Below are 142,801 nucleotides of genomic sequence, written 5' to 3'. Positions count from 1 at the left end.
CCAACACAGGGCCTGGCAGAGAGTAGACAGCAGGGAAGTTATGCTGATTTAATAAAGGAGTCAAAGACTCTTGGCCTTCTGGAGCCCACTGAGAAGGTCAGGGCGAGTTCCCCCACAGGGAGGAGCATGTTGCATCTCTGTGGATCGCATAGCACACTAAACCTGCTGAACGCTCAGCCTAGGTGAGCCTTCTCTGTCCTGGCCTGCTTCCAGATCAGTCACATTACTTCCTGGGAATGAGCTTTTCTCTGGCTTCAGCTTGGTCCTGCCTGGAATGTCCCAGGGATCACAGCCCAAGCCCAAAGCCAAGCCTTGATTTGGGGTTCTTATTTCACTGGTATTTACCCCGTCCCTGATTGGATTTTCTGTAACTGCCACTCCTCCAAGACTCAAAGGGAGATGCCGGGGCTTAGTGAGTTCTGAGCGTGTCTTGGCCATCTGATAGCAGGTGCCAGAAATACTCTCTGTACGATAAAAACTGTCATGACTCTTTGGAACAAGAAAGATGAATAAACAGCTTAATAGTGCTGACTGCTGTTTTTTTGTTATTGTAAGGAAATCGGAGATGATTATCATCCTCATATCTAGTTTGTACCTGTTTTCTTTCAAAAAATGGATTTGAGGTACTTTCTTGCTTTTCATAAGAACTTTTACTTCCAGAAAGTTTAATAATAACCCTTTGTGCTTTTACAGATTGTCACGTGAGCCTAGTTGCCTATTGAGGGAAGCAGGGCAGAGATGACCATGACTGGTTTGTTTGCATATTACACACTAGCTTTTAAGCAGAGGAACCAGGACACACAGAATCACCCCTGTCTGACCCGGCCCCAGTGTTTGTCACTGCACATCTTACTTTCTTTTTTCAAAGCACCTTGAGGTGATTCTCAAATTGTAGCTGGAGAGGCCACAAATATTTACCTCAATGAAGTGAGGTGATAGCTTTAATTTATGATTTTTTACTTGACTTTCTGTTTGTGCCATTGGGATGCTTAAGGCACTAGTTAATTTCACCAAATGTGTCAGCATAACTCCGCAAGTTCTGTCAGTATGTCATTCTGCTTTCTTAAAACAAATTGACTATTGAAAAAGTTTCAAATGGGCATATCTTTCATCATAACACTTGAGAGTCATATAATGATGAAAGTAAATGAAGTTCAGAGAACTGCTAATTTACCTCTTAAAATAAGATAATTATATAATCATTTAAAAATCCAGTGATCTCTTTTATTTTTGTGTGTTTTTCTAGATTGCTTAATGTCTGAGGGATCTTTGGACTTGAGAGGAATATGCTCTACTACATAAACTTTAGTACTCCATTTATTAAACTCACATTCAATAAAACATCGAAAGCCTCTTAAATATTTAAACAGTAAGAAATTTGGTTCATTAAACTACCTTAAACATAAATACCAGTTACAAATTTAGTATAGCTGATCCTTTACCATTTCAAACACCATAAATAATAGATAAAACTTAAGTAAATCCAATGATTATAAAACATATCCTTATACAAAAACGGAGTACAAAAGAGCTGATGCCATGGATTCAACTTTTTTACTTATTACACCTTTAAGACTTCTGACTTTTAAACTTCTCTAGAGTCTCAGTAACTTTATCAGATTGTTTTCCCATCTCCCTAGGGATTTAGTAGTAGCAGATCCAAAGGAAATGAAGAGTGCCATTTCAGACAAGCTCTCTTTCCACTAGGAGCATTAAACTGGGAGGTTGGAGGCCTGGAACCGTAGGATAGCCATCTTATCCTCTGTGGCCGGTGGAGAATGCCCAAACGCAGTAGAAGCCTGAAAGAATGGAGCCAGGCAGACAGTCCTGATGAGATCCACTGGGGTCCTCCCTGTTATGGGAACCTATACCCCCCAACCTTTATTTGATTTTCATTTTATTTATTTATTAAGCTAGTTTGAGTTGAATGTATGTAGCTTGCAATCAAAAGACTGTAAACACCCATCCTCACAGAAAATTTGATTAATTGGTACCACAACCTATTAGTCGCTACTGGAGCAGAACTACAAGCCATGAGAATTAACTTTGAATACAGTCTACTAAAGTTTGATTAACAGTATTACCTAAAGAGTGCATTACCAGGAAAGACATTGGGATAGAATGGAGAAGGGATTGACCTAGGAGGAGTCAGGAATCCAGGGTCCTTGTCCTAGGGCTTGCCACTGACCTGATGGACAACTCTGTGCCAGCCACCGGCCCTCTCTGGGAACCGATTTATTCAGCTATAGCAGGGGCATGATCCTTGCCCTACCACTCACCAGGGAGTTGTATGGATCTGAAGAGATAGTGAATCCTTAGAAGCATTTAGCAAACAGTGCAGTGTTGTGTAAATAGTGGATAAATTACCTTTCACCTATTCATTATCCATGAGCATCGGCAACATTTGATAGTTGAAGGCTGAAAATGAGGGTGATAGATGGAGGGGAGAGGAGGAAGGCAGGACCCACTGAGGAGGGCACTGCAAGGCTGGACAGCCGTTTTGTCTCACCTCTGTCATGTCCTTAGCAAACTGCAGGCCTCAGGATTTTGCCCAACCATCTGACTTTGCCCCAGACCTTTTGCTCCCTTAGTTTGAAGAATGACCCAGCCTGGGTATAAAAGGGGAAAACCTCAGCCCCAAGTAGGAAGGGACTTCGTCTGAGTCATCTCTGTTCTCTGTGCCCACCATAGATAGCTCCAGGCGTAGCACAGTATAGGAAAGAAGGATGCAAGGAGGATAACATTTTTGAAGTGCCTACTGTGTGCTTTGAGTTATACATACATTCTCTCATTTAATTCAAAAACCCATTTAGAGACAGGAAAGTTGAGACTCAACAAGATTAATGATATGTTCCAATGTCACACATCTGTAAGTGATGAAGTCAGATCTGATTCCAAACCTGTATTTTTGTTGTGTGGTAAATAAGAGGCAGAACTGTGGGTGATGCTTACCTTGCAGGTTGACACAAGGCAGAGATAGTCCTTGGAACATGATCGGCATGCAGCAGCTGGTAAGAGGCTGGTGGTGATGATGCCTGTTGTAATAACCTGTCTCATAGTTGCACTAGAGTGGCCTCAAACCAAAGGTTTTCTGCTTCTATTTCACCAAGAGAAATGCGTTAGTTTCTCTATTTGCAAGTCCAGATCTAGCTGGAGATTATTTTCCAGTACCCCCAACCATCAGAGCAGCTGCCTCCCAAGACCCAGAGTCATCCTAAATATAGATTTTGTTGTCATAAACTAGGAATAGAATCAGAAATGAGAGCATGGATTCTCTTGAGGGGTAAACATAGAACTTGGTAGCAAGTGAAGCTGACTTAGTGCCAAGTGAAAAGGTCACTGGATGAGAGTCTGATTGAGCCACAAGTTGGAGATGAGAACTCTGCCTCTGCCTTTCCCCGGTGTGGGCCAGTCTCTGGAGCTGCACCCAGTGGCCAGGTCTGAGCCCGTTGCGCAATGTGGATGGTCCTCCATACATTGTCTCTGATCCTCAAAACAACCAGGGAAGCAAGACCTGATTATCTCCAACCTACAGACAAGGAAACTGAACCTTGGAAAGTTGAAATGATTGGGCAAGCATCTTAACTACAATTTCTTCATTTGTAAAAGCTAGGATAATAAAAGTATCTCATAGGCTTGTTGTGAGGGTTGAGTGAGAAAATGTACTCAAACTTAGATAAAAGTTAAATGGCACAAAGTAGATATTCAAAAAATAGGAGCTGCCATGATTATGATGATTTTTCCCTGTAGTAATCATATTAGCCCATCCTGTGTGCACAGTGTGTTAGCATACTTTTCAAACTTACATGTACATGTGAATCACCTGGGGAGATTTAAGAAAAAAAGTTTCCCCCTACCAAGATTCTAACTCAGTAGGTCTGGGGTGGGGCCTGAGAATTTGCATTTCTAACAAACTCCCAATTAATGCTGATGCTGCAGGTCCATGAATACTCTTCAAGTAGCACCATGTTACAGTACTTACCTCGCCTACCTCCTACTCACGCTCTTGCCTGCCCCGTGAGGTAGGAGGAATATGGACTGCTACTGTGAATGTCCACGTGGAACCAAGTTTCATTTCCGCCAGTGAGCTGTATCCTTCCTGGGTCAAAAATTCAGATTTCCTGTGGCATGATAATTGCCTGGGATTCCTATTGATATTGTTGCCCAATCTCATGGAAATTAAAAGTGACATCAGGGGCCGACCCCGTGGCCGAGTGGTTAAGTTCACACGCTCTGCTTCGGGAGCCCAGGGTTTCACCAGTTCGAATCCTGGGGGCAGACACAGGACCGCTCATCAAGCCATGCTGAGGCAGCATCCCACATGTCACAACTAGAAGGAGCCACAACTAAAAAAAATACACTACTATGTACTGGGGGGCTTTGGGGAGAAAAAAAAAAGGAAGAAAAAAAATAAAAGTGACATCACAGCTTGGGCACAGACCTAGGCCTGTGGGTACAGGGTGCTTTTTCATCTGTAGACCAGGTTTGCAGGACTCCTGGGTCAGCCAAGGACTGGGTAGGCAGTGGACAAAGAGGCCTTGGCTTAGTTGGGCTGCCGAGGACTCAGGTCTGTGAAGAGGGGCTTTTTGTGCCTGCAAAGGGGAGAGTGACAGTCAGCACAGAACATGAGCTAAGCCTGGACAGTTGCCAAGCTAGAGATTGCTGAACTCTATCAGTATGAGGGTCCAATGTCAATTTCAGGGTGTGAAGGGAATGGGGCTACATGGTACTCATCAGTCAGACAGTAATCTGACCCTATGTCTGGTCTGGACTGTCATTTTCTGCCCTTGGTGACCACACTGTATGTGGCCATAAGGCAAGGTCCTCTTTACTATCTCCTGATACCCTTCTCTTGAGCTCCTTCCCTTCAAGGGCCCAGTCCCAAATTTCTTTGGAGTCAAGATATTGGAAAACGGTTAGGAAGCTGCAGTGCCCTTCCTGCTACTCTACGTGCCTCGTTTAAAGCTCAGGTTTCTCTATAGAAATTGAATGATGATTATAGGGCCATGGAGATTGGGTTAAGGCCACGTCCTATGGGCATCTATGAGCTTTGAGGGGAGAGTGCCATGCCCATTTGTTCACCATATTATTCCAACCCCAGCATAGTAGGTACTCAATAAATATTTGTTGAATCAATGAGTTAATGGCCATTCCAGTTTCAATCACTTGGAGAAGTAGAGATCCTCCAAAATTGGGAACTCAAAGGTGGGTCTTAGGAAGAATAGGACACTCCTGCCTTTCCTGACCTCACTCTTTTGAGGTTTGAGACTTCATGGCATCTAAATGACCCAGAGAATGATCCCTGGTAGCCTCAAGTGAACCCTGGATTCAGGGATGAGTTAAGAGACTCCCAGGCTGGAGCTGAGGAAAGTTTCTTTGCCCTTCCAGTAATCTAGGTTCATGCCACGGTCTGTGTTGTTACTGGAAAACCCTTCTGAAAGCCTCCTCTGAACACTGCAGCCTGGCATCTGCTGTGTGGTCAGCACTGAGGGGTGGTTGGGTGAACACACTTGGCCTGGAGCCTCGAAAGTAGAGAGCGAGGCTCCCAAAATCCAGCCTGGTGGTGGCAGCAGGAAATCAGTGAGAGATCTGAAGGGGTAGCCGAATCTTGAGGCCAGAGTTCGGTGTGTCAACTGCCTTCCGATCCTCATGTGAAGATTGCCACTTGCCAGAAAGTAGCAGTTTCCTCACAACTCTCAGGAGGGCCGGGGTGGGGCCTGGCAGTAGGTTCCATGTTTGCTTCCCAGGCTGGCGAGTATCCCAGTGCTTCAGGAGTTGCAAATGGGAGGGCACAGGCCTCGGACTAAGCCCAGAGTCAGGTCGTGGGGCAGATTCTCCCTCATCGGACTTCCCTCGGCCCAGTGGGGCCTGACAAGGACCCACAGCTACAGACACACTTATACTTGCTGGGGAGCTGAGGCCCCACCAGCTAGGAACAGATGGGTTCCAGATTCAGGAGCTCAGGTAGGTGACACATTTGGGCAGGGTGTATCATACAAAAGCGCCTGGCTGAGGGGCAGGTTAGACCTGAAATCCAGCCAGCGTGGAGCTCCCCAAGTCATGAACCTGTAAGGCTGCAACTGCCCAGTGGGTCTCCTGGGGCTGACCATTGCTCAGAGTCCTGCCAGAACAAGATCCAGACAGATCAAACCTTTACTGAGGGCCTGCCCAAGACAGATATAAGAGTGCGGTTGTTTAGTTTAATGCTCGCTATGGCCCCGCGAGGCTGGCATTATTATCCCACATTTTAGGTGAGGAAAGTGAGGCGCAGAGGTGGCAGCAACTTGCTCAAGGTCATACAGTTAAAGTCAGGCCGGCTCCGGGCTCCCAAACCCAAGGCTTCGCCCGTAGCCCGGCGGCACTGCCAACATTGACCACCAGGTGGCAGTCTCTCCCAACTTGCTGCCGGCTACAGGCAACCTGGACTCTCAACCGGCAGTGCCTGCAGTTGGCGACAGAGCCGCGCTCTCTGCCTGGGCTTGCGAAGCTGTCCTGAGGCATCCCTTGTTAACTCTGCTGTCCTCAAGGCTCTGAGAGGGGTGGTGACTTTCCAGAGAGGGAAGGTCTGTGTGTGTGCATGAGCACAGGATCTGCTTCAGTCCAGTTCCATTGGAGACAGCTGGACCTGCTGACCTGCCGCTAGCTGACAGATGGTGGGCATGATTTTCCTGGCTCCCCTCTGCCCCCGCTGTTGCCAAGGGCCTCCTCAGAGATGGCAGCTGAGTTTTCCTTTGACCCTGTCAGAGGTCCAAGGCCCAGCCCCTTCTGTAGGTGGAGCCACTTGTACCTGGTCTGAGGCCATTCTGAAACCCACGGATCCCTCCCCTGTTCTAACCTGTGCACTCTGTGTGTGGAGCATGAGAATTTCTGTGATCTTCTTCCATGCCTGCCTAAAGCCAGGAAGGACTGGGAGGGAGTCCTCTGAATCCTTCCTGGAATACCTCACACGTTCCTTTCATCGCTGCTGACCGCAGCAATCCCCCTCAGTGAGGTTCCCACCCCAGGATAGCTCTACCAGCACAGGCCCTGTGCCGCTCGGTGGCAGCCCTAGGGTGGGCCTGTGGGTTCCTGGCTCAGCAACCTTTCTGCCTGAGTAAGGGGGCGAGGTTCCCCTTCTGGCAGGCATGCCCAGTTTCTCTGAGAGCTCTGGAATACTCTCCACTCTCCATCATGGCAGTGACTTTGCACACAAACAGAACACTCCTCACAAGGCTACTGCTCATGTCTCCCCTTTTCCCTCCTAAGTCCTATGTGTGTGTGTTTGTGTGTGTGTGTTCCTTTGTGTTTCTCTCTACAAAGTGTGGTCTTAGAGCCTCTTGTCCTCAGCTGGGAGCCTTAACTGCAACCCACAATTGGGGAACTTCAGGGAAAGTCCTGCCCTACGTCCTCTCAAGTAAAGGTGGTAACAGCTACCTTGGTGGACACTGAAAGGGCTTAGTTCAGAAGGGAGGGAGACTTGGGGTTCTGTGAAGGCAGGGACCTGCCATTTGAGCTGTGTCCCCAGCAGCCATCACAGGACCTGCATGGAGCAGGCCTGGGGAAGTTTTCTCGTCTGCATGAAGGGCCCTGAGGTGACTCTCCCCACCCCGGATGAGATGAGTTGACTCTCAGAGCAGGACGAGTCCCCTCTCTCGCAGCCCCGCACCTTCCCCTCTATAGGAAGGGGGGACGGAGAACAGAATAAATATCTATGAAGGCAAGCATTTTACAGTCATTATTTCAGGATTTCCAAGCTTCTCTCATTTTCATGCCTCCTCCATGATTTTTACTAAATCCGTGTGTTATTCTTAATATTTTCCTTTGGCATATTTTATGTATATACCTAATTTCACTGTCTCCCAAGTAATAATAGTCATGAAATCTTAGGTTTAATATATTAGTTATGTTTTTTCCTAATATACATTAAAATAAATATGTAGCTATTTAAAAAATTAGCAGAGACCACTGACAAACATCCTGTGTACCACCAATGAGGTGTATACCACACTTGGGCTATTTAATTTTCACAAAAGCTTATGAGATCAATAATGTTATTTCTGCTTTACAGGTGAAGAAATAGAAGCTCAGAGAGGTGAATTGACTTGGCCAAGGTCACACAGAGTCTTCTGATCTTGGCCCCCTGCCTACAGATAGGAGAAGGGAAGAGAGGAGCGTGTGCTTATGGGGATGATGGAGTGGAAGGGGGCGGGGCAGGGGGGTAGCTACCAATGAGAAATGAAGGAAGGCAAGATGATAGGGGGTGGGGGCAGGACTCCACGTCAGAAAGGCAAATGACCTGAGTTTCAATGTCCTATGCACAGTAACGGCCATGAAAATAGCTGCAGATTTGCCTGCATTTGTGTGACGAAGATTTATTGTGCCAGGAACTCCAGTAATTGGATGATGAAAGCACTGCAGCTGGGACTGTTGGCTGGAGATTAATTATTAGGGAGGAGGGGGGAGTGGCCAGCATGACGTCCAGTGGTGGAGACTGCAACCCACTGGAGGAGCCGGCAGGCAGACCTTAGAAATCCAGGGGACCCCTCCTCACTCAGCTGAGAACCAGAGAGAGAGGCAGCTGGCCCAGAGCCACAGCCATTCCACAGCAGAGTGGGGTGAGACCTCATCTCTGAGTGAAGCTGATCCCTGGGAAAAATGGGCCACTATGCAGCCTCAGCGGGTCCTGGGCTTGGAGTCAGGAGGCCAGAGGGGAAATCCCAGCTTTGTCCCTTACTGGCTATGTAGCCTTGAAAAGGTGACAATATCTTTGAGCCTCAGTTTCTCCAGCTGTAAAATGGGGATGATGGTACTGACTTTACCAGGAAGTTGTGATCCATTGGGTCCCGTGTACAACTGGGACCCACCCTGGGGAAACTTATTCTCACTCCTACTGCTTAGGTCTGGCCCTTGTCCCCCCTACCTGGGTCCTGCATGCCCCTTCACAGCCTTCCTACAGCCCTAAACTTGATGCCCAGTCACTGTGGCACTTTCTGCATGAATGTCAAGGGTCTCCAGTGGGATGCGGAAACCCAAAAGGGACCACTGGTTGAGGGGTCCCAAGAAGAGGCCCTGAGGGGAAGGCAGGTTTGAGAAGGAATCGGTTCTGAGTCCAGCTACCCCTCCCAGCTGGGAGAACCTCTTGCTGGCATCTGATTCTGATCCCACTTGGCAGGACTCTGGCTGGGTTTCAGGGGTTTTCATTCCCCTCTCTCAGGGACAGCAGGGTCTGAGGGTAAGAGCTGGGGGTGAAGAGAAGCAACCCTGGCTTACTTGGGGCTAAGGAAGGAGGAGGAGCAGGTTCTGGAGAAAAAAGTTTCCTGCCCTGCACTTAGCCAGCTAGCTGTGTGACTTCACAAGTCATTTCCCACCTCAGCCTTAGTTTTCTCATCTGCAAAATGGGGATATGCTTTATTTGGATTTCTTTAGTTGCAAAGAACAGAGAATCACTTGGGCCCATTTAGACAAAGGGGAATTAGGGAAGGAGCCATCTCTGGGGACTGGAACTGGAACCTAAACGTTGGGAGGAAGAGGCCACTTGGGGGCTGGCACCTGTCTCCACCTCTTGTCAGTGGGTAGTCTGCTCACCTCCCACTGCTCAGAGGCTGATTCCTTCCTTCTCCTCTCTGCCTCCCAGCTTCTCCTTCCTCAGACTCCCTGCTCTCCCACCACTTTTGCCTACATATGACTTCTCGTGGCTACAACTCAACTCCATGATTCCTCCCTCTGGGATATCTTGTAGTTTTCACTCTGATGCTCCCTACCTTTCCCAATTCATATGTATGACAGAGGGAAGCTGATTGGCCCTGATCAGGGGGTCACAAGGCCCTCATAGATCTGCAGAGAGATGGCCCCTGGACTGACTGACATGCCTCGTAGTGGATGAGGGTTTGGGTTTGGATGAGCCCATGTATGTAAAGTGCTATGCATAGCACCTGGCATACTGTGAGTGCTTAGAAAAGTTTGACTGAATGAAACTCAGAAATGCTCCTCCCACACCAGGGACCTTCCTCTGGCCCCTTCCTCTTGCCCTCACCTTTGTGGCGGCCTCCAGCCTTGGATCCCCTCCCCGCCTGCAGCTTTTCTTGGCCTCTCCTCTTCTCTTAGCCAGCCTGGGCGTGGGGTGGGGCGATAGTCCCATCCAGACCCTCTGCAGCTCCCGGCACGCCCCACCCTGCACCCCAGCAAACCTTCTCGCACTTAAAGCTCCAAACCCCAGCTCTGCTCTCCCTCTCAGAGACCTCCCTGCCAAGGTCTCTGTCACTGGGAAGGGAACTGGTGATCATTGTATGTATTCACTTAGCACCTCTAGGTGCCTGGCCCTGTGCTCAGTGCTTTACCCATTTGTGTTATGAATGCTTCACAATCGCCCTTGAGAGGGAGCTTGTCCGGATGAAAAAATTGAGGAGTACCATGGTGAAATGAGGTGAACTCAACTCTAACTCCAAATGCTCAGCTCGAGAGCAAAGCGCTGGTGTAAACTCTATCATCATTCCTCCCTTCCAAGTGGAGTTTCCACAGGCCACACAGTATTTCCTCTCTTCTCTCTAGCTTTACAAGGTGAGTTAGCGAACAGCTTAACTTATCAAGCACTTAGTATGTTCCAGGCACTGTTCTAAGCACCTTACATGGATCAACTCTTCATAATTATTTGCTCTTCGTAATAACTCTAGGGGATAGGCACTGTCATTTGGAAATGAGGAACGAACACCTCTGCCTTAGATTAAGTGACTTGAGCAAAATCATGGCATCCTGATGGAGCCAGGCTTCAAAGCCAGGCCATCTTGCTGTAGACCCCGAGCTTTTAACCACTATGCCATAGTGTAGTGGCCATGAAGCTGCCTCCACCCCAGTTCAAGGCCCTGGAGCCCATTCTCTGCCCACGTCCTCCAGAAACTGGTTCCACTCATCACCCCCTCCCCTCTTTAAGTTCTCTATCTCCAATGACTCCTTAGCACTCAACATGTTTATGACTTTCCAGTCTCAAAAATGTCGTCCATCCCATGTTACTCTATAGCTACTCCTCTTTCTTTCCTCACTATCACAGCAGAGCCCATTTTCTAGAAAGACTTCCTCCACTTGCTATCTACACTTCCTCACCCCTCTTCAAACTGGTTTCCACTCCTCCCACTCTGCCCTATCCATAAGGAGATTGTACCCCAACCTTTCCAGAGGAAAAAAATTTATGCCCATCAACAGCCAAAAAAAACCTGTCAATCAAACATGAAATCAGCCATGTAAATTGTAAAACATGTTACAACTCAAGTAGTTCTGCAGCAAATTTTTCATCAAGATTAAAAAGAGAAGCAAAGACAAACACTGAGTACTTTGGTATAACCCAATTGCTGAAGACCCTGGAGTCTTCTCTATCCAGCCAGAGTTTTGCTTTCCTGCTCACATGCACTCATATTATACCCAGCCAACATATCATTCAAGTGTAAAGGCAACAGCCCAAGTGTCTTCAAAGGCAACAGACTGATATTTGTACTAGTCTGTCTCACTGGGTAGACACAGTTCTTACCCTTCTTCATTCACTTCACACTTCAGCCATTGTGGGTTGTGGCTTCTTTCTTGGTAACTACAATTATTGGAAAACAGCATCAAAATAAATCTCCCTTTCTTCTTGGTGGTTTCTTGGTTATCATACCTGCCTAACGATCATTTCTCAGCCTTTTTCTCTTCCTCCTACAATCTTCTTTTTTCTTTCCTTCACATCTCTCCTCCATCTCCCTTCCTAACGCTGGTACTTTCCTCACCTGGCTCAGGATTTCTGGGAGAGATTGGATGGGAGTCACTAGTGTGCCAGGGTCAAAAGACCACCCCACAGGCCTACTGCAGAGAGGTAATTCAGGGCCATGGACAGGGTGTGTATAGGCCCCTTCAACCATTTGGAAACACCATACCCATGAAGACTACTTTGCCAAGTTCCTGCTGACTACTGCATGGAGCACCTCTGCTGCATTGCTACCTGCTGGTCCTTAAACCCAGTTTCTAGTTTTCGCCTCACTAACCACTTCGCAGCATCAAGGACCACATACTCCTTGACTTTCCTGAAGCAATTCCATTCCTCCTTGGCTGCCTTCATATTGCACCACTCTGATTCCCTATTTAACCTCCTGCTGCTCATCTTCTAAGGGCTGAAATTCTCCAAAGGTCCAGCCTTTATTCCACTCACTATACACACTCCTTCTAATGACCTAATCTACTCACATAACTCTGACTACCCATTGTCAAGGATTCTCAAATCTCTGTCTCCAGGCTAGGTCTTGGCTCCACGCCCAGATATTCACCTGTCCTTTAATTCAACTGGCCAAGACCAAATGCATCCACTGCTCCCAAACCTGCTCCTCTCCCTATGCCGCCTTTCTCCTCCCAACCTCCCTGCCAGAAGCCCACACAGCTTACTTGAACCCTCTTTGTCTTTGCTTTTTACATCCAAATAATCACAGAAATCAGACGGACTCCATGCACCCTTAGACTCTCTGGAAACTGTGCCCCCCTTTCCAGGGAGAAGAACATAGTAGAAAGAATATGGGCTTTAGGGTTAGACAGACCTGGGTTGAAATCCTGCCTCTGTCGCTTATTGGCTATTTGACTTTGGGCAACTCTCTTAATTCACTCAAGACTTAATTTCCTTATCTACAAAACGGGGATAATAACCTACTTTGAAGAGTTGTTGTGAGGATTAGAAACAATGATGTAAATACCTAGCACTTTGCCCATCCCAGAGTAACACTTAATGATAGTATTCATCATAATGATGATAATGATGATGATTATTATTTCTGGATTCACTGTTATTGTTCTAATCTGGGACATCATCTTCTCTCTCTTGGACCATTGCATCAGCCTCCTCACTAAACTCCCTGCCTTCATTTCCTGTCATCACCTCCCAACTCTGCTTTGCAGATAGTAGTTGGAGAGATTTTTCTAAAATGCAAATCTGATCATGACGCTTAGCTGCTTAGAACTCTTCTCTCCCCCTTTCCATCTACCCCACATGCCAGCCATACTCACAGGTCTTCAAGCACACATTGGTCACTCACTGCCTTCTGCCATGTTTTATTCAAGCAGTTCCCTCTGCCTCTGCCTCAATGTCTTCTTTCCCTCCCTTCCCTCATTCCCTACCTGGCAAATCCTCACCCTTAATGCCCAGTGCCAACGTCTGCCACCCCTCCATGGGTAGTCTTTTTATTTGGAGTTGACTGCCAGCTCCTTGAGGGCAGGGAACAAATCTGATGATTCTTTGTGGCCCCTGCTGCTTGCACAGGGCTTGGCATAGAGAAGGGCCTCACAGAATGTCTTCAGACACTTGCCCAAGGTTGCACATCCGGTCAGCAGCAGGGTGAAGGCTTGAACCCAGGTCCCACGTCTTCCTGCCTAGGACTCTTTCCTCTGCACATGTCCTTTTGCCCCAGCAGAGAGCAGGATCCCAGTGCTAATGGCTTGAGGTGGGGGACTTCACCACATGAGGGCAGTAGGTGACCTGAGGACATCACACACCCCATCTCAGTGCTGCGCCCGATAAGTGGAGGAAGCATAAAATTATCCACTGCCCACGTCCTGTATCTCCCCATCTGACATAGACTGGAGATAAAAAATGAACGACACAAAATCCAATCTTCCTTGGTGCAGAGGCTGGCAGGGGCGCAGTGGGGGAGGGGCTGGCGGTCCAAGCAGCAGCTCGTTGCGCAGCGCATCTCATATTTATTGGCTCATAATTGAAGGCAGCCTGGAGATGTCCCAGCACCGGGCCCTGGCAAGACAGATGGGGGCACAATGACTGCTGAGGGAGGGAGTCAGAACACAGACTTCCTCACAGGAATGCAGCCATGGAGGGGAGGCCAGAGAAGGGGAGGAACCTAGCCAGCTGCTGCACTTGCCCTAAGGGGTCTGACTCAGGCTCAAGGTCCTGCTTCTGCCACCCACTTGTGATGACCTTGGGTCAGACCCTTCCTTCTCAGGCCCATAATTTCAGGTTTCTGGGTTTTATTACCAAGGTATGGGAGAGCTGTACTTGGATTTGGGAAAATCTGTTCTACTAATTTGCTGCATGGCTTTAGGTGAACCTCTTTACCTCTCTTGGCCTTGTGCTTTCTCCTTTCAAAGAAGAGAAGACGCTTCTGTTTTCTATACAAAGACTGAGGGGATGGGGTTGGCCTATAAGCATCCAGGTTGTGCATTTAGCAATAGCACTGGAAGATTCCCCTTTAGGGGAAGGCAAAGAAACAAGAAATGCTGCCAAATATTAAGAACCTGCCATGGCTCCCAGTTCCTCATGGGAATGGTCCAAATTTCCATGCTTGGCATTTAAGTCTCCATGAAACCTGCATAGTCCTACTGCTATTATTTGTGCCTTTGTGGGGAAAGGGTCTGGGGCTGGGGTCCAGGATGCCTGGGTTCTGGACCAGTCTCACCACTATCTTGCTGTGTGACTTTGGGCAAGGTGTTGACCGTTTTCAGGTCTCAGTCTCCCCCTCTGTAAGATTTCTGTATGTGATCTATGATGCAATTGGGATCCCTAAGCCCAGAGCCAGTTGGTGACTAAGTTCTGTCGTCTCTCCCTCTAAGTGTCCGCCAAATCCATCCCTCCCTGCGTCCAATTATGGCCAGTGCCTCACCTCAGTACTCATCTTTTTCTCCTGGACCAATGCAGTAGCCTCTTCACTGGTCCATCCTCTCATCAACCTATCCACCCATGCATCAATCCATCCATCCATCCATCCATCTATCCATCCAACACTCACTGAATGTCACTGTGAGTGACATTGACACTCTTTTGTCAAGCCTCCACATGCTGGACACTCAGAAAAGGACCAGTGATGATCCCTACCCCTGTGGAACCAGAGAGAGAGACCTGTTCTCCCTCACTCCCCCACGCCAATGGCACCTCTTGTTGCTGGTCTCTGCCCAGGGAGAAGGTAATGAATGTGACTGCCTGGCATTTCTTCTCAGAAAGTTATTTGTCGCATAGACTTGGGGCTGGGGATAGAGTCTCCACCAGAGATCAGTCTTAAAGTTACAAGTCTTAGCCATTGACAGCTTTGTGATACTGTTGAGAACCTGGGCACTGGAAGCGGTTCAGTTTCCTTCTTCAGGTGTCCCAGCCTGATTTCTACCTCTGGTTAGGACTAGTCCCTGCCAGGCACAGCCACCCATTCAGAAATATGAGTTCCTCTGCTGGGTGTCAGGGACACTTGCTCCTTGACCTTACAGCTCACAGACCTGGAGATGGGAGACAGGGACCTTTGAAGGGAGAGAAGATGAGGCCAAATCATGGCAGTGGTGGTGGACGGAGAGAGAGGGAAGGATGCCAGAGAGGTAGACTTGGCGAGAGGATATGTGGTGTGCAGGTCCTGCGTGCACAGGGGTGAGGGTGGCCAGGTGGGAACTTAGGATGCGCCAGCTCTACTGAGTTGTTTCTGGGGTCCGGGCCCACTGGGATTTTCAAGAGAATGAGTCCTGATCAGAAAGACTGGCCCCTCCCAGGGGAAGGGCTGGGAGATTCTCTCTAAGTCCCTCTTCACCTTCCAGGGAACTATCAGCTCAGGGCTGAAGTCACTGCTTTGGACAAAAGGCTATTTTCTGTAGGCCCAATATGATGGTCACATTGAGTGGCACCATTAGGGAGCTTTTCCAAGTGCAAGGTTATTCATTTCCTGGATGTAATTTCACAGAAGGAATATGGCCAAAATGGAACCTCATTAGTCTAACAACTGAAGCAGCCTATTCAGGATGCAAAATCGAATGTTACCTACGTAGCGTGTCTGTCAGTGACATCATAACCCCACCTTCATTCTGCAAATAATCACAGAGCACTGTGGGCTGGGCTCAGGGCCAGGCTCTGGGAATCCACAGTCTGTGCCTACATTTGCTTTAGTTTTTATAGTTTTATTTTTACATTTCATCCTTTAACTCATACAGGGGTTATTTTGGCATATGGTATAAGGCGAAGCTCTAAAATGATTTTTCCCCAATTGGGCTGGGTACACGTGATTTACAGTCTAGGTCAGAATTTCCCAGAGTGATTCTGCAGAACACTAGTCCCATAACATGATCAGGAGTCAAAAAGATTCTGTAGTCAAAAAGTTTAAGGACTGTCACATCCCCATAACCTTCTTAGAGATTCACACCGGTTGTGAACACAGTAAAGACTCCAAGGAGGCCTGCAGTAAGGAAATTTTATGTCTTGTTTCCTAAGTTTATTTGACTACAGAACCCAATTTTAAATAACAGTCGTGAACACAATGCAGAACATCCACTTTGGAGTAAAGATGATCCTAGGGCAAAACCAAGACTGAGGCCTCCTCTGCCTTAGATCCAGCTCCTACTGGCTTGTGGATCTGGAGTCTGGCCAAGAAGAGTGATACGACATGACCGGTTCTGCTCCAGGGCCCACAGTGCTAAGAGCTCTGCCAGGAGCCATAAACCATGGTGCCCCAGGGAGGCCGAGGTGGCCTGTCTGGCACTCAGCTAAGACTTCACGGAGGAGTGTTTACTCTGGGCCTTGAAGGATGAGCAGAAGTGTGTGAGGTGGCTCTTGTGAAGGCAGGACCTACGGTGGTGACACCCTGCCAGAGCAATGACACAAACCATGCCTTCAGAACCATGGGATGGCAAGAGCTGTATGAACAGAGATGCCCAAATGAGATGCCCCCGGGGATGACAGGTGAGAACACAAATGCCTATAACGTGGGACAAAGGTAGGTGTGGGCACACAGCCGGAACAGCTGCTGGGAGGGGGACTTAGCATTCACTTTCCAAGTTATGGATCTGCCTTGATGAGGCAGGGTCACCCGGGGCCTCATTACCACAGTCAGCACAGACCACACATGTGACCCCCTCCCAAGGCCTCTCTTTCCTCAGGGAGTCTGCAACGTTCCTGTCTTGTCTGGAACAAGTAACTGGGGAGTTGGAGTGGAGTGAGGAGAAGGTGGGGACCTGGATTCCTAGGGATTAATTAGGGCCCTTCAGTAAGATCCGTTTCCCCTCTGGAGGCCAATTAGGGCATCTGGAAGCTTGGGAGATGGGGAGAAGGGAGGTAGGTATGTGTGAATGTGCTTAAGGCAGGCCCAGCCATCCTCCACTGGGCTAGGTCCCTCTGGGGGGACAGTAGATCTCAGGGGCACCCTGTCCACTTACAGGAAAAGTACAAGCGCAAAGATAATCACAGGACTGCTTTCATCATCTAAGAACAGGACATTAGTGTTGCATTGTATGAAGTGCATGACCATGACCACAGAAATCGCCCTCTCCTCTGAAGTACTGTCCTGTACTGAGCACCCACTAGGGGCCAGGCCTAAGTGCGGCCTTAAGTTTCGTGATCTGCCAGCAGTGCCCAAGGTTCCAATGCATCCACATCCACATCAGCACTTGTTGTTTTCTCCTTTTTTGATAGTAGCCGTCCTAATGGGTGTGGAGTGGTATCTCATTGTGGTTTTGAATTGCATTTCCCTAATAATTAGTGATATTGAGCCTCACGTCATATGCTTATTGGCTATTTGGATATCTCATTTGGAGAAATGTCTATTCAAGTCTTTTGCCCATTTTTAAATTGGGTTGTTTTTTTTTCCTTGTTGTTGTTGAGTTGTAGGAGTTCTTTATATATTCTGGATTAATCCCTAATCAGTTATATGCTTTGCAAATATTTTCTCCCATTCTGTGGGGTGCCTCTTACTCCCTTGATAGTGACCTTTGATGAAGAAAAGACTTTCATTACAATGACGCCCAGTACATCTATTTTTTCTTTTGTTGTCATATCTAAAAAATCATTTTCAAATCCAGTGTCTTGAAGCTTTTCCTCTGTGTTTTGTTCTAAGAGTTTTGTACTTTTAGCTCTTATGTGTAGGTCTTTGGGATAGGTAGTTTTTATCTTAGTTCATCTAATAAACATTTATCGAACGTCTACTAAATGATGGATCCTGGACCAGATGCTTGAGAATACAATGATGAACACAATTATTTAAGTCAAGCATGTAATAGATTAGGTATTTGAGGTTCAGAGAAATGAAGCAAACTGTCTAAGGTCACCCAGCTGGTAAGTGCGAGAATCATGACTCCATGTGAGGTCTTTTGACTGCAGGTCTACTCTCCTGTGCTATGTCCCTTCCCTGTTTGCACACCACCTACAGCTCCTGAATGCCCAGGAACAAAGACCGTACTCCTCAATAAGGCACTCTGGGCTCTTTATTGGGTCCACATTTCCATCCTCTTCTTTCCTGAACCACTCCTTATATAGCCCTCACTCGAGCCAGTGGGCAGGTCTTAGTCCAATGCCCCAGGTCTCTGCTTCTCTCTTCTTTGTTTCAAACCCACCTACACTCAAAGACCCAGCTGACAACCATCTGCTCCAGAAAGACTGTCCTAACCTCTCAGCCCTCACACATCTCTTCCCTTTTCTTCCCACAGAATTCAAAGTCTCAGTGTTATACTTATTTGCATCTCATTAAAATCTTTCTAATATCTGAATAAGCAACAGATTTCAAGTCAGAGAAACCTGATCTTGAATCCTCTTTCTGCCACTTTGTAAAGTCACATTATCTCTCAGAACCTGTCCCCTCCTCTGTAAAGTGGGGACAGCAATGCCTACATGGCTGGTTTATTGAGAGATTTAGAAACCATGACCTAAATCCCTGACACAGTACACAGCCCAGAGCAAGCGCTTAGCGATATTGGTTATTGGTTCTCTCTCTCCCACCCCCTACTTCCCCTCTTCAGTCCCCTCTTCCCTGTGTCCTGAGTGTGAGTCTGCTCTTCTCAACTGATCATCAGTGTGTCCCCCCAACAACTCTGCGTCCCTCACTATCATGGCAGTGTAGGAGGAAAGTCACCCTGTGCTCATCCCCTCCCCGCCCCCGGGATTATTATCCTCCTTCCAGAGAAAGAAATGAGGCCCATAATGGAAAAGTGACTTCCCTGAAGTCACTGTTGGCCGGGTCTGCCACTCATGTATCCAATGGTTTATTTCATTAATTGTACCACATAAACTTAGCTTGTGTATTTATTTGCTTGCTGTCTGTTCTCTCATTTGAATGTGTACTCCATGAGGACAGGAATTTTGTCTCACTCATCTCTCTATTCCCTATGCCTACCTTATAGATTTTTCTTCATAGCAGGTTATTGAATGTTATCAATTTGATTCAAAGGAAAAGGCAGTGGGGAATAATTAATCCAGAATGTCCACTGAAAGCAGCCCTTTTTAAGAACACTGAGCTCCCTGAATCTACATGCAACTTTTAGCATCCTAGATCCCAATTCAGAAGGGCCCTTAAAGACGTCTTGGCCCAAGCCCCTCATCTTACAGAGAGCTGAGGCTTAGAGATGGGTAAGGACTTGGTGAGTGACATATAGCAAGGTTGCCATAAAGCTAAATTGGAACCCTGGTCCCCTGCTGCCCAATCTAGGCTCATTTCCCTCTCCCAGGGGGCATGTTGTTTACCTCAGGAATGTGAGAAGAAAAGCCTAGGCGAGGGCTTTGCATTTGCAGTGCCTTCCCGTCATACATCAGTGGCTGCCTCCTGTGCTTTCTGTGTTCTGAGCTCCCTCCCTCTGAGGGGCCCTCTCCATTGCCTCAAATGCAGGGCAGAGCTCTGTGCCACCCTTTCAGTATGGAGAAGGGATGGACAGAGGACGAGGTTCTAGGGTCACAGACCCATACAGCCCGATCCTTCATCTGTACAGATAGAAATACTAAGGCCTAGAGGTGGCCAGGGACTTGTTCAAGATCATACAAGCCCTTATCATCCACACCCCCAACCCCGGGTTCACTTATACAATGGGGACAATAATCTCTCCCACACAAACATGTTGTGAAAAATCACATGAAGCAACACGTCCAACGAATCCTTCAGAAAACTCCGTAATGTTAGAGACTTGAGTCCCCTTAACCCCAAGCCCTCACCCATCTTAACTGAGTCTTCAGCATCACCCAGAAATCTCATTGTCAGCTCACTCTCTCATTCTCTATTGCACTATTTGCTACTTCAAATCTTCACTCTCCTCAAATCTCTCGCACCCTTCACCCCTACTTCTTCTACTCCTCCTTCTTGTTTCTCCCCCTTGCTCACCCCGGTCCTCTTTCTTCTAATTCTTCTTCTTCTCTCTATTTCTCCTCCTTCTGCTCAAGATTCTTTTCTATTCTTGGCTCTCTGCATTTCCATTTAAATTTTAAATCACTTTGTTAATCTCCATACATACATGCACAAAACTCTGCTTGGATTTTGATTGAAATTTCCTTGTACCTATCCTTCAATTTGGGAAAAATTGACATTTTCACATGAGTCTTCCAATATATTAGCATGGTATAGCCCTCTGTTTATTTAGGTCTTTTTAATTTTTCTCGATAATATATTGTAGTTTCCTGTGTGGAGGCCTTACACCTGTAGTGAATTGGGATGGGATCCTGAATTAGCACTGTCTTGTTTAATATCTCTAGCATTTGAGAAAGATAGGGTAAATGGTAATTATAAGGACCATGGAGTTAGTCAGTTGTTTCCATGTAAGATTGTGTGTGTGTGTGTTTGTGTGTGTGTGTGTGTAATTTCACTCCTCCTGTTTCTGTCATTCTGTCTATCATAAGGATTTAATTTTCTTTTGCCTTAAATACCCTTTGGTGTGGGTTTTACGATGATGAGTTCTTTTAGCTTTTGTTTGTCAGAAAATGACTTTATTTCTCTTTCTTTTGTAAAGGATACTTTCACTGGGTATCGAAATTTTGGTTGACAATTGTTTTCTATCACCACTTGGAAAATATCATTACATTGTCTTCTATTTCCATTGCTTCTGTTGAAAAATCTGCTGTCAGTATACAAAGGTTGTTTCTTGAAGGGAATTTGGTTTTTTCCTCTGGCTGTTTTAAGAATTCTTATTCATCTTTAGTTTTTAACAACTTTACTATGATATGCTTGTTTATCTGATTAGGGTTTGTAGGATTAATTGAGTATATGGATTGATGTCTTTAGTCAGTTTTGAAAAATCCTTAATCAATAGCTCTTCAAATATTACTTCTTCTCCATATTTTCTCTCCATTGTCTCTGGGGCTCCATGTTGAACCTTCTTTCTTCGCTCCATAAATCTCTTGTACTCTCTCCTACATTTGTCATACTTTTGTTGCCTTGTGCCTAATACTGGAAATTTTATTCTGACGCATATTCCAGTTCACTTATTTTTTTTTCTTTAGCTATCTATTAAAATTGTCCATTGAATTTTAATTTCAATTATTAGATTTTTCAATTTTAGAACTACTATTTGGTTCTTCATTGTAGTTTCCTTCTCTCTGTTGAAATTCTCCATTTCTCTAAGTGGGTTTTAGAAAAATATTTAATATTGAATATTTCCTTTTCTTTGTTTTTTCCTTCTTAGTTCTGGGCACTTTTTTCAATGTAATCTTCCAACTTCCTAATTTGTTTCTCAGCTATATCTATTCTGTTAATTTTTTAGATTGTATTCTTTATTTCAACTATTATATTTTTCAACTTTAATATTTTTCCATGGATCTTTTCTGTTTCCTTGCTTGTGTCACATATTGCTAATGTCTTATGGCATCATTATAAATATATTTTATAAGTTAACTTTAATTCTTAGTCTCGCTTCTTTAATATTTCTTTTATTGTTGAAATCTGTAACCCACTATATTGTTTTTCCTTAAAAATAGTTGTGCTTCTCAAATGTCTTGTTACTTTAGCCTGCTAATTGATTTTTTTCCTAGTTTAGCAGTGTCAGGCAATGCACATGAGGGAAGGTCAGACCCAAACTGTGTCAGTTCCAATTAGCTCAGGATGTGGAGAGTAGATGAACCCCAGCTGCAGAAAACCACAATCCATCCCTCCCTTGCTGACCGCACAGTCCTTAGGAGGTCAAGTCAGCTCCCTGGTCCCACAGGCAGAAGCAGCTTTAGGATGGGACTGTCATTACCCAGTTCTAGTAATTTGGAGGGGAGCAGTGTACAGGCAAACGCCTGAAGCCAGTTATCCACATGTCTGTTTCTCATTTCCTCAGAAGTGCTTCTGTGCTACCCTGGTTTTGCTGAGGTCGCTTGGAATAGAGTTCCAAGTTGCTGCTGGTGCAGGAGGCAGGCACATATTTAGGGAGAGAAGTCAAAGCAAAACTCCACTAGTTCCTTTTTGTTTTCTCCTCCTACAACACTTCAGGGCCGCCTCCTGCCCAAACCCAATACTACTACCCTCCAATAGACCACTTCTAAATGGACCACTGTCACACCAGGGATGTCTTACAGTTTTCTGAGCATCCCGGTGTTTTCCCTTTGTGGCTCCTTGAGATCGAGGTTGTGGGAGGAAGCCGGCAGTTTTGGTAGTTCAATGACTGGGTCAGAACTTCTTTATTTATCTTCAAAATGAAGTTTCTCTTATTTTTATTATGGCTTGTGCAATAATAAGCCCAGTAAATAATAATATAATAACAATAAAAAGTAAATCCAACTGAAAATATTTTATTTTACTTAAATTTAATAGAAGAAAAAGAAACTGAAGAAATCAATGAACTTCAGATAAATGTATATTCAACTCAAGAGATATTAACTCCTAGAAGAAGCAGAGTGATTCAGAAATAAAAAGGTTATGAAAAAATTAAGAGATTGGAGTCCTTTTTAAATTTCTCATTTCTGTTTTAGAAGATATTAACTTTGTACACTTGTTCTCACCTCCTTTTGATCCTCAAAAATGTTAGTAATTAATTTTACTTTGTTAACGTTTACAACATTAATTTCAAGTCTATGGTTATAATCCCCAGAGTTATTTGGTCTTAACTCTATGTTTAAATGGATTATTTAGTACTCATGATCATCCTTTCATCACTTCTCTATTCGATTTCTTTATTTTGATTCATCTCTTGGCTGTCTGGATTTCTTTTTTTTAAGGATTGGCACCTTTTGGTTACAAGTGACAGAAGCCCAGTTCAAACTAGCTGTACCTGTTAGTCTGCTTGCAAAGAGAAATCAACTCTGGCTGGCTTAATGAGCAAAGAATTTTACTAAAGGATATTAGCCAGCTCTCTATCAGGCCAGAGAATTTAGGTCACGTGCATGGGCTCTACTTGCAAAGGAAGCTGGAAAGCAAGTGAAGGCTTCTTTAGTGGGAGAAGGTAGGAAGCTCCTCAGACATAGGAAGCTTCTGGGAAGCCAAGAGAATAACAAATGTCCAACACACCAGCTTGAGTAAAATAGAATCTATCTGTTCACTTAACTGGGAAGTCCAAGGGGATAGTTTGGCTTCTGAGATGGCTGCTCCAGGAATTCAGGTGACAATTTTGTTCTCCTTGCTCCAACTGTCAAAAATATTTTTCCCATGTTGGTTTCATTCTTAGACAGGTTCTTTCCAGAGTCACATTATAACTTTCCTTGGTACTTTTGCTTTTTGGGTCCCTTCCTTCATACAAAAATATTAAAAATTATATTTTACAATTGCACTGGTATATAGGTGAATATAATCCAGGCTGGATTGTATTCCTTTTCTTCTTATTTTAAAAGAAATTAAAACATTTTCTTGGGCTCCTAAAAGTATGATAGGCCTTCGGCACTGTGCCTACCGTGCCTGTGAATAAGCCAGCCCTGACTCTTTCCATGTCGTGGGAAAGTTGGCCAGGAGCAAATCTTGACGCACAGTTTTTGTATTGTCCTTACAGCTCACAATCCCAGGTCATGAGACTGCACGATGCTCTTTCTTCCGTTGTATATATCATGGCTTGAAAAGTCCCTCTGCTCATTGTGGAAGGATAGCTCTGTTCAGGGTTTGGGAATTTTCTAGCCAGACTGGGTCACGTGCCCACCCTTGAGGTGGGGAAGGTGGTGCTGTGTGGTTGACAATCCCACTGGAATCACGTGTAGTGGGGAGTTGTAGTTCCTAAAAAGAAGAGGTTCTGGGCACACAAAAGTAGTAGATGTCCACTCCAGCATCAAGGCGGTGATATTGAAGGCTGAGAAGAGGTTCACTGTCGTGGAAGATCTGGCCTCACCAGGAAATGACTGAGCAAGTTGGCAGCTATGTTGTTCATTTAGGTTTGCCCCTGAGCACCATCTTGGAAGGTGCCACACACTTACTGGCAGGTGGGCTGGAAGGTTCATTTATTTGTTCAGGTGCAACCAGTAATTAGGTATAAAGTCATAGAAGTAAAAATCCTAGATTTCTAGACTCTTTGACTTAAAATTTTAAGAATTTGGAGCCATTGAAGCTTAGATTCTGAAGATCTTAGCATTTTAAACTCTAAGATTCTAAAATCTTGAAAATCATGAAATTTTATATTTTTACTGCTTTTTCCTTGGAATCTTTGCTTCTAAGTTTTAAATTTTTACATTCTTAAACCATAAACCCTGAATTTGAGAACTTTAGAATCTTATACCCTAAGAATGGTTTAAGATAATAGGATATTAGAATATTTGAATATATCTTAGAATCTTGACTTTGGAATCGTGAGATTTCAGAATCAGAGAAGCTTGGGCTCAGACCACTGATCTCTTGACCTTAGGACTTCTGAGCTGTCAGGGACCTAAAGTCAGAAAAGAACCTTATTTGGTCTCTTGGGCCTTTTCAAGGAGGCACTGGAGTAGGCGATGAATTTAGAGTCCCAGGAAATAGTGAAATAGTTTCTTTTCTGGGTATCCCATCCTGAACGTGACATGCTCCTTGCCTGGTGGTCTCACGCTCTCCCCAAGAGCCTGGATCTTGTATCTGCAACACCCTGAGCCCATGCCACCCCATCTTCTTGGGGCCAGGGTGCCCATGTGCTCCCTAATGACTACTCACATAAATGGGATCCAATAACTGGGCAGATGAGCCAGTAGGAGAGGGCAACAGGCCCCCTTCCCCGTCCTTTTCCCAAGCATCCTCTGAGCCTGCTGGAGGCAACGAAGCCTTCTCTGAATATTGGCCCACTGGCAACTGGAATGGAGGAGATTCCAGCCCTGGAGGACGCCTCCAGTAAGATACAGAAGTACCAATGAAATCCCACCAGGCTCTTGCAACATACCATAAGCTCACTTGTTGTCTAGGGCCAGATATTTGGTATTATCCTAATACTTCCATTATATTATTCATATGTCAGATCACCACCTCTTAATGCTTAGCATTAATCAAGCTGTTCAGGGATAGGAATATCCTCTGAAACTAGGGATTGTCCAAGACAATCTACTGAGAATAAAACGTAACACAAAACAGTATTAGTCCTTAACTTTCTGGTGGTCATTATTTTGTTTTAAGCAGATGAATGCATAATTATATCCATGCATTTATATATAATACATGTATGTTTATTTATATTCTATGTATAAGATGGATTTGAGATAGCTTTGGAAACTGAAGACAATGTGAAATAGGACAAAACATAAAAAATAATCTAGGGGGTGGGATAAGAGCAAGAGATATTTTCAGGACCTTGAATAAAACAGGTATAAAAGATGAGAAAGAGGCTCTGAATTCCTGTCAGCTAAGGTGAAAAAGAATATGGCTGGGAATAAAGGATTTCATTACCTGGTAAAAGAAAGAAAAATAGTTTTCTTTTGATAACATTTTTTTTTCCCTACTGGATTTAAAGAGAAAGTTGTAGGACGGTGCTGAGTAATACAATGGGCATTGTATTCAACTCATTGGTTCTGCACGATAAGATTAAAACCTAATGCTTTCATTTGAAATACGGTGTTGGAGGAGAGCTCTATGAATACCCTGGACTGCCAGAAAGAGGAACAAGTGGGTCCTAGAGCAAATTACACCTGAGCTAACACTTGAGGCAAAAATGATAAAACTGAGGCCATCTGACTTTGAGCACATCATGAGAAGGCAAGATCCTTTGGAAAAGACAATAATTCTGGGAAAATTAGAAGGTAGGAGGAGCAGAGGAACACCAAATATGAGATGAGTTGATTCCATAAAGGCAGCCACAGGCAAGAGTCTACAGCAGCTCAGTAGGGCGGTGGATGACAGGACATTGTGGACATCACGCATTCATAGGGTCGCCAGGAGGCAGAGCTGACTTGATAGCTCATAATGACAATGCTTACTGAGTGCTTACTATGTGCCTACTTGTGTTAGAAATGCAAGTTCTTGGGCCCCTTAAGAGACCAACTGAATAAAACAATCTGAGCATAGGGCCCAGCAAGCTGTGTTTTAACAAGCCCTCGGTGTGATTTCACGGCACGCTGAAGTTCAAGAACCACTTGTGAAGAGCTTTGGCAAACAAGGGGAGGGGCAGCTTGGGATTCTGTGTCACCAGGCATCACTCTCCAGGTCCTTGACCCTCTTGAGGAAGATTGACCTGTGACTCTGCTTTTACTCATTGAGTAAGTTTCCCTCGGCGTAAGGAGGACAGGTAATTAATGGGCTGAGACAGCTTAATGGAAATGAAATGGATCTCAGCCAGGAGACCTGGGCTGTGGCTCCAGTCTTTAATTTAGTCTGAGTCTTTGGGGAATACATCCTTTCTCTCTCTGGGCATGAGTAAATCCATCTATACAAGAGGGATCTGATGAGAGGATTAAGAGAGTGGGAGGGAACTAATGCTGAATGACACCACGTACCAACGCTGAAATATTTAAATTCACTACTCTGTGCCAGGCCCTATGAGAGGTGAGGGGCATACAGAGGTGAAAAAGGCAGACCCAGTGCCTATCCTCACATGGCTGATGTCTAATAATACATGCAAGTAATTACAAGGTAATTATAATTCAGTGTGATAAGGGCTGTGATTGGGAACCTCTATACTGGCTAGAAATTGGTGTTCTTTTTCTAGTATAACAACTAGAAAAAAACTTAAAATGCTTTTTACAATAGTAACAGATATGGTGAAGTTTATACTATCAAAAATGACTACCACATTTGTTGAAAAAATTAAAAATTTGAATGAAAGACATAAAAGAAGATTTGAATACATGGGGAGCAAATAAGTGGAAAATAAGTGAGAAGGGTAGCATAATGCAATCTCAAAAAATTTATTGCTAGATTTTTGAGGGAGCTTACAAACATATTCCAAAATTTAAATGGAAAGGTAAAGACAAACAAACAAGTAAGTCAACTGCGAAAAATATGAACGGCGAGACAGGGCTGCCTGAATAAGATAGGTAAAAAGACATACTGCACAGCTATAATAATAAAATATGATGGGACTGGCACAGCAATAGGCAAATAGATAATAGAACACAATAGATAATTCAGAAGTAGACAAGGTATATGGAAATTTGAAATCAATAAAAATGGCACTATAAAACAATGAGGAAGGAAAGATATTTTTTAGGTAGATTTGAGAAAAATGGCTTCCAATATGAAGAAAAATAAAACAGAATCCCTACCTTACATGTTAGAGAGGACCTCCCCATGGATTTGAGATTTAAATGTGAAAGATAAAACTAGGAGTATCTGGTGAAATAGTGGAAAGGAGAGGCTGAGAATCCACATACCAGATGGTGGACAGTGTGATGGATTTGAGTCTGTCAAAATTAAGAATTTCTGCTCAGTGAAGGAAAGATCACAAATTTGAAAACATATTTGTAATATTTCAAGTTGCCAAGGGACAAACATATAGAAGTCCTAAAAGCAATAAAATAATACAAGAAATTCAAAGAAAATGGGCAAAGATTCTCAATAAGCAATTCACATAAGGGGAAATGCTAGGTGCTAACAAGTATGTACAGAGATGATTCATTAGTAATCAGAGAGACGCAGATGAAACAGAATGAGGTGCCACTTTAACCTGAGAAAGATGGCAAAAAATTAGAAAGCTGGATCATACCAAATGTTGCTGAGGGAGTGGGGAGAGGGAAACTATATAGTCCATTCCTGCTGGGAGTGTAAACGGTGCAACCATTCTAGGAAACAATATCAGAGTACAGTCAATTCTTATTATTTGTGCTAGTTATGGTCTGTAAAGTCACTGTGAACACTGAATTAGCGAATGCTGACTCATGCTCCTAGGGGAGATAAGGGTTAGGTTCCTTCGAGCCTCTGTTCACAACATTTGTCAACTGATCAAAACAAAATCTTGTTTTACATGTTTCTGTTTAAAGATATCTTATTTAATATATATTGTTGATTCGTTAACATTGAACTCATGGACAACAACACTATAACTCAGGAATGAAGCTTATCTAACACATGTATTTTCTCCATAAGGCACATCACGGACTTTTTCGTGCTTTGGAGCCCTAGACAGCACTTCAGTGCTTTAGGTGGGTGCTATTTTAAACAGCAATATTACCAAAAAAGCATAAAAATGGGAAAAACATGACACTAAATAGACTGTGGAAAGGAACTTGTTTACAGTATGAACTGAAAAAAGAAGGTAGAGTGTCACCTTGTTAGACCTCAACTTGGAGCATGTGCGTGGGTGACTCAGATATTTAGCTGCTCTGGGCATGGCTGTGAGTGATCCTCATAGTACCCTGAGTATTGGTTTTGGGGTTAGCGAGTCAGAGAATTTGCAAATGCAGAATCTGCAAATAATGAAGAGGAACTATGTTTAGCTAAACTTTATGCATATCCTATGACTAATCCATTTGACTTGTTGTTACATATTCCAGGGAAGATCCTCCGTGGGTCCCTAAAAGGACACACACAATGACATTCACAAGACGTTGTGCTAGCAAAGAGTTGGAGGCAATTTAGGTGTCCTCTACTAGGAAAGGAGAAAAGTGAAATGCGAAGAAATCATACTATAGATTATGCGTCAGTTGGGACCAATGAAACCAGACGTATAAATAGCAATATAGATCGAAAAAATAGAATTGAGTGAAAAATGTAAGAAATAGACTGCAACATGTAACACAATTCTTTTTATGTAAATTGAAAGTATAAGCACATGCACAAAACAACAGTACACCTTTTACAAAGATATGCTTATCTTTAGGGGCATACATCCAACACATCAGAGTGGATGCTTAAGTGGGAAAGGGGAACGAGATGGGAATTGAAGGATTAGATGTAAAGGGGAAGATAAATAAAACAAGCAAGGAGCTTGCACAGACATGGGTATAATGTGCTCGGAGCCTTCTTCTCCTGAGATCCAAAAATAAAAAGTAAAGAAGCGCCATGATGGGGGAATTATAAAGTGCTAAGAGGGCACATACAAAAGGCATCTGCCTCGCATTCCAAGGTGAGGTGCCAGGGCAGGCTCCCTCGAGAAAGTGATGTTTCAGGAGAAGCCTGAGGAAGATTTTAGCTGAAGTAGACAGGGAGGAAGACGGCTTCAGGAAGTGAGAAGAGTGAGTTACCGGCGAAAAGGAGAACTGAAAGAAGTTCGGAATTGCCGTAAGAGGCAATGGTGAGGAGTGAAGACAGAGAGATCATTTACGGCTGGATCAGAGAGAGCCTTGAGGTTATGTTGCGGGTGGTAAGGTGACCAGATGTGTACGTCAGAAAGCCCATTCTGGCCACTTGTGGAATGCAGGGTGGGCTAACAGGCAGTGGGCACACAGGCAGCGGGCAGGAGAGACTGTTGTGCTCGTTCAGGAGAGGGAAGGTGGTAACGCCCGCCCCAGGCTCGATGAAGTGGGGATGGTGAGGGGCGATGCAGTCCAGAGATATCTGAGAGGTGAAATTACCTGGTCTCACTCAACTCTTCACAAGACCACCTGACACAGATAAGGGAACGACTCCCCTAAGTGTACCAGGCTTCAAAGGCCTGCTCTCCCATCCCTCTTTTCAAGGCAAACTGCTCCACTAATTCTCGAATGTCCATATTAAACCATAGGATTGCACTCCATACATCTCCCTCTGGCCATAGCTTATTGCTCCATAGCTGAGCATCTGACCGAAGGGCAGCAAGCCCCCAGGCTACTCAGTGACCTATGATCTATGGCCTGGTTTGAAACTATTTTTAGAAATATTTTTTTTATTCTGGTAAAGTATGTATAATATAAAATTCACCATTTTAGCCATTTTGAGTATTTAATACAGTGTCATTAAGTATATTCACAATGTTGTGCAACCATCACCACTGTCCATTTCCAGAACTTTTTCATCATCCCAAACAGCAGCTCTCTATGCATAAAACAATGTCTCTTTCCCCCTCCCCGCCAGTCCTGGTAACCATTGTTTTACTCTCTGTCTCCATAATTTAAATATTCCAGGTACCTCATATAAGTGGAATCACATAATAATTGTCCTTTTGTGACTGGCTTATTTCACTTAGCATAATGTCTTCAAGGTTCATCTATGTTGTAGCATGTACCAGAATTTCTTTCCTTTTTAAGGCTGAATCATATTCCGTTGTATGTATACACCACATTTTGTTTATCCATTCATCTGTCGATGGACATTTGTGTTGTTTCTACCTTGTGGCTATTGTGAATAATGCTACTATGAATATAAGTGTGAAATGTCTCTTAGGACCTTGCTTTCAATTCTTTTAGGTATATACCTAGAAATGGAATTAATGGATCATTTGGTATTCCACGTTAATTTTTCAAGAAACCACTGTATTGTTTTCCACAGTGGTATCACCATTTTTTTTTACAAGGCTTTCAATTTCTCCACATCCTCACCAATGCTTGTTATTTCCATTTTTTGATAATAGCCATTCTAATGGGTGTCAAATGGTATCTCATTGTGGTTTTGAGTTGTATTTCTCTGATGTTAGTGATGTTGAGCATCTTTTCATGTGCTTATTTTCCATTTGTATATCTTCTTTGGAGAAATGTCTATTCAATTCCACTGCCCGTTTTTTAATTAGGTTGGTTTTTTTTCTGTTGTTGAATTGTAGGAGTTCTTTATATATTCTGGATGTTAATCCCTTATCAGATACATGCTTTGCAAATATTTTCTCCCATTCTGTGGTTTGTCTTTTCACTCTCTTGCTAGTGTTCTTTGAGGCACAAAAGTTGAAACTATGTTTTTAAGTTGGGAAATACAGAGAGACCGTGTTAATTAACAGGTGAGGCTACAGGTGAAAAATATTATTATTATTATTATTGTCGTTGTTATTATTATTTCAGGTCTACTCACGAAAAATGTTTAGGAGGAGCCACAGGAAATAATGAGTTGGGGTGGAACTAGCCTAGAATTCCATGTCACTACAATCCACTTTCCATGTGATTAATTCATTGATCCGTCTGGAAGGGGAGCTGAAGATGAAACAATGTCGTGAGGCTCATCGAGGAACACAGGAAACCAAAGCCCTGAACTGAAACTGAAATTGGTACCAGAAGAGAAGTTGCACAAACCAGAACTTCAGTTGTAATGTGGGGATACTTTTGGAGTTGTTTATTGGGTGGTAGTGGAGTAGAGAGCAAAAAAATATTTATCTCCACGTCCTCAGGTTAAATTCTAATAGCTCTTGGAACTCAGAGGGAAAGCGACTTAACAAGCTGTCTCCTCTAGACCTTGAGGATTGTGGTCCCACTGAGGTCTAGATGTCAACTTCAAGGATTGAGGAAAAGCCGCACTGCAGATTGAATAAAATGCAGATAGAGGAACATGAGTCCCCGTTCCAGTCGCCCAGCATCAGTATACAAGGAAATCTGGAGCCTTTTTGTCATTCTGATTCTGGAAGCCTTTTCTGACTCCACCAGGATCTCCTGGACTGCTGAAAGCTGAGTCCAGGAACAAATCACATCCGTTGTTGAATTGCATCATCAATGCAACGGGAAAATGGTTAAAGTCAATACCTTGATTGGCAAAAACTTGGACCCTAGATATTGGGAATATCTGTGATGAGCCAAGAGATGAGGATATCTATCACCTGGGTTCCCCTCAGACACTTTTCACTCTGTGTTCTATATGTCCCTGACTGGACAAACCTGACAGGTATTCAAGAGGAAATTTGGCATAGGGGAAGGAAATAAGGAGCCTGGGCTGGCCGCTGAGGCCAGAAAGAGGAGTTCCCTACACTGTATTTTGAGAAAAAGTGGGGATCCTGGACACAGCATCTTACCAATAAGGGAAAACTTCTCTACTTAGCTACCCATTGTCATGAATGGGAACACTATGGTGTAGCTGAGAATGAAAAGAACTGTAATGCTTTGGTGCCCACATGGGTTTGATAAGGGACACCCCTTGCCTAAGCATAGGCTAGAGGAAGGGCATGCTCTACACTTATGATGCCATGAGGGTCAATTTCCTGTGTGACCAGATGTTGAAATATTGGTAGTGGCAGTGAATTTGGTAGTGATTTCAGACTTTTTCCTTGAAGGGGATTTCTAAGCTGCTCTTCCAGCAAAATGGGCGAGGCTGATTCATATCTATGTGTCAGCATTCTCGGGGACATTTAGAGATGTTGAAAGAAGAAATACAAGGAAAAAGACTGAATTTCTTGCTACTCAAATACTTGGAGTTTCTAAGAATCAAAATTGTTCGAGTTAATGGAAATATGACCACAACTGCATTCACAGTCTTGTGAAATTTGGGATTCACAGCTTAAAAGTGAATAGAAAACTACTATCTATTTTGTCAATGAGTTATGGAAAGAAAATCATGATTTTATTACAATGGAGGAATACCTCGGACTGTATTTGAGAATTATTCTTCTAACTATCCGGCTGCCTGAATTATCCACTTTTCTCTCTTTTGTTGTTGGTGTTTGTTAATAGATCATTCCACCTATGAATCAGGCTTTCCCAGAATTCTTTGGGTACCGGGGACATGCTATTTTGGCGATGGCTACTTTGACATCCTTGTTCCTCAGAGTGTAGATGAGAGGGTTGAGGACAGGTGTGAGAATAGCATACACCACATTGCCCATGATATGGAAGTCGAGGGGCAGGTCAGCTCTATAGGCCACATAGGCTATGGCAATGGATGAGTAGTAGGTGCCAACCACCAGGAGGTGGGAGCTGCAGGTGGAGAAGGCTTTTGAGCGTCCTTCTCGGGAGCTGATGCGAAGCACCGAGGCCAGGATGTGGGCATAGGAGAGAAGCACCAGGAGAAGGGGCAGGAAGGACACCACCATGGCGATGCAGAATCCCATGAAGGTCTGGGGCGTGGTGTCAGAGCAGGAGGCCTGGACCACAGCTAAGTGGTCACAGAAGCAGTGGTAGACCTGGGCCACAGGACTAAAAGCCATGTGGGAGGTCTGCACCACTGCCGGGATGGGCAGGAGGAGGGCAGTGAGCCAGGCACCGGCTGCCAGGGCAGCGTTGGTCTGTGGGGCCATGAGGACAGGGTAGTGCAGTGGGCGGCAGATAGCTACATAGCAGTCATAGGCCATGACCACCAGGATGAAGGCTTCAGAGCAGGAGAAGCTGTGGAAGAGGTACATCTGCAGGAAGCAGGCAGGGAAGCTGAGGAGGCGGTCCCCAAGCAAGTGTAGGGACAGCATCTTGGGGACAGTGGTTGTGGTGAAAATGATGTCCAAGGCAGAGAGGTTGATCAGGAAGAAGTACATGGGCTTGTGGAGGCTGGGCTCTGCCACCACAGCCATGAGGATCAAGGCATTCCCTACCAGGATGAGCAGGTAAAGGAGGAGAAAGACAAAGAAGATAGGGAGGAAGAGGGATTTTGGTAGGGAGGGGATGCCCATAAGGTAGAAGATGGTGGAGGAGTCCTCTGATCCATTACAGGCTATAGTCTCCATGGTGGGTTAAGCTGGATGCCCAGGAAGTGAGTAGTAGAAATCTCTGGGAACCAGGCACATCTGGAAACCAGGACAATCAGTGTTTCTGGAATCAGAATCACATAACGATCACTGTATAATTAATGAAACCACATTTATTTATGACCAACTCTAGAAGACAGACGATGGGCTTTGTCTTCATCCTATCCCAGAATTTCCTCTTTCCTTTTAAAATTAAGTATGGAAAAAGTACCTACAATATACAAAACCATGTGTTATATGCTGGGTGTGTAGAAGGCAAGGTGAACAAGACAGAGAAGCTCTCCAACCTCACGGAGCTGAAATTCTAGTGGTAGAGAAAGACATTAGCAATGAATCACGTAATTATTTAATTGCAATTGTGTTAAGTGTTACTGAAGAACTTCTGTTGGTCATCATTTCCAGGTCCCCCATGGTCCTTTGGGGATACCATATCTCTGAAACCAGGCCCCCAAGCTTCTTTCTCTTTTGGCATTTGCTTTAAGTTTTTAAGATTGACATCTTTGTCACCACGTTGCTACGGATGGCTGATTTCTCTAAGGTTTACAGCAACATGCCGTCTTCCCACCATAATTGCCAACCAGCGAATGGCTCATTTCTCTCTTGTTTGCTTGATGCAGTGGTTCTGCCTGTCCCCATCTGATCTGAGTACTCTGCATCTTGTCTCCAGATGTGGGGCTCTTTGTCATGTTACAGTGAAGGGAGTAACACTGAAAATGCTCTTGGTGGGAAGAGTCATTCCTGATTGGAGTCTGAACTGATAATGAATTCTCCCACAATTGGCAGCAATAGAGAATCCAAGACAGTATCTGTGTTATTGCCTTGAACTTGCCTCCCTACTGGCTGCTGCAGCTCAGCAGGTGCTCCTATGTAACCACTGCATGGCCCCTACCCAGCAGGCCTCCCTAGTCCCTGTTCAGAAGCGACCTGGGGAGGCCTGGGAGGCATTGCTGATGGACGGGAACTGGAGATCTGCTTGCAATAGCTGCTGAAAGGCAAAAAAACTCCCATAGGAACCAGAGCGAGTGCTTTCAACCCACAGACTGGGGATGTTTGAGCTGAGGGGAGTACAGATTCTCCTCCACTTTGGGCTTGTCCCTTGGACTAAGTGACTCCAGGCAAGTCTATGTTGATATTGGTATCAATATTGGCCTCGTTGATCCTGATGATTCCATGAGCAGTGTCCCTGTGATTTTCCTAGAATTACCTCTAATTTCTCTCCCTCCTCAAAACACCTTACGTGCATAAAACGACCAATGTGAAAACTGGAAAAAAACCTTTTTTTATTTTCAAGTCCAACCAGTTTCCCCGCTGAAGGCCAGAGAGACTGGGCGCAGAAAGGGCAGGCACTCTCCAGGTGCCACAGGTGCCTGGCTGCAGAGCCACCACTAGAAGCCAGGTCTTTAATTCCCAGATGGGACTCTTTCTTTTATGCCGTATTTCCTGGAGAATCCAGAAGTTCAAGTTTCAAATATTAGAGCAAATGTTTTCTATTTCTCTTTCTGTTTTTTCATTGATAACATCAGGTGAATCTATATTTCAGATTTTGATCTGAGTCTCCATATGGCAGGTACCAAATCAAGAACTGGCACCCAGCATTGCAAACCCTCCTTTGAATAATGTTCCAGAAGTCAGACCCCAGGACCTAGCAAGAGAGTGAACCCCCTTTGTCCCAAATTGAGAAGGTTATCCATTAGTTAATGGAACCCCATCCTGATAAATTTGGTCACGTTTTTTTTCTCACACCCAAAGACTGTGACGCAAACTACACTACCCTGGACCCTTCTGCCCCCAGAGAGGCGGTCAAGGCTGACGGTCGTGGGTGAGGTGGAGTAGGGGAGTTTGAGGGGCAGAGACGCAGAAGACCAAAGCAAGAGGGGCCCTAAGAGGCCGAAAGTCCAGGTGCCCCTCCTCCCTGCTCTATCCCAACTCTCTGCAGATGGAGGTAGGGACGCTGAGAGCTCCGTGAGAGGTGGCACATGGCTTTTCACTGCCGGGAGCTGCTGGACTATCCCACACACACACCAGGCGCGTGCTGGGTCACCAGCAAAGCAGAGGCACCACGAATACTTCCTGAAAGAATTCAACCTTTGCTATTTCAAAGCACCATTCAACTAGCCCCTCAAAGGAAATGTCCAAATGTGGCTGGACTTTCTCACAGTTATTTTACAGGTTAGCGTTCTGGTTTTACTTTGAGTTACACCCTACATGTGAGGGATGCAGCCGTGTGCTTAGGGCCTAAAGGGTGCTGTTTCCCAGGGCAAGGAACTTGCCCCAGTGGATTCTCCCTGTCGGGATTGTCTACAAGCAGTTACAGTGCTGGTGGGGGACACAGAAAGACAGAACAACCAATCACCCGGATGTCCAACCTGATGCTGCACTTTATGTCTGTCATCTCCTCGCACCATCCAACCTGGCCAGGAGAGCATATGCCCCCTCCACAGGTGAGAATCTGAGCGTCAGTTGACGGCTACGGCTGGTGAGGTGGTTTTGGAGTTGGCCTGCTGTAAAGGACTGAGCCCACCTGGGAACCAAGAGTCCTGGCTCCTGGACCAGATCTGCCACTCGCTTGCTGTGACTTTGGGCCCTGAGCCTTGGTTTCTCACCTGGGCAGTGAGGGGATTGGAGGAAGAGATCACTGAGGGGTTTCCAAGCCAATGAGCCCTTTTTTGAGGGCCCCCTCTGTGTTTGGCAGAGCAGTGTCACAGGGTCCATGCCCAAAGGGAGAGGGCGCGGGCTCTCCCACCTGGTGACACCTGCTGCCAGCCGGGTTCCTCACCTTCATTATGTCATGTGGACTTTACCGGTTAAGTGTGTGGACTTGTGCATCAGAAAAGACTGGATTCCAGTCCCACCCCTGCCCCCAGCTGTGTCACCTTGGGCCTTTTCCCTTTATCTGTGACCTCCTGGGGCTGAGTCCTCACAGAGAGAATGCTTAGATGATACTTACACAAGAGCCTGGAACACGTAAGAGCTCAAAGTGTGCAAGTGTTTCCAATGGTTGCTGCTGTCATCAGTCTTGTTTTCCTGTGGGGTGGCCTTGGCCAAGATCATCTGAATCTTACCTGTGAGTACACCCCTTGTCCAGACCTGCCAGGATATGTGGTCCAAAGTCCCACAGCCTATCTGTGCACAGCCAACCTGGATCCTGGGCTCCTGCCTCTTGTGCACACCCCATCAATCGTCCTGCTCTTTGGCTCAGGTTTATAGGCCCAGGCCTCCCTGCCCCTGTCTCCCCACTCCGGCTCTCTCACCCTATCTCTGGGCACTCCATCTGTAGCCCCATTCACCTGTTAAGGCTGGTCCATACTGGTACCTCCTCTGGTGTCTCCATGTGAGGCCTTGTTGGAAACTGAGCCAAGGCCCATTTAACCCTCTGGCCCCTCCTTTCAGGAAGGCATCCTGGGCTGCTTTCATTTAAGATGGTGCTCCCATGGGGCATCGCACCACCATCCCTCAGGAATCAACTCCCTGGCACCTCCTAGAGCATATATGCTGGGGGACAGGGTTAGGATTTGTCCCTAGGCTTTGCTGATAATGGGAAGGGCATCATTAACAGCCCTCAAGGGCTCAGCACTTTACGTCAATGGTGTTGCCTTCTTTCTCATTATGAGTCTGACTAGTATCCATGGGACAGATCATCTTGTCTACCTGATTTTGCCTACTCTTGATGAGTTTGGAGAGCTCTTTCTCCCATGGATACCTTTTGTAAGTATTCAGATGGGATACAAATATCATCACAGTTTGTGCCTGTTCTGAGAGGTCTATCTCCTAACTCTTCTCCAGAACTCCTCTTCACCAATCCTCTTATCTTTTCTTTCCAAGTTCCTTCAGATCCCAGCAAAACCATTAGCTGTTGCTCATAAACTTGTTTAGATCCATACTTCTTTCCATTTCCTCCTCCAAGTGAGATGAGCCTACCAAGTGAAAAACCAGACACACGACCAAAGGTTCTGCCCACTGACAAGATCAACTTTCTTGTTGATCCTTCAGGGCCCTTCTGAATGGGGCTGTAATGCAGCAGAAGTCCACTTTTGGGTGGTCCCAGCACATTTTGAAGAACTATTTGTAAGTTAGGCTGAAACTTTTTTCTTCTTGAGGGAGTTGATTATAGAGAATTTCCCATGAGGCCATAAGTTAGAGTTGATGGAAAGGTATCAATGTAGCAAGACTGTACATCATGGGAGTCTGAGCCATCTGCTCAGGCAACTTACTTGTGCCTCCAGGATCTGCTTGAGTTGATGTAACATTTATTATTTTCACTATAATGGGATGTTTCTGTACATATCCAATTTTATATTTTGTTTGTTCAAGTTAATACCTAATTCATAAGGGACAGCTTAGGACTTATAGTCATTTAGTGTTCCCTGATCAGGCATTCAGCTGCACCAGGGCCAGGAGCTATTTCTTAAATGGAGAATAGTTATCTACAGAAAAAATCATGGGTCCACTCTAAAATCCTAGAGACTGCACTGTGATTCTCCTATCAATAGAGTGTATTACCTCAAAAATTCAAAGAGGTCTTTTAAGTTTTGGCTATGACTGGGTACCTTATCTGAGACTAAGCTTCTTGCCCAAAACAGCTGTAAAACTGGACAAAAGATGTAAAACAATCACATAAGGCTTCAGAAAGCACCCAATGGCAGGCCTTGAAAATCCCGGGGCAGAGGGTACCGCAGAGAAGGAACATCAAATTCTCCTCAAGTCATTGGCCACCTCCTAAGGTGTGCAGGCACAGGGAGAGACTTGGAGAACACGGAAAAATACAGCAGCTGGGAAGCTACAGAGCTGCGGAAAGATTCTAGCAGCCCCATGATGTTGGAGAGTCAAGAGGTTGGAACTCAAGCCCTGTCCAAGCGGATGGGCCGTGGTAAGCAGTCCAGGATTACAGTTGAGACCATGGAAACGCCAGGCTTTTTTTTTTAGAATCAAGGGCTCAAGCCTAAATATAAGAGCCAAATTGAAATAGATAAGGTGTAACCTAGCCTACAAGCAAGCCACAAGGGGGATCCATTGGTGCTCTGTTTGCCAGAAGAATACAACCCTTTTTGGAGGAAGATAAATCATTCAGAGCTTTTAAAACTTTTCGTCTTCAATGCCCAGTACCCAATCAAAAAGTATCAGGCAAGGTTAAAAAAAAAAAAAAAAAAAAGACCAAATGAGGAGAAATATAGAGCATAAATAGAGACAAAGATGATTCAGATATAGTTACCAACCAAAGACCTTAAATTAACTATGATTAATATATTCCTCCTCAAATAAAGGGAAAGGTAGACAAAATATAAGAAATGAAGAATTTAAAGAGAGAATTGTAATCTATTAAAAAAAAGAATTGGTGAACATTCCAGAACTGAAAAATACAGTATGTGAACTTAAGAACTTTTTGCATGGGTATAAATAGGAAGGGATGAGCGAACTGGAAGACAGATTAATAGAAAATATCCAAAGTGAATTACAGAAAGAAAAAATAATTTAAAAGAATGCAAAACACTGCGGGACTTGGCCGAAGGTCTAACATGCACGCAATTCAAGTCCCAGAAGAAGAAAGAGAGAATGAGACAGAAACCATTTGTACAGAGACAATGCCTGAGAAATTTCCAAACCTGGTGACAAAAATCAACCCACAGATTTAAGAAGCTCGGCAAATCCCAAACGAAACAAAAAACACAAAGGAACCGCACTGCATCACAGTCAGACTGCTGAGAGTTAAAGTGAAAAACTGAAATGTAGCCAGAGAAAGTAAGACACTTCTCTTTCAATGCAGCAACGATGGGCGTGATAGCTGTCTTTTCCATAGAAACTGTGGAAGCCCACAGATTACAGGATGACATTTCTACAGTGCTAAAAGTAAAAACCTCCTAGCCTAGAATTCTATGCTCACTGAAAAATCCTGTGAAAATAAGATTTATAATCAAGTCCCTCAGCAAAGTATAAGATAGAAAAGAACACCCTCAGCCTGAGAAAGGGCATCTATGAAAAATCCACAGCTAACATCCTATTTAATGGTGTAAGACTGAATGCCTTTTACTCTAAGATCAGGAACTAGACAGCATATCTTCTCTCATCTCTTTTATTCACCATTGTGTTGGAGGTCCTAGCCAGTGCAAAAAAGACAACAAAAGAAATAAAAGGCATATATATTAGAAAAGAATAAAAGTCATTCTTCATAAATGATATGATCCTATACATTAAAAATCCTAAGGAATCTAAAATAGCTACTAGAATTAAGAAGTACGTTTAGCGAGATAACAGTATACAAAACCAGTATACAAAATATCTATTTTATTTCTATATACAAACAATAAACAATTGGAAATTAAAGTAAAATATACCATTTATGATGGCATCAAAAATCACAAAATACTTGGGTATAAATTTAACAAATTATACACAAGACCTGTACTCAAAACTATAAAACAGCTGAGAAAAATTAAAGAAGAACTAAATAAATGGAGAGATAAATCATGATTATGGATTGGAAGATCCAACATTGTGGAGATATTAAATATGCCCAAATTATTCTATAGCATCAATGGAATCTCCATTAAATACAAGCAGGTATTTTTGTAGAAATTGAGAAGTTAATTCTAAATTTACATGGAAACGCAAAGGACCTGGAAGAGCCAAAACAATTTTGAAAAAAAAAGAAGAAATTGGGAGGACATACGCTATGTGATTTTCAAGATATCCATATGGGAAAAAGTGACACTTGATCCTTACCTCACAACATGTACAAAAATGAGTTCAAAATGGATCATAAGCCTAAATGTCAAAAACTAAAACTATAAAACTTTTAGAAGAAAACACGGGAGAAAAATCTTCGAAGCTTTGGGGTAGGCAAAGATTTCTTAAACAGCATCCCAAAAGTATGAAACATAAGAGAAAAACTGATAAATTAGACTTTATCAAAATTTAAAACTTCTGGTCTTCAAATGACATCATTAAGAAAGCTAAAAGTGAGGGCCGGCCCTGGGGCCAGGTGGTCAAATTCGTGTGCTGCACTTCCACAGCCCAGGGTTTTGCCGGTTCAGATCCTGGGCGCGGACATGGCACCACTCATCAAGCCATGCTGAGGTGGCGTCCCACATGCCACAACTAGAAAGACCCACAACTACGATATACAACTATGTACTGGGGGCTTTGGGGAGAAGAAGAAAGAAAAAAATAAAAAGATTGGTGACAGATGTTAGCTCAGGTGCCAATCTTTAATAAAAAAAAAAAAAAGGGAAAACTAAAAGGGAAGCCAAAAACTGGGAGAAAATATATGACAAAAAACTTGCATTCAAAATATATAAAGAACTCCAATAACTCGTTAATAAAAAAAGTAAACAACCCATTTTTTAATGGTCAATAAATATGAATAGACACTATAAAAATCAAATATTAATGGTCAATGGACACATGAAAAGAATGCCCAACATCATTAATCATCCCATGGAAGTGCAAAAGAAACCAAAATGAGCTATCACTATATGCTCATTAGGATGTCTAGAATTACAAAGACTGATAGGGACCAGCCCGTGGCCGAGTGGTTAAGTTCATGTGCTCTGCCTCAGAGGCCTGGGCTATCCCTGGTTTGGATCCTGGGTGCAGATGTGGCACTGCTCATCAAGCCATGCTGAGGTGGCATCCCACATAGCACAACAAGAAGAACCCACAGCTGAAAATACACAAGTATGTACCTGGGGGCTTTGGGGAGAAAAAGGAAAAATAAAATCTTTTAAAAAATTAAAAAGACTGATAATATAAAGTGATGATGAAGATATGGAGCAACTGGAACGATAGCTAATACGTTGTTTGTGGGAATATAAGACTTTGCAAAGCAGTTGCAGAGTTACTTTTTTAAATTAAACTTACCGTATGACCCCACAATTTCACTCTTAGGTATTTCCCAAGAGAAATGAAAGCATATCTCTATACATATGTATAAAATTGTTCTTGGAAAGTTTACTTATAATAGCCAAAAACTGGAACAACCCAAATGCCCATCAACCAGTGAATGAATACGTATATCCATACAATGAAATCATTCCATAATAAAAAGAACTATTGATACATGCAACGACATGGATGAATTTTAAAAACATGCTGAGCAGAATCCAGCACAAAAGAGTACATACTGTGTGATTCCATTTATGTGAAACTCTAAAAAAGACAAATCTAATCTATAATTAGACATATAATAGAGACAGAAATTAGATCAAGGATTGCCTGGAGCCAGAGTTGGGAAGAGAGACTGACTGGAAATGGGCACAAGTGCACTTTTGGGTTGAGGGAGATAGTCTATTTCTTGATTATGGTGCTGATTCCATGGGTGTATGAATTTGTTGGAACTCATCAAATTTTATACCTAAAATAAGTGCATTTTATTATTTGAATATTGTACCTCAGTAAAGTTGATTTAAAAAAACTGCATCTAGGGGGGAAAAAGAGGTAAAATAAAGAAGCTAGAGGTGTTTTCAGTCTGAGCTATTGAGCGGCTACGGATGGAGTCAATGAGATCCAGGGATGGAATGCCAAAGTATGTGGCGACGAGATAACCTGTTTGGCTATTGTCTGTAGTCTTTGAATTTATATTCCTACCAAGCAAAAGCAAAGCTTTGATGAACCTGGTAGCTGTTGCCTAGAATAATTTCAAGGGAATAAAGAATATCCTCATAAAGGTGAGAGTTGATTATTTCTTTCAGATATGATTGAAAAGCTCCATACCAGCTTGGCCAACTGGAAGTAAACAAGAAACTATAGACCTGTCATGGGATGCTCTAACAGGGAGCACGGATGCCCAGTTCAGAACATGTTCACAAGCATTGTCAAATTGCAGCCTGAGTTCATTTCCCAAATGCAGCATGTTTTGTGGTCAGTGTTAATTTCCTAATAAGCAACCTGACAGTTGGAACGTGGATTTCCAAGAAGAGTTAAAGGAGTTGAGAACACTTGACACTTTAGCCTGTCTGAAACATATTCTACTCTGCTCTCCCAACTCACTCACCAGATAGATGTGTAATTTTTCTCCTTAGGAGGCCATTTCAGGAGCTATGGTTGTGATGCAAAGGTGAGAAGGTGCTGATGTACAAGGGAATTTAAGAGAAGAATGGTGCCTATTGCCCCATCCCAACAGTTTATTTTTCATCGGAGTCTGCGACATTGGCCGTTAAGGAAATGACAGTGGCTATCCAATTGCTCCAGCATCATTTGTTAAAAAAGACTTTCCTTCCTCAATGAATATTCTTGGTACCTTTGCTGAACGGTTTTGACCATGTGGGTCAATTTCTAAACTTCTTCTGTTCCATTGATCTATATGTCTGTTCTTATGACAATACTGTACTGTCTCGATTAATGTACAATCAAAACTTTATAGTAAGTTTTAAAATTAAGTAGTACAAGTTTTCTTTAATTCTTTTTAGCATGTTTTGTAGTTTTAGCATAAAGATCTTGCACATATTTTGTTAAATTTATCCCTAAGTATTTCCTATTATAAGTGATATGTTTAAATTTTGATTTCCGATTGTTGTGTGAAAAGCCTTCAGTTAACATAATCCTTAATGATGAGAGACTGAATACTTTTAGGATCAGGAAGAATGAAAGGACATGTGCTTTCACTCCTTCTACAACACTGTACTGAAAATTTTAGCCAGTGCAATAAAGAAAAAACAAACAAACAAACAAACAAACAAAACTAAGGGCATACAGTTTGGAAAGGAAGAAGTAAAATAATGAAGTAAAAAAAGAGTATTCTTCAGCAGTAGGAAGGAACAAACTATGCACATATGCAATAAATGAATGTCAAAAATATTAAGGTGAATGACAGAAGCCAGATATGTTCCATTTATATGGTATTCTAGAAAAGGTAGAATTAATCTATAGTGCCCAAAACCAGATCAGTATTCGTCTAGGGACAGGGGTGTGGAGGATTGCCTGGGAAGGGATGCAATGGAAACTTTTGGGGTTGATAGAATATTCTGGATCTTGATAGGGGTCGTGGTTGCACAGTTGTATGCATTTGTCAAGATTCTTTGAACCACACACTTCAAACAAATACATTTTGCCTTGTATATAAATGATACCTCGATAAAGTTGATAACGAACAAGTTACCAGTTTATGTTTGAATTTACCTGGCAGTTTTACAACTGGCTTGTTGTGATAATGAAGAAATGAAGAGTGTTGCAAGTGGAATAAATTAAGGTAAAGTTAAAGTCATTTTTTCCTATTTTTAATGGGTTCAAACGATAACTGTCTGTCTAAAGCACACCAGCAGCGACGTGCTGTGTACTCCTAAAACGTCACAGTAGAGGACACGACAGCAGCACAAAGGACAAGGAAGGGAGACACTGTTGCGAAGTCCTCAGACTACACATAAAGGTAGACTCAAGTTAATTAAAAATGTGCTTTGTAAACCCTATGGCAACCACTAAAAAGTAGGAGATAAGGTGGAATCACAAAACCCCAAAATGCTTGATTAACAGAACAGAAGGTAGAAAAGGAGGAAAAAAGAAACAGGAACAGATGGAACATAAGGAAGCAGCTGGCAAGATGGGAAACTTTAATGTAACCGTATCAATAATCACATTAAATGTGAACGGTCTGAACACACCAGTTAGAAGACAGAGAGTGTTAGATTGGATTAAAAAGCAAGACCTAACTGTACGCTGTAGAAGAAATCCTCTAAATTTAGAGACATAGATAGTTTAAAAGTAAAGGATGGAGAAATATGTACCCTGCAAGCACTAACCCAAAGAAAGCTGAAATAGTTATATTAATATCAGAACAAAGGAAATTATCAGGGATAAGGAGGAGCCTGAGATAATCATAACAAGAAGACGTAACAACAGAGCTTCAAAGTACATGAGACAAAAACCAATGAAACAGAGAGAGAAATGGACAAAACCACAATTACAGTTGGAGACTTCAATATCCCCCTCTCAGTAATTGATAGAACAAGTAGACTGATAATCAATTAAGATATAGAAAGCCTAAACAGCCCCATCAGACAACTAGATCTAACTGACATTGATAGAATGCTCCACACAACAACAGCAGAATACACCTTCAAGTGCACGTGGAACATTCACCAAGATAGACCACATTCTGAACCACTAAGTAAACCTCAAAATTTTTAAAAGAATAGAAATTACACAAAGCATATTCTCAGACCATAACAGAATTAAACTAGAAAACAGTAACAGAAAGATGTTGGGAAAATCCTCCAAATATTTTGAAATTACATAAAACACTCTAAGTAACCCATGCGTCAATTAGGAAGTCTCAAGGGAAATTAAAAATACATTTTGAATGGAATGCAAATGAAAGTACAACGTATCAAAATTTGTAGGAAATTGCTAAAGCAGTAGCTAGACGGAAATCTATAGAGTTAGATACATTGGAAAAGAAGAAAAACCTTACCAACGATTTAAACTTTCACATTAAGAAACTAGAAAAAAAAATCAAATTAAACCCAAAGCATGTAAAAGGAAGAAAATTGTAAATATTAGAGCAGGAATCAATACAATTGAAAATAGAAAATCAGCTGAGAAGAATCATTGAAACTAAATGCTGATTCTTCGAAAAATCAATAAAATTGGTAAACCTGTAGCCAGATTGACCAAGAAAAAAATGGAAGACACAAATTACCAATATCAGGAACGAAAGAGGGGACAGACATTAAAGGGCTAATAAGGGAATCCTACAAACAACTCCATGCCCATATTCTGTAATTTGGATGAAGCGGACAAATTTCTAGACAGGCTAAACTACCAAAACTCATTCAAAAATAAATAGATTTTAAAAATCCTGTATTTATTAAAGAAATTAACTGTAGTTAAAAAGTTCCCTAAAAGAAAATTCCAGGCACTGGTGGTTTCACAGGAAAATTCTACCAAATATTTAAGGAAGAAATAATACTAATTCTACATAGTGTTTGCCAGGCTATCGAAGAGGAGAGAAAACTTCCCAACTCATTTTATAAGACCAGCCAGCATTAAACTAATTCCAAACCAGACAAAGAAATTACAAGAAAACTACAGACCAATATCCTTCATGAATATTGATGCAGAAATCCTAAGCAAAATAGTCACATATCAAATTCAGCAATATTTAAAGAGGATAATACATCACAACCAAGTGGAGTTCATCCCAGGAATACAAAATTTGTTCAACGTTCAAAAGTCAATCAATTAAAAGCCCACCATATTAACAAACTAACCAAAAAATATACTTAAATATAAACCTAACAAAACACGTGCAAGATCTTTAGGCTAAAAGGAACAAAACACTGATGAATTAAATAAAAGAAATTCTAATTAAATGGAGAGTGTACCATGTTGATGGATTGGAAGACTCATTATTGTTAAAATGTCAATTGTCCCAAATTTGATATGTAGATCAACACAATCCCAATCAAATCCCAGCAAGTTGATTCCAAAATTTATATCAAAAGGCAAAAGAACTAAAATAATTCTAAAGAGGAATAACGAAGTTGGAAGAGTCACACGGCTCAACTTCAACACTATAGCGTTATAGTGATGAAGACTGTGCTATTGATGAAAAGATAGACTCATATATCTATGGAACAGAACAGAGAGCCCAGAAATACACACAAATATAGTCAACTGATATTTGACAAAAGGGAAAGGGCAATTTAACAGATAAAGAATAGGCTTTATAACAAATGGTGCTGAAACAACTGGATGTGCATATGTAAAAAAATGAATCTCAACCTAAACCTCACACCTTATCCAAAAATTAACTCAGAGCTGCTCATAGACTGAAGTGGAAAGTATAAAATTATAAAACTTCCAGAAACTTCTTGTTTTACACAGGGCAAAATCTACATGATGTTTGGCCACGAGTCTTTAGATGCAATACGAAACAGGATAATCCATAAAAGAAAGATTGATAAGCTGGACTCTATCAAAATTAAAAACTTTTGCTCTGCCAGAGACACTATTAAGAGAAGCAAAGACCAGCGACTGACTGGGAGAAATCAGTTGCATATCTCATGTCTGATAAAGCATTTGTACCTAGAACATATAAAGAATTCTTAAAATTCAACAGTAGGAAAACAATCCGATTAAAAATGGGCCAAAGATCTGAACAGATCTCACCAAAGAAGATATACAGATGGAAAATGAGCACCTGAAAGATGCTCAACATCCTTAATCATAGGGAAATGTAATTAAATTAAATTACAACTGCAATGAGATACCACTAGCTACCTATTAGAATGGCTAAAATTAAAAAACAACAACAAACTAGACAATACTAATTGCTGGCAAGGATGCAGAACAACACAGATTCCCGTTCATTGCTGGTGGGAAGGGAAAATGGCACAGCCACTTTGTTAAACAGTTTACCAATTTCTTACTAAGCTAAACACACACTAACAATACACTCAGCAAAACCAGTACTAGGTTCATAAGTTATATTGATATCATTCATCCACTGATACGGTGTGACCTTCTTGCCACATTACCTCAATGAAACCAAAATTCATAACCTCAGTCCCTTCATGATAAAATGTCAGACATTCCAAATTGAGGAATATTCTAAAAAATATCTATTGCTCTTTTTAAAACTTGATAAACTTAAATTTTTAGGGCAGTTTTAAGTTCACAGCAAAACTGAGTGGGAGTTTCCATATATTCCCTGTCCCCACACACATCCAACTTCCCCCACTATCGACATCCTGCACCACAGTGGTACATTTGTTACAATCAATGAACCTGCACGACACATCATTACCACTCAAAGTCTATATCTTACATTAAGGTTCACTCTTGGTGTTGTACATTCTGTGCGTTTAGACAAGTGGGTAATGACACATATCCACTATTAGAGTATCATACAGAGTAGTTTCACTGCCCTCAAAATCCTCTGTGTTCTGCCTATTCATGTCTCTCTCCCATGCCCTAATCTGGGGCAACCACTGATCTTTTTACCATCTCCATACTTTTGCCTTTTCCAGAATGTCCTATCATTGGAATCCTACTAAAGTGTCAAGGTCATGAAAGACACGGAAAGACCAAGAGACTGTCAGTCAGCTAAGGAGGCATGTTAATTAAACATAATGTGGTGTCCTGGATTGGCTCCTAGAATAAAAAAGGACATTAACAGAAAAACTGGAAAAATCTGAATGAAGTATGAAGTTTAGTTGATAGTATGTACGAATGTTAATTTCTTAGTTTTGATAAATGTACCGTGGTTATGTAAGATGTTAACATTAGAGGAAGCTGGGTGAAGGGTAAACGGAAATTCTCTGTGCTATCTTTGCAACTCTGTAAAAACAGTATTTCAAAATAAATGATAGAAATATGTAGTTTAAATCTAATCTATTTTAAGGAAGTAAAACTATAATATGTGATATATTTTTTAAAAGCCTTCTCAATGAGGCTTAAGATGTTGTTATGATTTTTCCTGTTCTTATGCTCTATCCCTCTCAGGACGGATAGTCAAAGCGCTGGTTTTGAAGTCACTTGTCAGTTTCTGCATAGTCATGCCATTATTTTGATAGACAGCCAGGGTCAGGTGTTTCTGTTTATTTTAAATATAGAAGAAGTTTTTTGCTTTTTCATTTCTTTTAATTATGTAAAAACTGTACATACGTCTAAAGTCAGACTCTACATTGACGTTCGTCTTGCTTCCATTCCTGACCCCTCCTTCTCCGTATAGGTAACCATCTTTATTAGTTTAGGGATTTAATCCTTCTAGTTTTTTCTGAAATTTTAAGAGAATTATCTCCTTTCTTACCAAAACACTGTTCTGCAGCTTGGTTTTCTCGGTGACCAGCATATCCTAGAGACGACACCACAGCAGGATGCAGAGGGCTCCATCATTTCTTCTCTATAGCTGCACTGCATGTTTTTATAGTTTGTTCAACCAGTCCCCTACTGATGAGTGAGGAGCCTAATGAATCACTGCCCGTGTATCTTTGGGATAGAGTCCTAAAAACGAGATTGCTGCGTCAAAGGCTTTGTAAATGCATATGTGCTTCTGGTGGGTATTACAACAGGGCTGTACCAACTACATCCTCACAAGTACGTTATGAGAGTTCCGTTTTTCCACATGCAGGTTGTTAAAATATTGGGGTTTTGCTAATTTGATTAGGAGAAAATTGGCATTTCAGTATAGTTTTAAATTTTATTCTTTTTATACAGTAGATTGAATACCTTTCCATTGTTTAAAGACCATTTCATCTTTTGGTAATCTGTCTCTTCATGTATTTTGCCCATTTTTATATTGGAATGTTAGATTTTTTCCTTCTAAATTTTTAGAAATTCTTTATTTATATATTTTGGACATTTACCCTTTCCCTGTGATATGTCTTTTCTTTGTTTTTTTGACTTTTTTATAAAGGTTTTTTGCCATGCACATTTTTTTTATTTTAGAAAGCGGTGAAATTCTTATATAACTTAAGTAGTAAATTTGGATTACTAAGTAGTGGCATTCTTATAAAACTTAAGATTTCCTATAAAGATTAACATTATTTCATTGCCCGAGGGGAAAAGGCCTGGACCAAAGTATGAGAAACACTGTTGGAGCTGTCTGCTCAACTGAATTCTTTTAATTTTCTATACTCATTAATTTATTCATTCAACAATATTTCTTGAGTTCCTAATCTGTGCTGGGAGTCCTGAGAGCAGAATTAGCTGCACCTAAAGTCAAGGCCTCCTGTCTCAGACTGGGTCTTGAGACATGTGATTTTGGCAATGGCTGCCTTGACATCCTTGTTTCTCAGCGTGTAGATGAGAGGGTTGAGGATTGGTGTGAGAATAGCATATGCTACATTGCCCATGATGTGGAAGTCGAGGGGCAGGTCAGCTCTATAGGCCATGTAGGCTATGGCAATGGATGAGTAGTAGGTGCCAACCACCAGGAGGTGGGAGCTGCAGGTGGAGAAGGCTTTTGAGCGTCCTTCTCGGGAGCTGATGTGAAGCACTGAGGCCAGGATGTGGGCATAGGAGAGAAGCACCAGGAGAAGGGGCAGGAAGGACACCACCATGGCGATGCAGAAGCCCATGAGGGTCTGGGGGGTAGTGTCAGAGCAAGAGGCCTGAACTAGAGCCAGATGATCACAGAAGCAATGCTGGATGTAAGCAATGCTGTCATACACCATCTGAGAGGTCTTCACTACAGCTGGGATGGGCAGGAGGAGGGCAGTGAGCCAGGCACTGGCTGCCAGGGCAGCGTTAGTCTGTGGGGTCATGTGTACAGGGTAGTGCAGTGGGCGGCAGATAGCCACGTAGCGGTCATAGGCCATGACCACCAGGATGAAGGCTTCAGAGCATGTAAAGCTTTGGAAGAGGTACATCTGCAATAAGCAGGCAGGGAAGCTAAGGAAGTGGTCTCCAAGAAGGAATAGGGACAACATCTTGGGGACAGTGGTTGTGGTGAAGAGGATGTCCAGAGCAGAGAGGTTGATTAGAAAGAAGTACATGGGCCTGTGGAGGCTGGGCTCTACCACCACAGCCATCAGGATCAGGGTGTTACCCATAAGGATGAGAAGATAGAAGAGGAGGAAAATAAAAAACATAGGGAGGAAGAGGGACTTTGGCAGAGAGGGAATGCCCACCAGGTAGATGATTGGTGAGCCATCCACTGATCCATTACAAGTCATGGCCTCCATAGTGAGACAGAGCTGGATTTCTGGCAGATGGGAAGCTGGAACATCTGGACACTGTTAACATCTGGAATCCATTGAAGCAAAATATTCTGGAGTGAGAATTCTATAACGTTTACTCTATGGTTAATATAAGCACAATTACTCGCAACCGACTCTAGACAACTAATGGTGGGCTGTGGTATTGACTTCTCCCATGTGAACTCAAAATTTCTACCTTTCTTCTTTTGTGAAATATAATAACTAATTAACTAATAACCTACCAAGTGGAAGCCCCAGACAAGAGGGTACTATGGTAATCTGGAACCTTAGGAGTCTGGGGAGCCGTTGTTGCTAGAGAGGAACACAGTCTTCCTGCGGCAAGTGCCAAAGGCAAAAGGTTGTTCTCCCCTTGTCAAGGAAGGGGACATGTGAGCTTCTGTCCACCCACAGGACTGGAGGTCTTCAACTGGGGGACAATAATGACTCCTCTACTATGTCGCGGGTGTCCCTCCGAATGAACAATCCAGGAGTGAGTCCACGGTCATGCTTATATCACTGCCTCCTCAAGCCTGATGATTCTAAGATTACTCCCTCTCTAATTTTTCCAGAACTGTCCTGTTTCTCTTGCTTCTAATAAAACATCTCTCATGCCGTTGAATCATAAAGATGCCAACCCTGGAGACATCCAGCCAGCTTTTTCCTCTCTAGACAAAAAGGGCAAGGGCTTACCCAAGATCCCAAGGCACGTCAGCCACAGAGCTGGAACAGGGACCCAGGCCTCTGACTCCCAGACCAGGGCTCTTTCTCCATATCACGCTTCCTGGAGAATCTGGAAGCTTAAGTTTTCATGTGGGGAGAAATTGGAGGCAAAGCTTTTCTCTTTCCTTCTCCATTTCTAAGCAGATATTGTCAGCAACAACTATAAATTGCAGTTTGTTCTTTAGTCTCTTAAGTGTGGTGGGTGGCCTGGGTCCCCGTTAGGGAGTGAAGGCTGGTAAAATGTCTTTCTAAAAGACACCTGGAACAGACCCCTCCATTGTGAATGCTCCCTTGAAAGAAAAAAAAAGTGTTCCAGAGCTTAGTCCTACCCGAGTAGGAAAGCAAACAGCTGTACCTCAACGTGAAAGAGTTAATTAACCCTCAGCCAACCAGACCCAACCTGCCTAAGCCAGCCGCCAGGTTTCCCAAACCCAAATGGAGGCAAACTACATTTTCCTGCATGTTGTTACAGCTCAAAGAAGTCAATTTTGGATTGAATGTCACCAAGTTAAGCTGAATTGGGGTTTGAGGGGCAGAAATTCAGATCCATGGAGTCTGGTTGTACCCCTCCTCCTGCCTCCTCTCCTCCACTTCTATTAAACAACAGGGAAGACAGATGCTGAGTCTGACGTCCAGAAATAGTGTCTTCCCAAGGTCAACCAACAAGCTTATAGCAGAGTTGGGTCCTGGACCCGGTGTTCTGGCTCCTACCCAGTGTTCGTAAGGATGTTACATGAGAGAAGATGGTTCCTTAGCCTGTCTTCAAAGCCCATCTTCTTGCAGCTTTATTTCTCTTTACTGTAGGAAATGGCATCTCCTTGCTCCTGCCCGCTCTTCTGTCAAACTCAGCTCAAACTTTCCCTCCTCTTAGAGGCTGTCACTTGTCTTGGCTGGTGCAGGGGCCTCTTTTCTGGGCTCTCACTTTGTCCTGTGCTTTCCTTTGTCATCACCATGATCACACTGGGTTGTCCCTGTCTATCTGTGTGTCCATGGCTCCGCCAGACCAGGGGAACATGCAGGGCTGCAAAGGGGCCTCATTGTTTCTGTTTAATAATGCCCTGCCACTCTCCACGCCAGGAGGAGACAGGAGCCAGAATGCAGCTCTCTCGACTGGCCTCATTTTGCTGCAAACCTGGGGCCACAGGACACACCAACCAGTTGAGGTTTGTTTACTCACCTCAAAAGCTCTGAAGCACGTCGCTTTCCTAAACTTCCATGTGGCAGTGGGCCTGTGCTGTGGACAAATAAAGCACATGCTTAGGGCACCAGCTAGATAAGAGTGCCAAAAAATATTTTTGAAAGAATTTAGTGTTTGATTTTTTTTAAGGCTTTATTTTCTTATTTAATTTTCTTTTTTGAGAAAGATTAGCACTGAGCTAACACCTTCCACCAATCCTCCCCTTTTTGCCAAGAAAGACTCGCCCTGAGCTAACATCCGTGCCCTTCTTCCTCTACTTTATATGTGGGATGCCTGCCACAGCATGGCTTGCCAAGCGGTGCCATATCCACACCCGGGATCTGAACCGGCGAACCCCGGGCCATCAAAGCGGAACGTGTACACTTAACCGCTATGCCACCGGGCTGGCCCAGTATTTGATACTTTTAAAAAGCATTGGTGTAGCGTCTCAGTAAAAATCAAAAACTTTAGGACTTCCTTACATTTATCTTGTGGTTTAGATTAAATGACTTTCTTTCGAATGCCTATTACAGGGGTGTTTTCAGTGCTTCAGGACTCTGAAGTTACCGTTAGGGAACGGTTCCTTGGTCAGGATTGTCTACCAGCTGGTTACCGTGCTGGTGGAGGACAGAGAAGGACAGAAAAACAATCACCCAAATGTCCGAGCTGACCCCGCACTTCATGTACATCACCTCCTCCCGTCTCACCCAACCGTGCCACAGGCAGGTGGCACATTCTCTTCCACTAATGAGAAGCCGAGGGCTGGAGAAGGCAGGCCCTTGTCCGCGGCTGGTGGGAGTGAGAGCAGAGGTTGTTCTGGAGCCTGCCTGCTGCAAAGGACTGAGCCCCGCCTGGCAACAAAGAGTCCTGGCTCCTGGACCAGCTCTGCCACTCATTTGCTGTGTGATTTTGGGCCCCTGATCCTCAGTTTCCCCATCTGTAAAGTGGGGGCTTTGAAAGGGACGATCTCCTCCAGCTCAAAACACATTTTTGAGTGTCCCCTCTGTGTTTGGCCCAGTGAGGGGTCGTAGTGGATGCTTCAGGGCCCAAGCCTGTAAGTAGGGAGAGTGCGGGCTCTCCCATTTATAAAGCCCCTATTCCGTGCTTGATTCCTTACAGTCGTTGTGTCATTACACTTCACAACAACTCCCAAACCCATGCCACTCTCTCATGATATTTCCACTACCCTGTGTTTTTCCCGTAGAAAAGGAGCAGAATATGTGTAAATTATAGAATCCGGGTTCATTAACTTGGGTTAGAAAGACCTGGGTTTCCATTCTGACTCCACCACCCTCCACTTTCCCTCTCTGAACTACAATTCCCTCATCTGTGACTCATAGTGTTGACAGACACCTCATTAAATACTCCCATTTCTTTCACTGTCATCGGCTTTGCCTCTTTATGAGAAATTCTCTTAGAAGATCCTCAGCCTCTTGCTTGTGACCACACATCCCTGCTCGTCCTGCCAGTGTATCTGACCCAGAGTCACCCAGACCACCTGTGCACACTGGGACCCTGATGTTCACACATCAGGTGTGTGCTACTGGGCTTCTCACCACGGTTCTCCATACCCCCGGCCAACTTGAGCTTATCTGCCCACCCCAGCCTTTGCCTGCTTCTGGGCACTCACTGCACGCCCAGCCCCGCTCACCTGCCACACCCTATTCACCTTGGTGTCTTCTGTGGAGTCCCCACACTCGGCCTTGGGGGGAAAGAATTAGGTAGGGGCTGAGCCACAGCCCATTAAACCCTGGAGCCAGGGCCTGCTGGGGCCCTTTCTCTCAAGTTGGCTCCCCTAGGGGACCCCACACTTGCCAGCTGGGAACAACTTCCTAGGGCGAGGTGGGGACTTGGCCCTGGGCTTTGCTGGTAATGAAAACAACACCATTAACAACCCTCGTGGGTCCCAGAACTTTATCACCTATGGAGTAGATTGATTCCTGTTTTTCTATCTGGGCTCACAATAGCCAGGGAAGATAGGCAAAGTCATGATCGTTCCTACTACTCGACACTTGATGAAACCAAGATCTAGAGAAATGAAGTGACTCGCCCAAGGTCACATGAGTGACTGGTGGCAGAGCTGGGATTTGAACCCAAGGTTCCAATTCCAGTTCAGCAGGACATTGTCTAATGGCTGAGACATGAGTTCTTTCCACTATGTCACCTTGGACAATCCCTTAACTTCACTGAGACTTCCTTCCTTTCCTTATCTGTAAAAAGGGTGTAACGGTCTGGCCTGGTGGTGTGCGGGTTAAGTGCGCGCGTTCAGCTTCTCTGCTGTCCGGGGTTTGCTGGTTCGGATCCCGGGTGCGGACATGGCACCACTTGGCAAGCCATGCCGTGGTAGGCATCCCACATATAAAGTAGAGGAAGATGGGCATGGATGTTAGCTCAGGGCCAGTCTTCCTCAGCAAAAAGAGGAGGATTGGTGGCAGATGTTAGCTCAGGGCTAATCTTCCTCAAAAAAAAAAGGGTGTAACAACACTGCCGATCTCAGGGACCACTGGGAAGGTTTAGGTGCTCAGCCCAGCGCCCACCACACAGTTAACATTCAATAAGTGAGAGCTATTATTTTAATAAACCCAAAGAGTAAAGCCCTATGGCATGACTGGGATACACCACTGCTGTTGTGCAATGAGGAACGTGCAAAGATTCTGTGGGAAGAATGTGCGGTGGATGTCAGTGCCCCAACCCCAGGTGGGGCCAAAGCCGAGTCACAGACCGGTCCTGCCTCAGTCTTGCGGATTCTCTCCTTTGGCTCCACAGCTCTCTATGTCTGACTCTGCCACTCTTTCACTAACATGTATAAAATCTAAACAATTTTTAAAAATTTCCCGAGTAATAAACAGATCCTATTGTAAAACATTTTGATCAACACAGAGCTTTATTGAGGAAGAAGTGAAAGTTTTCTTCACACCATCCCTTTTCCATATTCCCTCTCCCCTCTCCAGACATAATCACTTACTAATTTAGTCTGTTCCTTGCAGACCTTTTCTAAGCATGTGTGTGTGGTTTTGTTTTTCTTTTCACATAAACTGAATCATTTTGTACTTATTGCATCATTTATATTCGAACTTAGTGAGTCTTGGAAGCTTTCTATGTCTGATCTACTTCATTGTTTTTATCTGATATTTGGTAGAACGGATATGATATAGTTTGTCTAATAATTTCCCTGCTGATGGACATTTGCGTTTTATCTAATTATTGTTATTATGAATAATGTTATAATTAACATCTTTTTCACATGCATTTTGGGGCATATGTGCCCAAATATTTCTCTGAAATAGATGGATCCTTAGAAGTAGAACTTCTGGGCCAAGCAGTAAGCACATTTTTAAATGGAAGAGATGTGCATGTGAGGGCACCATCCCAGCTCCAGACCTAGAGACCTTGAGAACACCAAACCACAGCAGGGACTGAGATGACCCTGTTGCACCAGTGCCTGATGCTGCTGTCCAGAACCAGCAGAAAACCATGCATGAGTGATTCATTTCGGCCCACAGAAAAGATTTCCGTATTAGATCTCTACCAACTGTAGATCTATGACTACAGACGCAAGATCACTAAGCCATTGGCAGCGGAGTCCAAAACTTTACAGAAACCAAAAAATGGTACTGCAGAGGCTGCAGCCCCTCCTGGTCTAATGAACTTCGTGATGGCGCTAACGGTGGTTTTGGAAGTTTCTTTGGATTCCGAAAAGGAACTAAATGGGCCATCTCCTCCTCTCCAGATGTGCTCCCTCTGATGGAAGACAGGAATTTCGTTTAGGGATAAATTTGTATCTGTGGATCTTTGCTTCGGTACCATGAAGGTAAATGCTGAAGGTGTTCCTGGGGGAGAAGACGTGTCCACTCTTAAGTTGAAGGCAAAGAATCCTGCAGAATGACCAGGCTGCTAGGTGGATTCTTCTGTTCTGCTTTCTGTCTCTCAGACACTGCAGAGAACCTCGATAAACATCCAGAGCCAGCTTCAGGCAGCATGAGCATGACTGGAGGCTCTCTGGGATGCTATGGATGAAACTAATGAAAAGACTTGGGTGCTGGGGCCAGAAGACCCCACATAGGGTGCAACAGTTGGTAGAATTGCAGTTAAGTAGAGGGAAACAAACACAAGACAGATTCCTTTTAGGTCTCTAATTTTATTTTGTTTTACTGAAGAAAATGAATCTAAACAGGAGAGCTAAAGTATTGGCTGAGATTTCTTCGTAAAAAGCCAACATTGTAAGACTTCCTATTATAACAGTATGATGAGATGAAATACAATTTATTTCATTACCTCTGAGAATAAAAATGTTCCCATACTTCTAGGAAATGACTAGTTGTTCTATAGCCATGGTAACAAATAGTCATCAGAACTTGTTTTAAACCTATTTAATTGTTCAGTGACAGCTTTGCACCAGTACACACATTCCTGAAAGCCAGCCAGTCTAAACATCAGTACCCAGCAACAGCTTCACTTCAGTAACCACTTCCACGGCTAAAGGCACACCAATCCCAGATGCTGCTACCTCTGAGAGTCCCCCAGCCCCCACTCTCCACATTTTCCACAGCCCTATAAAGGATCAGCTCCCTGTGTTGCTCAGAAACAGACTGTGCCATAACTCACAGCATTCTCATGCTACAGCTAGTAATAAATTCAGCCTTTTGTTTCAGATATTGTGTGGTGATCTCTTCCTTTAACATTTCTTATTTATGTCTCTATAGTTGGTAGTAATGTCCCCTCTTTCATTTTCGATTTTAGTAAGTGAGGTCTTCTTTCTTTTTTCATGCTCAATCTAGCAAAAGTTTTGACAATTTTTTATTTTTTTAATTTTTTCTTTTGGCAAGGAAGATTTTCCCTGAGCTCTTGCTCTCACTCCTCCCCCCGTTTTTTTTTTTTTTTTTTTGCTTAAGGAAGATTAGCCCTAAGCTAATATCTCTGCCAATCTTCCTCTATTTTGTATATGGGATACCTCCAAAGCATGGCTGACAAGTGGAGTAGGTCTGCTCCTAGGATACAAACCTGTGACCCCGGGCCACCAAAGGAGAGCACGTGGAACTTTAACCACTCAGCCATGGGGCCAACTCCAAGCTAAAGGTTTATCAGTTTTGTTGATACATTCAAAGAACAAATTTTGGTTTTGTCAGTTTTCTCTGTTGCTTTTTTAATTCTCTTTTCATTTATTTCTGTTCTAATTTTTATCATTATTTCATGCCTACTGCTTGCTTTGAGTTTAGTTTGCTTTCTTTTCTAATTTCTTAAAGTTAAACATTAGGTTATTGAGGGGCCGGCCCAGTGGCACAGTGGTTAAGTGCGCACGTTCCAGTTTGGCAGCCTGGGGTTCACCAGTTTGGATCCCAGGTGTGGACATGGCACTGCTTGGCAAGCCATGCTGTGGTAGGCGTCCCACATATAAAAAAGTAGAGGAAGATGGGCACGGATGTTAGCTCAGGGCCAGTCTTCCTCAGCAAAAAGAGAAGGATTGACAGCAGATGTTAGCTCAGGGCTAATCTTCCTCAAAAAAAAAAAATAGGTTATTGATTTGAGATTTTTCTTCTTTTTTAACACAGGCATTTATGGCTATAAATTTCCCTCTAAGCACTGTTTTAGCTGCATCCCATAAGTTTTGCTGTGTTGTCTTTTCATTTTCATTTATCTCAAAATATTTTCAGATCTCTCTTGTGATTTTTTTTTTTGACCTACTGGTTATTTAGGACTGTGCTGTTTAATTTCCACATATTTGTAGAAGTAGCATTCAGTGATAGAGCGTTTATTATTTTAAAGATAGCATAGAAAAAGTGATCAGGTTATTTAAAACATATATTGCCTAGAACCAAAAAAATCTAGTTTAGAAGTAATAAAGTCTTCAAAGGTGACACTAGACAAGGTTAGTGTGAATAATTCTGGGAATATATTTGAAGAAAACATAAGGGGAGGATAAAAGAAATAGAAGTGAACCATGTTACTTGAAATATAAACAGAAAACACAATAAAAATTTAGTATACTACAAGCATTTTATTTATCATCAAGAATATATTAAATTAATATGGAAAAAATGTATTGCCATAAATGTTACTCTTGTAATGGAATCATAATCTCATGACCACGTAAGTATTTTCACTATGTGTAAGTGATAACTCAAGTCGTTTTAGAGGTCATCATTTTAAGTGAGTTTAGAAGTATTTTAAACTAGCTTTTAAAATCTTAGAATTCATTTTAAAATTTTTCTTCTTCCTTCCCCTCCCAATAACTTTGAAATATAAACTATAGCACCCAACAGGCTCATGATATAAGTACTTGATATATGAATGACACGTTGTGTCATTTAGCCAACAGGTTTTATTTTTTTTATGAGAAGCTTAGGTACCCATTTGTGAGGACAGATAAATGATTAGGTGAAAAACTCAGATCATCACTGCCAGTAAAATAATTGGCTTATGTAGTCACCCCAATGCTTGGTTTAAAAAAAAAAATACTCCACTGGGAAGAATTAGGAACATTAGGACCATTAGTCATACATAGTATGACTCAGGATGAGCACTGTACCCTTAGGTAAAAGTGAGATCGATTTTAAGAAAGTGTTTTTTCTGATGTAAGTGTACCTTACATGGGTTTAAGGCAAGAGGGCTCCGCAGACAATCAACCTAACTCAAGTAGGACCTTACTGCTGGAAGGCAGTCGTCTTATATGTCCCTGGTTTCTTCCCTCGTCTCTACTTCTAGACGACTTTTCACACCTTCTCTTCTCTCCTCAATCCACCAACCCCTCTTCCTATTGTCACTCCAGCCAATCAGAAGAGAAGGCCCAGACTCCCGTCCCACATTCACCCACTTGCCAGCATCTCCGCTCACACGCTCTTCCTTCCCACCTGTTCCACGGGTGAACTCTTTATGCCTCCAGCTAAAGCCAGTCACACCAAGAATTCTTTCTCTCATCCAACTACAAGTTTTTACTCTCCACTGGATTATCCCCACCAGTGTACGAATATGCCTTTATTTCTTTCATCTTAAACAAAAACTTTATAAACTGCTGATAAGATTTTTAAAATCAAGGTGCAGAACAGTAATATAATATGCTACTATTTCTCTAAGAAGTAATGGAAACATGGCTACCTAGCCATATTTTTGTATAATATAGCCATATGTATGTATTATTCATATATGCATAACTATGTGGATTTGCTTATATTAAAAATGGAAAGAAAAGCCAATAAAAAGGAATAAAAGTGATTTCTTTAAAGGGGATGCAACAGGTGGAGGGAGCAGGGATGGAGGCTAGGATTCACTAAAAATTGTTGTTTCATAATTTTGACTTAAAATTCTTATAATTGTGACTTTAAAAGTCATGTATGAAGACCCTAATTACTATTGGCTGAAATTTTCACACCCTGCTAGCGCCCTTGCTTAAAATTCCATATAAGTGGTGCGTCTTTATCACAATTTGCTAAGGAAGATTTTTTCGTTTTAACATATTCCACAAAAATTTCACTGCCTGCTCCATTCACTTTTCTGAGAACGGTTTTCCTTTCTGCCTGTGTGGGGGACACCGTAGTCTGTCCATCCTGACTCTTTTGACGTGTGTGATTCCTGAAGGGGACTGAGTGTGAAAGTCCAGTAGGTTTAGTTGCACGTAAACTCCGTTTCTTGAGAGGGAGACGCGGTCCAAGCTAAATCGGTCCCTCCTGACAAGTAGCCACAGGGATGCCATCCCACCTCCTGGTCAGCACTAGAGTGAAACCTCTCCTTCTCTGATGGGAGCAGCTCAAGGCTTCTGTTCTATCTGTCCACATCCACCATGTTGTTAACTCCATGAGGACTCCCAAACAAGAAGTAGTGGGTACCATAGATCAAAAATATTTATGGGAGGGGCTGGCCCCGTGGCCGAGTGGTTAAGGTGGCCCAGGGTTTCGCTGGTTTGGATCCTGGGCACGGACATGGCAACGTTCATCAGGCCACATTGAGGCGGCATCCCACATGCCACAACTAGAAGGACCTGCAACTAAGATATACAACTATGTACCAGGGAGGATTTGGGGAGATAAAGCGGGGAAAAAAAAGAAAAAAAAAGATTGGCCACAGTTGTTAGCTCAGGTGCCAATCTTTAAAAAAAAAAAAAAAATATATATATATATATATATATTTATGGGAGACATTTTTACCTTGAGTTAAATAGCCTCCGTGCTCCCATCACCCCCTGTGCCTCCCTCTGAAACAGTACTCAACACACTGTGCTGTTTCTGCCCATGTCTGTCTCTCTCACTAGACCGTGAGCAAATTGAGGGCAGAGACTATCCTGATTTGTCTCTCTCTCTTTAGCTTCTACTGCACGGTCTAGCACCTCCCAAATGCTGAGTAAAGGCTGCTTAAATGAATGAACAAATTGGGGAAATTATATTCAGCATCTTGATTCTTACCGTGAAGGTGAAAACCACAATTCATTATGGGAAGACACGGACCAAACTTGGAGAATGTCTATTGCAGCCTCTGCTCAATGGAATGACGCCTTGTACGAGTTTATTATGAAATACAATATTCATATAGAGCAAAACATATAAAGCCTAAATATACAGTTTAACTGTAAAATAAACACCATGTCATCAGCATTCAGGAGAGAATGAAACATTGACAACTCCACATAAGGCCCTCGATGTCCCTCCCTGCTTACAACCCTCTCCCTTTCCCACAGAAATAATCATGATTCTGATTTTTATAATAAATATGCCTTCTCTTTTTGTCACAGTTTATGACATCTGTTTGCATTGATAAAAACTATAGTTTAGCTTTGCCTGTCTTTAAACTTTACATAACTGGAAACATACTATGTGTATCTTTTCGAGTTGTGATTCTTTCCCTCAACACTATGTGAGATTCCTCCGCGTTGTTGCATGTATGTATAATTCCTCCATGTTTTATTGACATGTATGTTACATTTTATGAACACTTCACAAATTAGAGAAATGCTGCTGTGCTAGATCATAGAGCATGTGTATCTTTAACATTATAACATAGTGATACAGTGTTCTCCAGAGTGGTTGTACCAATTAACACTCCCACCATCAATGTGTGAGAGCTCCACTGACCCACCTCCTCACCAATGTGGGTATTGTCAGTCTTTGACATTTTAGCCAGTCGGATTGGTTTCTAGTGGTAACTATTTGTTGTTTTCATGTGCACTTCTCCAATTACTAAAGAGGTTGAGCACGTTTTCTTATATTTATTGGACGTTTGTTTATTTCCTCTTGTGAAGTATTTTGTTCATTTTTCTAAGGCTTGACTACCTTTTTAAAAATGATTTGAAGTGATTCTCTCTATATTCTCCCTAGGAATCCTGAATCCTTTAGTTGGTCATATGCATTGCAAATAGCTTCTTTTGTTCTGTAGCTTGGCTTTCCACTCTCTTTTTGGTGACTTTTGATGAACAGAAATTCTACATTTTAAAGCAGTCAAATTTATATTTTTCTTCTCTAGGTTTAGAACTTTTCAAAAATCTTGTTTAAGAAATATTTCCCCATCCAGGCCAGCCCCTTGGCAGAGTGGCTAAGTTTGTGTGCTCTGCTTCAGTGGCCCGGGGTTCACCGGTTCAGATCCTGGGCGTGGACCTACACATCGCTGGTCAAGCCGTGCTGTGGCAGCATCCCACACAGAAGAACTAGAGTGACCTACATCTAGGATGTACAACTATGTACTGGGGCTTTGGGGAGAAAAAAACTGAGGAGGATTGGCAACAGATGTTTGCTCAGGGCCAATTTTCCTTATCAAAAAAAAAAAGAAAGAAAGAAAGAAAAGAAAAGAAATATATCCCCATCCAAAGATCAGGACTATAGACTCCTGTATGGTTTTATAGTTTTGCCTTTAATATTTAGGCATTTAATGAGATTGCTTGAGGTAAGAGACAAATTTTGTTTTTGACATATGGATAGCTTATAGTACTAATATTATTTATTTTATGTGCATCTTCCACACTCATCTACAGTATCATTTCCTTCGTAGATCAATTGTCCGTGTATTTAGGGGTCTGTTTCTGGGCTCTCTATTCTATTTCATTGATCTACATGTCTATCCATGCCTTAATAACTAACCTCTCTGTGTTCTCATCTTTATTACTATTTTAACCTTACTGTATTGAAAAATCTATTAGGTACTTTTAAGAAGATGCTTTTTATATTTTATCTGACATTTTTATTTCTTTCCACAGAAGGGTTGATTTCATAACCCAGCCTATCATTAATGGAAATAGAAGTCCCAATGGTATATTTTTGGCCTTGCTGTAAGTCATTCTTTCTTTCTAAAAATTTTTTGATGATGCTCTCTGTTCTCAGCACACTGGTATCCTGGGAGAAGAATTAACTACATCTAAGGATCAAGGACCCCGAAAACACCCTGGGTCCTGGGGATGTGCCATTTTGGTGATGACTGCTTTGATATCCTTGTTCCTCAGCGTGTAGATGAGAGGGTTGAGGACAGGTGTGAGAATAGCATACACCACATTGCCCATGATGTGGAAGTCGAGGGGCAGGTCAGCTCTATAGGCCACATAGGCTATGGCAATGGATGAGTAGTAGGTGCCAACCACCAGGACGTGGGAGCTGCAGGTGGAGAAGGCTTTTGAGCGTCCTTCTCGGGAGCTGATGCGAAGCACCGAGGCCAGGATGTGGGCATAGGAGAGAAGCACCAGGAGAAGGGGCAGGAAGGACACCACCATGGCGATGCAGAAGCCCATGAAGGTCTGGGGCGTGGTGTCAGAGCGGGAGGCCTGGACCACAGCTAAGTGGTCACAGAAGCAGTTGTATATGTGAACAGCGCTGTCAAAAGCCATGTGGGAGGTCTGCACCACTGCCGGGATGGGCAGGAGGAGGGCAGTGAGCCAGGCAGTGGCTGCCAGGGCAGCGTTGGTCTGTGGGGCCATGAGGACAGGGTAGTGCAGTGGGCGGCAGATAGCTACATAGCAGTCATAGGCCATGACCACCAGGATGAAGGCTTCGGAGCAGGAGAAGCTGTGGAAGAGGTACATCTGCAGGAAGCAGGCAGGGAAGCTGAGGAGGCGGTCCCCAAGCAAGAGTAGGGACAGCATCTTGGGGACAGTGGACGTGGTGAAAATGATGTCCAAGGCCTAGAGGTTGATCAGGAAGAAGTACATGGGCTTGTGGAGGCTGGGCTCTGCCACCACGGCCACCAGGATCAGCGTGTTCCCCACCAGGATGAACAGGTAGAAGAACAGGAAGATGAAGAAGACAGGGAGGAAGAGGGACTCCTGCAGGGAGGGGATGCCCACCAGGTAGAAGATGGGTGAAGAATCTTCTGATCCATCACAGGCTGTGGTGTTCATGGTGTGACAGAGCGGCATGCCAGGATGACATACAGCCAGAGCATCTGGAAACCAGAAAAACCAGGAATTTGGAATGAAATTCTGTACAGGTCACTGTGCAATTATTACAATCCACATCGTTTATGACCAAGTTTCGGGGACTGGTGGTACCATCCAACACTGACTCTTCCACTTTAACCCACAATTTCCTCCTCCCTTCTTCCATCAAGTAATGAGTCAGCACCTACAATGTGCAAGGTTGTGAGAAGGTACACAGGCTTCACAGGGCTTAAATCCTAATAGAAGGATGGCACATTTAAAAGCCAGTCAGGCAGTTGGTTATCTAGTTACAGCTCTGATAACGCATTGAAGGAGCTTCTGTCCCTTGTCTGCTCCATGTCCCACACTATCTTTTGGGCATCAGATCTTAGATGAGCTCTTAGACACACACGTTCCTGTATTTTCTTCTACTCTTGCTTAAAGTTATACTAAGTGACATCACAATCATCACTTTGCCATAAAGAGGTGATGTTTTCACGATTTTCTGCAACAAACTGCTTGTTCACTCTACTTAGTACCCAGGGAATGGTTCCTCTCTCATTCTCCGGGTGCAGCATCTCCACCTCCCTCTCTCTCTACTGAGTTTTCTGGGTGCCCTCCCACCCAGGTGTCAGTGATGGGTGGATCCACTCACTTCCTGATGGGGTCTGGGCTGAAGGCGAATATTCCCACCACTCAGGGCACGGCCTGGGTCTCCTTCTTCCTTCCTCCTGGGAAGGAGGACGCTGCAGGCCAGCAGGTGTTCTGTTTAGTTCTTTTATGCCCACTCAGCCGTTAGCTCCTCTCATATCAACTCAGGAGAAGCACAAGGACCTGCCATGAGAGCCATTGTTGCTGGAGAACTGAAAAACTGCCCAAAGACAAAAGAACCCTCCAACAGAGGTTATTCACTAGATGTGTGCGGGGGGTAACTCTGGGACTCGGTGGATTGAGCTGAGGACATGTTGGCTCGTCCCACCCTAAGGATGAGCCTGTCACGAGCCTTCGGGCAGCTCCAGGTTTGCATCTGCTTCGCTGCTCTTGAACCCCAGTGATGCCACAAGCAGTCTTCCTTTGAATTACTTGGATCGCACCTATCTTCTTTCTTTTCTAAAAAAATTAGCAAAACAAACGAAAAACCCTCTTATGTCCAAGAATCATCAGATGTCAGAATTGGGAAAAAAGGTTTTTTTAATTTTTAATTCCCACCTGACTCCCCTCTGCCCACCTCCTCACTGCCTTTTACGAATGTCCTGGTGGCCCTGTGATCGGTTTGGTTTGCGCAGCCCCGCTCCTAGATTCAGACGTGGTGACTGGGAAATGCTTTGTCTGAAACACGTGTGGGACAGACACCGTCCTGTGTGTGCTCCTTGAAAGAGAACCTCCCTCAGAAGTCACCCCATGACCCAGCCAAGAAGGTGACCCGGGATGGTCTCCATTTTAAAGGGTTATCCCTCAGTTAACCAAACCCCATCCCGACAAATTTGGTTGGGGATTTTTTCTCATCACCCAAAGACTGTGATGCAAACTACACTACCCTGGACCCTTCTGCCCCCAGAGAGGCGGTCAAGGCTGACGGTGCTGGGTGAGGCGGAGTAGGGGAGTTTGAGGGGCAGAGACGCAGAAGACCAAAGCAAGAGGGGCCCTAAGAGGCCGAAAGTCCAGGTGCCCCTCCTCCCTGCTCTATCCCAACACTCTGCAGACGGAGGTAGGGACGCTGAGAGCTCTGTGAGAGGTGGCACATGGCTTTTCACTGCCGGGAGCTGCTGGACTATCCCACACGCACGCCAGGCGCACCACAAATACTTCCTGAAAGAATTCAACCTTTGCTATTTCAAAGCACCGTTCAACTAGCCCATCATAGGAAATGTACAAATTTGGCTGGACTTTCTCACAATTATTTTACAGGTTAGGGTTCTGGTTTTACTTTGAGTTACACACTACGTGTGAGGGATGCAGCCGTGTGCTTAGGGCCTAAAGGGTGCTGTTTCCCAGGGCAAGGAACGGATTCTCCCTGTCAGGATTGTCTACAATCAGTTACAGTGCTGGTGGGGGACACAGAAAGACAGAACAACCAATCACCCGGATGTCCAACCTGATGCTGTACTTTACGTCTGTCATCTCCTCCCACCATCCAACGGGCCAGGGAACGCTTATGCCCCCTCCACAGATGAGAATCTGAGAGTCAGTTGAAGGCCATGGCTGGTGAGGTTGTTCTGGTGCCAGCCTGCTGTGAGGCCCACCTGGCAACCAAGAGTCCTGGCTCCTGGACCAGCTCCGCCACTCACTTGCCGTCACTTTGGGCCCCTGAGCCTTGGTTTCTCACCTGGGCAGTGAGGGGATTGGAGGAAGAGATCTCTGAGGGGTTTCCAAGCCAATGAGCCCTTTTCTGAGGGCCCCCTCTGTGTTTGGCAGAGCAGTGTCACAGGGTCCGTGCCCAAAGGGAGAGGGCGCGGGCTCTCCCACCTGGTGACACCTGCTGCCAGCCGGGTTCCTCACCTTCATTATGTCATGTGGACCTTAGTGGTTAAGTGCGTGGACTTGTGCATCAGAAAAGACTGGATTCTAATCCCACCCCTACCCCCAGCTGTGTCACCTTGGGCCTTTTCCCTTTATCTGTCACCTCCTGGGGCTGAGTCCTCACAGAGAGAATGCTTAGATGATGCTTACACAAGAGCCTGGAACACGTAAGAGCTCAAAGTGTGCAAGTGTTTCCAATGGTTATTACTGTCATAAGCCTTGCTTTCATATGAGGTGGGCTTGGCCAAGATCATTTGAATCTCACCTGTGAGTGCACCCCTTGCCCAGACCTGCCAGGACACGTGGCCCAAAGTCCCACAGCCCATCTGTGCATAGCCAACCTGGATCCTGGGCTCCTGCCTCTTGTGCGCACCGCATCAATCTTTCTGGGCCCCTGACCAGGTTTATATGCCCCCTACATCCTTGCCTCTGTCTCCCCACTCTGGTCTTTGCTGAGCTTTGGTACTTTGCCCCCAGCACACTCACCTGTCAAGCCCTGTTTACCTTGGTGTCTCCCGTGGTGTCCCCTTTGTGTCTGCAAACCAGGCCCAGCAGGGAAGAACCAGGCAGGAGCCGAGCTGTTACGCCCGCTAACCCCTCTCTTCAGCCAGGCCTGCTGGGGCCCTCTCCCTCAAGATGGGCCTCCTCTGGGGCAATGTGTCCCCCCAGTCACCCAGGATCCGCTTCTCGCCTCCTCCTGCATGCATTGGGAGGGACTTGCCTCTGGGATTCTCTGATAATGAGAACAGCACTGTTAACAGCCCTCCTGGGTTCCAGAACTTTACAACCATTGGGACTGCTTTTACTGACATTATTCCTCTGGTCTCCAGAACAGCAAGGGGAGACAGGCAGCCCAAGAGTTGGAGACCGGCGTCCAGAGAAGTGAACTGACTTGCCAATGCTTATGCTCTGTTTAGTATCTGAGCTACAAGTCAGACCAGGGCTTCCTTCCCAGGCCTGTGCTCTGCAGTATTCCATCGTGGGTTAGGGTGTAGGGACCGGAGTGAGAAAGTCCTGGCTTTGAATACAAGTTCTAATGTATTTTAGCCACGTCACCTTAGGCAAGTTACTTAACCTCTCTGAGTCTGAGTTTCTCCGTCCATAAAATAGAACATAACCATATTACCTATCTCGTAGAGTTTTTGAGACGATTTAGTGAGATAAAAGATATAGGGTGCTTGGAGTGAAACATGATTATTCAAAAATTACGCCAGGAGTTTTGTTTGCGTCACCTGGTAATAGCCAGGGAACAGGCTGCCTGCATATCTTCAATTTCCCAGGGGACTGGTGGTGTCCATCTCCTGCGAGAGAGTGTGCAACTTTCATGGGCTCTCAGGGTCTCTAGATGCCAACCACCCTGCTTTACCAGGATGGTAGTCAACAGCTGGCATCTAAGCTTAGATGCCTTAGTACCAGTAGCCAGTTTATTCTGCTTATAAAGCTACTCTCTTGCTCCCTTTCCACCCAAAAGGAAAGCAATAAGGTAAGGACAGTTATACCCATATCTAGGGTGTATGTGTGTGAGCTGTTAGCAGCCAACGTGCAGCTGCTAGAGGGCAGGCCACCAACTGTGTCTGCTACAGTCTACCCCTTGAACCTCTCGGATTCATTCACTTATCATGAGAATGTCACTCCATTTGGACACAGAGCTTCTGATTACTCACAATTTGGGGGGAAATTTCTAAAAGAAGTGCGATTAATTACTGCCCCTGCTGCTACAGTCAGTCCCAAGGCTGCAAGTGGCACTCATCAACCCTCTCCTCTGCCGCCCATTCTAGATGCCCTTCTCCTTTCCCTTCACGTTCCATCACTGCAGTGGTCTAGATGGATCCCCTTCCAGCATGACCCAGACCTCATCCCTGACGGTTCTGAGCCCCTGGTCACTATGCCTCACCAGGCTGTGGTTGCTTTAATTGTTCATTTACGGTTAAAGTTGGTCATGGAAGAAACAAGAAATGCTCCTGTGCCTGAGTGCCAACCTTCCAGCCCCCGTTACATAAGAGCAGTCTTACTTCCTCTGGAAGATCAGGGTCAGCTACCCTTGAGAGCATGGTGACTCCTTTTTCTGACTGCTGGTCTACCTCCCTGGTGGGCTGACAATGACCAGGTAACAACTGTAGCTTTAAATTTAGTGAGACTTACTGTGTCTCTTGCGGAGTCAGAACTGCTTAATCTACACAGGCTAAAATCATCGAGACTGGGGGCACAGATTCCCCCAGGTGGGTCACTGCAGGTAACGGTGAGTAGAGCCACTCTAACTTCCGCCTCCTGGTTCTTGGCAGGAAGCATCACTTTTTAATGGGCATCCAAGCCCATTAATGCGATCCAGCTAAAAATAGATCCTCCTCATCGGACAGGAGCATGGACCCCGTTACCACTCCCTGATTGGAGCAGCTGGTGGATTTCTTACGCAGTCATTTCAAGCCTCCGGCCCACCCCTGACAATATTGCTGATAAACCAGTGCTTGGTAACAAACAAGTGATATCAACGTCAAAAATATAAGGATTTCTGGAGAAAATATTAACATTAAATTAAATGCTAACTTCTTGGCTCCCACAGCCCCTTTGTGTCTCTCCATCCTATCACCCAATGTTGTTTCTCTGGGTCTGAAGCTCTCACTAGACTGTGGATACCTCAAGGGCAGCAACTGCGTCTGGTTCATTTCTGTCTCTAGCACCTAATAAAGACTGGTATGAGTGACTGAACGATCAAATTTTATTCATCACATTAACAATTGATGAAAACTGTGAAAACTACAATTATATAGTGAAAACTATAGCACCAGTGGGAAGCCTTCTTAATCCAGTATTTGAGGACCACGTTTGAGATGTCTGCTCAACAGAATTAAGCATATTTAGGCTGCTGTAATTCATTTAAAATATTTATTGTGTTTCTATTCTGTGCTAGGCATTGTCAATGGTGTCCAGGGAGCTGAATGAGTTGCATCTAAGGATCAAGGACCCCGAGAATGCCCTGGGTCCCGGGGACATGCTACTTTGATGATGACTGCTTTGATATCCTTGTTCCTCAGCGTGTAGATGAGAGGGTTGAGGATTGGTGTGAGAATAGCATACACCACCTTGCCCATGATATGGAAGTTGAGGGGCAAGTCAGCTCTATAGGCCACGCAGGCTATGGCAATGGATGAGTAGTAGGTGCCAACCACCAGGACGTGGGAGCTGCAGGTGGAGAAGGCTTTTGAGCATCCTTCTTGGGAGCTGATGTGCAGCACCGAGGCCAGGATGTGGGCATAGGAGAGAAGCACCAGGAGAAGGGGCAGGAAGGACACCACCATGGCGATACAGAAGCCCATGAAGGTCTGGGGCGTGGTGTCAGAGCAGGAGGCCTGGACCACAGCTAAGTGGTCACAGAAGCAGTGGTAGACCTGGGCCACAGGACTAAAAGCCATGTGGGAGGTCTGCACCACTGCCGGGATGGGCAGGAGGCCGGCTGCCAGGGCAGCGTTGGTCTGTGGGGCCATGAGGACAGGGTAGTGCAGTGGGCGGCAGATAGCTACATAGCGGTCATAGGCCATGACCACCAGGATGAAGGCTTCAGAGCAGGAGAAGCTGTGGAAGAGGTACATCTGCAGGAAGCAGGCAGGAAAGCTGAGGCGGTCCCCAAGCAAGAGTAGGGACAGCATCTTGGGGACAGTGGTTGTAGTGGAGACGATGTCCAGGGCCTAGAGGTTGATCAGGAAGAAGTACACGGGCTTATGGAGGCTGGGCTCTATCACCACAGCCACAAAGATCAGTGAGTTCCCCACCAGGATGAACAGGTAGATTAAGAGGAAAATCAAGAAGACAGGGAAGAAGAGGGATTTGGGAAGAGAGGGGATGCCCACCAGGTAGAAGATGGGTGAGGAGTCCTCTGCTCCGTTACAGGTGGCTTCCATAGCGAGTCAGGGCTGAACGTCTGCAGACAGACACTGGGAACATCAGCACATACCTGGAAACCAGAACAACCAGGGAAACATTAACTAGAACATGCATCTTTTTCTCTCCAACCATGGTCTCAATCCCAACAGTTTCTTTGTTCTTGGAATTTCATAGCACAACCAAGATGCCCAGGATGGTGAGGTGTCTAATGAGCAATGGTCGAAATAGCTGGTCCTGTCTGGTGGGAAAGAGAGGTGGACACAAACACTGGACGGGCTGGCACAGGGCAGGAACACTTACAAAGAACTAGGGCCAGTATCAGTGGCTGCAGGGCCCGGAGATCATCCTCACATATGGAATAAGTTTCTTACGATTAAAACTATCCCATAAAGCAAACGACTGGCTTGAAAAGTAGTGCGTTCCGTCTAACAAGAGGTATGCAATGCTGGGGCCTTTGGCTGAAACATTACAGGGGAGGTTTAATGTTTGGATAGGAGCTAGATTGAAAACCTTTAAGCAGCCTTCTAATGCTAGATCCCTTGCTTCTTAATTAAAAAAAAGTATCGTAAATGAACCACATCAATCAGACAGCAGGGTTTGGGGGCAAATTTATTCCACGTGAGAGAAAAAGTCTTGAGAAGCATCCATTTATGTTCAAATAATTAGAAAATCAAGTAGTTTTTTTATTATTTTAAGTAGCTCCTTTAAGGATGTCTCTTGTGGCAGCCTCGCTCCTGCTACCACAAGTGAAGGAAGATTCTGGGTGTGGTAACATTGATGAAACACTTACCAGCTTTCGCCCACTGTCAGCAGCAGAATCTTGACCGCAGTCATTCGGCGCAAGCCCATCCAGCCCATCAGCAGGTCCTGAGCGGAGTTCCTTCACCTGAGACCTTGTGAAGACAACAGGATCACTGGCCGAGAGTGACGAAGCTAAACCCTGGAGGGAAAACTTACCTACTTTACTCTAAGGTTCCCCCAACTCTACTTACATCCCTCTGAGCCTAGAGGATCGTCAATGGCCCCTGGGAAAGACTTCCAGCTCCTGAGCTCCAAGGAACTGGTGGGAACCCTTCTTCAGGGATGGCTGAAGGAACCGTTTCTGTACAGCTCTGGCTCCAATTCCTCTTCCACGACTCACTCCCTTCTCATCTCACTCCATGTGGGCTGGGATGCTGTGTCTCCTGAATCAGTGTTCTTTGTCACTACACTTCCACACACGGAGGATTCCCCTTCTGTGATATCGTGTCTCAGGACTGATAGGGAGAGCTGCTTCCTCCCAGGCGCGCTACGGAATGCCGTCTGCTTGACCCGAGAATGGCTTCCCTTTCTGTGTAGCTGCTGCTGGGGCTCTCTGTTGCCTCCGTCTAACGTGGGTGCCCTGTGACCTATCTTTGTATCCTGTCTCTTGCTCAGACCCAGAGACCAACCATCCTGATTTGCCCAGAACTGCCTGGTTTTAGCACTGAGAGTCCCATGTCCCAGAGAATCCTTCAGTCCCAGGCAAACCTGGACGTTGATCACCCTATGAAGGCAGAGGCATGGCATATGCTTTGGCAGAAGGAGGCATTTCCCAAATGGAATCCAAGTTGAAGACAGATTCTCCCCCTGTTGGGAAAAAACAGACTCCAGGGTACTTCCTGGGTCACTCCACATGTCTTTTCTCCTCCTGGCTGCTGCAGCTCGGCAGGTGTCACTGTTTAGCATCTCATGTCCCCTGCCCTGGAACCTGCTTTCCTTCCTTGGCCCCAGTTCAGAGGGCACCACAGAGAACTGAGAAGTCTCAGAAGCAGTGTCAGGGGAGAAGACCAAGTGCTCTGCAGACAGTAACTCCGCTCCCCAGAGGGTGTCGAAAGAGGTCACGTGCATCTGTGGCAGCCCAAGCCCCGTGAAGTGAGACTTTCCAACCCACAGAACTGAGCTGAGGGAAGCGTTGGATAGCTCTCTACCTTGACTAAGTGATCCAGGCCCAGGTTATGTGGACATTCAGATCACTGCCCCTCTCCCCCATGACCCCTTGAGCAATTCCACTTGGTTTTCCAAAACCACCTCCAGCTTCTTCCTCTTCTGAAAAAACCCTTCTCACGTCGCAGAATATGTAAGAGTAGAAAGGTCCCTGCAGATCGCTGAGCTCCTGGTGCTTCTTCACAAACGAAGAATCGGGCTGAGACAGGGATGGGGAGCAGCCCAGCTCAACAGCAGCTCAGCGTCAGACCTGGTCCTGGAAAGCACGCCTCCTGCCTCTGGCCTTGGCCTCGTTCCACCAAGCAAGGCCACTTGGAGAATTCAGAAGCTCTGGTTTCCACATGGGGAAAAATTTGGACAAAGCTTTTATTTTCCTCTCTTCATTTCTTAGGCTAATGTCAGAGAAAACTATAAATTGCTGTTTTGTCCTGAGGGATTTTCAAAGAGTTTCAGATGGACTGCTTACTAAATAGAGGTTCTACACGGCTAGAAAAATGCTCTTTTCAAGAAATGACTTAAGGAAGAGGTGGATGGGGCCCATCTGAATGGGCAAAGGTCATGGCAGCTGGGCCCCGTGGAGCGTCGTACACCTGGTGCCCAAGAAAACCCAGCTCACAGGAAACCCTCAACAAATGTTGTTTAAGAAATGAATTAGTGAATGAAAGGGCTAAACTGAACTATTTCCCCATAACAGACTAGTCGGCAGGGATTTTTATTTTCTTTTATTTTGGCATCTAATTTACCCAAACTGCATCTCCCTGAAAGTTGCTGCAATTCTGAGAGGCTGGTCCCTCTGCTGCTTAGACCCACGTGAGCTGGTTGTGTGAGGTTTGCTGGGCAATCACAGAACTTCAGAGCCAGAAGCGTCCTTAAAAGAACGCAATGTAGTCCAATCCCCATTTCCCCCTCTTTTTTGAATAAAAAAGCCCAGAGAAGGGAGTGACTTGCTCAAGGTCACACGGGGAGTTGGTGGCAGAGCTGCCCTAGAAGCCAGACTCCCGCCTCCCTGCCCGGGGCTCCTCAGGGTCTGCCACAGGAGAGGCGCTGAAACGTCCATGTCTGGAGGCCGCGGAGGTCTGGCAGCCACCCAGATCATTCTGGGTATTGTTGTCCATGTTTCCCTCACCGGCCTGGGGGGTTCCCTGGGACTGGAGATCGGCTCTGACTCCTCTCCTATAAAACCAGCATGTCGATCCAGTCCAGCACCTTCCTTCTTGGTGTGTCCACAGGCAGAGATTGGAACATGGCTGTGCTGACAACCTCAAGGCTTTCTCTCCAGCATTCCTGCAGAAGCAGACAACGCTTGACTCTATGAGAGCTTCTGGCCCTGCTCCCTTCTTGTTGCCAATGGGAAGGGGGAGGCCCAGAGAAGGACCGTGACCTGGCCAAAGTCACACGTTAGCAAACCAGCAGCAGAGCCAGCCAGCCCCGAATGCTACACATTGGGGCAGAAAAATTTTAGCCCATCTCCCTTCTCTTAGAGCCCCTCTCATGGTGGGGTGAGAGACCCTAACTGCTTGACCCCCTAACCCTGCTGTCCCAGAACCTTGTCCCTCCTTGGGTAATGACCGGCTCCTGGCACTTCCTTTGTAGCCTTCCCACCCACGACCTCTGCAGGACAGCCCAGCTCACCTGCAGCCCAGGCCACTCCAGCTGCTCCCTCCTCTCCATGGAACTGCGCTACCTCAATGGGGAGGACCCGGTTGGGGCTGAGCTTGGTCCCATTAAACCCCCAGATCCTGCCTGTTCGTAGCCTGCAGGGGCCCTGCTCCCTAAGGTCCCCTGCTACTGGGGCCCTGAGTAATGCTTTTCTGGGAACTCCCAAGTGGCTGATTAGCAGCTCCCACTGGTCTTTGCTCATATTAGAACGACAGGATTAATAGTCCTCACTGGGGCGCAGAACGCTGCGGTCTATGGAGGCTTTCCCACTCGCTGAGCAACAAGTGGTATCCCCACGCGACAGATGAGGAAACTGAGGCTCAAAGGTGTAAGGGACTGCCCGAGTCACACAGAGAACCAAGGACAAGGCAGGATCTGAGGTCTCAGATTTGCTAATCCAGTCTAACCTCTGAGACAACTGACCCCACTAACGAGAAAAAGGTTGTGAAAATTCTCTCTGTAGATTAAAGTGCTGTGCTGTTGCCCAGGGGATGGGGAAGTGGCGGGAGCTTTGAGTGTTTTGAGGGTAGAGGATCAAGGATGACAGAGCAGAGAGCCACTCAGTTCCCCAAATCTTCACACTCTCTCTCGCGCTTGCTCTCTCCTGCTCGCTCTGGCTCTTTCTTAGATGTCTTATAACTCAAAGTCCAGCCTCCTCCAGGGAGCCTCCTGTGACTTCGTCTTCCTCCAGCCTCCAGTGCTCTTGCTTTGGATTAACCAGGCCTGGCTGCCTAGGCTGCCCATTTTAAAGATTAGGAGAACTGAGGCTCATCTTTCATTCCACATTGAATGAAGCTGCCTTTGCACTGGGTGCCTGATCCCAGTGAATTGACACAGCCTAGTGGGGGCAGCCAGTGAAAAAACTGACCAACAGTCATATCCAGTGATCTGTGCTCCTGTAGAGTTGAAGGCCTCAGAGGAGGGGACAAAGCAGGCTTGCATCGCAGAAGACATCTTTCAGCTGGATTGTGAATTATAAGCAGATGAGGAGAGCTCTCCAGGCCAATAAGGCAGGGACAAAGTCAGGAAAGGGTGAAAAAGCAGGCGGTGTGTTAGAGAGGCAGATAGAAGTGTGCAGTATAGAGGGAGAGACCAGGAATCTCAAAAAATCAGGCAAAAGAGGTCGGCAGGGACCAGAGCGAGAAAGGTCTTGAACTCTAGGCCAAGGAGTAAGAACTCAGCACAAGGACACTGGAAAGCAAGGGCCGGCCTTCAGGCAGGGGACTAACAGTCAGCTGCATGTTTTGGAAAGATCACACCCGCCACCACGTGGAGAACCGATTCCAGTGGGAGAGGCTAGAGGCAGGGCGGCCAGCCAGAGAGCTGGATGGCAAGAAGAGGACTGGGGAGAAGTAACAATGATACTGATGATGGAAGCCGCTGCCCTTTACTGAGCACTTACTTGTGCCAGTGACAGTGCCCAGGTGGTCACACACTTCATTTCAGTTCATCTGAGCAGAGGTTTTACTACCCTTGCTTTATAAATGAGGAAGCTCAGAGAGGTTAAGTAACTAAGCCTCCTTCAGTCCCTCCTCTCGGCCATCAGTGAGTTGCTGTTAGAATCCCATCCTTCTCCAAGGCCCACATCTTTTAACTATCAAGGATTAGAGAAATCTTCAAGAGGCAGAATAGTCAGAAGATGATGCTCAGCATTCCGGCTCAGGTGATAAGGCAGATGGCAGTGATGTTGACTGAGCTGGAGAACATGGTGGTGGGTGGTGGGCAGGGTAGGTAGGAAGAAGGTTTTGGAGGAAGACAACGAGTTTAGTTTGGGACATGTTGCATTTGAGGAGCCCGTGGGACATCCAAGTGGGGGTGTCCACAGAGTTTTGAGGGTTTAAGTCTGGAGCTCAGGAGAGACAGAGCTGAACTGCAGATAAAGACTGGGAGGTCTCTGCTGTGTGGGGTTAGGGAGAGGGTGTAGAGTGGGAGAGACAGAACCTTGAAGGAAACCAGCATGACAGTGAGGCAGAATACAAAGAGTCTGCAAAAGATGCTGAGAAAAAATCCCAGACGAGTGAAGCAAAGGCGGGAGAGTATAATATCACAGAGGAGCTCCAAAGGGCACGTGTGGCCAGCAGCAGTAAAAGCCGCTGATGAGACCAGAAGGATGAGAGGTGAAGGTGTCCAGCAGATCGAGGAAGGAAGAGGTCACTGGTGACCTCAGGGTGAACAGTCCAGCAGAAGAGAGGGCGTGGAAGGTTGTGGGCTGGGTAAGTGGAGAGAGAGTGGACAACATTTTCGAGATGTTTGCTGTGAAGAGAAGTGGATGGCTGGAGGGCGAGGAGGGGTCAGGGAGGATTTTGTTGTATTTTTAAGCTAGAGATATTTGAGCAGATTCCCCACCATTTGTTGGTGGGAATTAGCCAGGAGAGAGGGAGAGGCGGAAGGAATGGGAGAGGAAGGGATGGTCAACAGAGGAGGAGAAGAGGAGCCTCTGAGCCCAGGGTCTGGACTCCTGGTGAGTCAGGTGGGAGAGAAGGAGGTGAAAAGAAAAAAGAGAGAGAGAGAGCGGATAGAGGCAAGACTGCAGATTTATGGTGCAGGTAGTGGGACAAGTTGCATGTAAGACAAGTGTGGTGGGAGAATTTTCGGAAGACGTTGAGGTTGGGGAGAGTTTGTTCTCTACCGAATGCGACTGGGAGGCTGCATGGTGGATCCGTGCTCAGATCTTGGTGCTGGACCAGTTTGGATTCAAGCCTGGCTTTTAGCTCTGAGACTCTGTTTCCTCTTCTGCAGAACGGGGTTCGTTCATTGAGTAAGTACCTCTCGAGTGCAAGCTCTGTGCTAGTGTGCTGCACATAGAGAAGAGGTAAGGGTGCGAGCAGGTGTCGTTAGCATCTCCCCCTAGACTGCACAAGCCCTGCGCCTCTCTCCTGGGACAGGGGCAGGGAGGCCATAACGTTCACATTCCAGGTCTCTGCCTTCTCTCCTTAGAAAGTGGGGGGCGGGGAGGTGTCCAGAAACGTCTCCAGGAGGGGCCCGCGTATCTCAGGCACATGTTTGAGCTCAGAACATAAGCCGGCCCAAGGCAGTTCCCCGCAGAGCAGGGCCAGCCGCCCTGCGCCCTCCGCTCTGGAAAGTCGGCAGTGGCGTCTCTCTGTCTCACCCCCCTGCTCCTCACCCTCACGGTGCGAGGCTCTGACAGACGCGAGACTGGAAAGGGAAGGTGCCAAGGAAGAAAGGGAAGTTATAAATACGTCCAAGGAGAGCCTAGGCTGCCTTCCTGGCCAGGGCAGGAGGCCCATGGAGCTCTGGGGAGCAGAGTCCAGACTCAGGGCCCACTTTGGGGACCTCCAGCATGTTCATCACCATCACCATCCTTCCCGCCACCAGGAGGCAGTACGACATCAGCTTTGGAGACCAAATGCACTTGGGTTCAAATTCCAGCTCCTCCACTTACCGCTCCACGTGGGCAAGTGACTTCCCTTCCCTCTGCCTCTGTCTCCCTTTGTGAAGGGGGCTAGCAGCACCAGCAATATTGGCTGGAGTGCATGTTTAGTGAGAAACTAGGTGAGAGGAATTTGCAAACTGTGAAGTGCTGTGAAAAACTTTTCTATTGCCATCATCACCATAGTCACAGAAAGCCACCCCCTGGATATCTTCCCCTCTGAGGTTTCTCACCCTGGAAGACTGGAGGCAGAGGAACTGGCTGATGGAAAGTTCCCTGAGGGTATGCCCAGCCTGGTCAGTGCTCACTGACCGAGCTCATCTAGGGAACTAGGATATGATCCTGACCACATCCATTTTCTCCTGGAGGGGTCAGGAAACACTTGGGATGGAGGGTTGGAGGTGGTCCTTGATGGATGACCGCTAATGCTGTGACAAAGGGAGGGAGGGCAATTGACCATGGGGAATCACACATACGAAGGCTTCAAGACATGAGCGTGAGGAGGAAGGGAGGCTGGTAAGGCAGGTTGTAGGTATGTGATGAGGAGCATCAAACGTTAGGCTAAGAAATAAACTGGGCTCTGAGGAGCAGGGTTAGCTTCCATACGGTTAGGGCTTAGAAAGACGACTCTGGTAGAATGTGGAGGATGGATTAGAACAGGGAAACTGGAGTCACAGCAGAGTAAGGAGATTTTCCGAAGGTCCAGGAGAAATGAGGAGTGGGCTCTGAATTAAGGGGGAGGGGGAGGGGGAGACAGAGGAATGTGAAGGACAGAAGAGGTGCCACACCGGCTACAGGGATGGAGAGGGAGGGAGGAAGGGTCAGGGAGGGGCCTGACTCCATTGAGAGCGGAGGCGCAGAGCAGGGACCTGGGAGGGGCAGGTTTCCAGGCCCATGAGGAGCTCCTTGCTGAGCCAGATTCGCCTGAGGGACCCCCAGGAAGAGGTGAACATCAAGAGGGCGTCTGGACTGGAGCAGAATCTAGGAGTCACCAGCTGGGGTTCAAGCCCTTCCTGATGTGGGAGGGAAACCTGAGATTTGAGGAGGAAAGTGACACACTCAAGGTCACTTGGACAGTCATTAGGAGAACAGGCCTGGAACCCAGCCAAAGGGGCTTAGCTCAGTTCTTGACAGATGACTGAGTCCTTGAACTCGCCCTTGGAGGCAGTCATGTGACATGGTTCAGGATGTGAGTTCTGGGGCCAGACTGTCTAGGTTAAATCCCGGTGCTGCCTCTTCCCAGCTGTGTAACCTTGGTTAGGTCTCCTAATCTCTTTGTGCCTCAGCTTCCTCATCTGTAAACAGGAGGTTACAGTGGGTAGCTGGGAACATGAACTGAGTCAACGCAAGTAAAGGACTTAGAACAGTGCTTGGCATGTAATGAATGCTGCTCATAATTGTCACGTCCACTTTATAGTTCAGGAAACTGAGGCTTAGAAAAACGAAGTAACTGCCCAAGCCCGCACAGCTGGATGTTAGCAGGCTCAGGCACAGGGGACTCCAAAGACGGGGTTGGTTTGCTGAACCTTCCCCTGTGGCTATTTCTGGAAGATGGTTGATGTTTTGTAACTAAAGAGACAGGAGTGCCCCTCCTGAGGACCCTTAGGAGGAGGTGCTGTGGCCCTCCAGGCTCCCTGTGTGGGCCCAGCTCTGGTTCTGACAGCACCATGCAGCCCGTCTGCTGGAGAGCTCCACCCTGCCCTCACCGGACCCAGGCCAGATCCCTCCGCTGCCCCAGGAAGATACATCTGCGTCCCACCCAGAGGACAGAAAAAGGACAGACATTTAAATAAGGACGGCACCACTTGGTTGGTGACAGAATTTTAGACTTGAGTGTCGGGAACAGTTGGAGGGAGGGAGTCTAGGAAAAGTGTGTGTGGAGTGGAGGGAGTAGGTGTGTTTGGGGTGGAATGTGAGAAGGAGAGAACCAAGCAAAATGCAAACCGACGTCGCTCTGAATAAACAGCAGTGATGAAAACCAGGGAACCTGTTCCAGCCCTTCCCGGGACAGCTGGAACAGAGGCAAGCGGGGCGTCCTACTCTGGCCCAGACTGGCCCTGACGCCAGACAGAATTCCCCTTGCCTGTGCACTTCCCACAGGAGCATCTCTGGAGGGCCAGCCTGGCCGGGAAGCCGCTGGCCGAGCTCACTCTGCTCCCTGCCCTCCCGTCTCCAGGCTCATAACCCGTCAGGAGAGGAAGTGACTCATCTTCCTAGATGCAGCTCAGGCGAGCTTCCCCAGCAACTGTCACAAACTCTGCCCAAGTCACAGACATGAATCTGGGCCATAACGGGCCCGTGGGTTTCTGCAGATAACCCACACGGTGTGGCTGCTTTTACTTTCCAGAGCAGTTTCCTCAAGAGAAGAAAAGCATAGTAAGATTTGTTGAGTGCTTATGACCCACCTACCAGGCACCGTGCAGAGCAAGTGCATTTCTCAGCTCCATCCTACAGCTGAGAAAACAGAGGCGGAAAGAATTAAGTAACACATGGGCACGGAGTTTCAGTTTCAGAAGATGAAAAAGTTCTGGAGAGGGATGGTGGCGATGGTTGCACAACAATGTGAATGTGCTTTAATGCCACTGAACTGTACGCTTAAAATTGTAAATTTTGTCTTGTAGGTATTTTACCACAATAAAAAGAAAAACCAACCCACAAACAAAGAATTCAGTAACACAGCTTCCCAAGTGAAGAAGCCAGGAGTCACAGCCGTGCAGTCCTGCCCCAAAGCCTTGCTCTTGACCTCCCACTATTTCGTCTCACTTGCAAGTGGAGATACTGATCTGGCAGAAGACAGAGAGACAGGGGCACTCCACGTCAGGCTGAGAAAAGTGGGTTGGTCCTGAGCATGCTCAGGGGGCAGGGTTTAAGCAAGGAGGGGCATGGTCAGATTTAACGCTTGGGAAGTTCTCTCCGGCTTACAAGAAGGTGGGCTGCAGGGTGAGGCTGGAGGTGGGAAGGAGCGGCCCAGACAAGAACTGCTGGTGGCCTAGACCGGGGCAGTGACTGCACCCATGGGATCCTTCTGGCCGGTCTATTTCAACCTCCTCTGACAGTGGTCCTTCCAGCCCCCTTTCCCTGACTGCTGTCTTGGAGGACAAGCAGGTGGCCCAGACCTCCTCTCTGGTCCCCAGGGGGCAGTGTTGCAAAGCCTTCAGAGAGTTGAGGCCCAGGTCCCAACTACCTGCCGCTGAGGGGGCGGATGCTCGCTCCCCTCTGTGTCCTCTCCCAGCCTTCACCGCACCCCCTCCCCCACATCCTCTCTCCCAGGAGCCAAATTATTAATAACTGTAATCTCTCATGCCCCACACTTGACGCTTTACAAAGGCAGTGGTACATCCATTAGCTCACATGGTCCTTCCCCAAAGACAGGGGCACCGCAGAATGAGATCCTTCCTCTTACCCCCCAACATCATTTTACAGTAAGGAAACCAAGGGTCAGGCAGGAAATGGGACCAGTGTGTTGGTGGCAGAGCCAGGCTGGGGACCGTGGGCCAGCCAGTGCTCAGCCTGGACCTCGTGAGAGGGCACAGTCCTGCGGCACTCACGGACAGCAGCTGCTAACGACAGCACCTGCCTGCCGAGCCCCGATTTTGCCCTTGAGCTCCCTCCCACCTCAGGGGGCCCTCCCACTGATTTACTCCCACAGCGTTGTCAGTCAGGTCAGACGGAACTGGTACGCACCTAATTTAGTTCCTCCTCATCCTCTGCCTCCAGAATTATGAGAGTCATTGTCATTGCCATCATCACCATATCAATAATGGCTCGTGTGTGCTCAGCTGTCTGAATTTAGCAAGCAATAATCCATCCATCAGCTCATCTGAGCCTCATGATAGCCCTGGAAAGGTATTTCACAGACAAGGGCACTGAGGATCAGAGAGGGCAAGTGACTCGCCTCAGGTCACCCAGCTAGGCCTCAGGGAAGTTTACAGTCTCCCGGGAGAGAGAACTACGCATATACCGACTTGAAGACAAGGAGAGGTGATCCAGTTTAGCGCAGCCCCACCAGGAGGATTCCTGTCACCTCAATTTTACAGATGAGGAAACAGTCTCAGAGATTTTCTTACTGGGTCAGGATTGAACTGTCTGACCCCCAAGCTCATGCTCTTTCTAGGGCACAGGGCTGCCACTGTCAGGGGGCGATGCAGAGTTTCTGGCAGAGTAGTTTTCTCTCCGGACTGGAGGTTGAGGCTGGTGGGAGGTGGAGGCAGCTGGACTCAGAGGAAGGCTGCTGTTGGGCAAAAAGGCTTCCCGAGGATGAGGCTCCAGGTGGAGTTTAAGCTGTAGAGAAAGTGCAGCACGGACCATGCGAGGCTGGGTGGGCTGGGGGAGACAGGGGCTGTGCTGAGGCCAAGTGAGTGGGGCTGAGAAGCCAGGCGCACTCCCAGCTGCCTGCAGACCTGTGCTTCTCCTCAGCTGGTGGGGAAATTTGCTGTATTTTGGCCCAGGAGCCACGCCAACAAAGAAAGGGAAAGTCCTGAACCCTTGGCAAGATGAAGTCTGTTTCTCATCTACCAACGAGAGAAACTACAGCCCAGGGAGAGACAGTGACTTCCCTCTGGTCATGACACAGCAGAGCCTGCCCCTCTCCCAGCTCAGTCTCCTAATCTGGAAAAGGGAAGGGTTGAATTAAATGAGCCCCAAGTTCCTTCCCGCTCTGACCTTCTGAGGATCAGGCGTCCATCTTTGCCATCCTTGGCTCAGATCCCAGCCCTTGCTGTATACTCGACACATAGCCCTGGGCAAGTCACGTGGCCTCTCTGAATGTCTGCATCAGTGTCAGTGTCATGGGGGAAATAAGTATGACACGTCTTCCTTGGGCAGATTAAATGGGCCCCGCATGGGAGCATGTCTGCACAGCTTGGGGTCTGGCCCCCAGGCAGCATCTGGGGATGGAGACGGCTGCGGCTCTGCCCGAGGCCCTTGCTTGACTGCCTGGCCTAGCGCTCATTTATAGATATCCGCTCCCCAGCTGCCAGGCCAAAGGGAAGTGGGAGCAAAGGTGCTGAGGTGGCGGTTTGGAGCCTCGCTCAGGAACGAGCCTCTGTGCCACTCTTCCCCTTCGCGCCCCTGCCCCCTCTCCTGGGCATCCTCACAGCGGTCCTCCCGACAGTCCTGAAGGGGTGCGGGTTGACGTCACAATCTCCATTTAACAGATGAGAAGACTGAGACTCAGGGAGGAGAAAACACTTGCTCGAGGTCCCAGAGCAAGGTCACAACAGAACTGGCACCAGAACTGAGGTCGATAGTCTGGAGCCCAGGACTTCCCTTGTACCCAAACTCAGAGAGTTCTATAAAATGAAGTCTCCAATTTTGCCTGGTTTGCAAAAAGGCATTTCCCTACGTGGGTTGACATAAAGAGGGGGAGGAGGGCTTGGCTTCTGCAAACAGCCCCAGGTTCTACGAACAGCGCCAGGCTCGGCATGAGACTCAGGACTGTGTGAACAACTTGCAGCCTGGAAGCTACAGAGCGCTGCAAACCGTGCCAGGCTTGCCGACAGCATGGGACTCTCCAAAAGAAGTCAGGTTTCGCACACTGCGGGAATCCACAGATGGGGATGCGATCCACACACATTGTGGGACTGTGTAAAATGCACAGGGCCCAGCAAACACCACGCTGGCAAGTGGCAAGGATGCTTGCAGACTGGGTTGGTCGAACCTCCAGCCTGGGCCACCTGGACCTCACGGCAGGATTAGCCCAAGCATTAGCCTAAGTCCCAGGGCTCCCAGGTACCTGGCCCCTGCTCCAATTCCACAGCTGAGTTCCGGAATATTCTTGGACCAGGTTCTGTCAGCCTAGGGAGGCTGAGGTGATAAATGAGGACCACTCCTGCCTGAGGTTCCTGTTTGTTCCATGCCCTGTGGGGTGTTGTGCATTGTTGCACACAAAGATTGATGAGATGAACTTAGCCAGCAAGCTGGTCCTAGCACGTACCCAGACCAATCTAGGTGTAGAACTTCTTCAGCCTCTGAGGCCAAGATGGAGGCAACTGAGCTTCCAGAAGGTCTAAAGGGACCTTCCCTGTCTCAGCCGTGCACCTGCACTCTGGAAGTTTGCAGCTCTGCCAACCTCTGTGAGGATGTGCCGTGCTGACTTCAGTCTGAAGGATTTAGAGAGACTCCATTTGATTTTCTCAAGCAGGATCAGGGGCTGGTCTTTCCATCAACCCAAGCCAACCATTGACCTTCCCCAGGGCGGTGTCCACGCATTCACACATCTGATTTCTCAAAGACTCATTCGCCCAAAAGCATCTATTGAGTGCCTACCCTGTGCCAGCCTGGCCCGCGATTGTTTCAGATACTACCCGCTTCCTACTAACACCCTCACACAGCCATGAGAGCCAAGTGGGGCTGATGCGTATTTCTCTAGCACAGCACCCCAAAAGTGGGACCTCAAACCCACACCCCCGTTGCATGCGAAGACCCTAGTCCTGGATCTGGGTCAGGTTCACTTCTGTGTCTTGGATTTGGGGAAATCCAGAGGTCTTCCTCAGAAAATACAGCCTGGTTGGAGGAAAAAACCTGATTCTAGTATCAGAGGTTCAAAGTTCATCATGGTCCCACCTACGACGAGCTGGGTGAGCTCTGGGCAGTTTCCAAGAATCAACGCTTTATCTGTGAAATGGCATAAATAACTCACCTAGGGGCCAGCAGGAGGGCCTCAGGTGGGAAAGCGCTGGGGCAGCTGGGCTTTCTCTCCTGCTGCCCTGTTTGGAGCCCCGCCTCAGCCGCTCCCTTCTCGGAACCCCAGGCCTTCAGGCTTGGCTTCTGTCTCGCTCACTGAACTCATACAGCAGCCCCGCAGGTGAGGAATGTTGTCCTTCTTTGTAGATGAGGGAACTGACTTTCAGAGAGGTGCAGGGACCTGCCTCAGGTCACTCGGCCAGTGATTGACAGGGCTGAGATGGGATCTAGGTCTGTCTGGCTCCAAGGCCTCCATCCTCAGTCCTCAGTCCAGAAAACTGCGAATTTCATGTTTGCTCTTCTGCACTCCCCTCCCCATCACCGAGATGGAGTCTCCCCAAGGAGGGCTGGCCTTTGTGATTCCCAGTAGTCAGAGTCCCTCTTTGCTCTGGATCCTTGGAGCTCAAAGAGGAGACGAGGTTCAGTGAGAGAAGATGAGAGCTCAAGAGGGACAGTGGTTCAGTGAAGGATGGCAGTGGGGGAACAGGGACTCTCCATGGGGCTCATGGAAGGTGACAAAAGTTCTGTGAGGGGACAAGAGCTTAGTGGAAGAGGAGCTCAGATCAAGAATGGGAACACAGTGAGGAGACTGGAGAATCAGGACTGAATGATCCCAGGGCTTGAGGAGACCCAAGACATTCCCTCTGCTCCGGCCTCTCCACTGCCAACAGAGCAGGAGAAAATATCCCAGTCAAGAGGCTGGAAGGAACTGGCTGAGCGGGGGAGACAGCAGCCTCCTCCCATCAGTGGGGCTGGATCTAAACAAACCCAGCCTCCTATTCAACTCTGCCCCAGCTGCCCCCGCCAGAGATCAGAGGGATTCACAGAGAGGGAAGGAACAAGTGACTGAGGGAGACAGGCGCTTGGAGAGTGGGGTCAAGTTGAACAGGACTTCCTAACCCAAACCTGGGAGAGGTGGCTGCTATCCAGCGTGGCCCAAGAGGCACCAGCCTAGCGCGTGGAGTCCCCAGGTTCGCACAGCCCTGCGCTGTGGCTCGCGGCTGCTGTCTCCAGGAGCGCCCGATAAGGTCTCACTCCATTTCTCCTGCTCAGCTCCTGTCTTGAAACTGCAATAGGGGCTGGAACTCACTGCACGCAGTGGTCATGGGACCCAGGATAGGTAAGTGTGGATGAAGTAAGGGAGGGGTGTTGGGAGGGAGTCTGGGGACCATGTTCCCAGCGTAGAGGGAGAGGCTTCAGAGCCAAAATGGGTGTCTTGGGTGGAGAAGGGGGTCCCCCAGTGTCCTACACAGAGTCAGGAATATGGCCGGACCCAGTGAAGGTACATTGCATGAATGAGTGAATGACCTGAGGGGCAGGAAGGGACGCTGTTTACTCAGCTGGAGGCAAGGAACCCAGCCTAACCTCTCCGATGAGACAGAGAGGGTGATGGAAAGGGAGGCTCCCGAGCCCCTCACCACCCCTGTTCCCCCTCTCTGAAGACAGCAGATAGAGACAGACAAAGTAGAGAAAAACAGAGAGAGAGAGAAGAATAGTCAGAGACAGAGCAAGTCCGGAGACGTGCAGAGTCAGACAAAGGCCTGGATGGAAGGAGGAAACAGTGAGAAGACGAGGACCAACAGGTGTCTGCAGGAGCGTGCTGGAGAAGGGAAGGAGAGCAGCCCAGAGAGAGGGCTGCAGGAGAGACCGGGAGCGCTAAAGAGAAGCAGAGACAGTGCGAGAGAGAACCAGGCAGAGACAGAGAAGGAGAAAGACAGACAGACAGACCTGCAGACGGAGAAACAGGAACATCAGCACAGAAGAGAAGTGGAGTCAGAGAGAGACCTGCAGAGACCTCTGTGCATGCATTGGCCGTGGGGTGGAGAGGAGGCCAGAGGGGAAATGTCTTAAAGTCTTGAGGAGCCAGGCCTGGAGCCTGGCCAAAGCACCATGTGGAGAGGGCGGTGGTTCTGGGAGCGGAGCGCCCAGCTGAGCATTTCTTGGGCAGGCGGAGGGAGGTAGAAGAAACAAAGGGTGTTTAGACAGAGTGGCCTTCTGGGCTGGACACCCTGCGGCCATCACCTCTGGCCTTCCTCCAGCTGCCTGTCCTCCGCTGCCTGTGTTAGACTCACACCCACTCAGACAGGGCCAGACTTGCACCCCTGCGCGTGGCAGTCAGGGCTTCATGGGCGGAGCAGGCAGACACAGCTGTGTTGCAGCCACAACTTGGGGATGGTGACATGGCAGGAAAGGTGGGGTGGATGCTTCCTCTGGGGGCCTAGCAGGAGAGATGACAATGAGGTCAGATTTGGGTGGGTTGATTTGGAGATTCACCACTGACAAACCAAATTCCGGATCCACCTTGGCTTGCTACAGGATGGGAGGGTTGATGATCCTATGGGTATGGAAGAAACTAGACTTTGGCTGTACTGCATCTGCCCCCTGTCTCCTGTCCCCAAGACTGTTATTCTGACCTCTGCAGAGCTCAGCTCTGCAATATTCTCTAGCTGCCCCCTTACTCCCATACACACAGCAGGAGGCTGACCCCAGTGTCTGCCCACCAGCCACCAGAAGCCACCTCTGGTCTGGCTTCCTGAGCCCTGCCCTGAGCGGTGGCCAGGTTTCCCCTGTTCTCCCTTTCTGGTGTGAGGGCACTCTGAGGAATGTGGGAACTCAGTCAGGCAGGATACAGAGCCCGGAGCCTGGGAAGAGTCCTGGGCTCAGCTCCCACCCCCAGAGAGAGGGGCCAGCTGTCCCAGCCCGGGGGCAGTCTGATCTGGCACCCAGCGGGGCCCCACCGTCAACTCACCACGTGCCCTTGGGCAACAGGCAGAGCTTCCTTGTCTGTGGGGGAGGGGCTGGAGAAAATGGTTTCCCAAGGCCCTTCTCATCCCCTTTGGTGATTCCGAGCAGCTGCTCTCCCACCTCAGCACCTTTGCTCAGCTTTAACTCCACCAGGAAAGCACCTGCCCACATCCCCTTCTGGGGAAATTTGCCCTGTTTTCCAACTCTTCCGAACACCAGCTCCTCCAGGAAGCCTTCCAGAGGGATTCTCCAAACTGAAAGTCACCTCTCCCCCATATGCTATTTGACCCCTATTTGTGGCTCATCCTTCCTTGTTCCTGGTGTTGCCTCTATTGTTCTCTCCGGCCTTTCTGGGTTCAAATGTGAGCCCATCCAGGTGGGGCGAGGGAAAGAACCAACAGTGCTAGGTTCAAATTTCGGCTCTGCATCACTGGCTTTAGGAGAATGCAGTGACAAGCTCTAACACTTTATAAAAGGTGAGGAAACATGCTCAGAGGGCAAGTGACTCAGCGAGGTCACCGAGCAAACAAGCAGGAGAGTAGGGGCCAGAATCCAGATCTGCCTGATGCCGAAGCTCTTTCCTCTTTGTGCCATTGCCCTCGGGGCTTCCCCTTTCCTTCCGCAGACCTCACACTGGTGAGGGGCCACCTGCCTTGGGTGCTTCTCCACTGGCTCCAGGCAAAGCAAGCTGTTCTCTGGGTGTTACAACTGGGGAGTGGGTAGGGGGAGGCTGAGTTATTTTCTCCCAGCTGGGCCTTGCCGGCTGGGCCAGAACACAGGCAGCTGTGAACCAGTTGGTGAGCTTGCCTAGACCCCACAGTTGGGTGCCAGGCATCCACTCCCCAGTCCACTTCTGTCCCTTCCTGGGTCTCCCTTTCTCCATCTGTGCAGTAGATGGACAGGTTGGCCAAGGCAGTCACTTGGTCCCTTTCAGTGCTGAGAAGCCCTGTCTTCTGTCTCTAGAGGGAGCCGTGGAGCAGAGGCCTCTCTGTAGGGGTAGGGCCGGGTCTCCTCATCAGTGTTACGGGGCCTTGGCTATCTCCAGCTGCCAGCCTGGGCCTCAGCCACACCCTGGGGGTGCGGAAGAAGTAAACTTGGTCCCTGCCACCCCTCAGGGGCTGCAGCCCAGAGCCCGAAGCACTAATGCTTGAAAGGATGGAGAGAGAACAATGCCCGCCTCACCAGCCTGGGAGCTCCCTGGGAGCAGGGCTTGATTTGATCCATTCCTGAGGCCCCAGAACTCACACAGGCTGGGCAGAGGTGGCGCACTGAGTGCATAAGTCCTCCTTCCTCTCCAAGCCTCCCATGACATTCCTTCCCTCCCTCCAGCTGTTTTGGAAGCCTCTAATCTAGGACTGGAGACTCCTGATATGGCGTGAGGAGATGGGGCCCTTAGGGAGTAAACGTGAGCACAGAGCAGATGAGCTGGGACTAGTGGCTGGGGGAGGTACACGGCCTTGGCCAATGCCTCCTATCTCTGAGCCTGAGGTTCCACATTTAGGCCTAAGGACACTGGCCTGCATCCCTTATGGGCTCAGGGCTCACCCTCCCCCCAGGTTCTCATCATTTTTTAGGGTCATCTTGGGTCTAGATGGGGTAACTGGGGCCAGAACCAGGAACAGAAAGTCCCAGCACAGGGTCCCTGACCCAGCCTGGAAACCACCAGAAAGTGCTTGGCCTCCTCCTCCCCCCTACACACATCTCCCTCAAGAAGCAGCGCCTGGGAGGCCTGCAACAGCTGGCCCTCAAGCATGCGACTGTCTTCCCAAGAGACCACCCAAGGGTCCTGCCAGGAGGAATTTCCCAAAGATGACAGCCAAGCCCAAGACCGGAGACCCCCCCCCCCCCCCCCCCCCGCCTTCTCTTCTCCCTCATTCCGTTTAGCTCAGTTCAACAATCGTGTTTCTAAGCTGGGTCAGGCCCTGAAAGATGAGAAGTGGTTTGCTGGAAGGATGGACGCTCCAGGCGGAGAGAACAACATGTGCACAGGCTGAGGGTGGAAAAGAACAGGATGAATTTGGGGAATGGCGAGCATCTACTGGGGCCAGAGAATAACGTTTAGTAGGGGTGGGCGTGACCTCCTTGAGGTGTCTAGCAGGGGTGGCAGGAGGCCTGCTGGGGTGGAGTGCTGCAGGGTGGGGCCAAGTGCTCCCGTTCCCAGAGTGGCCTGGAGGGGCTTCTGGAGGAGGAAGAGTCAAATGTAGGCAGGGGGGTCTCCGGTCTTGGGCTTGGCTGTCATCTTTGGGAAATTCCTCCTGGCAGGACCCTTGGGTGGTCTCTTGGGAAGACAGTCGCATGCTCCCAGGCGCTGCTTCTTGAGGGAGATGTGATTAACCATTGTGGAGGACTGAAGTGTACTGGGCAGGGCATTTCCTCTAATCCTGCCAAAAACGCTGTGAGACGGCCCTCTTCTCCCACTTCCAGAGAAGGAAGCTGAGGCTCAGAGAGGCTAAACAAGCTGGCCAAGGTCACACAGCTACAATATGGCAAAACAAACATTTGAATCCAAACTCCTCTGGCCTAGAGGGTTTCAAGCAGGGACCTGACATGGTCCATCCAACACAGGACCAGGCAGCCTCTGCCCCGGGGCATTCGTGCCCGAATCGGGCAGATAAGAGGGGGACATAAATGATGCAGGAGAGTAACCAGCCCTGTGGCCCAGGGAAAGGGCTGAGGGAACTGACCTAGTAGGGGGTTACGGAGGGATAGACAGTGGGCATGGGCCACAGGAGCTGGGCAGGGAGACCAGCAGGCTGAGGGAACCCTGGGCAATCCAGGAGGTAGGAGGTGCTCAAGGCAGAGTTGGCCATGCCGAGGCTGGCCTCCTCCCACCGCAGCACCTCCAGAGAGAGGTGCGTGCCATCACCATGAGGGGCGCCTTGCCCAATATCTGCTGCTGGGAATATTGCCCTTCCCAGGCTCGGGCTGTGGGTGTGTTAGTGCCTGAGTCTGGTGGGTTTTCCAGAAACATCTTGACTCCTTTGTGACACTGCCCCCACCCCGCCCACCGTGGCACCTGAACACGGTTCCAGGGTGAGTTCCCCTTTCGCTCTGTTCTACTCAGCTGGTGCTCACGGTGGGGCTTCTCACTCCCGCTGGGCAAGTCTGCCCACTTGTGGCTTCTGTTACCTTCTCTCCACACATGTCTCCCAGATGCCCACAGGCCGGGCTCCACCCCACAGCCTCTCGTGGGCTCTCCTGGAGCCCACAGCCTCCTAGGAATCTCCCCTTGGCTGCCCCGCTGCCACCCCAAACTCACCACATCGAAGGCTGACCTCACCACACCATACGATCCTGGCCCTCGATGGTGGGACACCTAGACAGAAAACTGGGCCTCTCCCAACTCCCTTCCCCTGCCTCCAGGACCCCCGGCCTCCTGCACTCCCCACAGCTGGTTTTTCACTAAGCCCTGTTGATCCCCGCTCCCTACAGTGGTATATCTGCTCATTCCTCTCCATCCCTACTCCCCACTGGGCCCCATTATCACTCTCTCCCCTGGACCCCACTCCTGCCTTCTCCCTGGTCTCTGTCTGCAGCCTGACTTCTCCACTCTCCCCTCATAGGCATGGAGGTCTTCTCAGAAGGCCAGATTGGACCTTACCACTGGGCTCAGACAGAGCCCAGCTCTTCAGCCTGGCATTCAAGGCTCCTAGCCCCTCCAACCACTGAAGCCTCACCCTCGACCTTGACCCCAGCACTCCAGCCTTTCTAGACTGTTTGCTCCCTGAGCGTTCTCTGCTCTTTCATACTTTTGCCCTTCTCTCTGATGTTCCTTCCTCTAGGAAGCCTTCCAGAACCTTCTGATCTAGACTAGGGCCTCTCCACTGTGTTTCTATAGTCTTGAAACTTCTTGTATCACAGAGTGAGCACATGTTATTGTGAATCTGTGTTAGATGTTTGCCCCACCGCACACACACACACACACACACACACACACACTCACATACACAGTCACACACAAATGGGAGCTCCCTGAGAGCAGGGACTGGGGCTAATTGCCTCTGGGGCCCCAGCAGCCTGCCTCGAAGAGCTGTCAGTGTGTGGAACTAATCTTTGTTCTCATTCCCAAACCAGCAGAGACCAGCTCTGACCCGCTGTGGTGACCCTGGGCAAGTCACAGCCTCTCTGGCCCTGTTTCCTCACGCCTCAAAGGGTTAACCAGCCCTGGCTTCCTGTCCAGTGGGCTCCCCAGGCCCAGTGTTGCTGTGGGATTGCAGACAGGGAAGCCTACAGGCAGGTGAGGAGGGTCCATGAAGTGGGCCAGGCACGCTCCCCCAAAGAGCCTTCAACATGGCAAATGGCCACGTGCAGGCCAGCGTCCCGGACCAGCTGAGTGTTACCGTATGGTAACGCAGGCCTAGTGTTGCTGGATCTGCTAATCTGTCAAGAAAAACAAAAATCTGGAGTTTTATGTGATAGTTCCCAATTTTTAAATAGTAGCAGCTAACTTAAAAACTCTCTGGGAGCCAGCATTGTGCAGGCCCCCAAAAATGTCTAGGAGTCAGATGTGCCCCCACGCAGGACTACCATGCAGTGCACAACTCCAGGGGGCGCCATTCACCTCATGGTGCACAGCCCATGCAGCTGCGCATGGTGTCTTGGGCCAGGGCCTCTCAGCCATAACCTCTACCTCATATTCCATCTCTGCCTTATGCTCTGTCCTTTGATGGCCTCGGCAAGGTGTGTGTGGTAGCAGGTGTGAGGGGAAGGCCTTCCCTTCTCTTGCACAGGGAAATTATTAGGAGAAAAAAAAAAAAACCCAAGGCCTTGGAATGTACAGGCCTTTTTGGCCTGTGGTGGGTGAGGAGGGTGGGGGGGGGGGGTGGGACAAGAGAGCAGAGGGAGGCATCCAGAGGGATCTGAGCCACTTCAGGGATCAGGAGGAAGGGAGAGAGCAATGCTGGGGCTGAGTCTCCCACAGGAGGGAAAACAAGTTATTCTGAGGCCTGGTGGTCAGACCTCAAATAGACTCCCTCCCTGGCGAGGTGGGATGGAAAGCTGACGAAACTGACTCTTGTGAGGCATCTTGTGGTGGACAAAGGACATCGTCCTGTGTGATTCATGCAAGCTTGAGAAGAGAGTCTTATTATTCCTCTTTTGCAGAGGCTCAGGTCCAATTGCTGGCCCAAGGCCACACCAGGTCTAAGTGGTCCTACATCTTGTTCTCTCTGCCGAGGGACAGGCCGGAACATTCTGAAGAGAAAGTGTCGTTGCCTTGCCCCTCCTTGGGCCAGGTACTCCTCTTCTGCCCTCAGGACGCGAGAACTCTCCCAGGCCCTCTCGGGCGTTTCTCAGCACATCCCTCCTGAAAGTTCAAATCTGGGCCTTGGTTATGAGTCCTGAACTCTCGCCACACTCATGTCCTCTGGACTGGGGGCCACATGTCCTTCTCGCCGCATTTCTCTTTCCAGCCTTGCCTGCCCCGACTTGGCACTCTCTGAGGCCATCAGAAGAGGGTGTTGACTGAACAATGAACTGACTGACTGACTGGTTAGCTAAAGAATCAGCTGGTGGAATGCTAGACTGTCCCCATATAACCACCTTTGACAATTCACAGGCGGCCAGGCCAGAATAAGAAATGGCTACGTGGGGATTATTTTTCATTTGTTCTAAGGCCATCAATGCAGCCGCCATCTTGTGGCTGCTGTTGGGGGCTCAGGAGTCAGACAGATCTGGGTTCCAGCCCATGCTTTGCCATTTACCAGCTCCTGGACCCTAGATAAGTCACCTCTCCTCTCTGTGCCTCAGTTTCCTCATCTGTCAGAGTCACAGCACCTACCTCAAAAGGTTGCTAGGAGGACCAGTGAGTGTGCCCAGCCCAGCACGTAGTGTTGTTGGGTCTATAGTAGCCCCTAGGACAAACTCCTCCATCTGGGCCACTTCCTGTAGTGGGGGAGGGTGACCCAGAGCTGGGTGTCCCAGCCCCCTGACCTCCCCAGCCCTCTGGGGTTGAGCTTTCTCCAGATTCTCAGGTTCTAGGTGTGGCAATGCTCCTTCCTGTCACAAAGTAAGTATGGAGGCAGGCGGGGTGTTTGTGGAAGGACAGACAGCTGACAGAAAGACTGGCAGGCTGATGGGGAAGGAAACACCGTTCATTGCACTCGGGCTACGCATTGTGTCGTGCTGCCTCCCCACACATTACTGACACAGCCTGTTGATAAGACGAAGTGTATTGTCTACCACGAGACGGGACAACACCTCTTCTCAAAGCTCTGGCAGTGTCTCAGAGCAGGGAGAAAAGGTCAATATTTGTTGAGAATTGAGAGTGTGTTTTGAGGCCGGCCGTTCAGTGAGGAGAGGGGGTGGGTGAGAGAGGCTGGACTAGGATTGGGTGAGAATCATGACCCCACAGTCCAGATTTGTTGGTGGAAACAGCAAGGGGGAGGATTTGGGGGTGCAGAGAGTCAAAGAATCGAGGGCGCACCCTCTGTCGATGGTTCCCCCTGAAGAGTCGATCCATCTTTCAGGAAGTTCCCATAAGAACAATCAAGCCATTGGCTTGGGCTGGTTAGTCTGGGAAGAGTAAAAAGAAAAAAGCCTAACGAAGACAGTGGAATTGCAGAGTCAAGCGAATGTAGACGGTAAGGTGTGGTTTGGGGCTTTTAGCGTCCGGGCCGCCCGTGGGGTGGAGGTTCTGGTCCTCTGCGCTGGAAAGCAGGGATTTCCGTCCTGCCATTGCCGATGAGGACACAGCAGGCTACTGGTCTAAGGCCAAGCAGAGGACTGCAGCTGGGGGTGCTCAGACTGGGGCAAGTGCCGCCAAAGCTAGTGAGTGTGCACGGAGGGAAGGGATCCAGGCCCTCAGGTCTGTGGTTGGCTGAGGCTTGGATGACAGGGCGAGAGATAACCCAGAGTCGGAAGGATGGTGCTGTCAGAGGGAGAAGTGACCTTGGAGGAGCCAGGTGTGCGTGGAAGGGGCTGGGTTCAGCTGGGCCTTGTAGCCTCGGAGGTACTTGAAGGTTCTTCAGGAAAGGGGAGGGCAGTGGTCCTCAGTGGGGCCAACTGGGAGCCAGGCCTGGGCCAGGCACCCTACATGCCTTTCTTCCTTGAGGTAGCTGCTGTATCCTCACCTTACAGATGAGGAAACAGGCTCAGAAAGACGGAGGGGCATGTCTAGGCTCACACAGCAGATGTAGGGAGCCAGGGTTCAGACCCGGCTCTGAGGACTTTGAAACCTACACTCAGCCCCACAGCTGTCTGGGATTTGCTGTTTGCAGCTGGGAGGTGGCTGGAGGAGGCAGGAGCCTTTCCAGCAAATAACAGGCAGAGAAAGGCGGCCCTCGCTGTCAGGCTGCTCTCTGAAACCTTGGCCTTCATCACCCTGGATGCAGCTGGTGTGGGGAAGGCCGACTCCTGCCCGTGGAGGGGTAGCTAGAGGCATACCCTCTGCCTCTCAGGCCTCCAGCGTCTCTGACTGAACTGGTAAACAAGGTCTCTAGCTGGGCAGACTTTCAGGGTGACTGGCCCACTTGCTGAGCAGCTGCAGGGCACGTGGCCAACCAAAAGCCACAACAGACAGGTCTCCTGAAAGACAGCCAGACCAACGACTTACCAGCTGCTGGACATGAGAGCATCTGTGTGAATCACTAGCCACGTAACCCACTGACGGGCACACAGACCCCTTGCCTGCCAGCTCTGGAGCTGTGGGCTCCCAGCCCTTGGAACCATCTGGTCTACCTGGGGCCCTAAAACTTGGTTGCCCACCTGGGAGAGAAAGGGGCTAAGAGGCTGGGATTTTTTCCTGGGGCCTGGCGCCCTGCCCCTCCTCTCACTCCCACAGGCCACCCAAGCCCCAGTCTACTCCCACAGCGGCCCCCTCTGCTGTCAGGACCAGAAGGATGGGAAGGGCCTCAGAGGCATCCTGTGAGGAGGGCACACAGCCCTGGACTCAGGACCCTGCTTCTAGGGGGAGTGCTATCACCAATCAGGGAGTCAGACTGTTTGCTGCCAGCCCCTCAGCAGAGGCCTCAGCCCACAGGAAGGGCTCAGGGATCTGACAAGCTGCCTGACCAGCCCCGGTCAGTGACCCACTCACCACCCAATGCACTGACAGCTGCTCTCAGAGCCCTGGGGCATGGGGCCAGGGCTTCCCTCCTCCACACGAGGCTGAGGCTGACGACTGGGCCATGGGAAGGTAGGAGGTTCTGAGCTGATCCACCGACTTTCTGTCCCCCTCTCTCACCCATCCTCTGGGTTTCTTTCAGAGTTGGGGCTCCAAGTCAGTGACTTCTGCCCTTCTAGCCTCAGCTCCAGCCCCATCACCTGGCTGGCCTGTCCCCTAGGTGGGTGGGCACTGTTGCCCTTCAGGTGACCTGGGTAGGTTTGGTTGGGCCAAGGCAGAGAAGAGCATTGTGGTTCTTCCCCTCATCAAACCTGTGCAAGGAGCACGAAGTGATGCTGAGGTTAACGCCCAGGCTTGAAGTCCTGCACCCATGTCAACCAGTCCACTGGTCACCTCTGACCCTCAGTGTCTTCATCTGAAGCACAGGGATGATAAAATAAGTGCCAAATAAAGCACCAAAGGCATGGAGTTGTGGAGAGGTCATGGGCATGTAGAGGATGCGCAGAAAGGCTCACCTGCATAGACAGCATGTAGCCCGGCATCTATGCTACAGTATGTGACCCGTCTCTGCTGGTGAGGGGACCTGGGGCTCAGACTGTGTCCCGTCAATCTCCTCTGGGTGAGCTCCTTCCCCTCCTCTTCTCCCTCAAAGTGAGTCCGGCCCACGCCCTTTACTAGCCCAACCCCTTGCTAGGTCAACCTCCCCTCCATCAGGTGTCGCTTTGGTTTCCATACCTCCTTGTTTCCTCTGAATGTTTATGCCCCCAAAAGGGACTCCTCGCCAGCCACACACACACTTGCATTTCCTCAGTCAAATTCCTCAAGCTATTTGAGTAGACAGTTCCACAAAGAAGATAGACAAATGGCCAATCAGCACACGAAAAGATGCTCAGCATCATTAGTTATTGGGGAAACCCAAGTCAAAACCACATGAGATATCACTTCACAGTCACTCTATGGCTATAACCAAAAAGACAGACAATAGGAAGTATTAGCAAGAATGGGGAGAAATTGGAACCATCATACACTGCTGGTGGGAGTATAAAGTGGTATAGCTGCTTTGGAAAACAGTTTGGCAGTTCCCCAAAAAGTTAAACATGGAGTTACCATATGACCCAGTTCCACTCCTGGCTGTCTACCCAAGAGAACTGAGAATGTATGTCTACATGAAACTTTGCATATGAATGTTCATAATGTCCATTAACAGATGAATGGATCAACAGAATGTGAGATATATATATGTATGTCCATCCATACAGTGGAATGCTATTCAGTCATAGAAAGCAGTGAAGTACTGAGACATGCTACCACATGGATGAACCTTCAAAACATTATGCTAAGTGAGAGAAGCCAGACACAAAAGGCCAAATTTGATTTGTATGAATTTATGTGAAATATCCAGAACAAGCAAACCCAGAGAGCCAGCAAAGAGATTAGTGGTTGCCAGGAGCTGGCGGAGGGAGGAGTGGGGAGTGACTGCCAATGGGTATAGGATTTCCAACTGGGGTGATGAAAGTGTTCTGGAATTAGAAAGGGGTGATGGTGTGTAACTTTTTGAATATACTAAAAATCCCTGAATTGTATACTTAAAAAGAGTGGATTTTATGGTATGTGCATTGTATCTCAACTGAAAAAAATCCCTCAGGCTCCCAGTTACCCTGTGTGAGGAGCACAAAACCTTCACTGTGGAGGCTCCAGGCCTCTTCAGCCCCTCCCAGAGTTTGCCTTCCAGGTCTGGAGATGGAGGGCGAGTCCCCACCCCCCTCCCTGGGTCAGAAGTGTCCTCAGGTCAGTTTTTAGGCTCCAGAAGGATCTTGTTGAATGGGGGGAAACTCCTGCCAGGTTGAGAGGCACACGAAACAATGGAGAAGGCTTCCGCAGGAAGCGGGGCCCCAGGAGGGGAGGAAGGCCAAGGAGATGCAGGTGGTTTCTAACTATGCAGAGGGGTGGAGACTCCCAAGGCTGGACTTTCAGGCTCCTCGCTCAGATTTGGTGTCAGGAGACCCTGGGAGATGCCTCTGAAGGGCCTCAGCTTTCCTCTCACTGCAGTGAGTGGCAGAGTGACATGGTTCCCGTGGTCACCATAGGAGAAAACCGGCAAGCGTAACTGGGGCCAAGGGTTCAGGTTCTGCCACAGCTCTGCCTCCTGAGTCATTGCCCAGCTTGGGACCTCAGTTTATCAGTGCAGGGAGTTAAATGGATGACCTCTGAGGGCCCTTTCTGTACTGACCAGCAACACAGCTTGATGGTGTGATTTGGGGCTTGGGCTGGTCGGCTCTGTGATTACACTCAGGGTGGTGCCGTTTGGGGTGTTGGTAGCTACCCCCGGGAAAAGCTTTTATGCCTGACTATAGACCAAGCCTTGACCCTGCACCTGGCCCCAGACCTCTGATCCTAGCCTAAGCCAGACAGACCCAGACTCAGCCTCCGGGAGCACAGATGTCTCACATGGACCCAGGGCTAAGGCTGTGCACCTTACCGCTGGGTCCACTGCTCAGAGTGTGTGTGACGGGTCAGCAGCTTCTGCCTAGGAGGAAGGAACAGAATGAAGGTGTGAAATAGGTGGTCCCCGTTAGGATCTGGCCAGCGTGGGCACATGGAGCACACACCCTCTTAGGAAGGACCCTTCTGCCGCCTGGGACTCAGGAAGGCTGAAGGTGCCTTGACTCAGATTCCCTCCAACCCCTGAAATACCCTAGGCTACCTGGGTCAGGACCATTCTCTGGGATTCCATCTCCGCTCTCACTCCCTGGCTGGCTGTCCCACAGGGCCGGTGAGTGAGGAGCCCCAGATGCCAGACAAGGACATCAAGGCCATGATGGGCACAGAAGACACACCTGGAGGCAAAGCCAGCCCAGACCCTCAGGACTCGCGGCCAAGTGTGTTCCACAGCATCAAGGTACCTCTGGGGTCTGGTAGAGGCAAGGCCATCCGAGTCCAGCAGAGCAGGATCTGCCACTTACTGGCTGTGTAACACCAAGCAAGTTGCTGCCTTTCTCTGAGCCTCAGTTTCCTCATCTGTAGAATGGGTGGCTCTGAGTGTCAAAGGACTTAGCTTGGTTTCTGGCACATGGAAGATGCCCAGCACATGTTCTCTCCCTCCAGAGAGGAAAAAGGGGCTGCCCTATGGGCAGTGGGAGACCAGTCTCCTTGCCTCCTGTTTCCATAGAAGGAAAGAGAAGGATCCCAGTGACCCTGCACCTGTATGAACACCAGGAGTTCTGGTTCTACCACAGGCAGCCCTAAACATCCCAGCACCCACTGGGTGCCAGGCCCTGGGCCAGGTGCTGTTCCCGCATGATCTTTTTTAATTCTACCAGTAACCCTGGGAGGTGGGGATGGGGACGTCATCCTTGTTGTCCAGATGAGCAAACGGAGACTCAGAAGAACAGAGTGAATGTTATTAAGCTCTGGCATAAACACTCTTTTTTAATTCCTTGAAGCAAGTTTTCCTTCTCTTAGGAAGTCTGCCCGTTTTTTAGGAGGAAGACTACAGGCGGGCGGGAATGTGTGGTTGGGAGGCCCAGTGGGGTGGCGTGGGCAGCCCGGAGATTCAGTCTGTGCAGGTGGTCTCCCAGAGAGCTCTAGGAGAAGACAAGGTTGGGGCTGGGAGGGAGAAGGATTTGGAATAGCTTCCTGGAGAAAGGGGAGGATGGTGGAACCGGGAGGGAGGTCCAGTCTAGCCCAGGGGAGCTCTGAGGGTCAGAGGGGCTCCTGCCATTTTCAGCCCCATGAAGACCCTGCTCTTAGTCATGTGGCTCTTGGGTAGCCCCCAGGCCCCAGAGTGTGCCCAAGACAGCTTTTCTAGCTTTTAGGCCTGTGGGAGAAGCCATGGGCTACTCTCATAACCTTCTCCCTCCCTCTGTCCCTCTCTCCTCTCCTTCCTCCCCTCTCTCTCCTCCTGTGCTTCTGTCTCCTCTGACTCTGTTTCTCCATCTCTATTCCTTGCTCTTCTCGTGGCCTCACGCTCCCTCTCTTCCCCCAACTCCTGTCTGGCTCCCCGCCTGTCTCCCCGTCCCTCTGCCCACTGCCGTCCCCACGGCCCCTCCGACAGGTCTTCGTCCTGTGCCACAGCCTGCTGCAGCTGGCGCAGCTCATGATCTCCGGCTACCTCAAGGGTTCCATCTCCACAGTGGAGAAACGCTTCGGCCTCTCCAGTCAGACTTCTGGGCTGCTGGCCGCCTTCAACGAGGTACGGGCCCTGGGCGCCGTCACGGTGGGGGAACGTCGAGAGAGCCTCACACCCACCTCTGCCCATCCTCCTCTCTCACTACCCTTCCCCTCCCAGTGCCCTCAGGCAACTCCCATCGCAGCTCTGCAGGGGGTGTCCTGGCCAGAGGCTGACCAGCCCTGTGTTAGGACAAGGTCCAGAGGAGACCTCTCCCTCCCTGTGCTGTCAGAGTGCCAGGCGCTCCTGCCCTCGGGGCCACCCTGTTGAGGGTGGTGGGGTATTTTAGATATGGCCGGGTCCCCACAGCCACCCACTCTCCCATTGGTTCCTTTACTTTTTCGGGCACCTGGCGGTGGGCTGTCCCAGGACGGAATCAGAGGGAGTCACTTCAACAGCAGTGAGGGAGGTTCACACTAGATCAGAGGCGGAAAGCTCAGACCTTGGGGCGGCGGGGGAGGGAGCAATACCATGGCATGTGTCGTCCTCAGAGCTGCCCAGCCATCCGCAGGCCTCTGCCCCTGGGCCAGCAGCCAAGCAGTGAGGAGTGGACAAGCCGCTTTGGGCGGATCTGGGGATCAGAGTCCAGCTACGTCCAGCCCCTCCCCCGCCAGATGTTTTCACCAGCCAAGAAGGCCACTGTCTAGAGAGCAGAGACCACCCTCCCCCACCCCCAGCAGATTTCTGTGAAGTTCTCTCCACCTTGGGTGATGTGTCACGTTGCTCCCAACCCAAGGCTTGCCAGCTACACAGAGTCCCCAGATGTTCCTCAGACCCCACCTCCAGAGCCCAGAGGTGGGAACGCAATGTCATTACCTAGCAAGTCACTCCCCATCCTCAGGCCTCGGTGCCCATCTATGAAATGGAGAGTGGCTGTTCTTCCCAGGGTCAGTCCTCCCACCGCCCCTCTGCTGGTCCTGCCCCACTCCACCAGCAGGGAGTCTGGGGCTCAGGGGTGAGGACTTGACTGGTCACCAGCCAGTAGGCACTGGAAAGGGGTGCACAGCCCAGCTTCTGACAGCAGAGCCTGCCCCTTCTCTGCAAGCCTTCAGGTCTCCTCCGAACCCAGCCCGGGATTTTGATTCTAAGTCTCAAAATTCCAAGCCTTAGTCCTCCGGCTTTAGAGTTTGTTCCTGTCATCCCTGCCATCCCAGAAACATTCATGCACCCCTTCCTTGATAGCCACCCCTCACGTTCTATCATGGGGTCCAACCCATGTTCCAGAATGAAATTGAACTTCTAGCCTTGTCTACTCTGCCTTCATTTCTCTCTCCTAAAGGGGTGGTGGAGCCCTTCCTAGGAGGACCCAGAATCTACATTTATAAGAGGGACCCAGATGATTCTTATTCAGCCAGCTTGTCCATTATACAGATGGGAACACTGAGAGTGGTGATGGAGACAAGGATGAGGCAGGCCACCGGTCCTGGGCTCTGCTCCACTTTAACGGGTCCCCTTGTCCTTTTGCAGGTGGGGAACACAGCCCTGATTGTGTTTGTGAGCTATTTTGGCAGCCGGGTGCATCGGCCCCGACTGATCGGCTGTGGGGCTATCCTTGTAGCCCTGGCGGGCCTGCTCATGGCTCTCCCACACTTCATTTCGGAGCCATACCGCTTCGACAACACCAGTCCTGGTAAGAGCGGGAGGGCTGGGCTGGAGGCAGACATGATCTACTGCATTACTGGGCACCAGGGCCCATCCCCAGGCTTCCATCAGTCAGGGTGGGCCCAGCTTCCCAGGACACTTGCTGGTCTTCCCCACCCTAGCTCCACAGCCTCCCTCAGTCCCAGCCCGGGTGGCCTCTGGCTCCTGGGCAGTAACATAGGGTATCGTCCTGGGGCAGAGGGGTGACGCCCAGAGGGTCGCAGTGAGGGCCTGCTTGTGTGTCACTGCTTTTTTTTGAAGTGGAGGTGAATTTACAACACAGCCTATTTTAGGGCCTAGCATGTGTAGGTCCCCAGGAAATGTTTGTGCAATAATAATAATAGTGTCACACACCACTTACTACACACCAGACACTGTTCTAAGCACTTTATGTGCGTTGATGCATTTAATCCTCACAAGAAGACGGGACGATGAAGAAAGAAAGAACGAATGAGTGGATGAACAAAAAGAAAATGAAAGGATTCTAGACAGGAATAGTGAAGCCCCTGTTCAGCCCAGTGGGATTTTGTTGGGGCTTACTTGACAGATGGCTGCCTGTCCCTCAGAGAACAATGCAAGCAGCCTGAGCATTCACTTCATTCCTTCCATCTCCCATCCACCCATTTACCCATCTACCTACCCATAAACCTACTCACCCACTCATCTATCTACCTGTATACCCAGCCATCCACCCATATACCTACTCACCCACTCATCTATCCACCTATACACCCACCCACCCACCCATTCACCCACTCATCTACCCACCCATCCACCCATCCATCCATCCATCCATCCATCCATCTGGTGGTCCACCCAACAAACCCTTAGGGCTGCCCACTTTGTGCCAGACTCTCTCCAGGGGACTCAGTCCTTGCCTCCAGAGAGTTCCCAGTCTGGGAGACAGAGACAACAAAAACCCCCCAGTGAGTCAACTGTGTGAGGAGGGAAGCACAGGGGCCTAAGGAGCCCAGGGAAGGAGACCACGCCCTAGCCTGGCATCATAGAAGTCTTCCCATGGGGAGAGGGGTGTCAGAGAGCATCCTCCCTCCCTTCCACTCCCGTCAGCTAATACCCTGGAGCCCCCACTCCATGCCAGGACCAGGGGCGGAAAGATGGAGCAGATAGGACCAGCCCTGAGAAGCTCCCAGGGGAGTACAGGTTGGAGTGAGCATGGGCAACTCTGCCACAGGGTAGGGTAGAGTCCAGCACCTTGGGAGACGGCCAGAGGGAGCTGGTAGAGCCCGGAGTAGGGGAAGGACTCTCAAGGCTGGAGGGAGCTGGAGGAGGTGTCATCTGAGCAGCAGTGTAGGGAGAAGGTGGGCATTTCACGTGGAGGGAGCTGCATGGCAACGGTGGGGAAGTGGGGAGGTTTGGAGGGTGTGTGAAGGCGAGGTGGTTATCCAGGCTGAGTCAAGAGGCCTGACTGGAATGCTGAAAAACAATGCTTCCTCTCATTTCTGTGTCCAGAACGTTCACTTGAACAGAGGTTTTTCTGTGCAGGGTCACAAACGGTCTTCTCTATCCTCACTATCATACAACACCCTTCTGTCGTAGGCTCCCCGTGAAACCCTGGGCAAAGCCCTTCTCCTGGCTGAGCCTCAGTCTCCACATCTGAGCGATAAGTAGACTAGACTCGGTGCCTCCAAGCACCCATCCTGCTCTGACATTCCAGGCTATTTCACTCACTCATTCTCCGCCCAGTGTTAAATAATTTACTTATTAATGCTTGTGTGCCAGGCCCTCTGCTATGCACTGAGGACACGAGTGGAAAACGAAGCCAGAGCATTATAACAACCATCGCCTCTGATGTTGGGCAGGCGCCGTGTGCAGGCCCCACTCACCACTCTTCACGTCCATGACCCTATGAGGCAGGTGTCCTCATTATCCTATTTTACAAGTCAGGAAACTGAGGCTCAGAGAGGGAAGGCCTCCCCAAGGCCCACAGCTAGGGGAACCAGAACATGCCCGGGTGTTGTAGCTCTAGAACCGCTGCTCTGAACGACTGAACTATTTTGCTTCTGAATTCTGTACTTCTGGAGAACTTCCACCCTAGGGGACTTGTATGAGAGATGAGGAAACCGAGATGCAGAGGGGCTGAGGGCCTCTGTCAAAGCCTCACGGTCTTCAACCCAGGCCACCTCGGTTGAAGGTCCAGGTCCTTGACCTTGGGCCACATGGCTTTTTCCAGAGGGTGGACACGGGTCAGAGCCCTAGCTCCTGGAAAGGGCTGGGCGGGCCGCAGAAAGACGGCCACTTCTCCACCCGCATTTGGGATAATAATAGCGTGAGGGTCTCCTGAAGTTTGTTCACCAAATATTGGTGAGCTACGAGAACGAATGTCTGGCACTATATTAAGAAATTCCCCTTTGCTGCGCTCTGCAGCTGCGTCCTGAGCTGACACGGAGCACTCCCCAGAAGGAAGGCCAAGGGCACTATAGCACACCACAGGCCAGGCCCAGCAGCCCTCCCTGGCCCAGTCCTGTCCCTCCGACGCTGAACTTAGGCCCATGGGTTTGCACGTGCAGTGACCTCCCCCGGAACACGGCTCCCAGCCTCTTTCGGGAAAGTCTTGTTTGTTCTTCTAAACCCAGTTCAAACTCTACCTCCATGGACGGCCCCACCCCACCCAAGAGCCGCCGCGGCCATGGCACTTCCACATACCTCTGCCAGAAAGGTGGCATAGGGACCTTTAAGAGCGTGGACTCAAAGCTGGACCTCCTGGGTTCCCGTCCTAGCTCTACCCTCGCTAGCTGCTGCCTGAGCATCAGTTTTCTCACCTGTGAAGTGGGAGTAATGAGAGCACCCATCCCCTAGGTTTGTTGCAGTGGCGGGGGTGGGGAGGCTCCAAATGATTTATACACGCATCACGTAGAACAGTACTTCTCATCTGGTAAGTGCTACATAAGCTTAGCTATGGCCATAATATTTTTTATCCTCTCTCAGCGGACATGCCGCAGGATTCCGAGGCTTCCCTGTGCCTGCCCTCAACCTCTGCCCGGGCCCCAGCCTCCTCCAACAGCAGCTGCTCAAGCCACACGCAGGCCCAGCATCTGGTCGCGGTGGGGATCATGTTCACGGCACAGACCGTGCTCGGCGTGGGCGGGGTGCCCATTCAGCCCTTCGGCATCTCCTACATTGATGACTTTGCCCACAACAGCAACTCGCCCCTCTACCTTGGTGAGGACAGGTCCCAGCCCTCGGGCTCTGAGGGAGGGCCAGCCTCAGGTAGGAGGATGAGAGGCCCACGTCGGGGCTGGGCACAAGTCCCTGACCTCTGCCCCATGTGGCCAGTAGAGGTCTGGAGAAGCCCTGGAGGGGAGACGGCCTGCTCTTGCCCTTTGGAGACTGGGCAGGCACTGACCTGCGGGGGGAAGCCAGGGCAGAGGGGCCTGACCTCGGCTTTGTGTTGCAGGCATCCTGTTTGCAGTGACCATGTTGGGACCAGGCATGGCCTACGGGCTGGGCGGCCTCATGCTACGCCTTTATGTGGACATTAACCGAATGCCAGAAGGTGAGCCTCAAGAGCACACAGTTGTCCCAGGGGCGCACAGACTGTACTAACTGACCACTGGTCTCATGGGAGACATGGAGCCAGGGGACCTGGGTTCAAATCCCAGCAATCCCACTGAGCTTAGACACGCCTTTTAACCTCCCAGAGCCTTAACTTTCCCATCTTTGAGATGCACTCTGTCTTGTCCACCTCCCAAAGCTGCAATCTGCGTCCAATGAGATGATGGAGAGAAGCTGTAAAGCGCCATCTGATGGGAGCTGTGGTTGTTGTCACTGCCATTATTATGAGCCTTCATCTTGTTCCATCCCTGAGCCCCACCCAGACCCCCTGGTGCGTGCTCAGATACACTGTGGGGCAGACAGGGTCACATACTCTCTTGGCCTGTAGGGAATTCCCATCTTTAGGAGGATCAAGACCCAGGTGAAACAGGGAAGACACTGGCAGGCAGGAGAGAACTTTGGAGCAGGACTCAGTTACCTTGGGCCTCTCTCAGATGGGAAATCTACTGGGTGACCTCTAAGGACCCTTCTAGTGCTGACCACCTCAGAGTCTGGAAACCTGGGCTGAGAGCGCCATTTGGGAAACAGCGGTCTCTGATCCAGGTGGTGGTCACGGTAGGCCAAGGAGTAGGACTGAAGCTTGGTCCGAAGGCAGCCAGGAGGGAGGAACGTTGGAGGTCCCAGAGCTCTGGCGCCCTCTGGGGAGTCGGAGGGGATTCCTTTTAGACCAGGTCACTGTGGCATCTCAGCTTTCTGCTTGTCACACCTAGCAGCTCTGAGCCCCTATCTATGCCTTCGGCTTCCTGCTCCTCAGAAGTCCCATCCCTCACCTGGAGATTTTCCAGCCAGCCCTAGAAATCTCAGGTGACACCTGTACAGATAGATGGACATGCAGATTCTGCTTCTTGATCTCCGGTTTTTGGCCAAGGACAGGTCTGGGCAGCTCTGAACAAGAGTCACAAGGGACAGCCCTGCCCCAAGCATCCTTCCTTCTAGAAAGGTGGGCCCAGGAGCCCAGTGTGAGCTCTGGTTGCAGCTCCACTCTCCCTTGAAGGAAAAGTCCTGGCAGTCAGGGCTTCCCTAAGTAAGTTTCCCAGACACACCCAGCTAGGGGAAGGGATGTGTTTGGCTCTGTTGATATCATCCTGGCATATGTGACACCTCCACAGGCAGATGTGGCATCCTTATGGATCGATGTGCCACCACCCTAGTCCTTCTTTCTCTATGGGGAATTTCATGGGGTTGGCAGCTCATGTCCACTGTAGGTGCAGACTGGTATGAGAAGCGGGGGAGTTGGGGAGACACATGCGTGAGCTCTCCCCAGGCTGGCACAGAAGCAAGGGGAATAATAGGTGGGGGAGGGAATCAGTGCAAAAGCCAGCTCCACCCCAGCTTTACAGATACGTTTGCTGAGTGCCAACTGTGTACTCTGGCCCCTGGCCAGAAGGAGCTCAGGATCGAGCCTGGTAACTGGCCCCACCGGCTCCACTCTGGGTTGGTACCATTACGCATCTGAACTGTTACAAAGTGTTTGCAGTTGCCCTGGCGACTGAAGGAGGCGGTAGCCCCCTCAGCCTTGGGGTCAACAGGTTTGATGGGAGATGCAGGCCCTCCAGCCAGGAGGTACATCTGGGGTAATCTGGTTCTAATGACACCTGGTAGGGGACCAAAATCACCTAGGGAACTTGTGAAAGGTACAGATTCTTTGGTCACCTTCCCACCCCACCCTGTGTTGGTTCTAAGTTGGTCTTGGGTAAGGTCAGATATTTCCGACAAGCACCTCTGGTGATTTTAATCATCACGCAGGTCTGAGAACCACAAGGGTAGTCCCAACCATCAATTTAATAATAATCAGCACTACCATGACGGTAAATGAAGAAGAGCCAACGCCTAGACAGCAAGTTCCATGTGCCAGCACTATTGTAAGGGCTTTGCGTGGTCTAGTTTCTATGATTCTCACAACAACCCTCTGATGAATGTATACTAATATCTGTATTTTACAGAGGAAGAAGCTGAGGCACAAGGCGGTTAAGTAACTTGCCCAGGGTTAGGTTAGTAGTGGAATTCAGACCCAACAGTTCATTTCTAAAGTCCATGGCCTTGCCCACTACACACAGTTCATTAGTGGTTGAAAAAGCCAAGGCCCGGAAAGGGTTAGAGACTTGCCCAAGGTCACACAGGACATAACTGGCAGAGCCACGAGTGGAGCCCAGGTCTCCTGATTCCTGGCCCAGGCCATGTCATATCTCAGAGGCCAGCCCCAGAGTGGTGGCCAAGAAGTGATGACCCATCCTGATCCTAACATCCCCATGGTCTTCTCTTCCAGGAGGTATCAACCTGACATCGAAGGACCCCCGATGGGTGGGTGCCTGGTGGCTGGGCTTCCTCATCTCGGCTGGAGTCGTGGCCCTGGCTGCCATCCCCTACTTCTTCTTCCCCAGAGAGATGCCCAAGGAGAAACACGAGCTTCGCTTCCGGCGAAGGGTCTTGGCAGTTTCAGCCTCACCTGTCAGCAAAGTAAGCCCCCTCCAGGTCCTTATCCTAGTCCAGGCTCCAGCCCCCAACACTTGTCCTCCTCTGTGACGTTAACCCTCATCCCTCCGGGGCACTGCACTTCACAGCTTACAGAGCCATTGCCTCCCTCAACATCCCTGCACAGTGAGTATGTCCTGCCCCCTCCACAGCTGAGGGGATCCAGGCCCAGAGGTGGAAGTGACCTACCCAAGATCACAAGGCCAGCAAGGGCCGTGCTGGGACGAGAACCCAAGCCTGCCTGAGCCCATGCTCCTCGCTCTAACCACTACACTACTGCCTCTCTGCTTGTCACTTCAAGTTTTCCGTACGCTCTGAACACGCTGTAGCAATGTTGAGAAGTGGGAGGGGGAGGGTGTGCGGAGGGTCTGGGAAGAGCCGAGGAGGGGTTTAAGCTGGACTTTGCAGGATGTTGGGAAGCACAGAAAGCAGGTGGGGGCGCATTCTAGGTGTGAAAACAGCTTGGGTAAAGGATGTGGTTGTAGGAATGAATCTGGCCTTTTCAGGGACAGTGAGGGGACAAACAAGTACTGAGTGCCTCCCTGGCCAGCCATCGGGACACTGGAGCTCAGTACATCATCTCTACCCTTAAAACAGGCACAGCCTAGTGAGGACAAAGACTCATTGACAAGTAACAACTGGCGAGGTACTCACTGAATCCCCTGCTCGGCTCGTGGGGTAGGTGGTCTTTCCTCAAGGAGGACACTGTGGCCCAGCAGGTGCAGGGAGGTGCCCAAGGTCACAGCTGGCAAGAGAGGGCAAGACCATTTGAGCCACTGGGCAGGAGACATGGTCCTGGGCCAGGGGTCTCCAAGTTTTCCAGGGGCCCACAAAAACACGAGGCCTGAAAAACAATAAATTGGCTCTGAAATATAAAAGAAGATGACAAAATAGAAATGTTTTACACAAGTTCAATGTTATGTCAACTTCATTAATTTTTCTCTAACACTCATACACATTTTATTACATTATGAAAATTTACGCATTAGATTTTCTCTTCCCAAGTATGGGAGTGTAAAGGAAACATACTCTTGTGTTTCTCTTTTACTCACACACAGTATTTCACACCAGATGTGTGGGATTATTCCCACATTGAACAAGTCCCTGCAATGTGTCCTACAGTTTATCTCCCTTCTGATGCCATCGACACGGTAATAGCATCAGATCCAGAGGGTAAGGGCTCAGTCCTGCGAGACTGCCCCTGCTTCAGACGCCAATCACAAGTAATGGGTCCCCTGGTTACCCATAACTTCTGTCCAACTTGGCTACAAATCCGAGGTCCCCCAAACCACCTCCTTGGATTCCATTATTTGCTAGAAAAGCTCACAGAACTCAGGGAAACATTTACTTATGTTTGCAAGTTAGCAATATAAGAAGGGATTTGATAAAGGTTACAGATGAAGAGATACATAGGGCGAGGTCTGGGAGAGTCCCAAGCACAGAAGCTTCTGTCCCCATGCAGTTGGGGTGCGTCATCCTCCTGGCACATGCATATGTTCACCAACCTGGAAGCTCCCCAAATCCCATACTATTGGGGTTCTTATGGAGGCTTCCTCACATAGGCATGATCGATCATTAACTCCATTCCAGCCCCTCTCCCCTCTCTGGAGAATGAGGGATGGGGCTGAAATCTCCAAGCATCTAATCATGGCTTGGTCTTTCTGGTGACTAGCCCCCATCCAGGAGGCACCCAGAGTCACCTCATTAGAACAAAAGATGTTCCTCTCACCCAGGAAATTCCAAGGGATTTAGGAGCTCAGTGTTAGACGCTCCTCCCACTCAGGAAATTACAAGGATCTTATGAGCCCTGTGTCAGGAACCGGCAGGAGACAGATATATACATATATAAATTTCTTATCATTTCACAAGGAGGTAATTGTTGAGAAATCACAGACAATCATAAATTAAGTAAGCTAGTTGTTGCTGAGTAATTCTAATTTCAAAGGGACAATTTATAAAAATCCTGTCGAATATTTTGCAGCAAGAATAATTCTATTTAACGGCAGGTTGGTGTATTTGAATATGTTTGCTATGATGTGAGAAAGGGCCTCCTTCTTAGAGCAAGAGAGTTTGGGCCTCGCAGGAAGGGCTGAAAATGTCTCTGCCTAGAAAAGCTGGGGTTTGAACCCATGTCTGTCTGACCCCAGACCCAGCTGCCTCACAAACCTCACCAGCCTATCTCCCCGCTGGAGCAGAGGAAATGTCCATGGGGGAACCAGAGAAAAATGATGTTGGAACAGCCAGCAGGGGCCAGAATAGGAAAAACTTGCCTGCCAGCCTCAAGAGCAGTGGGTAGCCCAGGAAGAAGGGTAAGAAGGGGGTCCCGGGGCTCTATCCCCAGGGGCTAGGCAGAGAAAGGACGGCGAGGGACAAGAGGAATGTGCAGAGAGCAGCTGGGGGCAGGGAGACCAATGTGGCAGGTATGGCTATGTCCAGGCAGGAGCCAGCACGTTGGCAGTGAGGCGGGGCGTTGGGATGAGTCCAGGAACCAGCCAGGAGGGGAAGCGCGCAGAACTGGGTGCTGCTCTGCTGTGGGATGTCCCAGAGACGGTGAAGGGCTGGGCTGATGCTGGCTCAGAGGCGGGAGGAGGGAGGCGCTGGAGAGGGACCAATTTCAGGGAAAGAAGAAGACAGCTTGGAACCACAGATGGTCCTTCCCGGTTCTGCCTATCTCAGGCCAAAATTTGAATGAGCTGGAATTCCTGGAACTTGGGGAAGAGTTCTTAGAAGTGGGGGTGATCATGGAGGAGGGGAAGAGCAACTGGGTTGCTGGTTATGGATAATCTCCAAGTCACGTCCTAAATTTGAACAGAGAAGAACAGCCACTTGGGCCTTGGAGTTCAATCAGTGGAAGAAGCCAGGATGAGACTTGTCTATGCTGAGCTCGGTCACATGTCAGCCGTGTGACCTTGAGCAAGTCACATCCCCATTCCATCCTGTTGTGCAAGATGCTGAGGTTAGATTCCTGGAGCAATGTGCTGTGTGCCTCAGATTCCGAGAATGCACAGTCCCTTGAGTTGAAGCTGCTGTGATGCAGAGATTCTGATTTTAAGACCTGTGTCTCTGTGATGCCTTGAAACCCTGGCTCCCCGGCTGTGAACCTGTCTGGCTGTCTGGATTCATTCTGTCAGCACACTGGGGATGAGGAGTGGGGAGGGAAGGGGGTGAGAGGTTCTTAAAAAAGAACTGAAGGCTGAGAACATGATGATCTGCTTCCAGCAGCTCTCAGGCGATAAATATTGATGTGGGAGGAACCGTCCCCGCCTCCTTGAGGCCGCCTCGGCTGGGTCTGCCTGCAGTTATACTGGCTGGCCCATCCCATTGAGGCCACTCACGGGGAGGTGGATGGACCAGGAGGAAGAGCCAATTAGGCAGAAAGTCCAGGTGCCCAGACATGGGATGTGTATCTTCTGCAGGGAGAGGGAACGGGCAGGGGGAGAAAGGAAAGGGAGAGCTATTTCTGAAATCCCTTCCAACACCCCCTCCCAGCTCAGGGGTCCCCTAATACCCTCCTAGAAGTAAATGCAGTTTTTCATGGTATCCAGGAGATGGTGGTATGTAATACAAGGATTGTGTGACCCAGAGAAGGGCTCTGGCCTCAGTCTACCTTATCTGTACAATGGGCAGAAGGTTGGACAAGGTCTGTCAGCTCTTACAGGTTCAGTGATGCTTCTCTACATGGCTCCCCATCTCTGGAGCAGTACACAAGCACTTGCACTGGGGGACACAGGGGTGCATCCCACACCCCCGCCCCAAGGCACTCTCAGATGGTGAAGGAAGGTCAGAGGCAGGCGATGGAGGATGACTGAATAACAGCTCCGGTTTCTCCCGTGTCCAGTGCTTAGGATTCTCAGCCTGGTGCAGGTGGGGAGGGGGGCACGTTAACAGTCTCCACAGAGAAGATTCGGAGATGCGGATGGGGAGGCCATACCTGGCACAGGAGGGGCAGGAGCTCCGCTTTCCCGCCTTTGGCTCTGCCCTGTATCTGTGACCTCAGAGCTCAGAGGGCCACCCAGACATCCTTGCAGGAGTGAACAGGGCAGGTCTCACCTCTCTTTAGGCCTCAGTCTCCCCATCTACACTCAGCCGATCTCTAAGGTCCTGTCAGGCCCCAGGACTCCTGGCCAATGGCTCTGCAGAGCCCCTGGAGTAGTGATGGTCTCTTAGGGGCTCCCTAACCCGTCATCTGGCCCCAGCTGCCCTTGTGGTGCTGGGACCCCATTTAGCCGGCAACCCCCCGTGCCCTCCAAGCCTTCATGTCCTTCTTGGGGCTGGGCCAGGGCTGGGAAGGCCTCATCCATCCAGATCCCCCGTCCCTGCCCAGCTTCTGAGCACCACCGGCTCCTCTCCCCTCCCATGGTTCATGTTTCCCAGGAGTCCACGTGTCTCTTATTCTGGGGTGTCTGCTGGAGTCTGGGTTCTAAGATTATACAGTTTTAAAGTTCTGTGTTTCTGATAGTTGGAGATTCTCAAGTACTTGTGTTCTATGGTTCTAAGATTCTATGCCTGTGACTCCCAGAATTCACCTTTCTAAATGGTTACAATTTTGGCCTAAGAATCTATGAAATCCACTGTCTCCCCGGCATTATCCTTGATGTGCTGCTTTGGGAGGATGGTCACAGATGGTGACAGGAGTGGGCAATGGCAGTGGCGCTTAAACCCAGGACTTGAGGCTGGTCTATTGGGGTCTGCCCAGCTGGCAGTTCCCCTGGGACTCTCTGCCCCCTCTGCAGTCCTGTGAAGTCGGAGGGGACACAGGTCCTCCTTACGCCCCGTGCCTCTCCCTCGCAGGCGCTGCCTCCAGTCCCCTCCTCGCAGGCTGGGAGCTCTCCTGTGTTCTTCCCTTTCCCCACAACCCAGGCCTTGTGACTCCACCCTCACCCCACCTCGACTCTCTAAGGTAGAAGGTCCTGAGTGATTATCTGGTTTACCTTCTCTCCAGCTTACAGGTGGAGGGATTGAGGCCCAGAGAGGGTCAAGGTTGTGCCCAGAGCTTGGCCAGCACCACTGGCCTCTGCACCAGTTTGCACAAGGCCAGGTCCTGGCCCCAAAGGGCTGACGAAAGTCTCCCCCTTCCCGGGGGTCAGGGAAAAGGGACCTAGTGCAGATCAGAGCTTCCTCAATCACCAGTGCTGAAGGACCCTTTGGGGTGAGCTGCTTGATTGATTTTCAAACTGGACCCCACAGAACCCCAAGGGTGCCACCATAGGGGGATCGAGGGGAAGTATCCCCCAGCAGGGCTAAGGCCCTTCCCCCCACAACACACACTTTAATCAGACTCCCCACCATGCACAAGCACAGACACACACACATACGCACACACACATGCACTTCAATCAGACCAGTTCTACTTTTACAGGTTTTTATACCAGTCTTTTGAGATTTCCATTGGGAAAAGGGTTCTGTTGCCAAAAACCAGTTTTAAAAACACTGATCCAGTCCAATATTCCCATTTAACAGAGGAGGAGACTGAGGCTAAAGAAGAGAGGGGATTGGTAGCTGATCTGTTCCAAGAGGCACCATGCACGGGTTTCCGGGTGTGTGTGGGTGCAGGCGGGGGGGAGGAGGGGGCGGCCCGCAGCAGCAGGGGTTGGACTCGCGGTGTCTGCACCATCCCAGCCTGGGTGTGAATCTCGGCTCTGCCAACTACTAGTTCTGAAATCTGTAAAATGGGTATAACCGTAACATCTATGTCTTGGGGTCTTTGTAAGAACGAAAAGAGGCCAAGCGGGGAGGTGCGTGGCTTAATGCCTGACATGCAGGATCAGTCACCGGGAGTGCTTGTTCTCAGCATCTTTCTCTGACCAGGCCAGCTCTTAAGAAGAAAAATAATGGAAAAATTACCTTTTTTCTAATATTCTTCTTATGTGCTTTTCTATATCCTACTTCCATTGTATTCCATAAAAGTTTCCAGGGAGCTCACACCAAGCACATGCACAGTGCTAGTCAAAGAGAGGAAATTAGGCTAAGGTTCATTGCTTACTCTGTTCCACGCACTGTTCCAGGCCCTTTGTATGCGTTAGCTCATTTAGTCTTCATAGCGCACCTGTGGAGTAGGGTCACTTACTACCCCCATTTCCACCTGAGGGCCTGAGTTACAGAGAAATAGCCCGATCATGTGGCTAGTGAGTGGTGGAGCCGGGATTCAGACCCAGGAAGGGCTGTTCCAGGAGTTGTTCAATCAAGATGAAGAAGCAGGAAAATGGAAAGAACAGCAAAAGGCTAATGCATGGACCATAAAGAAGAATTCTGTTGATGTAGTTGAACCGCTTGTTTGGTTCTGAGCTTCTGAGAGCCACAGGGAAAAGGCATGGCCAGTTGCATGAATTTCATTGTGAGAAAGCCAGAGCTTGGACTCACTCCTCACAGAGGCTCAGGTCTCCAAGCATGCTGCTAGAAAGCACCATCCCCCAGGAAAGGATGGGAAGTTCACAGATAACCCCCACCCCCCGCCCCCCTGGCTGCTTCCCCTGGCTATGTGTGGACAAGCTGAGGGCTGGCAGAGAGTTCCACCTCACCCAGCAGGGTCAGCGCTAGTTCCACGGGGCTGGGGACACAGCCCCGGGATGGTGCCTTCTAGGAACCCAGCTTGCTCTGAGGACAGCTCCTGGATCCCTGGAGGCCCCACAGATAGGGAGGCCTTTCGTGCACCAGACCACACACAGCGTCGGGTGTCCTGCGGGCCTGCTGCAGTCAGCACACAGCCCCGAGAGGGGAAGTGCTACCCAGCTCCCTCGGCCCAGGCCTGCTGACCTGGGCAAACCACAGCCCAGATGGGTCAAACTCTCTTCCTTGAGCTGAGCAGAGGAGTGATGTTTCCCGTTTCTGGAGCCCACTATTAGTCAGGAGTCCTCAAAACAGATCTGGGGAGAGAGGCGGAAGCCTGCGGAGATCACGGAGACAGGAGCTGGAGACGGTTAGTGCTCCCGGGGCCCACAGGATAAAGTCCAAGTCCCTTTGCCTGGCCCTCCGAACTGCCTAGTTCCTGCCTCGGAGGCCCTTGGCCACAGTCAGGCTGGTTTCCCCATAACATCCCTGTTCACGACGGGCCCCTTCCCACCGCCACAGCTGCTGTACTGCACCCCTGCTTAAATCATCTCCCCCTTCCTGTGCACCCAAATCCCAAACTGCTTCTCCCTGGGGCCTTCCCTGCACCCCAGCCCCGAAGGCCTGTCTGTCCCCTCCCATCTCCAGTCTCCATGCTCTTTGTCACAGCAGGAGACAGGGGTGAGACGGGGCTCCTGGAGGACCTGGGCTTGAGAGCCTGCTCTCCCCATTACTCCCTGCATAACACTCCCTTTTGGGGGCCTCAGTTTCCCCCTCTGTGAAATAGGGGCAGTATAACTCCTGCCTCAGGCTGTTGTGGGAATTAGAGGATGCAGTGGATGTGACAGTGCAGAGTAGGCCATGTAGGGTTGTGCATGTGGCAGCAGATGACATTGCAGTGGTTTTTACTGTTCTCATGAGGACAAGGAGCCCCAGGCGAGGGACTCTCAAGACTCTGCCTGTCCAAAGAACGAGCCTGGCCCTCCCTGAAGAGGCACGCTAGAAGTTAGCAGTCTCTCCCCTCCTCCTACCGCCTTTCCTGGGCAGCACTCCCCTCCTTGTCCCCCTCCCCCAGGTACCCAGGATGCCCCCAGCATGCTGGGCTGTGCCCCCACACCACCTCCCAGAGCTCGGCTGGGTGGGGAAAGGAGCAAGGAGATTCTCTCATTCTCTGTAAGGCAGCCTGTCCGAAAGGAATATTCTGTGAGCCACGTATGTAATTCTAAACCTTCCCGTAGCCACGTTCAAAAGTAAAAGAAATTAATTTTAATAATATACTTTAACCCACTCTATCCAAAATATTCTCATTTTAGTATATCGTAAACATAAAGAACTAACAATGGGGTATTTTCCAGTCTTTTTTTTTCATACCAAATCTTTGAAATGCAACGTGTATTTTATCCTTTTGGCACATCCCATTCTACTGGCCCTACTTCCAGTGCTCAGTGGCCGCGTGTGGCTGGTGGCTGCTGCATCCCACAGCCCAGCTCTAAGGTCTAAACGAGCGATAGACACCCGGCGCCTCACCCAGAGAAATTAGTGCAGTGGTGGAATTTCAGGCCCCCTGCACGTCATACCGCAAAGGTGCCTCCTCATCCTGCCGGTCCCACACCAGGGCCTCTCGCTCACAGGGTTTAGTTGATAAAGCGTGAGTTTTCCCCTCGGGCAGGCTGGAACTCTGATCCTGGTCCTGCCACTTTCTAGTTGTGGATGTCAAGCAAGTTCCCTACCCTCACAGCTTGTTTGCTCGTGTGCGGAGTGTAAGTCCCCTGCCTTTGCAGGTCTCAGCGAGGATGGAGCAGGAGCACGCATGCGGAGCCAGCAGCCCACATAGCAGTGACCTGGCGTTCCTGGAATCTCCGAGCCGCGAGGCGCCCGGTGCTCAGTGTGGCCCAGTTGCCCACTCTGACCCAGCAGCAGTCTAAGAGCTTGTTTGCAGCGCGATAGCATCTCCTGTTGATGTTCTCATTTTCCTTCCAGGAGCCTGGCGCTGGCTGCACCCACTGCCTGTCGGAGCCATCTCTTGCACTCATCTGTTCATAGATATTTATCAAATACCTACTATTTTGCCCCAGGCCCCCTGCTAGGCACCAAAGTTTCGACAGAGAACAAGATAAATATGATCTCTGCTCTTACAGAGCTCAGTGACCAGCAGAGGATAGAGACACTGGACAAAGCATGACTCAGACCTAAATGTGTATAAGATAGATAGTTCCTTATTTTCTCTAAAACTCAACTTAACTTCTACTCAGAATGCCTGTCCTGCTGGGTCAGCAAGACATTCAACTTCAGCCTCTCTCAGGGCTCCCTCACCAAGGGGAAGCAAAGGTCCTGCAGTCTTACAGGGTGCCAAAATACTAGGGACATCCCTCCCCCACCCAACAGGCATCAGCCTCAATCCATTCTGGCCCATGTGGTGTCCCTTAACTTGCTCGGAGCAGAGGAGCTTTGTGTGTCTGGGAACATGGGAGCACGGCCGCCCTAGGTCAGCCTGCTGCCTGCCCCCCGGGGGGGACTGCTTCCTTGGGCACTGTCTCAGAGGCTGTGTGGCTCCTCTTGGAATCCCCAGGGCACTCAGTCCCCGTTCTCTTCCCCTCGTTCTCAGAGGCCTCCCTCTCTCCTCACAACCTCCACCCCCAATATCCAGCATGATCTTCTCAGTGGACTCAGGCTTTGGAAACAAAAGCCAGGAAGGAAAACATTACAGCCGATGACTGCTTTCTGCCCTGCCACAACCCTCCCCTGAGGCCAGGAAACCCAGAGCCCACTACCTGCTGGAATAAGAGAAGAGAGGAGAAAGGGAAAGACCTGGTGGTGTAGTGGTTAAGTTTATGTGCTCTGCTTTGGCGGTCTGGGGTTCGCAGATTTGGGTCCCGGGTGCAGACCTACACACTGCTCATCAAGCCATGCTGTGGCAGTGTCCCACATGTAAAATAGAGGAAGATTGGCACTGATGTTAGCTAAGGGACAATCTTCCTCAAGCAGAAAGAGGAAGATTGGCAACACAGTTTAGCTCAGGGCCACTCTTCCTCACCAAAAAAAAAAAAAAAATAATAATAATATTTGAATGAATTTCCCTCCTAGGGCAAGGCCAGCACTGAGCCAGCCAGCACCGGAGAGTGAACTGGAGGAAGCTTGGAACAGGGCACCCCTGGGGTGGGTGTGGGCGTGAAGGTTCTCAAAGGTGGGAAAATCCAGTATTTGACTTATGAGGCTCCCTAAAAAAAAGGAATCAGATAGGAGAGGAAAGAGAAGGTGTGAGACATTGACCAGAGGGTGAGGGGCCCATAGGGACCTCTCAGAGGCTCCACAGGCAGAGAAGAGGCAGAAGCAGAGGACCGCGGATGAGCTCTCGAGCCCAACCCACCCTCCCCCATGGCATACAGCACCCCAGAACCCAGGGGAGGCCAGCCCCTGCTTGCATGCTCCTAGTTTGGGGGAACTCACTCCCTCCTAGGGCAGCCTTGGCCAAACTGCTGGTTACATTGGGCTTCAGTCTTCCTCCACGGAACTTGTTGCTTCTAATCCTGGTCTTAGGCTGCATAGAAAAATGTAGTAAAATCAGACCCCACTCGATCACTTAAATTCAAATGACCCTATGCCAGTAGCAACTTGTCCAAGACTTAGTTCCTCATCTAAAAAATGTGCACAGTAATAGTACCTGCCTGAAAGCACTGTGGTATTAGAGCAAGGCAGGTAGAATACCCAGCACTTAGGGGCCGTGGTCCCCGTCCCTCAGGGTGAGCCAGCTAAGTGCACACAGGCTCTGGAGTCAAGCTATCTAGGTTCAAACCCTAGCCGGACCTCTTACCAGTCATGTGACTGGGCAAGCCACTTCATCTCCCTGGGTCTCAGGCGGTTTTTTTTTTTGAGGAAGATTAGCCCTGAGCTAACATCTGCTGCCCATCCTCTTTTTGCTGAGGAAGACTGGCCCTGAGCTAACATCCGTGCCCATCTTCCTCCACTTTAGTTGTGGGACGCCTACCTCAGCATGGCTTGCCAAGTGGTGCCATTTCTGCACCCGGGATCCAAACCGGCGAACCTCAGGCCGCCAAAGTGGAACGTGCGAACTTAACCACTGCGCCAGCAGGCCAGCCCCTGGGTCTCAGTTTTATCCCCTGAAAAACAGGGATTATAATGGCATCTACTTGAGAAAGTCACTGGGAGGTCGAGTTAGCGGATTAGTCATTAGAACGGCGCTGGGCTGGTAGTAAGTACTTAGTAACCAATAACCATTATTATCATGATTTCCTTCCTTCTCTCTGACAATCAGAAGACTGTGATTGTGCCCCCCCCCAAGTCTTCTCTTTCCCGAGGTAAAAGGCCTTTCCTTCAGGAGTCGCACGTCGGCCTTCCTCACCCCGATGGGGGGACACACTCCAGAATGTCCGTGAGCTTCCTCCTCATGTGGTCGCAGAGCTGAGCTCCTCTCTGGGTGTGGCCTGACTTATCTGAAAGGAGGAGGGGTCTGTCGCCTTGGCCACCCCAGTTCCCTTCCTGTCATAGCAGACGGCACAGAACAAGAGTGGTCTGGAGGCCCACAGCACCCCAACCTCTAGGAAGGCCCAGCTCACTGAAGGCTCCTGCTCATGGCCGCCCCCACGTGATGACGGCCATGAGTGATTATAACTGAAGGTAGCAGTGTGGTGATGACCTCGGATAGAGATGGGGGATGCTGATGGTGGTGAAGACAGTGATAGAGATAACGAGGATGTTAGAGACAGTGATAATGGTTTTGGTGATTCTGATAACCGTGTTGTTTCTGGTGATCCTGAAGGGTCAGGTGTCACAGACGGTGATTACGATTGTGCTGGTGGTGGGTGACCATGACAGAGACAATGATGATAGTAAGGATATCAGTCATTTATTCACGATGATATTGGTGATGTGAGTGATGATATTTAAGGTGATGGGGATAATGATGATGGCAGCTATGGTGGTAATTTTCATGGTAATGTTGGTGATTATTATGATGTTAATGATGGTGATACAAAGTTTAACCACTGGAATTTCATCCATCCTTTCAAACCACTTGTTGAGTACCTATAGGGCCAAGAACAAATGAAACACTGCTGGCCCCTGTTCCTCCTGATGAAATGACAGACCCCCACCCTCTCCTCTCCCAGAGCTCCCCTCCCAGCCCACAGCATCTCCGAGCAGAATGTCTGGCACCCAGCTGACTGTCCTTGGTTGTGTGTCTTCCCAGGGTGAGGATTCCTCCTCTGAGCAGAGCACTGAGGCGTCCCCGGAAAAGAAGGCTGGCCTAGCCCAGATTGCACCAAACCTGACTGCGGTCCAGTTCATCAAAGGTAAGTGAGCTGCGGCCAGGCTATAGGGACATGGGGCCAGGAGGGCATTGGAAGCTGCACAGGATCCAGCCCCTTCCTGCCTTTCTTGATTCATCATCCCCACCTACAGGCCCCTCATGGGCACCATACGCTCCTTGTAAGTCTTCATTCATATGATCTCCTCCACCTGGCGCACCATTTTTTTTTTTTTTGAGGAAGACTTAGCCCTGAGCTAACATCTGCTGCCAATCCTTCTCTTTTTGCTGAGGAAGACTGGCTCTGAGCTAACATCCATGCCCATCTCCCTCTACTTTATATGTGGGATGCCTACCACAGCATGGTTTGACAAGCGGTGCCATGTTCGCACCTGGGATCCGAACCGGCGAACCCGGGGCCACCGAAGCTGAACATGCGCACTTAACCACCTCACCACTGGGCCGGCCCCTGGCACACCATTTTTTATTGCTATCTATGAAAATCTTTCTTGTCCCTCTAGGCCAAGTTCAAGGGCCACTTCTCTCCTTCCTCAGAAGGCCTGGCTCTCCCTCCTCTCAGCTCTTCGAACCCTCAGGGCTTCTATGTTGATTCAGACCTGTGCCATGTTCTTGTCCAGCCCTTCCCTCAAGCAGAGGGCTCCTGAAGGCTGGCTCACCCGAGACCCTACTTCTTCCCCGATCCAGCTCCGGGCCTGCGAGCAGAGGCTCTCAGTAAATATTTACTAAATTACCAGGCGGTTGCCTGGGTGGAGGGAACTCTGGGCTGAAGTCCAGAAACCCAGGCTTTTGTCCTGAGTCCTTGCTCCTCTCTGGGCCTCAATTTCCCCGTCTGTACAGTGAGTAGACTCAATGAGCTAAGATCCTTGTCTCTCTGATCCGGAGACTATGAACTCAGTCGACCAGTAACCAGGGTCTATGTTGTGACCAGACTGTCCTTTCTGAAGATTCAGGTCCCATGAACATTGATTGAGGGCCTACTGTGTGCACAGGCGCTTGTAGAGCCTGGACAACAAGTCAGAGACCTGGGTGTGAATCCTGCCCCCGACATGACCAGCGTACAATCTTTTAGAAGTTATTTTCCTTCCTTGACCTGAGATTCCTCCTCTGAAAGACTAGGTCAGGGACCCTCGCTCCACCTCGCCAGAACTATTAGGAGAGTCAGATAGGGTGATGAGTGGAGAACCCTTTGTATGCTATCAAACACTGTACTGATATAAGGTACCATTTCTATTTCAATCGCTCCTGCCTTCCTGTTATCATTCTGACCATGTCCCGGGACAGTAAATTGAGCTGCCTGTGGTTTAGGAGGGTGATAGCCCCTCTAACCTTTCTCCCCCTGCACTGAGGACTTTTACAACAAGAAGTTAATTAGGTCCAATTCTTGGGAAGAGTTTCCTAAGACTTGATGCTGGGACACCAGTCTCTAGAGCCTGGTTCTCCAGCATCCTCAGGGAAAGGGGGGCCTGGACCCCATGGGGCTGGGCCTAGAGGCAGGGGCCTGGACTCCCTAACCTCAGGGGCCCCCAGCTGCTGGAAAGCCCCAGCACACTGCTCCATGGAGGAGCTTATTAATCACTGCTTTGGCTCCTGCCCAAAGGGAAGCTGGGGCCAGTTGCTGAATTGGATCCTGGAGCTGGAGTCCTGGGCCAGACTGTGTCAGTTTCTATATGAGCCTAGAAGAGACCAAGGCAGGGCTGGCCACAGGCCCTGTGGCTGGTCAGCCAACTTGGCTTCTGGGCTTTCTGCTGAGCACCAGAGGGACTAGCCTGCCCCTGAGGCTTGGCCTTGACCACTTGGGACCATGGGGGAGCAAGAGGGAGGAGGAGCCATGGGGCTTCAGCTGGAGGAGCCCTAAACTCTTAGGAGAAGACATCCCTGAGCTAAGGAAGGCCCCTGTCTGAGGGGGGAGACATAGCCCCTGAGCAGGGAGAGGCCCTGTTTGATGGGAGAGACCAGACTCTGTGCCGGGGGGAAGTCCCTGTCTGATGGAGGATAATAGTCTCTGAATGGAGGGAGAACCTGCCTTGTCTCATGGAGGAGACCTGGCCCCTGGGCTGCAGGAGGCCCCTGTCTGATGGGGGAGATATTGTCTTTGACTTAAGGGAGGTCCCTGTCACATGGAAGAAACATAGTCCCCGAACTGAGGGAGGACCTGTCCTATTGGAGGGAGGAGACCTGGCCTCTGAGCTGCACGAGGCCCCTGTCTGAGAAGGGAGACATAGTCTCTGAGTGGAGAGAGGCCTCAGCTTGTCTGATGGGGGAGACGTTGTGCGAAGCTAAGGGCAGCCCCTGTCTGATGGAGAAGACCTGCCTCTGAGCTAGAGACACGCCCTGGAGTTCCTGGTCAGTGATCCCTATCGAAGTGAAAGGCTTAACCCTGCCCTCCAGGAATTTTCCACCTGTTCTGGACACAGGCTGCAGACGCAGAAGAGGGAGAAAGGACAGAGGACGGGTACACATGCACTGCAGTGATGGGCACAGGAGAGAGGGTGCCCTCTGGAGTCAGGCAGCCAGAGGACCGGGATGCGGGGTGGGCCACACAGGGGGAATGGCCTTTACTAGGAGTCAGGAAACCCCTGGCAACTCCTGGCCTTGCCTTGGCCTCCGTGAATGAACTTGGGTGAGTCGCTGCCCCTCTTGGGACCCCACCTGTCCAATGAGGGCACCTGTACAGCTTGGGCCAAGGCCAGGCCAATCCTGGCCGGGGCAGCGCACGGAGGGAGGGAAGCTGGAGCAGCTACCTGGGGTGAAGGCCAGTGTCACACCTACCCACCCCCAATGCTGGCTGGATGCACTGCGTGTGTGGTAGGGGACTAGGGACAGGAGGCAGGCCTGGGACGTGAAGGAGGGGGAATTCCATAGCCCCGGCTCCCCCCACCCTGCCTGGATTATTTATCTTTATTTTCTGGCTTCCAAGGAAATAGCTTCTGGCCTGGCCCAGGGGGAGAGGGAACCAGCTGGCTTGGCTCTAGCCATGCTCTAGGGACACAGAGAAATCTCCCATGACAGAGGCCCTGGTCCTGCTTCTGCAGGAACAGAAGGGACCCCGCAGTTGGCCAGGAGGAGCCAACTCTCCCCACCAGCCCAGCCCGGCAGTGGTTTGCTCCTCTGAGCCTCCTCTTAGAAAGGCCTTTCCTCCCCTCTCCCCCACACCTTCTGCCTCACTGCCATCTTGCCTCCCACAGGCGGAAACATGTGTCTCTCTCTTTTGTCATTAGAGGAGAGAGCGCCACTCATGTCAGCACAGAAAGCATTCTTGGCCGTCACCTTGGCCACCCCTACTGAGGACGACCCTGAAGCCCAGAGCTCAGGACTGGCCCAATGTCACGTGCCCTTTGGTTTAGCAGACTTGCAGTGAGGGACCCCTGCCCACAGGCACCGGTTTAGGGGGCTGGCAGAGATTGGTGATCAAAGCCAGAACCCCAGAGCCGTCGCTTCCCTTCTGGTCTCGACACTTTTGCTCCTGCTCTGCCCTCCACCAGGAATTCCCTCTCCTCCCCACCCCTCCCTCAGGATCCTCCCGTTCTTCAGGCCCTGCCTCTGTCCGACCCCCAGGAAGCTGCCCAGCACCAAGCCTGCCCAGGTCTCACCATCTCCGGAGGCCTTAGATTCTGCCCCAACATTTGGGTATCTGATCATATATGAGTCTGTGTCTCCCTTCCTTCCTTCCTTCCTTCCTTCATTCCATAAATATTTAGTGAGTGCCTCCCATGCTCTGGGCTCTGGCGATTCAGCAATTAACACAACAGACAAACATCCCCGCTCCGAATGAAGCTCACCTTCGGGCAGGGTGACAATAAAATGGCTAAATGAGTAAGATGTGTAGTATTTAAGTAAAGTGCTCTGGAGAAACATAGACTAGAGATGAGGAGAGCAGGGGAGGGGACACTGTCCCATGTAGGGGACACAGAGGGAGGAGCAAGGCCTCGGTCAGCTTGGAAAGAGCTATAGCAGGACGGCAGGAGAGGGCTGAATGAAAAGAACAAAACGAGGTGAATAAGCAGAACAGAAGAAATGACATGAGATGGGATGGGATGAATGAAATAGAATCAAATCTGAAGTATGGAACAGAAGTTTATGGAATCAAGTTTTCAATAGAATTGAATGGAAAGAAACACAGTTGAATAAAATGCTATCTAACTCAATGGAATGGAAGGAAACAGAATTTCAAAAACGGAATGGAATTAAGTGGAAAGGAGTCAAATGTAATGAGGAGACTGAATGCAATAGAATTAAATGGAATGAGATGGGATGGAAGGGATGGAACAGTTTAGCCTGTTTAGGGCGGGATGGGACAAACTAATGCCATGGCTGCCCTGCCCACTCCGACCTTCTCCTCACTCACCCCAACAGTCTTCCCCAGGGTGCTGCTGCGGACCCTGCGCCACCCCATCTTCCTGTTGGTGGTCCTGTCCCAGGTGTGCACATCGTCCATGGTGGCGGGCATGGCCACCTTCCTGCCCAAGTTCTTGGAGCGCCAGTTTTCCGTCACAGCATCCTTTGCCAACCTGCTCATAGGCTGTGTCACCATCCCCTTGGCCATCATGGGCATCGTGATGGGGGGCTTCCTGGTCAAGCGCCTCCGCCTGGGCCCCATGCGCTGCAGCATCCTTTGCCTACTGGGGATGCTGTTCTGCCTCCTTCTCAGCCTGCCCCTCTTCTTCATGGGCTGCTCCACCCACCACATCGCAGGCATCATCCACCAGCCTGGGTAAGTGTATGCAAGAGCGCGTGAGCATGAGCATGGGGGGATGGAGGGGTGGGACAGGGCAAGGGGTGGCCCAGACAAGGCCAGGTCAATGGGGGCACCCACCTGTCTCAAATCTTACCTCCCCAAGAGCCCTATCTCCTTCCATCTCACTTGGCTCAGTCGTGACACTGGGACTTCTCTCTCCAGTGAAGGTGTCAGGCCACTGGAAGGGGCAGGGATGGAACCTCACGGACGGGGCAGCTCAGCCCTGGGGAGGGGCGGAGGCTGAGGCAGGGCAAAGCCACTTGTGGGGATGGCATCTGCAAAGTGACCAAGCCCTGTGTGCCCAGCAGAGGTGGCGCTGAGGCCTCACCATAGGAACAGGACCCAGCTCAGCCTGAGGACACTTTGCTCCCAGGCAGAGGAAAGCCCTGCCCAGGAGGGAGCGTGCTCTCCATCCCTGGGGGTGTGGGGGGGTGGGTGAGAGAGGGGATAACCAGGGCTGGCAAGCCCCTAACAGGGACACTACAGAGGGGACTGATGCCTTGGGAAGGGATTGGCCTGGAGACGTTGAGGATTCTTGGTTCTTAGAGCCTAGGAGCTAAAACTCTGTTGTTCCATGACCCTAAACTTCCAAAACTCTTTCCATGCCAGTGGGGCACCACCTGCCTCCACCCTCTAAGAGGAAAGTCTCTCACGCCCATTGCCACCCCCGCTGCTGCCATACCCTCTCCTCTTGGGAGACTTCTTGGAGAGCATGCTGGAAGTTACATGCCACCGCTTCTCCAGAGTGATTTCATTTTTCCTGGGAATGCTCCAGGTTGAGGCTGGCCCAACACCCAGCTAGAATTCCCCAGCTTTCTCATTCTGGCCTCTCCCTGGGCATCTTCTCCCTCCACCCAGGTGCCAGCTTTCCACAGCTGGAGCTCCCTCTGTGTGACATGGGGGCCTCATCTCAGGGCCCAGCCATGCTCATCCCTTACCCTCTCTGTCCCGGGCCCACCTCCCCTACCTCCCTCCAACTCCCCTCCTCCCCTCCTTCCTTGTCCCTTTTCCTTTCCCAACAGTGAGGCAACTCTGCTGTGCAGGGTGGGGCCGGGGTCTAGTCACAGCTGGTGAGGCTGCAGCCAGGCCCTCGAGAATCCCCTGGTCTGAGGACAGAGCCAGGGCCTTGAAATGATTTTTAGAGTAAAAAGTGCATGGATATTTTACCACAATCTTTTGAAAAAGCAAATGGAGAAAAAGTCAGCCTACGCCTTATGCCCTATTTCTCTTCTCTTCTGCCTCTCTCCGTGACTCTGCCATCCCATCTCACTCGTTCTCATCTCTATGCCTGCAATAGTGAGTGGTGGGTTCTAATCCATTGAAGAAACCTTTCTGGACCAAGTGAGCAAACTGAGAATTTCTCATCCTCCAGCACAGCTAACGATCCTGACAGCTGCCCAGAACCTAGGTCTCCCACTTGCCCAACACCGCGTCCCGCTCTTCCCATGTTCTGTCTCGTTGGACCCTCACGGGATCGCATTCCATAGATAAGGATAGCGAGGCTCAGAGAGGTGAAGTTGCTCGCCCAGGGTTGCCCAGCTGGGAGGACCAGAGCCTGGAGGCAGGGCTCTCCCCACAGAAGCAAGGGGCTGAGGAAGAGCCCCCAGCTCTCACCTGCTCAGCCTTCTAGCTGCTTTAGGGGGCCTCTGAGAGGTACCTCCCCGGCCAGAGGCCCCTGGCATAGCCTTCTGATGGGCCCTCAGCTCAGATTGTGCCAGCCTGTTCCCCCTCCTGCGGGAGACAGTGTCACATATACAGCTCTGCCCGGCAGGGGAGGAGAGGACTATGCTGGCCGACGACCTTCCTCCCCATCAGATGGAGACCCCCACCTTAGGGAAGGAGTGGAGCTCACCTCTGCCCCATACCCCACCTCCCCACCCCCAGCTCTGGCTGCACTTGTCCCTCCCACCTCCCCCACCCCTGCTAACCCTCTTCTCCAAGGAGCTGAGACTCACCAAGCTGGCCAGGCCTGCCACTCTGTCTGCCCCGCCCCCACCCGAAGCCCACAGGGCCTCCAGCTTCCCCCTCTGGCCTCCTCTGCAGCCTGGCCGTGGCTGCCTGGCAGGTTTTCTTTCCTAGCTATGAAGCCCGGTCTTACTCTGAGTCTCAGGGGCCACCTGCGCCCTCGGACTCAGCCTCTCTTTTGATCTCCTGGCCCTGTCCACCCCATCTTGCCCTGGCAGACTAGAATGGGGACATTCCTGGGACTTGGGGACAGGTCCTCAGGAGGGAGATAGGTGGGACTAAAATGTGCCCTAGACACAGAGAGCAAGCAGTGTAGTGAGAGTGAGTGAGAGGTCATGAGACTGCAGGATGGCAACGGGGAGAGGGAACCCCAGCCGAGCTGACAGACAGGGAAACTGAGGCCCAGAGAGAGGCGTGAACAGGTGGGAGATCCCACAGCTAGTCAGGCTTCCTGACTGGGTCCCACACGCCTAGCTTGAATTTTCTAAGAAAAGGAAGCAAACCAGCTCATTAAGAAAAAGGCAGTTTTCATTGGAGTGCCTCACTAAATTCTGGGAGGAATTTATCTTGTGTTCCCTAAAGGAGGGCCATTGAGAACAGAGACGTTTGCAGAAGTGGCTCAAAGACTCGTAGGGTCTTAGGGCTGGAAGGGGTCTCAGAGGCCTCTGATCCAGACTCCACTCCCCACTCCCACGTCTCCCATTGGGGGGCCTCCTGCAGTTTCCAGCCCATCTCCCTGCTTGCACACCTCCACTGCAAGGAGCTCACCACTGCACCATCACAGAGCAGCCCTGACAGTGAAAAACTCCTGTATGGAGCTGAACTCTCTGGCCACTGCTCTCAGGGGTAGAGAGCCGGGCTAAGGGCAGAGCTGGCCCCGGCTCGCGGCCTGAGGGACAGAAAGCCAAGTCAGCCCTCCCAAGCTTCTCTCTCGTCAGCGCGCAGCCTGGGCTGGAGCGGTTTCCAGGCTGCATGGAGCCCTGCTCCTGCCCATCGGACGACTTTAACCCTGTCTGCGAGCCCAGCAGCCGTGTGGAGTACCTCACGCCCTGCCACGCGGGCTGCACAAGCCGGATGGTCCAGGAAGCTCTGGACAAAAGCCAGGTGGGTGAGGCCTCTGGCTTCCTCCTCTGCCTCTCACTTCTCTGCCCTTCCCTGTCTCAGTGCCTGTGTCTCTCACCCTCTCCACCTCTGAACGTTCTCACTGTCTGGCTCTGCTCTGTCTCCTTCTGTTGGCAGATGTAGAACATTATTCTTTCCATAAACTTTTGTTGCCAGCCAGGGCCCAGCCGCATGTGAAGGCCCAGGGCACAGAGGTGAACCAGATCTGGCCCCGCTGTCCATGCAGGGGAGATGCAGAAGGAAACAGCTCCAGAGGTCCACGGGTGGTGATAAGTGGGAGAAGTGGTCCCCACAAGTACAGACAAGGATGGAAGGAGATGCATCCCACCTGGGAGGGCCCCAAAAGGCTTCACAGGATGTGGTATTTGTGCTGGATCTTCAAGAGTGAATAGGCACATTGCGGGAGGGCCTTCCAGGCAGGGGGAAGGGCAGAAGCAGAGAATCCAGAAGCAAGCACCTGCACATGACACACACACACACACACAGTGTTTCAAGAAACTGCAAAGAACTTGTTGGAGAAGAAGCACAAGGGTTCATGGAGGGAAAGCAAGGCCTAGACAAGGAAGAGCCTTGAATGTCAGGCTGTGAGTGGGGACTTTATCTAGAGAGCAACGGGGAGTCTTGGATGGGTTATAGGCAGGGGAGTGACAGGGTCAGATCTGTGTTTAATCACACTTGAGGCCATAGTGTGGAGGAAGGTGAGCAAAGTGCAGGCAAGAGGCAGGGACACCAGTGAGGAGGTTGACGCGATGAGACCACTCAGTCAGTCAGTCAACAAACCTTCACAGAGCACCTCCTCTGTGCCAGGCCCTGTGCTGGGGGCTGAGGACCCAGATCCAAGGGACCTTGCCCTCAAGGAACTCCTAGAGGGGAAATGAGGGCAGCGTGACTAGCGGCAGTGCATTCTGTGTCAACCTTGGAAAGGCCACCGAGAACAGCTAGTTCCTCCTCCACTGTCTCCTCAGTACCCCCAAATGACAAATGGGGACAGTACCCGCCTTCCTCAGGCTCCTAGGTTGTAGTAAAGCATGTGAGGTGGGGGTGTGGTGTCAGGCTGGTTGTTATGACAGCACCTGCCTCTCTCCAGAGTCCCCTGCTGCCATGGAATTAGATGCACGTGAATGAAGGGCTGGGAAAACCCCCGAGAAAGGCCTCTGGCTTTCATGTCCATCCCAGCGAGCTCGTGCCCTCAGGAAAGCAACAGGAGCAGCAGGTTTCTCTTCCAGGAAGCTGGCCTCGCAGACAGGACTTCTCCCCCAATCTGTCCCTCCTCAGTATCTCCACCCCAGCGGGTTGCACAGCCTGCAGGTGAGGGTCCAGGTGGTGTGTGCTCAGGGGGTCACACACAGGTGGCAGCACCACCTTGTCAGGCACAGGCACTGCGCACACACGACAGAGCTCAGGGCAATGGAAAGAGCGCCTGGTCACCCGAGCCCCTCACGCTGTCAGCTCTCTCTCTCCGTGCTGCCAATCTTTCCAAGGCTCCCGGCATCCCCCTCAGGGCTTCCCAACCCTTGTCACATTGGAAAGCTTCCGAGGCTGCCAGGCAGGGCTGGAGGTGAGAGTTCCAGAACATTCCAGCTGCTCCAGGGCTGCCAGGCCACCTCGAGGGCTGATGGGACCCATCCCTGCACACCTGTCTCTCAGCCGAGGTGGGGTCCCTGGGGCACACTGGTCAGGGAGACTCTCCTCTACAGAGAAGAAAAGCAAAGCCTGGGCTTCCTGGCCTGGCTTTGTTCCTGCAGGCGCCCGAGGGCACTGACTTCTGGAGCACCTCTGAAAGAACCCTCTGCAGGAGGTTTTCCAGGTCACTTAGGGGATGGCAATGCGGCAATCAAACACACTCCGGGGCCAGCCGGGGGGCATTTCCCTGCAGTTTGGAAACAGCTCAGCTTTTACTCAGACTTCCGCCTTTGGAGGGGCCCCAGTTTTCTGGGGTCTCCTGTTAGACTTTTCACCAGGCAGAAGGGAGGGCTAGGACTTGTCCGCTGGCCCTGTAGCCTCTGAACCTCTGAAAGCTGTACTCCATTGTGCGAGTTTCTGTGAACACCCAGGGCCAAAGCTTGCTCCAGACCCTGCTCTCCACCCTCCGTTCCACCTCGCTTAGTACTGAAGCTGAGTACTTTTTACTTTCTGCCAACACGTGGGTGCATTCAGAACAGTTTTCAGTACTTTATCCAGCATTTTAAGTTGTTGTCAGCAAGATGATTGGCAGGGCGCCTGGTCCACCGAGTTTCTGGAAACAGCAGTCCAGGTTCTTCTTTCGTGCCCAAGGCTCTTCACGATGTTGCCCCCGCGTACGCCTAAAGTGCCTCCCTCTGCCCCTCGCGAGTGCACTCTCTGCCCCGGGCAGGAGGAAGGGTTTGCTGGGTTCTTTCATGCCACTGTGGTTTTACATTTGACGCTCCCTCTGCTCATTCCAGTTTTCCTCTTGGCAAACTCCTATTCATTCCTCAAGACCCAAATCCAACACCCCTCTCTGGTGAAGCCTTCCTTGCCCCTCACCTGCCGAATCAGGTCTCCTCTAGTGCTGTCTGCATCTCTCCATCCTGTGCTTGAATCTCTCCTTGAGAGTCCCTTCTAGAATCCAATGCCCTGAAAGACTGCAGGGAAGTGGAAGGCAAGGACACTAGGCTGGAGAATCCAGTTCCTTCCCCAAAACACTCTTTGTTGCTTTGATTCCTTGCACAGACGTTCAGGAATTCGGAGCACTCTGACATCACCATGTGAAAGAACGAGTGAGTGTGTGGTGTGTGAGTGTGTGGTATGTATGAGCATGTGTGTGGATGTGTGGTGTGTGTGAGTGTGTTGGTTGTGTGTGCGAGTGCATATATATGTGAGTGTGCGTATATGTGAGTGTGCGGTGTGTGTGGGTGTGTATGTGTGTGTGAGCATGTGTGCATGTGGTGCATTATAGGGGTCATGCTCTTCTAGGCTCCTCTCCTTTTTCCCCACTTCCCTCTCTCCGCACAGCCTCGACCTGGGCTCAGCCCATTTGTGTGCAAACAGCCTGTGTCCAGGTACCCGCCTGGCTGTTCGAGCCGTCGGGCGAGCCAGCATGCAGCCAGCTCTGCCCAGCTGCTTTGAGCCCTTGGGTGTCTCACAAGCCTTCCTCCTGGAGCCTCAGGCCCTTGGCCAGCTGCTTGCCTTTGGAGGTTCCTGAAGGCTCTTCTCCTTGCCCACCCCCCAGGTTTTCTACACCAACTGCAGCTGCGTGGCAGGGGGCAGCCCTGTGCTGGCGGGCTCCTGCGACTCAGCCTGCAGCCACCTGGTGCTGCCCTTCATGATCCTGGTCGGCCTGGGTGCAACACTGGCCAGTGTCACCCACACACCCTCCTTCATGCTCATCCTAAGGTGAAAGCAGAGGCGGGCCAGAACTGGTGGATACCAAGAGGTCCTTAACCCCAGGCAGGACAAGGAATCCTGAGGGAGGAGTTCAAAGAAGGAGGCCACTCGGGTGTCCTGGGCCCCCACAACAGACCATGCTCTCCCTGTCCTGTCTTCATGGCAACCTGCTGAGATGAAGTTTTCTCCCCATCTTGCAGATAAGAGAAGTTTTCTTGTAGATAAGAGAAGTTTTCTCCCCATCTTGCAGAGAAATTCAGGAGCTGACCCCAGGTCACACAGCAAATGTTGGGTGGAACAGTACTGACCGAGAGCCCATGACCCGACCTGCCCCAGGGGAGGGGAGGCCACTCCTAAGGCCCTTCCCTGGCCTTGCAATCACTGTGAGGAGTGTCACCTGACTCCCCGCCCCCGCCCCACCTGCAGTGGGCGGGCCACAGCAGGTGCGCCCAGAAACCCAAATCCTCTCAGTGTGGCCCATGATTCCGAATGCCACTTCAAGCACTTATTAAGTGCCAACTGTGGACCCAGCCCGTGCTGAGCACTGCCTCCTGGTCCAAGATCTTTCTGGCCATTGTCCTGAGGTGCCTGCTGGGACTGATAATTGTCACCTGAGGCCAAAGTCAGCATCTCTTGGGGTGGTGGCTTGAATAAAGAGACCTCAGAGCAGAATCATTCCAATATTTTATTACACCGGGATTATTTTATTGCCTATTTTCCAGAAAATTAGAAGAGGGGTGGAGCCCCTCACAAATATTAGAAGACACGTAGATCTGTAAGACAGGCCGGCCACAAGAGGGAAAGCAGAGGAATCAGATCCCCAGCGGGCAGCCTGATGAGGAGGCCTCGCGCAGGCCGTGTGCCGCGCGAATTCTGGCTCTTGATGCCCGGTGGCCTGGGACCTTAGCCGAGGCACCTAACCTGTCTCGGCGTCCGTCAGTCTCACCTGCAGAATGGGGCTAAGGACATGCCTGCCTCATGGGGTGAGGTGGGGCTTGTAGTGCAGAAGGACAGAGCCCGCAGTAAGCGCTCCATGAGGGCTGGGTGCTGGTGTTCCCCAGGACGGGGAGCAGGGCGCCCCAGGCTGCGGCAGCACAGTGCTTGGGGAAGTTAGAAGGAGCATCTGGCTGCTCACCTTCAGGTTGTGCCAAATATAGGAGGAAGGGAGAGAGGGGAGGGGTCTGTGACCAGGAGCACAGGGAAGCCAGCATGGGACCCTGATGGGCAGTGGGTGCACCTGGTGCATGGGGACCAGGCTCTGCAGGGTGAAGGGAAATGGGGTGTGGGGCCTGAGCTCCCCGCCCCCAAGGACCTGCAGACTCAGGGAAGAGGAGGGGAGGACCAGAGCCCCTGGGGGGCTGGAACCCTCTCAGTCCTCATGTCACTCGTGTCCCTGCTTTAGGGGAGTGAAGAAAGAAGACAAGACTTTGGCTGTGGGGATCCAGTTCATGCTCCAGAGAGTTTTGGGTAAAGAACCTGTTTGGGACCGCTGGTCCAGATAGCCACTGTGTGCTGGGCCCAGGGGGGCACAGGGGTGTGTGGGTCCCAGTTCCTTACCTTAGGGTTCACAGGTCCCTGTGGCAACAGATCCAACCTAGGTGCCCTGGGGGTGGGTGTGAAGAGGCTGAACAGCCCGGCAGGGAGGCCACAGCTGCCCCCAGGGAAAGGGTGGCCTTGGGAGCCAAAGACTTACAGACCAAGAGGCCCCAATTGCTAAGGGGTTGTGTAAGGCAGGGAGTAAAGTGGGGACGGGCGCGGGAATGCCAGGCGCCGTTGTCCCCTGAGCACCTCCTCCTCCAGCCTGGATGCCCAGCCCTGTGATCCACGGCACTGCCATTGACACCACCTGTGTGCACTGGGCCCAGAGCTGCGGGCGTCGGGCCGTCTGCCGCTACTATGACAACGACCTGCTCCGAAACCGGTGAGACCTGGGGTGGGGGCCGCCAGGGGGGTGTGGGAAGGGTGCTAGAAATACCCTCGGGGTCCTGGGAGGGAATGGGGGGGGGCCGGGGGGGCAGATCCATTTACATCCACTGACAGGTGACAGGTGCCATATCCTGTCCTGAACTCACCAGGCCTGTGAGCAAGATACCGTCTCCCCCTTTTAGGGGTGAGGAACGTGAGAGAGAAAGAGAGAGGCCCAAGGTCACAGAGCTGGTGCCTGGCAAAGCTGGGCCTTGAACCCAAGCTGTCTGACTGCAGCCTTTGCAGGAACACGTGTCTCCACAGCTGAGCGTGGGGGGATTCGGGAGCAGCCCAACTGTGAGAGAGACGGGGAGGCGAGGTGGAGTGGGGAAGAGGCCCTGTCTAGGACACAGGAGGCCTGGGCTCCTGGCCCAGCTCTGCCTCCCTCGTCATGAGAGCTGCCTGTTCTGGGACTCAATCCTCCCTTGTGTACAATAGGGAGCCCCAAAGAATTTGGAGGCAGAGAGGCTGCTGGCCTGGACGGATGGGGAGGCTGGGAGGGACTTGCTGGCAGGGCTGGGAGCAGGAGCTGATCACTTCCAGCTCTGAGGAGGGCGTGGTCCCTGTGGGCTGGGACCCCCCGGGGGGCTTCCTGGAAGAGGAAAAGTCAAACAAGAGCTTTGGTGAGTCAGACAAAAGGAGAGAGGGAATCCTCTTTTCTTCGTGGTGGGTGGGGCGATCCATAGTTGCCATGGTCAGGCCCCCTGAGTCCTTAGCAAGACCTGGAGAGAGGCAGGGCTGGCCCAGGCCACAGGCAGTCAGGGACAGGGTGGGGAGCATGCCCAGGCTTCTGTGTCCACCCCCCACCCCACCACCAGGGCTCCTTCTGCAGAGGCTCTCCCCCTCTTCCAGGGATGTGGCCCCATGTGGGTCAACTCCAGGGGTTCCCCCATCTCCCCAGCCGAGGCCATGGTGACAGGGTACACTGCCCTGGGGCTGGAGGCCTCTCCTCCCCCCAAGAACTCAGTGTCTTGGACTGCACGAGTGATGATCGCTGACGCCTGAGCCCTGGATGGGGAGCTCCTGAGTTCAAGGGTCCCGTGTTCTTTCCCAGGTTTATCGGCCTCCAGTTCTTCTTCAAGACGAGCTCCCTGGCCTGCTTCGCCTTGATTTTGGCCATCCTAAGGCAGCAGAACAAAGAGGAGGGGACTAAGGCGACGGTATCCAGCCCTGGCCTACAGCAGCAGCTGTTAGCATCAGGGCGAGAGAAGAAGCCTGAAGAATCGAGAGTGTGAGCTGTCCCAGGGCCCCACCCTAGGCAAGAGTGATGGCCACAGCGAGGATCTCCTCTGGTCCCTTTGCCCGAGATTGGGTGTTGGGAGCCCTGTTTCCCAATTTTGACTCCTCCACTAACTTGCTGTGTGACTTCGGGCAAGTCACTGACCCTCTCTGGGCCTTTGCTCATCTGAACCAAGGAGTTCCTTGGGGTCTGCTGTGTTGGCTACTTCTAAAGCAAGAGGGTCTTCCCCCTTCCTTCCTCAGCCAGACGGGCTGACCCGAAACCAGGCTTTCCTGGGTGGAAGGACCACGTATCTTTCTCCCGGGCCCAGGGATAGAGAAGTGGACAAGAGTAGGCCACACTGCCCTGCACACAGGATCCTATCCCGGCTCTGCCGTTCTCCTGGAGCACCCTCTCTGAGCCTCAGCCACCATCTCTGTTAGGGGGAAGTGGACTTGCCAGCATTGCGGCCCCTTCCAGCTGTGACCATCTGTGTGGTCGGGATGGACTCAGGCCTCGTCCCAGCCCCGCTCAGCCTGGAGGTGGGGCCAGGACAGCCTCTGTCAAGAAGTGTCCATTTGGCGCCCCCTGGAGGCAGAGTCCTGAGCTCTGAGGGAGGAGGAAAGGGAGGTGGCGTCACTCTCAGGACATCCAGGCTGGGCAGGGCCTTCGGGAAAGCTGGTGTGACAGCCCAAGGGCCTTAGCTGAGGCAGGAGGCTCACTCTCTGGGCTCAGGAAGTCCAGCCCTTGCCCTCGGGGAGCCACGGTCTGGGAGAGGCCTAGTGTCTGCCGTAGGGGCTCTGGTGGGGAGGAAGACCCAGGTCCCACACTTAGACACCGTCTAACCCCAAAGACCAAACACGCTCAGCACACACTCCCTGGGACCTGTGCATCGCCACGATTTCACACGTTTGACCAGGGCCCACCAAACTCACTGTGACTTTCGGGACTAAAATTATAATTTCACCATTTGCTCTTAAAGTGCCTGAAATTTTGTCACCTGGGGCTATGTAGATAATCTAGCTCCTTGACACTCAAGTTTTGGAGGTAACATCTGGTTCTCCGTGATGCCTGGGTTGGTCTAAGGACCTGTTCTTTGTAATGCCCGGGCCTGTTACACTGGGAGCAGTAACGCCTGGCTCTGTGGAATGAGTGGGTCTGTGGGACGCTTGGATCTGAACAAACCGGTCCTTGTCTACATCAGGCCTTGTCTTGTTTTGTGGCCAGTCTTATCTGGCTTGGTTGTCTCCCTGGGATGGGGAGAGAGTTTCCTGATCTGCTCCCAGCCCATTCTGCTGCCACCACATACCCCACCTGGCTGGGACCTGCTGCTCAGGAGGCAGGAGATGGAGCCAACAGTAGTGGTTTCCCAAGCCCTGTGTCCAGCCCTGTGCTGGGGGCCAGGGGAGAAGCTGGGGGGGTGGGGGGGGCACACGCGGCTCTGGCCCTCTGAGCAGCTCCCAAGGGCAGGGCTTTGAGGCCAGCCCACATGAAAGAAGCGGGTACAGAAGTTCTAACTCCCATTTTTATTCCACTGGCTGATACCTTTAAACATTTAACAACTATCTGAGCCTGTATTGGTCAATGCCAAGAATTTCAAAGTGTCCTGCAACAAGATGATGCTGTTCACATGTTTATATTCCTTCTCCTTCCATTCGTATGTTTATATTCCTTCTCCTTCCCTCCTGTTTCCCAGGTTGTGCAGAAATAATCTGGAATTATAGATACAGCTTATTATTAAATTTGTTCTTGCATAATGTCTCTTCTATTACAAAAATCCTTTCTTACAAACTGCATTAGAGTTTGCGACAACCGCATTATTTCCAGTTATTGAGATTTAAGTTTTACTGGATTCGTTGCTCACCATTATTTCTTGTATATTACATCTTTCCCTATCTGTATATTCTGGTCTAATTTTCATTTGGCTGGGCTACTTCCTCTAGTAATGGTTTCAGAAATGGAATAAGGTCACAAGGCTTTCTGAGTCCTCACCTGTCCAAACTGTCATGTATGTTTCATAGAAGACAAAACAGTTCAGAACGGATAAGCAACTTGCCCAAGATCACACAGAAAATAAAGGGTAGAGCCAGGGTGAGAGCCAGATTTTGTGGGAACTGAAGCTTATACAATTTGGGGAGGCCTCTTTAAGGAAAAGACCTCAAAATTAGGTAAGGAAGTAAATATTTACGCATAATGAGAAGTCGAAACAAATACACCACACAATTCAGAAAAACAACATAATATTTTTTACCAACTGCTGCGCATGCCTCTAAAATGTTTTTCCCCTGATGATCGGAAGTATTTTCCTCAGACTAGCTTCTGGTTCTGTACATTTCAGATCTGTTTCTGCTGTTTCTCCTCTGTTGCCTATTCACTTGCAGGACCAGGCAGCATAAAACACATTCATGTCACGAGGTGCCCTCTGGATGTGACAGCTTGATGTCACAATGCCGAAGAAGTTGGACAGTGAGTAGGAAGATTTCTACCAGTCATTCTCTACACAGAGGTGGCCAGCAATGATTTATCTATACTCAGAGGTGACTCAGAACCGCATAAATATGTCCCACTGAACCCAAAGCAAATTGATCCCGAACTCAACTTCCCCATAGCCGGATCCCAGAAATACCCATGGCGCCTCCAACCACCTCACATAAACGGAAACTGGGACACAAGGGAAGTTGGAGTAGAAAGAACTAGCAATCTTAACTGATTGTGGATAAAACATCTTACCTTCGCAAATTTCCCAAGAACATGAAGAGATGAACACACTGCAGAGGCCCCTCCCTGGGCCTGAGGAGAGGCCCTGATGCTCAGGCAGCTTTAGCTTCATGCTGAGTCTGCCTCTGCATTGAGCTGAGATTTGAAGAGAAGATCAGATTCTTGTGCTTAAAACCTCCCAGGCTGGTCAGGGCCAGGAGATTCCAGGAGTCATCACAAGGGATTAATGAGGTTGAGAGCCAGGGGCAGAGCAGGTAAGGGCCAGAGGGGTTCCCAGGGACTGAGGGGGTCCCGGGAGCGGCCCTCTTCCCTAACATGGCATCTGGCCAATGAGGAGCCGCGAGCTATTGCATCTGTGAGCTTACCATCTTCTCATCCTGTACCCGCTGTACCCTGGAGCGGGGAGGAGAAGGCGTCGGGTCTCCCTGCTGGATTCTACCGGTGGTAAAACCCAGCAGAGTACAAGACTGGGACCAGAATGGACATCCCGATGCCTGGCCCGGAGTTCTTTTGGCCTGTAGACTCAGGCAGATGCCCCTGAGGAGACGGGAGCCAGGAGCCATGACTGGGGCACAAATAAATGAACCCACGGCACCCTCACTGTTCTTAGGATGTGTTGAATCCTTTCCCCCACCAGGCCCCTGTGTGTTCACTTCCCTCTATCCAGCTAGCCTTCTTCATCCCCAGCTCACTGCTTGCCCCTCCATCCCACATCCTGAAGTCCTACCTAGTCTTCCAGACCCAGCTCAAAGGCCACCACGTCTAGGGAGGCAGCATGGTTTAGGCAATGGGAGTGGAGGACAACTACCTCAGGGAATCTGACAAAATATACAAATTCTCCGTAAAAGATGCACACCTACATACACACAATTGTGCACCTGTTTTCTAAGGTTGGGGACCGTCTGAAGCCTGGCTGTAGACCTCCAGTGGAGTGGAGTGAAAAGAACAGAGTTTTAGAGTCAGGCAGATTTGGGTTCAAATCTTGACTCTGTCACCTTACAGCGTGACCCTGGACAAGTGATTTTACTTCTCTGAGATCTGTTTCTTCATCTGTCTCCCAAAAGTTGTGAAGATCGAATAATAACATACTCTCTCACAGGCAGTGCACCTGACGATCAGTGTCTGTAAGCGCCCTTCCCTTGCCCTGGCCCTGAAAGGAGCACAGAGAGCATGTGGACCGGGCGGCGGTGGAGGCAGAGGGAGGAGGCACCACTGAGGGCAGACCCACTCTTTGCCCTGCCCCGGCTGCAGCTCCTCTCGCCCCTAATCTCTCTTCCACTGTCAGCCAGGGCTCAGTCAGGCCAGTCTTATCTCTCCCCACAGCCAGCCTGGGACAGCTTTTCTCAACCAGATTTACATTTTTATTGATTTTCTTTCTCCCTTCCAGAGCAGTCCCCTCCTTCTGCTTCCCCTTTTGCTATAAAATGGGCTTACCCTGGGAAATAGCAGTTCTGGGGCTGGCTAAGAAGTGATGGTTCGAGGATGGATTCATTCACCATTCATTCATTGATTCATTCATCAACCTCCCAACCAACCAACAAATCCTACATGGCTGCCCTATGCCCCTGTGCTGGTGCTGCTGGGGACAGAGCCAAGTATCAGACTAAGGAAGCTCCCGGTGTAAGCAGACAAGCTGACAGACAGCAACTAAAGATGAGCAGTCATACAGGAGAGAGAAGAAGAGAAAGCCACGGACTCATCCTGGGGCCACCAGGGGAAGGCTTTCCATAAGAGGTTAAATCAGAGCTGGCCTTAAAGATTAGGCAGGAAGTTCCCAGGTGGAGAACACGGGAATGGGCCCAAGAAACAATGGGGTGAGCAAAGATTGGAAGGCATGAGAAAGCGAGGTGTACAAGATATGGGACAAGAGCAATGTGGCTGGGGTGTATCACATGTGCAGAGTGATCAGGAGAGAGAGAAGAGCTGAGGCTGGAGACACCAGTGGGGACAATGCCTTGAGTTCCAGCTGAAGACTTTGGATGTCTTCCTGAGGGCAAGGAGGAGCCCTTGAAGCATTGATTGATGGATTATTCTATTGACCAGTTATTTTAAGCAGGGAGTGACATGACAAGATTTGTGCTTTAGAAAGGCTGCTGGCTGCACCTTGGGGGTTTTGAGTGGAAAAGGGAAGCTGGAGGCCAAGAGATCAGACAGTAGGCTGTGCACTAATCAAGAGAAGTAGGAGGCCTTGAACCAGCTTAAGAGAGGCATCCTAGAAGTGGAGACATCTAAGCTGAGTCTTGAAAGATGAGTAGGAACACACCAGGTGGAGGAGCTGGGAAGCATGTCCAGGGAGAAGAAACTGCACAGATAAAGGCTCAGCACACAGAAAGTTCCTGGCAGGCTTGGGGAATTTCCACTAGTCCAGCAGGCCTGCAGTGTGGCCTGAGAGAGTCGCGGTGAGGGATGAGGCTGAAGAAGTGGTCGGGACCCCGATTTCTCTCAGTATTCTGTCTCCTGGACCCACACTCAGGTGGGAGAGGAGAGGAAGCATGGCTTCTTGTACAGAGGTGGCTGTGTGCGGCTGCCTCCGCCACAGACTGCGAGAGTCCTGGGTCAGGGGCCCTCCTTACTCAAAGCAAATCTTTCCACGATCATGCACTTTACCTTTCACGAAGTCCCTTCACACCCAATCTTCATGGTCTCCAGATGAGGAGTGTGCAATAGGGATTATTATCCCCATGTGGTAGATAAAGAAACTGAGGCCTAGAAAAGTACAGGAATTGGTCCAAGGTCACTCAAGAGCCCAGGTATCCCCCTCTGAAAACTTCATTGTTTTTTCTAATAAGTCTACCTGTCCCTGAACCACATATACACAATAGATGTAGTAGCTGCTAACTAATGTGATTGGAATGAAAAAAGGGAGAGAAAACACATTAGAGAAAGAGGCTGCCTCCTCCTGTTTCCGAGTCCTCAGCCTTCACCCCAGAGCTGGAGACACTCCAGCTAAGAAAACAGAACCAGGCTCCCTCTGCTTTGAAATCCAACAGACATGAGGGCATATCCCAGCTCTGCCACTTTGCAGATGTGGGAAGTCACTGCACTCATCTCAGCCTTGGTTTTCTCATCTGAAAAAATTGGAGAAACAAACTCCACCTTTCAGGGTTGTTGTGAGGATGTAATGTGATAACAGAGCACCGCAGCAGTTAACTATTACTGAGTAACAAATCACTCCAAAACTTAGCAGTGTAAGACAGCAAATACTTATTATCTCACACAATTTACGAGGACCAAGAACACAGAAGTAGTTTAACTGGGAGATTCTGGCTCAGGATCTCTCAGGAGGTTGCAGTCAAATGCCAGCCAGGGCTGCAGTAATCAGAAGGCTCAACTGGGGCTGGAGGATTGACTTCCAAGCTCACTCTGCGGCCATTGTCAGGCCTCCAGTCTTTGCTCGCAGTTGGTCAAAGGTTTCAGCTTTTTACACAAGCCTCTCCATAAGGCTGCTCATGGCATGGTGGCTAAGTTCCCCTAGAATGAATGACCCAAGAAAGAGAATGTATGCTACCAAGATGGAGGCCATGGTGTCTTTATAATTGAATCTTGGAAGCGACATACCATAACTTTTGCCATATGCTATTGGTTACACAGACCAAGCCTGGTACAATGTGGGAGAGGAATACAAAAGCGTATGAATACCAGGAGGTATGGGTCATGGGAGCCATCTGGAAGCTGGCTACAAGTGCCAAGAACAGTGCCTGGAACACAATAGGTCCATATTTATTAGTAACTGCTATTATTCTCCCCCTGTTCACAGACTGGCTGGGAAGACAAGATTTGGACATGAAAAGATGAGAGATCTACACTGTGACCTGAATTGGGCAATGCTCAGTTACACAATAGAGGAGGGTATGCTGGACAAAGGGGTGGAAATCAGGGAAGTCTCCCTGGCAGAGATGGAGAGGAAAGGGGAGGCCAATCCAGAGAGGAGACAGAGGGTCTGCACTATTGGTTACGTTCCCACAGTCAAGTGCCTTTTCCTCATTCCAGTGGGAGGTGCCCAGTCACAAGGATCATCCAAGTCATTCATGGAAACACCTTCCCCTTTGCCAGTGAGTGGTCTAAGAGTGACCTCATAATGGTACATTAGATATAAGGGGGATAGTCTGCTTGGAAAGCTCCCCTCTTGGATAAGAAAGAGGCATGAGAGGAGAAGACCCTTTGTGCTCCCATGTCCCTTCTCCCTGCTTGGGAGGACATGGTGCTTGGTGCCACATCAGCCATTTTGCAATCACAAGAGGACTCTTCCTCAAGGCTTAGAATATGAAAAGCCTACGTCATCAGAGACATGGTTGAATCACCAGACAAACCCTGGGTCCACCTTCCTCTGGCCTCCTTGTTAAAGAAACAAAAGGTTTAAGCCCCTCTAAACCAGCTTTTCTCTTACTTGCATTCTAACTGATTCAGTGAGCAAAGTATTCCATTTCCCTCTGGGGTTATTTCCTTTTCTCGAGGAAGGTAGAGTGGAAATGTGGAACAGAAAAGGGCCCTGGGCTGGGAGGCGGGAGTCGTTGGTCTAACCCTAGCTTAGCTCTGAGTTGTTCTGTGATCTTGAGCAAGTCCCTGCCCCCTCTGGGCCTCCAATAATTGTAGGTAATATTTATTGACTGCTTGCTGTGTGCCAAGCACTCTGCTAAGAGCTTCCCTTGCATTATCTCATTCAATCCTCATACCAACTCTGCCATGTCAATGTTATTATTCTCTTTATTTTATGGGTAAGGAGACTTGAGGCCCAGAGACATTAGGTAATTTGCCCAAGGTTACACAGCAAGTTAGTGCTGAATCTCTGGATTCGGAATTCAGGCTCATCTCTCTCTCTAAAGCCCAGGCTCCTGATTATAATGCTATACTGCTTGGCGGTAAAAGGAAGTCTCTGGACAAGATGACCTCTGAAGGCCTTTCCAGCTCAACTATTCTTTGATTTGCTGTCCCATTTCTAGCTATATGATGAATAAACCAGCTTATCCTCGAGAAGAAAGAAATAAGGACTGTCTTTAGCCGTCTGAAAAGCTGTCATGTGAGTGGGAGATTAGACTTAGTGTCACTCCGAGGGCATGAACTGGACCAGTGTGGGGACTCTACAGGGAGAAAGAGTTCAGCTTATATAAGGGAGAACTTCGTAGCTGTCATTCAGCAGGGGTCAGACGTATGCACAGAGGTAATGACTCCCCTGTCATGAAGCTTATACAAGCCTGTGTTTGATAAACCTTTGTGAGAAGTACTGCTTTGAGTAGGGATGGGACAAAATGGCTTAAAACTTGTGGTACAAATTAAATGGGATAATATCCTAGAGTACTCCCAGCACCATAACCGATACAAATAGAGGGAGTCAATAAACTGTTATTTCTTTTCCCACTCGGCACTGAGATTCTTGGATTTTAAGATCCTCTAATAGGGATTTTCAGCTCTTTGGCCCTAATATTTTGCAGTTCTCAAATTTCAACACACTGTGATTCTGCCCCGCTAAGATGCTGTGATTTTAATACTCTAACTTTGCACAATTGTGTGGCTCTAGAAGCTGAGCAGTGGATGACTTTGTAATTTGATAGTCTCTAGCTTTAACAATCCAAGATTCAATAAAGTGTCTCTCACCAGCTCCAGAAACACAAGGGAGTTGCCCCACATGCTGTGCTTCAGTGGCCTGGACACACATTAGACTACTCCCTCTGCCCATCTTTTCACTCTGCTGCCATCCCCTCACCCTAGCCTCAGACTCTCCATTCCAACCACCCTCTGCCCTAATCCCCACCCCATCCCCACTCTCTGTCTCCCAACCCACCAAGTAGTTACATTCACTCTCTATTTGCTGATGATTGTTCATTAAACAAGAGCCTTCTATGTGCCCAGCCCTGTGCTTATTCCAAAGGGAATAGAAGGGAATGAGAAGGCATAGTTGTGATTCTCAGGGGGCCTAAGATCTAGAGACCAAATTTCCTTGATTTCCTTTAAGCTCAACTCAAGCTCACTTCTACCAGGAAGGCTTCCTTGATTGACACTAAGTATCTAGCACCAATAACCTCAAACACAAGTGTGAAGATCTGGGCTCTTTCTTGGTTATTTTGCACATTTTAATTTATCTGTCCATCCTGTGTCCCTAATTATAATTGAGGTTTCCCCCTAAATCAAGAGTATGTCTCCTCAAGCAGACTGAGAGTTTTCCAGAGGAAGACCATGTCTTCCCCATCAGACTGGAGGCTCCATGTAGACATGGGTTATGCCTCCCTTATATCACACTTGAGTTAGAGTTAAAGGTAGAGTGATGTTCCTCCACCAGAGTAATAAATTCCCAAAGGCAAGTTCATGTCTCTGTCATTGGACTAAGGATTTTATAAAAGCAGAAGCAGCATCTCTCCTTAAGATGGAGAAGTCCCCAAGGCTAAGAATGGGGCTTCCATCCTCATACTGGGGGCCATCTCCCTCATAGCAGAGTCGAGGGCTCTCCTTTCTCTTTCCGTTCCTTCAATCCCAGCCCAGGTCTCTGGCCATAAGAAGAGATATTTTCCCCTAAGGCAGATAGATGAGTGGAAAAGGGAAGATTCATGAGGCAGAGTAGGAACCCAAGCCTCTCTCCAACATGTCCAGACCCTTTCTTGCTCTATTCTGGGCCATATTCTAAAAGCTGCCCTCCCTCTGCCCAGATTGGGCCCCTCCCAGCTCCTCCCAGCCATTCGGAGCAGTAAGTGAAGATGTCAGCACCTTGGACAGAGCCCAACGCATTACAGTACTCGAAGCCAGCGGAAGCCAAGCTCTCCAACTCCTTTAGCCTCTGGGTGATGGATTTCCTCGTTTCTCAATTTGATTAAAGCCCAGTAGATAACCAGAGCACCTTGTTCCTTTCTCTTCTCTCTTCCTAATGAACATAATTAACTCCGTCAGGCTGGGAATACTTGCTCTTAAATACTGCCTGCCCAGCGCCCACCCAGGAATGAATCAGTAACACACAGGCAGACTACTTGGAAGACTCACAAGTTTCTTCCTGGGGACTGGAGGGAGAGGAAGCTCTCTCCAAGATATATACAGGCTGTGAATAAAGACTGAAATGTGGTGACTGACTAAAGAAAACCCTGAGCTGAAAGTCAGGAGATTTGAAGTTTAGTTCTGGCTTTGCCACTAACCCAGATATGAGCTAGAGCAAGTCACATGCCCTTTACGAGCCTGTTTTTCCATTTTTAAGATGAGAATGTTGGACTAGGCAATCTCAAATGCTGCGTTCAGTGCAAGATTCTATGGGGGAAACCTTTAAAACAGAGAGGGAGGGGCTGGCCCCGTGGCCGAGTGGTTAAGTTCGCGCACTCCGTAGCAGGCGGCCCAGTGTTTCGTTAGTTCGAATCCTGGGTGCGGACATGGCACTGCTCATCAGACCACACTGAGGCAGCGTCCCACATGCCACAACTAGAAGAACCCACAACGAAGAATACACAACTATGTACCGGGGGGCTTTAGGGAGAAAAAGGAAAAAATAAAATCTTTAAAAAAAATAAAAATAAACAGAGAGGGAAAGAGACTAGCCCAAGGTCACATAGCAACCTCATGGCAAAGCTGGGTTTGAATTCATGGCTCCTGGCTTCTACTTCAGTGTTATTTCTCTTGCACAGAACTTCCCCCTTCATCATCCACATCACAGACTTTCTTACCGGGATGGGGCTGAGGAAGTTGAAGACAGGTGGGATTAAGTTCATTGGTGCCAACAAAAGAAAATTTAAGATATCTGGAAATGCCGATCTCTCTGCAGAAAGCATAGTAGAAATCATTAAAATTAGGAGAAAAGCACCACCTTATGAAGACATAAAT

General features: G+C 49.1%; 3 protein-coding genes and 2 pseudogenes across 7 annotated transcripts; 1 reads left to right on the top strand and 4 right to left on the bottom strand.

The window, feature by feature from the left end:
* Window positions 1-32,514: 32,514 nt before the first annotated feature.
* Window positions 32,515-33,480, bottom strand: OR2AT2 (olfactory receptor family 2 subfamily AT member 2). Its single transcript, NM_001391215.1, has one exon. It carries the CDS (start codon window positions 33,478-33,480, stop codon window positions 32,515-32,517), a length of 966 nt encoding a protein of 321 aa, NP_001378144.1.
* A 15,687-nt stretch (window positions 33,481-49,167) lies between these two features.
* OR2AT2D (olfactory receptor family 2 subfamily AT member 2D) lies at window positions 49,168-50,117 on the bottom strand. The gene is given in 2 exon segments (XM_005612289.4): window positions 49,168-49,188; window positions 49,191-50,117. Coding segments are annotated over 2 exon segments (948 nt in total).
* On the bottom strand, window positions 62,369-63,334 carry OR2AT2EP (olfactory receptor family 2 subfamily AT member 2E, pseudogene; annotated as a pseudogene).
* On the bottom strand, window positions 68,845-69,768 carry OR2AT13P (olfactory receptor family 2 subfamily AT member 13, pseudogene; annotated as a pseudogene).
* Window positions 83,874-134,049, top strand: SLCO2B1 (solute carrier organic anion transporter family member 2B1). Of its 5 annotated transcripts, none has more exons than XM_070272006.1 (14): window positions 83,874-84,570; window positions 97,026-97,156; window positions 98,312-98,449; window positions 99,893-100,055; window positions 103,013-103,246; window positions 103,482-103,580; window positions 105,906-106,096; window positions 117,864-117,966; window positions 122,295-122,652; window positions 125,565-125,745; window positions 128,954-129,117; window positions 130,511-130,575; window positions 130,909-131,029; window positions 132,128-134,049. In XM_070272006.1, exons 1-14 carry the CDS (start codon window positions 84,555-84,557, stop codon window positions 132,306-132,308), a joined length of 2,145 nt encoding a protein of 714 aa, XP_070128107.1. In that variant the 5' UTR covers window positions 83,874-84,554; the 3' UTR covers window positions 132,309-134,049. The 5 variants fall into 5 exon arrangements, with proteins under 5 accessions (XP_070128107.1, NP_001075258.2, XP_070128110.1 ...); NM_001081789.3 differs by having other exon boundaries at window positions 84,269-84,570; window positions 125,580-125,745; XM_070272009.1 differs by lacking the exon at window positions 83,874-84,570 and adding an exon at window positions 90,270-90,432 and having other exon boundaries at window positions 125,580-125,745.
* Window positions 134,050-142,801: the final 8,752 nt, after the last annotated feature.

Source organism: Equus caballus, chromosome 7, assembly GCF_041296265.1.
Source record: "Equus caballus isolate H_3958 breed thoroughbred chromosome 7, TB-T2T, whole genome shotgun sequence".
NCBI lineage: Eukaryota > Metazoa > Chordata > Mammalia > Perissodactyla > Equidae > Equus > Equus caballus.
This window is presented reverse-complemented; position numbering and strand designations above follow the sequence as displayed.

Bases quoted from the DNA above. Each gene is read 5' to 3' on its own strand.
- OR2AT2 (NM_001391215.1), bottom strand. From the start codon at position 33,480: ATGGAGACTATAGCCTGTAATGGATCAGAGGACTCCTCCACCATCTTC.
- SLCO2B1 (XM_070272006.1), top strand. The intron at 97,157-98,311 runs GTACCTCTGGGG...CCCCTCCGACAG, and splicing joins GTGTGTTCCACAGCATCAAG to GTCTTCGTCCTGTGCCACAG. The intron at 131,030-132,127 runs GTGAGACCTGGG...GTTCTTTCCCAG, and splicing joins AACGACCTGCTCCGAAACCG to GTTTATCGGCCTCCAGTTCT.